The sequence below is a fragment of the Spermophilus citellus genome (assembly GCF_964194105.1).
Source record: "Spermophilus citellus genome assembly, chromosome: 19".
In the NCBI taxonomy this organism is placed as follows: domain Eukaryota; kingdom Metazoa; phylum Chordata; class Mammalia; order Rodentia; family Sciuridae; genus Spermophilus; species Spermophilus citellus.
In genome coordinates, this window is record NC_138201.1 from 66,073 (window position 1) to 210,251 (window position 144,179).

General features: G+C 39.8%; 1 protein-coding gene and 2 pseudogenes across 3 annotated transcripts; 2 read left to right on the forward strand and 1 right to left on the reverse strand.

Annotated features, from left to right (window-relative positions):
- The first annotated feature begins 34,570 nt into the window (after nt 1-34,570).
- LOC308638610 (vomeronasal type-1 receptor 48-like) lies at nt 34,571-35,491 on the forward strand (annotated as a pseudogene). The gene has a single exon. The product of its transcript is annotated as a vomeronasal type-1 receptor 48-like (transcript).
- A 15,085-nt stretch (nt 35,492-50,576) lies between these two features.
- Nucleotides 50,577-98,582, forward strand: LOC308638611 (vomeronasal type-1 receptor 90-like; annotated as a pseudogene). Its single transcript has 2 exons — nt 50,577-51,039; nt 98,261-98,582. The product of its transcript is annotated as a vomeronasal type-1 receptor 90-like (transcript).
- On the reverse strand, nt 56,168-57,121 carry LOC308638482 (vomeronasal type-1 receptor 94-like; the record flags this gene model as incomplete). The annotated part of the gene is made up of 1 exon (XM_081275971.1): nt 56,168-57,121. One exon carries the CDS (start codon nt 57,119-57,121, stop codon nt 56,168-56,170), a length of 954 nt encoding a protein of 317 aa, XP_081132097.1.
- Nucleotides 98,583-144,179: the final 45,597 nt, after the last annotated feature.

Below are 144,179 nucleotides of genomic sequence, written 5' to 3' on the forward strand. Positions count from 1 at the left end.
ATTCAAGAATCATCTGTGGCTTCCTGTGCATCAGAATCTTTCTGCTATTTACTGTTGAGTAGAACCCCATGATATATCTAGACCATACCCTGATACACTCATATGCTTGGGAATATCAGACTGTCTCTATCACTGACTATTATAAATATGGTATCCTGAGCAATGGTTTTTAAATAATACTTGTTGTCCTTATATACAGTTTTTTGTTATATTCATAAAAGTTCAATTGATAGATGAGATGGCAGTTTAGGATAAGGGATGTTTACAATCTATTAGACATGAAGGAGATTTCTGAGACTCTTGATTTATTAAAACCACTCCAGGGCTGGGGATGTGGCTCAGCGGTAGCGCGCTCGCCTGGCATGCGTGCGGCCCGGGTTCGATCCTCAGCACCACATACCAACAAAGATGTGTGTCCGCCTAGAACTAAAATAAATAAATAAATAAATTCTCTCTCTCTCTCTCTCTCTCTCTCTCTCTCTCTCTCTCTCTCTCTCCCTCTCCCCCTTTCCTCTCTCTAAAAAAAAAAAAAAAACCACTCCAATGTCTCACATACCTATAAATGCATGGACTGATGAAGAAAAAGAAAGTGATATTTACTTCCTAGGGCTCCTTTCACACATCAATCAGAAATATAAAGCTATTAGCTTTGTTGGAGCCATATGGACAATAATATGTCATGTTTTTCTCATTTTCAAGCTCAATGTAATCATTTTTAAAAACCACTTTATGCATTCATCCAACATGGAGAGCAAACTCCTTATTCCATGATGAGTTGATGCACGGAAGTGTGGTGGCTCAGGTTGAGAACTGAACCATCATGCAATGATTCAACATTGACTGTATTTCCCCACAAATATTTCAAAAAGGCAACACTTTGTTTAGCTGTGCAGATGAAAACCAAAGGACTGATGGTGTCATAGCCATTGGACACCATGATTTGGACAGAACGGCACACAGGGTCCTTGTTCCATATGGTTCTTGAGGAGGAGAAAATGCAGTCCAAAAAGTATATGAGCACAAAGATTCCCAGGAGCACCAGGATGGCCCTGGTGGCCCTCTGTTCTGGGGAGGCTTTTGGGGACAGGCTGGTGCCATGAAGGTGCTGGCACTGCCTCTTATGCCTATGCAAGAGGGTCACCATGTACCCACTGGAGAGGGCCATGAGCCCTATAAGGAAGACATCCCGTAATGCACCCAGGACGGTAAACGAATGCCTGAGGAAGTAGCTCATGGGTAAGATAGTGCAGGAGTAACTGAGGAATATAAGGCCCTGTGAGGTCACAGTGGAGTTTTTAATAGCAGAGATGGAGAAGTGGGCACTGAAGGACATATAGAAGACCCACAGGAAGAGAAGGGACCTCAGGTTGTCCTGTGGGGACTTAGGCTTGAACTTTGCCAAGCAGGAGCTTTTGGGGCTGAGGGTGATGGCCTGCAGGACACTCAGCACACAGGTGGCAGAAATGTACAGGCCCCTCATCAACCTGTACAAGTCGGCAACTGATTTACATGTGACATCACCCCAAAGCCCTGCCTGAGATGTAAAGGTGTCTGCAGCTAAGATCCCCGTGTTGAGCAGGATTAGGAGGTGGGTTAGGGCCAAGAGACCGATGATCCAGTCCATGTTCTTGAGCCTCTTGTCATACAGGAACTTGATGACGTGGAACAGAAAGAGGAGGGCGTTGGCCAAGATCCCAATTCCAACTTCAGAGTAAAAGGTGGTTCTTAAGTTAATAATGCCATGCACCATGTGTTTTTTTTCTGATCTTTTTGGATAAGGAATCATGGAGTACATTTCTTAGTAGAAAAGAAAGGGAATGCATTATCACAAATATTAAATTGCATTCATCTCAGCCAACACTGTTGCCGGTAAGAAAATTTATTGTCCTATCCCAGTGCCCCTGTCCCCTCTAACTGAAGTTTTGCTGACACACCCTGGAAACCATTCTTTCCTCTCTCTTTTACCATCATTTCCCAATCATGGCTGGATTACATTTTTTTGCAAAGTACAAAAGGATTTCCTGAGCATTAAAAATGATCATGTCTGTCATATATTTCTCATTCACAAGTTCCAATGTTATAGAAAATCTTTCCCTGATGAAACCTTGAATTTTTCTTGTTGATATCTGACTGCAAGGATAGAGTATGTGTCCTTCTTGTAGTAAGGACTATGTACTTTTGGGTCAATTGAAATTATGGGGGTTTAATTACAAAGAAAACCCTCCTAAGCAAGGAGTCTCAATGTCTTAGGCCATGCATATTTATGTTAGCTTCCTTTTTCCTTTATTCTGGTTTGTTCATAAAAACATGCAATTTTGTTAGTATATTCACAGAGAAAATGCTAAGTATTGCAACCTCAGATGTCAGATGGCTAGAATATACCTATATAATCTTCCACCTAAAGGATAAGTATTCATCTTTGAGAATCCCATGAGCCTGGGCTCTGGGCTCGTCACATCTATAAGCTGAACAAAACCTCATCATGTCTGTACATGAGATACGGTGCATGAAACAAGATGAAGCACATTTTCCATAGAGGGAAGGGTTGTTGTGCAGGAGGATCTGTATGGAATTGTTCAATTTTTTAGACTTTTGCAGATCCTCATTCATAAAAATGTCTTAATAGTTGATCATCTCTATCACCAACTAGGAGAGGCTAAAAATCAACAGAATTATAATCTTTTAGGAATCTCTGTTCAGAGAAAACTGTTTTAGACCGATTTGATCCCCCTACACAGCTACCTATGTTAATTATTTTTGTTATAGAGTCACAATTTGACCTATGTGATCCAAGTCCAGTGTCAAATTCTAGCAGAAACACATTTCAGTATTTTTCTACTTAAATATGGGTAGCCAGGTATGATGGCAGATTTTTTTTTTATTTTCTCCTTTAGCTTACATAATACCTGGACTTAGGGAGTCTCGTATTACAATTTGATACATGTTTACATTGCTTGCTGAACACATGAGGGAATTAACATTTTGATTTTCTCACATTGTATAATTTCTAAGTGTGAAGAGTCTCAAAACTCTTATTTGGTCACATGTAATCACCTGGTGCAGACTCTGGTGACCACATTGACCTATAGACATGAGAACTGCTGACCCCAGCCCTGCAGCTGTGCCCAGGTGCCCCTCACCCCTCCTCTGACTGCTCCTTCCCCTGTCCCTTCCCAGCCTCTGCTGAGCTGCACTTCTATGTGGGCAACATGTTTACATTCCCTACATGAGTGAGGACATGCAGTAATTGACTGAAAGGAAAATTTTATAAACCATTAGGAAAAAAAGTTTATTTTTTTTCTGAAATGTGGTGAATAGCAAAATGACTATATTATTTTTATTTTGGGATTATAGGCATGCACGATTGTGCCCAGATTCTGTCCAGAGTCTAGATCTCATACTGATGTATTAGTATATTATATGCATAAGACACCTATATCTTATTTACTTAAATATTATAAGATATGTAAGTGTTCTAAAGGTAAGTATACAGCTATGTCTGTGTTAATGTCTCCTTTATATTATAAAGCATTCTGGTGATCAGGAGCCCTTCATAATACAAGCTAAAATAAATCACCAGGCATGTCCTCTTTCAGCCATGAGTCTTGCCACTCAGCACAGAAGAGTCTAGAGACTCAGGGACAAGATGAAAACTTCCTAAACCCCCTGCAGTGTTTTCAAGGGGCCTCCTCAACTAAGGCACTTAACTCGGTGATGGTACTTGGAAACATAATGTTCAAAGCAAAAACAATCATTTTTTTTAACAAGAGAAAGCAAACTATCATAAGAAATACTGGACAGTCAACAGAGGGTTACATAAATCATAGGGAAAGTAACATGGGTTGGGCATCATGGTGCACATCTGTAATCCCAACAGTGTGGGAGTCTGAGGCAAGAGAATTGCATTTTTGAGGGTAGCCTCAGCAACTTAGGACCTAAGCCTTATAGCAAGAGCCTGTCTCTAAATATAATATTAAAAGACTAGGAATGTGGTCAGTGGTTAAGCACCCCTAGGTTCAAATCTCCGTATAATAATAATAATAATAATAATAATAATAATAATAATACAGCATCAGCAAAGGAGCATAATTTGTTTTGTCTTTTCCATATACTTAAACGTCCCCCTGCTCCCATCACCTACTGTATGTTAACTATAGATTAACAGTTGAGTTCTCAGAGGGGGGCTGGTCCTGCTTCATGTCACTTTGGGACTGAGGGGAAATTGGACATCAAGCTGTACTTTGCATCACAGTTCTAGCTGGGAAACTATGAAGAGCACTAGGGAGAAACAGCTTGCACATCAGGAAGGGCACAACCACTACCAGCCAGGTGCTATGCTGTGTGAAAAGCCACTGTAAAATGTACAAGATACAGGAATATGAAGGAGAAAATTCTGTAGAATATTTGGATAAATGAGTGATGGCTATTCCTGAAAAAATCTGGTTAATGATCATCCATTGTTCCCATAAATTGGAAAGATTTCAGTAAAGCTCAGGGTTCCCAGCTGCAACTACACAATAACAGTATTTTGAAATCTGTCTTCAGATTCAATATAAGAAAAGTTACTTTTCTAACAGCAATAAGAAACTCCAAAGAGCTTCATCGCATACACTAAGCTGTCCATACTGGGAAACCCAAACATACTTGCAGGAGGATCTGTTTCCCTGATGAGGTCAATAATGACATGAGTCAAGTCCAATTTGCTTAAAGAGGAAGAAAAGGGGGTAGGTTCACATTTGTTCTGTAAATGCATTTGCATGAAAATATGAACTTAGAAAATAAATGTGAGCTCAGACACCTGAACAGAATGAGGATCAATTTTTCCAAATATTCTCCCTAACAAAATGCTTATAAGACACAACCATTATGAGGGAAATGGGGAGGAGAATTTTAAAATTAATAATAACGAGAGACCAGATGAATGGACCATATATTCTTCCTGCTCAAGTATTGAAAATTATATTCCCAGAACTTTTGGGGGCAAGGAAAAGGAAACCACTATCAGGGTCACTTGTCTTTTCATGTGAAGGTGACATGGGACCACTGCCCTGTCACTCGATATTGGCTACTGGGCAGAACACACAATGTGGAGAGGCACCATTCATTTTTAATTTGTAAGATGAAATGTAGGACAAGAAAGATTTCATGAGAAATTACAACACATGGTTGTGGTAATATAAGGTCACCCCTGTTACTTTTGGTTTTATACAAAATCACTTTTTAATTTCTCAATATTTACAAAGTCACATATCAATGAGCACTCCATTTTTTCAGGAAGATGACAGAAGCAAAGCTGAGCATACTTAATAAAGAGGAGACAGGGAACATGATTAATTCTCTGATTATTTGTATAGGACTAAATAACATAGAAAACAGGAGATAGCACAGATAGCATATGCAACTGTCACTCTCAGCACCACATGTAAATAAGTAAATAAAATGAAGGTCCATCAACCAATAATAAAAATATTAAAAAAATCATGGAGGTTTTTTGGAGAATTCTGAAACTAGTATCACCCTAAAGCCAAAAGCAGACAAAGACCCATCAGGGAAAGGAAACTTTTGACCAATATCTTTCATGAACACAGATGTAAACATTCTTAAAAAAAATATTGGCCAACTGCATACGAAAACTCATGAAAGAGAGAGCGCACCATGATCAAATGGGGTTCATCCCAGGGATGTAAGGTTGGCTCAACAAACAGAAATCAATCAATGTGACTCACCACATCAAAATACTTAAAGACAATAATCACATGATTATCTCAATAGATGCAGAAAAGGCATTTAACAAAATGCAGCACCCATTCACATCAGAAAACCTAGGGATAGAAAAAGCATCCCTCATAATGTAAAGACTGTGTATGAAAAACCCAAGCCAATTGTGAATGGAGAAAACTGAAAACATCTCTTCTAAAGGTAGGAGCAAGGCAAAGATGCCAACCTTCACCACTGCTATTTATCACGGTCCTTGAAATGCTAGCCAGAGCAATTAGGCAAGAAAAGGAAATTAAAGGGATACAAACAGGAAAAGAAGAGTTTAAATTGTCTCTGTTTGCCAACAACACGATCTTATCTTTAGAACACTCCAAAAAACCCTACCAGATTTCTAGGGCTCATAAATGAATTCAGCAAAGTGTCAGAATTAAAATCAACAGCAGATTAATCATTGGAGTATAGGAATGTGTTTTAAAAGTGGCCACCCTCCCCCCCCCCAGCCAGCTACAGTTTCAGTGCAATCCTTATCACAAGGCCAGTGATGTTCTTCACGGAAGCAGAAAAAGATCCTAAAAATTCATTTGGATATGCAAAAGACCTGGAGTAACCAAAGCCATCTTGAACAAAAGGAAGAAGTCAAAACTTACAAATCGTTTTGTAATCTGACAGTACCTCGTTTCAAAACTTACCACAAATCCACAGTAGTTAAGACAGCAGGATATTGACATAGAAACAGACACGCAGACCAATGGAACAGGCCAGAAATGCACCCACACACCTAAAGTCAGATGATTCTCAAGAAAGTCTCCCCAGATGTAAAGAGGATAAAATACTGCCTCTTTAATAAATGGAACCAGAAAGACTGGATTAAATGGTAGACTGAAAAGCAACCTGCTCTCTCTCAAGCCACCCCGGAATCACACTATGATGGGTCAAAGACCAACATGTAGGACCTGAAACTGTAGAAGGACATGGGTACATGTAGGTTTTCTGGTAGGACCTCCAAAGCTCAGAAAACAAAAGCAGAACAAACACTAGATCTTCAGCTCCCTGCCCAGGGCACGTGTGATCTCCAAAGGGCTTAAGGGTCTCCTCACAATGACCCTGCTGGGTGCAGCACACAGACCTCTCAGCACGCAGCCCTTAACAGGCAGCCCTCATCCCTGGCATCTCTGCCCTTCTGAGCCCCCTTGGCAGCCCTGCTGCCCCCTCACAGCTGCATCCACCTCTTCTGCTACTAGCAAGGACTCTGACATTGTGCACACTAAGCAGCACCGTACGAGCAGTGCACCTGCAGTTTCTTCTCTGAGGAGAGTCTTCTTTTAAAAAGTTGACACCTCTGAGCCTGCCATGGATGGCTTCTTGCTGATTTCTGATATACCCTAAAAGCATCTTTCTTACCATCCTTGTGCAAAGTACTTGAGTTCTTTTAAAATAGTGACATCTCAGGCTGGTGATGTGGCTCAAGTGGTAGCGCACTCGCCTGTCATGCGTGCGGCCCGGGTTCGATCCTCAGCACTACATACAAACAAAGATGTTGTGTCTGCCGAGAACGAAAAAATAAATATTAAAATTCTCTCTCTCTCCCTCTCTCTCTCTCACTCTCTCTTTAAAAAAATAAAATAAAACAGTGACATCTCACTAGTGACCCTCTCCTCCTTGATAGGACTTTATAAGTGCTTCTTTTCTGACCAAACGGTGGAGGCTTCCATATCTTTCTGATATGCTTTTTTTTTTTTTTGGCTTCAAATCCTCATCATGAATCTGGCATAAAGAAGCCAGCCGTGCTCAGGCCACAGCCTGAATGTTGAGTTAGCTAGAAATGTGCTCTGCCAGTTAAGGACCCCATCATCTTTAAACTCAGCCTCCCCCACAGTCTTGGGAGCACGAGCCAAATGTGAACAAGTTCTTTGCCAGAATTGCACGGGTGGCCTGTCCTTATTTCCAGGAGAACTCTCACTCCTGTCTGAGGCCTCATGAGCACAGTCTTTACTGTCCACATGCCCATCAGTGCCAGTTTGGTTTTGAGCCCACATCATGATCACCCGTGAAGCTCTGCCTGTGGAATTCTAGACTTTCCCTAGCCTGCTCCGCCACACTCTTCCAAACTCCTTTCATAAGTCCATTGCAAAGGCTTTTCAACCACAGCATCTGTTAGAGTCACAGAGAGGACCACTTCTTGTGTACCACTACTGGGCAGAAACCTTTTGGTTAATTTTTCACATCTGTGAAAAACACCAGAAAGATCAACAACTTAAAAGGAGGAAATATTCTTTTATTTTGGTTCACAATTGCAGAGGTTGCTGTCTATGGCCACTTGGCCTTGTTGCTTTGGTCTATGGTAGCTTCGTCCATCATGGTGGGGAGCATGGGGTGGGACAAAGTTGCTTTCCTCAGGGTATCCAGAAAGCAGAAGGGAGACAGGGAGGGGCCAGGGTCCAATATTTGCTTCAAGGGCAAGCCCTCTATGATCTATGTTCCCCCCCAATAGGCCTCACATCCTAAAGGTCTCATTTCCTCCCCACAGTGCCACAGGCTGGACATGAGTCCTTCAACACCTGGGCAATGGGCATTCCAGACCCAAATATCACACTGTGCTAAACCAGGCTGTGCCAAGTTGAGATACAACTCACCGTTTTCCCTTGAAGGCCCGTTCAGAAATGTAAACATTTGTGTGACAGTTGACAGTAGGTTGTTCCATTACTCATGATGTCTATGCCATCTATATGTATTGAGGTAAATCATAAAAATGCAAACAGCACATTCCATATCAGAACTTTACCAAAAGACAATTTCTAGAAAGGGCATGAGGGTGTCCGCCTGTCATCCAGCAGCTTGGGAGGCTGAGGCAGGAGGATTGCAAGTTCGAGGCCAGCCTCGGCAACTTAGTGAGGCCCTAAGGAACTCACTGAGACCCTGTCTCTAAATAAAATATAGAATAGGACTACAGATGCGGCTCAGTGGCTGAATGCCTCTGAGTTCAATCCCCAGTATCCCTCTCCAAAAAGAGCATGTATATTTATGTGTGTGGGTATATATTTGTGTATGTGAGTGTGTGATCTGCTATTTACATATAGATATATACACATAGAAATCACGTATGTTCTATATGGTGTATATGTACACATAATATGTGCATGTACATAATGCTCTGATAAACTGTTCTGCAGCCAGTGATATTATCTGATCTTACCAGAATGTATTCTTGCCTGAATAATTGAGCATTTAAGGACCTCCCCATAGGGACTTGAAAAAATTAATTATGCATTTTTAAGTGCAAATGAACACCAAAGAACTGATTGTGGCATAAGTATGAGCCACAAAGATTTGGATGCAAGAATTTGATCATTGTTCCATATAATTTGTGAGAAGGAGATGATGTAGTCCAACACAGACATGAGCATAAAGAGTCCCATGAGCAGCAGGATGATCCTGGTGGCCCTCAGTTCTGGGGAGACTCTTGGGGACAGGCTGGTGTTATGGAGGTGCTGGTACTTCCTCTTATGCCTACACAGGATAGCCACGATGTACCCACTGGAAAGGGCCACGAGCCCCATGAGGAAGACTTCCCAGAAGGTAAACAGGGTGGACACCATCTGCTGGATCCAGTAACTGATGGGCCAAATGGAGCAGGATTCGGTGGCATACATCAGATCCCATGAGATCCAATTGGGAGTGGCGGTGATGGAGACTAAGAGGTGACTGCTAACAGACATGTACTAGACACACAGGAAAAGGAGGGGTCTCAGGCTGTCCTGGGTTTGAACTTTGCAAAGAGGGAGCCTCTGGAGCTGAGAGTGATGGCTTGCAGGACACTCAGCTTGCAGGAGGTGCAGATGGAGAAGCCTCTCATCAGCCTGTGCAAGTAGATGACAGATTTACAGGTGATGTCATCCCAGAATCTCCAGAGAGACATAAAAATATGTGTATCTATGAAGCCCATGACAGTCAGCAACAGCAAGTGGATCAGGGCCAGGAGAGCAATGGGTAGGTCTGTGGGCTTGGGCCTGTGCACCAGAAGGAACGAGAAAACATGGAAGAGAAAGAGAATGTTGTTGGCCAAAATCCCAATGCCAATTTCAGACAGAAAGATGTTCCTTAGGGCAGGAATTCTGTAAAAGCCACCTTTGCTCATCTTACAGGGGGCGGAAGGTGTTCTGTCAGGGTCTGTGGAGAAATGGAAGGGTGATTCCTCATGAAAAGAACAGTTAACTTCGTCAGTCAGAACAAGACCGTTTGCCTCAAGGATAGGTGGATTTTTATCTGCACAACTGTGTAGTTCATGCTTTACAAGTTCTGGTGAATTTGAATGGGAGGATTGCAGACCTTTGGAAATGAGGCCCCCTGAGAAGAGACTAAATAGATCAGACTTGCATAGGTTAGGGTACGTCAGTGCTGTCTTGATTACAGTGGATTGTTTTTTGAGGGGTACCAGAGATTAAACCCAGGGGTCCTTAACCTCTGAGCCCCACCCCTAGCCCTTTTAATATTTATTTAGAGACAGAGTCTCACTGAGTTGCTTAGGACCTCACTAAGTTGCTGAGGCTGGCCTCCAACTTGGGATCCTCCTGCCTCACCTCCCAAGCTGCTGGAATGACACCACTGTGCCTGACAATTCATTTCTTTATAATAATTGCTCAGCTATCTCCCATCTTAATACAGAGAGAATAAAATATTGCCAGAAAAGAGTACTTTGGCAATCTCTGTACAGAGAACTCTGATAGGTGTTCAGGTGTTTCCTTTGAATGCTCCAAGATAGCTACACAAATTACTCATTCTTAATTATCATGCCAGGATAATTGATGTAGAGAGCAGAGTCTACCAAATATAAGCAGAAAGTTCAATTTTTCTCCCTATTTCAGCACGTGGAATAGGGATGGTAAAAAGAAACATACTTTACATAGATTCAGGGTCGTTCCATTTTAACATCTTAATAAAAGGACAAGTGTCCAAACAGTCCCTGAAAGATGGGTCTCCATGGGACTCTAAACTATCACCTCTCCTTCCAAGAAGCAATGGTATTTCCCCACACTTAAAAGGTAACACATAAAAGCTGTACTAGAAAACTTGGTGAGGATGTTCTTACAGAATACATCTGGATGGAGCTGTTCTGGGCAGGTGTGAGTTAATCCCTGACCATTAAGGCACAGATCAGGAAAAGGGTCACAATGTAGTTCAGTGACAGTCATCATGTGTCTTTCCTGTAGTGTCAGGAGAGATCTTTCTGGCCATCCAGTGGTCTCCATTTTGTTAGTCTTTTTTATTTTCGTGTGTGTGTGTGTGTGTGTGTGTGTGTGTGTGTGCGCGCACAAGCACGTGTGCTGGAGTTGGAAACCAGATAGCACTGAGCCACATATCCAGCCTATGTCCCCATTTTAGATCACTCACAACTCTATCACTGAAATATACACACAGGGCAGTCACAGTGATACACACGCGTCGTCCCAGTGGCTCAGGAGGTTGAGGCAGGAGGACAGCAAATTGGAGGCCAGCCTCAGCAACTTAGCAAGGATACAAGCAACTCAGCAAGGCCCTGTCTGTAAAGAAAATACAAGATGGGCTGGGATGTGGCTCAGTGGATAAGCCCCCCTGGGTTGAAGTCCTGATACTAATGTGTGTGTGTGTGTGTGTGTGTGTGTGTGTGTGTGCGCGCGCGCGCGCGCACGCATAGATACACATATATGCGATTTAGATTTTCTAATGTCTTATAAAGGATGGAATAGAACTATGTTTGTGATGTTATTTTTATGAAAGGAATTTTGGTGGCTACGAGCACTTCAGAGAAAGAAGCCAAGAGCCACGTTATAGGTGTGACCTCTCCCAGTCCTGCCTCCTGACACACTTTCCCACCCAGCCTGTCCTGTAGACCAGGAGACAGGACAGAGGCTCTCTCCCCTCAGCAGGATGAGCTGGGGACACTCCTCAAGTAAGGTCTGTCTTAGCAGTGTCAACGCTGACCCGGTGCTTGGGTGGCCAATGGTCACATGCAAAAATATCTGCATTTACACACAAGGGCAAGCCAGATACTCTCAAGAGACCCAAAATTCTGTCTGTAAGGACATGGAGCCCAGGGAAAGTGACACGGATTTCTGAAACAGCTCACATTGAGAGAGGCCACGTTGGGGAAGAGGAGTGACAGATTAGGTGAGCAGATCAGGAAAAGCCAAACATATGTGGAGAAACCAATGTCAAAGAGGGGGCCGGGCTGGGGCTCAGTGGCAGAGCACTCGCCTTGCATGTGGGAGGCTCTGGGTTCATTCATCAGCACCACATAAAGTAAAGGCCTCTGTCCATCCACAAATACAAAAAAATATTTTTAAAAAATATCAAAGAGAAATCTGAGCATTCACTTGCTACATCTGAAGGCAAAGTCCAGGACATCCTCTAAAGAAACATTACACCGTTGGGACACCTTAATTACCTGCATCAAGGGTGCAGTCGCTCTAGATGTTGCACAGGTGTGCAGTTCCCAAAATCATGGCTGTACTCTGCTGCATGATGTAATCAAAAGGACCTGTTCAGATCAGGGACCATAAAGCAGTTGGTGAGGAGAGAAATGGAGAGTGGCTTGGAAGGAGGACACCCCTCAGCAGACCCCAGTGCAGGTTTGGGTGCTTCTGGCCTTAAGGAGGAGCTATTAATATCAATAAAATATACTTCAGAGAAATAAATAGTATTTCATTTGGTCATTATTAGCTAACTCACTGTCACCATGATCCTCAGTCTCGTCACCTGCCAAAAATGGACAACAGGTAGTGGTATGGATGTGACAGAACTTTCCTGTACATATGTGAATACACCACAGTGCATCTGAAATCCCAGTTGCTCAGGAGGCTGAGGCAGGAGGATCATGAGTTCAAAGCCAGTCTCCACAAAAGTGAGGCCCTGAGCAACTTGGTGAAACTCTGTCTCTAAATAAAATACAAAATAGGGCTGGGGACAGGGCTCAGGGGTTGTGTGTTCCTGAAATTCATCCCCGGTAAGTGCCCCTGATTACCCCTCAAATCTCACCGCTGTGTACGTCCACAGGACTAGCGTCCGAATTAGAATAAGATATATGCCATGCTTGGATGAAGATATCACAACATAGTCTGCTGTCCTGTGTAACTAAAAAGGACCAGTAAAAAACATACGTGAGGGAGCAGTTACCATAAGCCTAGAATCCTATTGGTGAATACAATGGGGATAGGTTTGCAAAATGAAATGAATGTGGGAGGTGAGACGGGTCCTGCTTAGTTCACGAGTGCGAGTGTGTGCCTCCCTCTTGTCCAGTGAGGAGGTCCCTGGAACAGGGTAGAGGAGCAGGAGGCTCTGGGACTGTGGACTCCGAGCTCTACCTTATGGTGCAAGTCAAAGAGGAAAACTAGGAAGAGCACTGGGGAGAAATGGTGGGTTCACCAGAGAGGGCAGGGCCATCACCAGGCAGATGTCAGGGCTGTGTACAGAGCTGTTCTGGAATAAGGGAACCCCAGGGATAGGGGGAGCAAAACCCTGGAGAGGGCTTGGGTCCACAGATGGTGGCTATTCCTGATGAACTAGAGTAGGGGTAAAAATTGGGGTAGCTCCTTTTCAGGGATGTAAGGCTGCCAGGTTACCCTCTGCCCTTGGTGAGAATTTCTGTGTGCGTGTGTGTTCATACCAAGAATTGAACCCAGGGATTCTTAACCCCTGAGCCCCATTCCCAGACCTTTTTTTGTATTTTATTTAGAGACAGGGTCTCGCTGAGTTACTTAGAGCCTCACCAAGTTGATGAGGCTGGACCCCAACTTGTGTTACTCCTGCTTTAGCCTCCTGAGCTGCTGGGATAACCAGCCTGCACCACCACACCAAGCTGAGATAGGGTTTTGAACAAACAGTCCTATTTCCTTCTAAAGAATCTGAGATCATATTTGCAATTTTTTGAGCTATAGAAGTCACATAACCATTCTGTTTGGTTTCTGAAGATGAGATAAGAAAAGCTGAGCATGTTTTTAAAATCTGAAACTGAGACTTATCACTTACCTGATGACCTGCATAAATAAGGTTTATGTTTAAAATCCTTAGATAACATCAATCCTTGGTAACATATGAGTACAAGTCAAGCAAAGTCTTTAAATTCAGAAAATAATGAGAAATTATTCCTTAGGGTTAAAAAGCAATGAATTATTTCTGAATTATCAAATTTAAATATGCCATCCAGGCAAGGTTGTGGTACTCCCCTGTAATTCCAGTGTGTTTGGAGGCTGAGGCAGGAGGATCACGTGTTCAAAGCCAGCCTCAGCAACAGTGAGGCCCTAAGCAGCTCAGCGAGACCCTGTCTCTAAATAAAATACAAAAAAGGGCTGGGGATGGGGCTCAAGGGCCGAGGGGCCTGAGTTCAATCCCTGGTACCCCCAATGTTCAAATTAAATATACTGAGAACAAACATTCTATTTGTATTCTAAAGAAAACAATCCTCTGACTGTGGATGCCTGTTACTGCAGGGTGGCTATCCTGGGGCCACCAGAGACTGGCGGACCCAATTTGTCCCCTCCCAGTCACTTCATAGAAGCCCCCTCCCCACTCCTTGTGCATTCACAGGGCACAACAGCACTTATCCAGACAGACACGGAGGGGACTGGGTAACCTGAGAAGAACCTACTTGACTTTAAGTAAAGGACATATTTAATTCATCTCTCTGCGGGCCTGGAATTTCACGGCCCGCAGAAAGGTGATGAGAGGCCACTGAGGAGAAGTGAAGATGGAGTCCCTGGTGGCACATTCCAACCTGTGTCTCAGCTTCACTTTATGCTCTGCTGGGTGAGAGTCACCTGGGGAGATCAGTGACCAAATTTTCTCTGCATTCCCCAGAGATATCTGATATCTGGAGGAGCAAAGACAACTGGCCAACCAGGTCCCACTGAACAAGTACCAATGTCCCTGATTTGGTCTTAGGATGAAATGGTGTGTGATGTCCCTAATGTGGAGGGGGAGATTCCTGGCACCTCCTGTGTGTTTGCAGTGGCTCTGTGGGTCCTCTTCCTGCAGTGCATGGGGGCACCCTCCTCCCGGGTCCCCCTCCTTGAAGTAGTGTGAGTTTTGTGTCCAGGATTTGCAAATCCCAGCTAAGGTTTTCAAAATGTGATTGAAATTGAAAAGTTAATTTAAAAATCAACAGTTATAACCAGTGACTTCACTCACAGGAACAAAGGAATCCTAGAATTTGTATGGAAAAATAAAAGACCCCCCAATAGCCCAGGCAGTTCTCAGCAGAAAGAGCAATGCGGACAGCCTCAAAACATGGGTCTTCAAACTGCACCACAGAGTAACCAAAATAGCATGTGACTGGCCTAGGAGCCAACAGGGACCAAAGTCCTAGAGTAGAAGACTCAGGGACAAATACAGTCCTCAGTGATTGACCAAGGTTCCCAAACCACAGCTTGGAGAAAAAGGACAGAAAATTAGATTCCACTGGTAACTGGTCCCCATCTGTCACTTTGCATTAAAGTCAACCCCAAGTGGATCAAAGACTCAGGAATCAGACCAGGACACTTTGAAAGCATAAGGACAACATTCCATCATGTCGGTATGGGCAATGACTTCCCCAGGAAGACTTCTAACATTCAGAAAAAAATACCACGTCTTCATCAATGGAATGGCTCTCATTTAAAACCTTCTGGGCATCACAGGAAACCTACCAAAAGGAATAAAATCCTTTGCAAGTTAATCTTCCAAAAGAAGGTCAATATCTAGAATCCAAGGGTCCAGAAAAAAATCCAACCCATCAATGGGGCCAATGGACTAATTGGACTTTTCTCAGAAAGAAGAAATTCAAATGGTCAGCAATACATGAAAAAATATTCAAAAGTTTAGCAATCAGGAAAACGCAAGTCAAAACTAATTGAGATTTCATCTCATTCCTGTTAGGAGGGATCAAGAACATAAGTGATAACAAATACCTGGCAAGGGTGCAGGGGGAATGAATTACCCACTGCTGATGGGATTTGAAATCCGTACGACCATTACAGAAATCAATACGGAGGTTCCTGTGAAGCCTAGGAAAGGAGCAGCCATGTGACCAGCTGTACAAACCTTGGTATTTTTCCAAAAGAATTAAAGTCAACCTAAAGAATGGGATCGGAGAGATCTCATTTCTGAATGGTAAAGTGATCTTCTCATGCTGAATTGCAAGATGAAAGAGAGGACAAAACTTGGTATGCGGACCAGATGTAGAATGTCTACATAAGTTGCAAGAGGTTTATGGATGGTAAATCTCAAAAGGTTCATGTATGTGATTGAGCTGCACATAATCAGCACAAAGTTACTCAAGTAAGTAAAGTAAGATTAACCTTTAGTATGCTAATTCTCTATGTTTAGAGATAAGGGCACTTTAAAATATTGATCTGCTTTTATCTGTCAAGATAATTTCTTGTGTCAGTAAGGTTTTATTACTTAGAGATTAGGTTCTGTGCCCCTTTTAAAGTCTTTTCTTATTTTTATTTTTTAAGTTAATTTTTAAGTTGTTGATGGACTTATTTACTTATTTATTTATTTATATGTGGTGCTAAGAATTGAACCCAGTGCCTCACACATGCGAGGCAAGTGCTCTATCACTGAGCCCCAGCCCTAAAGTCTTTTCAATAATTACTTCATAGGTGGTTAAATAAACAACTCTTACGTATACATCTGAGAATTGTGTCAGGCCTGTCTAAATTTTGTTTGTTTGTTTGTTTGTTTGGGGCTGGGGATTGAACCCAGGGGCACAAGACCACTGAGCCCCATCCCCAGCCTTATTTTTGTGTTTTATTTAGAGACAGGGTCTCACTGAGTTGCTTAGCACCTCATTTTGCAGAGGCTGGATTTGAATTCGTGATCCTCCTGCCTCAGCTTCCCTAGCTGCTGGGATTATAGGTGTGGGCCACCTTGCCAGGCTCTAAGTTTTAATAGAAAACTTTAAATTTAGTTTCTTAAAAATTTTTTTTCAGGGCTGGGGTTGTAGCTCAGTGGTAGAGCACTTGCCTTGCACGATGCGTGATGCTCTGGGTTCGATCTTCAGCACCACATAAAAATAAACAAATAAATAAAGATCTTGTGTCTGTATGCAACTTTAAAAAAGTATATAAAATATTTTTTCATCTTTTTATTTTCAACATACATTATTTGAGAAGCACCTCTCCTGTAAAGATGGACATGTGTCCTTTACATCTTTTTACCTGACTTCCTGTGGGAGGCTGAGGCAAGAGGATTTCGAGTTCAAACACAGCCTCTGCAAAAGCAAGGTGGCAAGCAACTCATTGAGACCCTGTCTCTAAAGAAAATACAAAAATAGGGCTGGGGATGGGGCTCAGTGATTGAGACATTTACCTTGTTTACATTCCTGGCCTAATTTTGTGAATGACAGTTTCAATGACAACTTAAATTTCAGCCATAATTATATAATGTTATTATTTAGATCTGCTTGCTTTACCTGGTATTGTCTGGGCTCCCATTTGTTCCTGGTTATTACTGCTCAGTGGGCTAAAGGCGTTTCCCAGCTTGGTAGTCCCAGGAGGTCCACATGTGTCCTTGGTCGACAGGCAGGAGGGGGCTTTCCCAGCTCAATTCACCCCTGCAGGTGCTGCCAACTGCCTGTTGTGTCTCTGCCAAAGGCATAGTCTTGTAATCTTCTGGAGAAAGAGGCTTCCATTTCCAGGTGCCTGCTGTAGACCCCCTACAGCACACAGCTGCAGAAGTCTCAGTCCATAGATGGCTGACTCCATTCCTTGGGGCTTGAGGTAAGGCTGACCTTCTTGGTGGAAGAGTATGACAGAGGAAAGGACGTCTGGACGTGGTCACCAAGAGGCAGAGAGGAACAAGGATGGTGGAATGTGATGGACATCATTATCCAAAGTCCATGTACGAAGACACAAATTGGTGTGAACATACTGTGTATACATCCAGAGAGATGAGAATTTGTGCTGCATACATGTAATAAGAATTGTGATGCATTCCACTGTCATTTATTATTAAATCAATCATAAAATTTTAAAAAATATACAAAAATAAATTTACACACACACACACACACACACACACACACACGCATACTCACACAAAAGAGGCAGAGGGAGAATTTAAACTTAGTTAATAAACTTAATTAATAAGGGCATCTATGTAATTGTGACCTGAATCATTACTGGCTTCTCTGTATATAAGATATACTCATGGTGCTCAAGTGTACAAGCCTTTTAAAATGTGGAGCTTAGAACATTTGTATCAAGTTGGAGTTCTCCAAAATGAAATTGTCTGTAGCAATCGTCACCTTCAGATTTATACAGAGGAAATCAATTTGGTTGGTATTATGTCATCGAATACTTTGTAATTGGATAAAGGTAATCTAAGTTAATTGTATGGAAATGGAATGAGACCCTCATTGTTATATAAAATTACATATAAGAGATTGTGAGGGGAATGGGAAAAAAAACAAGAAGAGGAATGAATTACAGTAGATGGGGTAGAGAGAGAAGATGGGAAGGGAGGGGAGTGGGGATAATAGAGGATAGGAAAGGTAGCAGAATACAACAGTCACTAATATGGCATCATGTAAAAATGTGGATGTGTAACTGATGTGATTCTGAAATCTGTATTTGGGGTAAAAATGGGAGTTCATAACCCACTTGAATCTAATGTATGAAATATGATATGTCAAGAGCTTTGTAATGTTTTGAACAACCAATAATATATATATATGAATATATGTTATATGTATGATTTCATGTTACATAAGTAACATGTGCATATATACATATAGATAGATAGATAGATAGATTGTATATATATATATATATATATATATATATATATATATATATATATATATATAATTTTGTGGGAACTCTTAATTCTAGGATGAGAATTTAAATGCATTTTCGAAAGGTAACAAGGAGAGTCTGATTTGTGTAAGAACCATCTTAGTCTTTCTGATTGGTTCCTGTCTCAGATGTAATATTGTATTATGTTCACTGATATTCAGATAGATTCAGGAAATGTCAGAATTTTATAAAATGATATTTAAGTAAAAGGCAAAGATCACCTTCAGAAATAAAGCACTTTACCTAAAATCTGTCAAGGGCCCCAGCTAACCTCAGGTAAGTCTCTGCCTCTCACCCTACTCCATGTTAGGACAGCTCCAAAGCAGGCCAGAATGAAGCACACTTAAAATGTTCAAAAGAGATTTTTTTTTGTTGTTGTAAAGTTGACTGTGATCTCAAACAGGGATATAATGCATCACTAAGTAAAGTTTGGGATAAAAAATATGCTTTTGGTGCAAGTTCTTATACAACCTGAATTTGTTTTTGCTCATGTTTACTTCATTTTGTATTTTCCCTGTACAACTTTGTAACTGTCACCTCTTGGTGTTTGGAAAAAGCACTACTAATAATAAACCAACCTGAGTAAGGGTAAGACAATAAGCCATCACTACAGAACTGACAGACATAATATAAAGCTGACTTCCAGCAGGAACAGTGACCACACTTAAACGTAAGGGGTCACTATAATATTATAGACTCGGAGCTTAACACCAGTGCTCCTACTTCAAGTCTGGTGGATCTTCCTGGCTAGATGTTTGAAACCAAAACATGGAGACCAATGTTAAGGACATAAAAACTGGGCAATATGTTGTTTCTTGCCCTCTCAGTTCAGGCAAGATTCAGGGAACAACGGGATCCTTTAAGTTCTCTACCACTCCAATAAGTCACCTGACCAACCATTCACAGGGACTAAAAGGACCCTAGAAAACAGGAAGCCAACTAGTGCACATGCTGCAAAAAGAAATGTCACTGGAGAGGGAAACAACCCTGTTGCTACCATAGGAAACCACCTGTGGTCAGCAAGACCCTCACTCATCCTGGCAGGAAAAGCCCAGGGAGCCAAGAGCTTCTCACATACTCCCAACATTGATCCCTGACTAACCCCAATTGGCTCTAACCATAGAGAGGGAAAAGGTCATTTTGGTGTTAGTTGACTTTTCTCTTCTCATTTAAGTTGTGATTCTCCTCCTCCTTGTTATCATGTATATCTTGGTCTTAGCCACTCTCTTAGGCAGGAGAGTATGACCAAAACACATCCGTACATTGGTATTTAACAGAGGAGACAATCATCCTTTTATTGTTTCTTGAGATGTACATTTGGGTCAGTCCTTTCCAAAGTAAGTGAAATTGGGAGGGTACACAGAATACATAGAAATGCCTAATAAATAAAACAGAAAGCTCTGTCCAAGTCACAAGTGTCTTCTTAGTCAACTTGAGACCTACAGGTGTGCCTCACCTCCTGCACAGGTGCACTTGATCTATTTTTTGATTTGTTGGCTGGTTTAACCATGATGAGCTGCTGACCTGCTCTGGAGTTCACAATTCACATCCAGCCTGGTAGTGGGTTTTAGTCAAGACCTGCAAAGTAGACAAGCTTAAATGGAGATGGAAAGGCCCTCACCAGGTGCTCCTGATCACCACGAAGGCTACCCAAAGTGCTCAGAAGGAGAGAACCCTTTACCATGAAAAGAACCTTTAACCACATTAAAACGTTAATATGGCTCGGGTGCCTGGCATTGAGAAACGGTGCAAGAGCCAAAATGAAAAGAAGACTAAAAGGCCTAAAAAGAAAAAAAAATGTACGGCTTATGTGAAATACAAGTGGCGGGGGCCATCATCAGAACACAAGATTCAGCCTTCACTGGGGTGTAAGGTCCAGTCATGGACAGTTTAACAATAGCTTTTGATTTGCCCTCCAGATTTTCAAAATTAGCCAGTTGCATGGATGGTTATCCTGAACTCCCCCTATCAGAGTGTGTGCAGTGCTGTGTTAGGGTGAACACAGGTGGGCTCTCTGCCCAACAGCGCACAAGACTGGCATGCAAGATTCTTTCCATTGGGTTCCATGGCACACCCTTCCTCAGACACCAAGTTCACCTTGCTGGCTACTTTTAAACATGTGCTTGATTCCTTAGGGCAGCCCAGGATTTCCAACACTTTGTGGAAGACATTTGTGGCTGTTTTTTCTTTAATCATTTCAACTTATCCCTAGGGTAAATACTGTCCAGGTCACACAAGATCCAGATGCAGACACTCACACTTTCTTTCTTCATAGATAGTGAAAGTTTTGCCCACATCCTGATGGTGTCAGTCTGTTGAATTGAAGTTAGAATAAATTGCTCAAAAGACAGACACCACATTCCACCATCCTTGCTAATCCAAAGTCCATGTATGAAGACACGATTTGTAGTCTACATACTTTATATACAACTAGAGATATGAGAAAATGTGCTGTATATGTGTAATAAGAATTGTAAAGCATTCTGCTGTCATTTATTTTTTTTAAAAAAATCAATAAAAAGACAGACAACATTGAGTCTCAGCACTAATCTGAATCTTTGAGCAGAACACAGCACTGTGGAGCTGTGGTTCCAGCTACTCAGGAGGCTGAGGCAGGAGGATCACTTGAGCTCAGGAGTTCAAGACAAGCCTCTATAACACAGCAAGATTTCACCTAAAACAAACAAACAAACAAACACAAAACTCCAATATGTGAATATCATCTAGTATACAGAATTTGTAGCTAATATTGAGGAAGGCAAAAAGAAATCCACCCAATGCCTTCTTCTTTGGTTAAAGTAGACATTTCAGGAGTCAGTAGAAACAGCAGTCTCCTCCTGACTTTGGGACCTGTGTTCTTGAGAGTCTCCACAGCACCCCCAGAAGTGCAGCTAGAATCTCCACATGCTACCCCAGAAGGAAGGTGATGGCTTGGGTCTCCTCCAGGGGTTTACCTTTTGGGGTTCAATCCAGCATCCTGAATTCTTTGGTTAATGCTCTATCACCCTAGGTCCAAACACATGGCCACCTGGCATTCAGCTGCATTTCTAAGCTAGACAGATGCTGGACGGAGGTTGGCATTCCAATCCCCAGCTGTCTGTAGCAATTGCTATGATGCCTGTGTGCCACTTTAACATGACGTCACTGTTCTGTCAGAAATACCATTGGCTAAGTGCTATTGCCCAAGACCTGTGGCCTAACTGTCACTCAAATCATGATTTTCTCCACCTATTTACTCTGCAATTCACTGACTTCATTGATCTGAGTCTTTGTTTCCTTCATGTAATGAGGGGATAATAATACTAATACCTTCAGAGCCTCACTATGGCTACTAAGAGTTAATATATACATGTAATGTGTGTGCACACAGAAGGTAGCTGTTACTCTAATTTTTCCCCATGGCATGCTTCATACATTTGCATATCATCCTAGTGCAGGAACCAGGCTAATCTCTGAAGCTTTCCAATGAGGCTGAAAGAGGCCACTAGTTCGAGGTTGCAAGGCCCACAGAAAAAGAACTGGGATGTACATGAGATCTGTTTTCCACCTGAGCGCTCTCCTGTACTCTGATTCCTGATTACCTACACTCACTATGGGCTTGTCATTCAGAGGCAAATAAAATAATATTGAAAAAATTAATATATGAAAATGTGAATGAAAGGAAAAACGTGGAGGAAAAAGGGACAATTGTGATTTGAAAAACGTGTGGAGTTAACATTGAGGGAATTTATGATATTAATTTATGTTTGTTTCTCTAATGAAAGAAAGAATCAAAACACTAATTATATTCAGGCACACAGAGTTGTACTTATGCATATTTTTCCCTTGCTATGATGAAGCAAAGTAGTTCTTACAACATGAATTTTTCCAGCCAAGGGTGAGCACACTTTGTGTAATGTGGACAGTGAATGATATCTGCTTTGGTGATCCATAGTAAGATTATGCATACTAAATCAGTGAATTAGTCTTTTTTAAAGTTTTCATACCAGGGATTGAATCCAGAGCCACTTTACCATGGAGCCATTTCTCCATCCCTTTTTATATTTTATTTAGAGACAGGGTCTCACTGAGTTGCTTTGGGCCTTGCTAAGTTGCTGAGGCTGGCCTCCAACGTGCAATCCTCCTGCCTCAGTCTCCCAAACCCATTTGTGGAAATTCAGAAGTAAAGTGGAAGGTGAGAAAAGAAGGGGTTATCTGGCATTGTGTAAACATTTCTTCTCCTTCCCCAGTGTAGATTGGAAGAAATTGATTATTCATTTTTCAGCCCAGATCAGCAACAAGGCACTGAGGGTAGCATAGCCATTGCCCACCAGCATCTGGACCACCAGGTGAGTGGGATCCTCGCTGTGCATCAGTCCCAAACACACAGTCCACAATGTACATGAGCACAAAGAGTCCCATGAGCAGCAGGATGGTCCTGGTGGCCCTCACTTCTGGGGAAGCTTTTGGGGACAGGCTGGTGCTGTGGAGGTGCTGGCATTGCCTCTTATGCCTGCACAGGAGGGCCACCATGTACCCACTGGAGACGGCCATGAGCCCGAGAAGGAAAATGTCCTGGAGTATTCCTGTCGCGGAAAAGAAGGTCCTGAAATGGTGACCTGTGGGGGTTACAGTGCAGGATTCAGAGACAAACCTGAAAGCTGCTGTGTCATTGGAGGGACCTCCCATGGTGACCAAGATGAGGACAGTGAAGAACATGTTGAACACCCATAGAGTGAGCAAGGTCCACAGACTGCATTGTGGGGACATGTGCTTGGACTTATTCAGAAAGAAACTTCTGTGGTTGAGGGTGGTGGCCTGCAGGACACTCAGCAGGCTGGTGGTGGTGACAGACAGGCTCCTCATCAGCCTGTACAAGTAGATGATGGCTTTACATGTGAAGTTGTTCCAAAAGTCCAGAACCCCCAAAATGCCCAGATCCAGGTGCACCCTGATTATGAGCATCAGCAGATGAATCAGGGCCAGGTGAGCAATGGCCACGTCCGTGGGCCTGGTCCTGCACTGGAGAAGGAAAGTGAGGATGTGGAAGAGGAGCAGGAAGACGTTGGCTGTGATCCCGATGACAATTTGGAGACAAAAGGCATTTCTTATAGCAAAAAAAAAAAATGTAAAGTGTGCTGCTTTGGGTCATCTTTCTTATTCCCTGGGGAGAAGAAGCAGATGCTCAAAGCCTTAGAGTAAAAGGAAGGTCAACTCCTCCTCGCCATCATCACCAGGTTCAACATCCCGATCCCCAAGACTGCTCACTTCAAAACATGGGGGTCCCCTTGACACCCCTCCTCAGTCCTCTCAGCGCTCAGGCACAGCATCTTCCGTGGGTCTCTGTGCTTTCATGGCCAGGGCCACCATTGATCTGCCTGGGAACGTGCAGCCACCTGACCAAAAGCTGAGTATGTGGCATTTGAAGGGGACTCCAGTGCAACAGATTGCAGGGACGTCCACAGAGAACTCTCAAGGAAATGGTGTCAAGGGGGCAGCCTCGTACGGCTCTGTACCTCCAGCGTCTGGGTCATTCATCACCAGCTTACAGAATAGATATCAAAATGTTGGCTCTGCAATCAGACTTCTTGCATTTATTGATTAATATGTATGTTTTGGTACCAGAGATTGAACCCAAGGTTGCTTAACCACTTATATTATTTTATATATATTTAATTATACCAGAAAACCACACCTAAGTGAGTGGAACCATCAGTTATTAGCATGATCATATTCTAAAATTTCTTTTCTGTCCATTCTATGGCACATGGAAAAGGGGTGAAAAATAATCACAATTTAAATACTTTCTTTTGTACCGGGGATTGCACCAAAGGGTGCTTATCCACTGAGCCACATTCCAGTCTTTTTCACTTTGTTATTTTGAGTTAGGGTCTCACTAAGTTGCTTAGGGCTTTGCTATGTTGCTGAGGCCAGCCTCAAATCAATAATCCTCCTGTCTCAGGCTCCCAAAATTACAGGTTTGTGCCACTACCTCCTGCACAATGTCAGTTACATTTGGGGTGATAATTTTCAGTGTTTTAATTAGGAGACAGGAATCCAACCTCATGCTGAGAGTGTAGTTTCCATAGAGAGCAAGCTTTCAAGTCTTCTCTTAGATAGAAATGATATTTCTCTAGAAAAGGGAGAGGAAAAATTATACCATACAATTTGGTAATGACATCCCTATGAAATATTTCCCTAAGAGAAAAGGTATTTACTTTATTTCAGTTTTAATGTTTACACTGAGACTTATAACATCTTGCCACATTTTATCATCTGAAAAAGAAGAGACCAGAGTATAAGTTATTTTAACTTCTACCTAGAAAATTATAGTTGTATAAAAATCAGTTTAAGGGTGAGCAAAAATTTCAAAGGGTTCAGACAATTTAAGTCTTTCAAGACTAGTTAAATAATTTCTTTGAAATCTTTGAGGAAGTGCCATTGTCTAAAATTAAAATTAAGTAGTCATATTAGGAGAATTACAGCTCTTCCAAATTATTAAATTATTTTAAAAAGTGTCTATATATATATATATATATTCCATTCACATCTTCAGCGAAATAAGATTTTCTCCCTCAGTATGCTCAAGAAAACAAAAGAAAAATGCTAATATAATGGTCTAGGAGTCTCCACATTTTAAAAATCACAGGTGGTTATTAGTAGGCACAGTGCTACATGGTTTCTCTGACTTCTGTGTAGCTAATTATAGAAATGCCTATTTCTGGATGTGTATTTGAAGAAAGTTTTAAGACATACCCTGACATTTTGATTCCCAAAGTCCCTTAAGACAACATAAACTGGATATATAACATTTGAAGATGCCTTTTAAAAATCACAGAAAATGAAATAACTAGAATTACCTTCTATCATGTTATGAAATACAAATTTTCTTTAATTTGGTTTAAGAAAATAAAATGTACAGCATCAGAATATCAGGAAGAATAGCGTATCGGAGTCCTCTGTGGATGGAGGGCACAGGACTGGGTTTCAGCATAGCCCAGGGGACACAGTCCTGCCGACACTGTCATGGGAGGGAGGGATGGATTGAGGAGGGAAGGGAATTGTGTTTCAGAGGAGCTTTACCTGAAAGCCAGTGGAAGACTTTTTGCTATAGAAGAAACTTTCTAGTTAGAGCTGGAAACCGTATTTCCTGTCCCCTCAATGCTGTTGAAAGAAGTGGCAGTGTCAGATGCTGTCACGGGTCGCCTGTCACAGGCATTAGCTCCCTGCAGCACCAGGACACAGCAGGCAGAGAAGCAGCTGGCCATCTGCACACTGTGCAGGTCACACACGTGTGTATCATTGAGACCCACAGTGCCCTCCATGGTTTACAGGTAGATGTTTTTTAAAGAATGCAATGTTGCTACTTTTGTGCTAATTCATCAGTTTTATTAGAAAACATTCAGAAAATGTGGACATTTCATAAAAGCAAGTTAAAAAGAATCCTCTGAGCCTGTCCACTCCCAGCTGTGCCTCACCCCACTCACACCTGCCAGGACCACATAGTCTAGGAAATCGAGGAGTAGAAACAGGGTCTGTCCCTCATCAGGATGGCCCAGGATGCCCTCCTCAAATAGAGCTCTGGGGAGAGAGGGGCTGCAGCAGCTCCTGGCTGCCCTGATGTGCTGAGCCCCAGGTCATGACTTGAACCCTGGAGGAAATAAGCCGTCCTCAGACTGGAGGATCTGAACACAATGAGATACATCAGAGAAAGATAATGTGGAACAGGAGTTGAGAAACAGGTCTCATCTGAAGAGCTCAACATGGGAGGAACAAGAAAATCTTAAATGGGCAGATAGAGGATGAACAAAAGTGGAGAAAAAAGTGTGAATGGAGGTTTGTTTCCTTAAGAAATCATCCCTGGATAAAATTTAGAGCTGATGGAGTGAGGTCCCTTTGTGGAAGAGGTAGCACTGTGATGACTACTCTCCTGCCCTGACCAGAGAAGCCTTCACTTAAACATTTTGCATCCTGTCACCATCCAAATCATAGACAACTTTTATCTGTCTATCTATCTATGTATCTCAACAATAGGGCCAGACATTAGTGATCAATAACAAAGTTGGAGCAGCCCAGCCATTGGCAAGGACAGCAGTGGATGAGGAGGAGGCTCTCCGCAGAGCCCAACACCATCTTGGGCTGCCATAACTGTGTGTGGAGAAACACAGGCTGCAGGGGGTGGGGCATATCTGTTTTCTCAGGTGCAAGGCGAACACAGTCACATGTGTAGTGTCACCACTGGAATGCATGTTTTCATTTAGTGATGTGCATTAGCTACAGAAAGGGCTAAAGTTCAACATGACTTCTCCACTAACATCCAAATTCTCCCTGATGTCCAGCTAGGAAGTGGTGGTCTGATGCTACTCTTACCACTTGGTTTTAACAGTAAGCAAATGAAGCCACTGGTCCCTGCTCCAGCTTGAACCACCTGCAACTAGATTTAGCCCTGTACTTTGGGGACTCATGAATATTGTTAGTTTTTTAATAAGAAGAAATTATCTCAAGTAAATCATTTCAGGTTCCAATCTATTTCTCAGACAGCAGTGAGTGTAACGTATGGCTCTATCAGAACTCAAAGTTCATATTACTAAGTTGTCTTGCTATTTTGTGCTTCAGCCTTACTAGTTCATAGCAATATTCACCAAGGAAGAGAATTTTATTATACACTCTTGACTTTCATTCTCTTGTCTCCATAAATGAGTTCAAAATATTTTTTTTCAGCATTTACTTTTACTACCTGAGATAATGAGAAAGAAAATTATACACACTGAAGTACTTTTCAATTAATCAGAATGCAATGATGTTCTCTGCTCAGATCATTGACTTATGCAGAGAGTTGAGCCTCACATTCCTACAAAACATCAAATAGCATTGTCTTATGCTGATGTATTTTGTCTCAGTTTTTACCTCACAAAAGTAAAACAATTATGTCTAGGAAACATCAAAAAAAATATTTTGAACTGATTTATGGAGACAACAGAATGAAAATCAAGCATGTAAAATAAAATTCTCCTTCTTGGTGGATATTACTCTGAAGTAGTAAGGCTGAAGCAGAAAATAGCAAGACAACTCAGTAATATGAGCTTTGAGATCTAATAGAGCCATTCATTGAACTCATTGCCATCTGAGAAATAGATGAGACCTAAAATGATTTACTTGAGATGATAATTTCTTATGAAAAAACTAACAATATTCATGAGTCACCAAAGTAAAGGGCTAACTGTAGTAAGAAGAGAATTTCCCTTTGCAGTCTAGAGAAAACAGTCCTCTGAGCTTTTGAGTGTTGGTAGAGCTGAGGACATAATTCAGAACTACCAAATAACCTAACATACAATTTGACTATTTTAATTCTTCATCACGATCACAGAAGCCCACTCACACACTGGTGCTGCATCTTAGGAATAGAAAAGCACTTACCTGGGCAGGTAGCATGGGGAGTCCAGAGACCTAAGCTGATCCTGCACCGTTTTAAGGAAAGGACGTCTATAACTCACCTCTCTGTAGGCCTTTAATTTTAGCATCTGAAGAAGGTGACAAGATGCCACTTGGGAACATAGAAATGTGGCTTCTCCAGTGGAACATGTCACCTGTCTCTTACTTTTACTTTAGTCTCTGCTGGACAATAGAAACTGGGAGTGTCAAACTCAAAACTTTTCTCAAGTCCCTGGACACACTCATGTGAGGATCTCACACCTCCCAGTCATGTGGACTATACCCATATTTTCATTTTAAAAAAAACTATGTTAAAATTAGCTCAATCCTATTCCACATATTGTAATGTCTCTCCTCTGGGGTGAGTGGTTACTGACACGCCCCATGCATTCCCAGTGGCTCTGAGGGTCGTCTCCCTAAAATGTGAGGCTGTCATCCCTGGTCCACTCTCATAATGATCATGTGGTTTGGGGTATTATGTCTACTAGGGTTTCCAAACTCAGCTTCAGGTTTGAATTTCTGTTTCAGGTTAAGAAAGATATTAAGATATTAAAATATCCATTCTGGCCATGAAGACTAGAAAGACTGCATTACAAAATATACTCAAAATATTTCATGAAGAAGAAACAAAAAATGTAAGTGAAAAACAAGCAAAGGAAGGGAAGGACAAACTAATTCAAATTAAAAGCCAAAAATAAACTAAAATGACTAAAAATACAAATCATATCTGATTAACATCTTTGAGTTCACATAGGACTCAGCCAATTCTATGAGACTTTCAAAGAAGAGTTAACACCAACACTCCTCAAATCATTCCATGCAATAGAAAAGAGGGAACCTTTTAAATTCAGTCTACAAAGCTGGTATCACACTGATACCAAAACCAGACAAAGACACATAAAGAAAATAAACCTCAGACCAATATCCCTGATGAACTTAGGTGCAAAAATTCTTAATAAAATTCTGGCAAACTGCATACAAAAACATTTTAAAAATCTAGTGCACTACAATCAAGAGGGGTTCATCTATAAGATGTAAGTTTGGTTCAACATAACGGAAATCAATAAATGTAATACATCACTTCAATCGACTTAGAGAAAAGAATCATACTATCTTAATAGATATAGAGAAAACTTCAATAAAGTACAGCAAGAATTCATGTTCAAAATTCTAGAAAAACCAGGGATAAAAGGAACATATATTGTAAAAGCTATATATGCTAAATCCGATGCCAACATCATTCTAAATGGAAAGACTGAAAGCATATTCTCTTGAAATTCTTGTACAAGATAAGTATGACCGTTTCACCACTTCTTATTCAACATCATCTTGAAACTCTAGCCAGAGCAAGTAGACAGAAGAAAGAAATTAAAGGAACATGAAGAGCAAAAGAAGAACTCAAACTATCCTTATTTGCGATGACATGATTCTATATTTAGAAAAACTAAAATCTCCACTAGAAAACTTCTAGAACTAATAAATGAATTTAGAAAAGTATTTATTAGGACAAATACTTTAGCAAAGTAGAAGGATATAAAATCAACACCTATAATTCAATTGCATTCCTATACATCAGTGATGAATTGACTGAAAAAGAAATTAGGAAAACTACCCCATTCACAGTAGCCTCAAAAAAAAAATAAAATATTTGGGAATCAATCAAACAAAAGAGATAAAAGACTTCTACAAGGAATACACTGAGCCCTAGAGAATAAAATTGAAGCAGACCTTAGGAGATAGAAAGATCTTCCATGATCTTCGATAGGCAGAATTAACATTGTCAAAATGGCCATACTACCAAAAGTGAATGTATTTCCTATTAAAATCCCAGTAACATTTTCCATAGGAATAGAAATAATCAGTCATGAAATTCATTTGGAAAACACAAGAGGTCCAGAATAGCCAAACCAATCCTGAGCAAGAAAAATGAAAGAGGAAACATCAAAATGTCAGACCTTAAATTATACTACAGAGCTACAGTATCAAAAACAGCATGGTTTATGGGCAACAAGCAGACACGCAGACCAATGGTAAGAACAGAAGACACAGAGATGAATTCACAGAAATACAGTGACCTCATACTAGACAAAGGCACTGAAAACACACATTGGAGAAATGATAACCTCTCCAAAATATGGAGTGGGGAAAGCTGGAAATCTACATGTAGCCACATGCAATTAAACCCCTGTCTCTCACCCTGCACAAAACCCAACTCTAAGTAGATCAAGAACTTAGGTATTAAACCAGAGACCCTGTGCCTTCTGGAAGAAAATGTAGACCCCAATCTACCTCATGTTGGCTTAAATACACCCTGAGCTCTACTTAAATTCTTCCAAGTTACAGAAACAATGGGTTATTTTAAGCCTTATTTTCCAGAAATAGCTGCCATTTATTCACCCAAGTATTCTCCAGGATTTTCTCCTCCTTGATCCTGTAGCTTATATATGGCACAGTGGCTCTGCACCCAGCATGGCACCTGGATGTTGGTGGCTGTGCCCTCCCTGATGTGCAAGCTGTTTCTCCTTAGTGCTCTTCTAAGTTTCCCCAGCTAGATCTCTGCCACAGAGAAGAACTTCCTGCCCAATTTTTCCTGAGATCCTAACCCACTTAAATCAGGATGAGTCCTCCTCCCAGATATCACTTGTCCATCTTACTTTAGCGAAGGGAACCATGGTAAAGTTGAACTATGTGGCAACTGTGAATCAAAGTGTGCTCCTTTATTGCTGCTGGTATTATTATTATTCTGGTACCAGGGGTGGAACCCAGGAGTGCTTGACCCTTGAACCACAACCCCGGAACTTTTCACATGTATTTAGAGACACGGTCTCCCTAAGGTGCTTAGGGCCTCTTTACATTTCTGAGGCTGGCCTCAAACTTGTGATCCTTCTCTCTCAGCCTCCCAAACTGCTGGGATTACAGGTGTGCACCACTGCACCCGGACCATGTTACTTCTCCTGTGACTTATGTCCCTCTCTATGAAAGGTGCAGTCTTTCTAAGATAGTTTTCCTTGAACAGCGTGTTAACCAAATACCATCACATTCCTAAGAGCCACAGGTTAGGAGGCTTCTTCATTACCCTGCAGGGAAGCAGAAAGTTTCATCCTGGTCCTGAACCTCTGGACTCTTCTGTGCTAGTCAGGTGTGAGTGGCAGGAGCAATGGCTGGGAGAGGAAATGCTGGACAATTTCTTTTAGCTCATTTTTATAAAAGGTTCATTCTTATTCACTAGAACGCATTCTAATGTCAATGAGCTATTAACACAGATGTAGCTACGTATGTTTTAAAGTCACTTACATATTGTATGATATTTAAGTGAATCAGTTTTCTCTATTGGATGAATGATTTGCTGATACATTATGATGTGATCTGAAATTTAGATGGAGGATGGGCACGGTAATCCCAGGGTCTCAGAGGCTGAGGCAGGAGGGTTGTGAATTCAAAGGCAACCTCAGAAAATTAGCAAGGCCCTGGGCAACTTAGTGAGACCCTGTCTCAAAATAAAAATGAGGGAGGGGGACTTGGGCTGTGTATCAGTGGTTGAGGACTCCTGGGTTCAATTCTTGGTAGGAAAAATAAATGCTTTGGTCACAGCTGGATATATTCAGAAATACATAATTGCTGTTGGGTGTACACCATTTTAGTTGTTGAAAGTGTTTGCTCACTCTCCTTAATGCTCTGGAGAAAGGAGACTCATTTTTCATGCTGCTACTGTGAAGTTTTGCCTTCAGACAAATAAGACTTTCTGGTCATTTTAAAACATGTATAAACTGAGGTCTTAATTTCCGAATATCTTTGAAAACTCCTGAATTCTTCTAATTACTACTTTTTCTAAAACTTTCATGTTTGCACAAGTATATATTTTGAAGTAAGACTGAAAATCATGTCCTTGAATGCTCTGATTTGAAGTGATTTAAACATGTTACTGAAAGTTTTACAATGCTGTGTGCTTGTCTTGCACATGTTTTAACATGAATTAAACAAAACGATAGCAAAGTCTTCATTTCACACAAATGGCATAAGAGAACACAATTTTAGAACTAAAATTTAAAATTTTTATTTTAAAGTGTTGTACAAAAATGATTATACTTAAACAGACGTTTAATTTATTCTTTAAAGCTTTATCAGAATATATGTTACCTACATGAAACAGTTGTTATAAGAACAGATGTAAGTAATTTTATGTATAAAGATGTAAGGGAATATCATTTGTGCCTGTGATCATGTGTGCCTTGTGGAAGATTTTCCTAGTGTCATTTATGGACTTGTCATGGTAGCAAACCTGAATATACTGAATAAGTGAAAGAATAAAATTTTATTTTTCCTGATCACCACATTTGGGAAAAGAAGGACTTTTTCCCTAATGGTGTAGAGGATTTCTTTTTTAGACAAACACTGCATGTTCTTACTCATGTACAAAACCCAAAAAGCATTGCACACACTCTACAAGAAATGTTGTTCCAGCAGATCATTCAACAAATTCTCCAGCATAAATTTCAGTCTTGGGCATTTGATTCCAGAAAAATGTCACCTTGAACTTGTAATAGAGATAATATCTTAGAGCTCATCTTTCAAGAATGGGCTGGACACATGTCCTTTAATTAAAACCTTAAAACACCAACTCTGTTTTAAAACAGCACCTAGTCTGTTTTATTTTTTTATTTATTTATTTTTTTAAAGAGAGAGTGAGAGTGAGAGAGGAGAGAGAGAGAGAGAGAGAGAGAGAGAGAGAGAGAGAGAGAGAGAATTTTTAATATTTTATTTTTTAGTTCTCGGCGGACAAAACATCTTTGTTGGTATGTGGTGCTGAGGATTGAACCCGGGCCGCACGCATGCCAGGCGAGCGCGCTACCTCCTGAGCCACATTCCCAGCCCCCTAGTCTGTTTTAAATGTAGATCTATTTACTACTCTGATTGTAAAGTGTTGAGAAGGAAAAAAAAACTATGCTCTTGGTAATATTTCCAGAATGTACTAACATAGGCTAGTTATTCTGGCTAGAGGATGAACAAAAATATGACATATATAGCCACCTCAGAGGATTCCAAGGACAGACATAAAGTTTCAAGTCCTCAGAATAGGATTGCACAAATGTTCTACTATGTTGGTTTTTCTATTTTTTTAAACTGGAATTTGAACACAGGAGCAATTAACCACTGAGCCAAATCTCCACACTATTTATATATTTTATTTAGACACAGGGTCTTGCTGAGTTGCTTAGAGCCTGTGTAAGTGGCTGAGGCTGGCTTTAAACTCACATCCTCCTGCCTCAGGCTCCTGACCTGCTGGGATTTCAGGCATGCACCCCCACGTCCTGTGGTAATTTCTTTCTACTCTTTCTTTTCAGGCAGGGACACAGCTGATCTGTTATTAAAAGAACTGCATTGATTCTCCCAAGTCATGTGCATGAAAAATTGTATGATAATAAAATCAGAAGCCAACATTTCTAGAGAGTTCATTATGTGCCATGAACACTTCCAAGGTTTGTAGGCACACTCTACTTTTTCCCACATAGTCTCTGCAGGATTCACATAACAGGACTCTTTATGTGGACAGCTGAGATGACTGGACCTCAGCATCCCAGGGTGCTAAAGAAGGAGTTATGGTAAATGGCAGCTCCGACTCGCAACTTCAACCAGTCCGACATCACAGGTCACACCAACATTTTCTTGTTTATATATAACAAACATTTGGTCTGGTGGGAAATAAGCCAGAGTTAACATGGTGCTGACATGAAGTAATTCCATGCAGGTCCAGTGTGTGGGCACTTTTGTTTGGGAGAGTCTCGCTTCCAGTCTCTTGCAATTAACACCCACTGAAATTTAGCCCAACTCGTAGACCTCCTATTATGCACCTGACATACAAGATCAGGAAATGGAAAATCAAGTAAGATTCTGTCTTGTCACAGACAATCTCAGTAATGAGGTAATAGGAAGGAAATATATTCTAAGACAGATGGCACTTCTTTTGAGCCATGACATGGCCCCATTTAAAAAAAAAATCACTGGCTTTTTCAATTTTTCACTTTGAGACAGGGTCTTAGGAAGTTGCTTAGGTCCTTGCTAATTTGCTAATATTAGCATTGAACCTGCCATTTTCCCATCTCAGCCTCCCGAGCCATTGGGATTACATGTGTGCACCATGGCACCTGGCTGACAATTCTTAATGTACAAGAAAACTGAAGTATCAATATGTATGCCACTTGGAGGTTCCAGTGAGATTAGAAGGTACTGAGAAAAGGTGGTGCATGGAGATGCATTCTCCAGGGTGTGAATAGAACAGTTTTTTTTTTTTTTTAATTCTGTGCTGGGTGATGCTTGGTGGGTAAGTGCACCAGCAGCAAGTTACACCTGGTCCTTTTGACTCTGTATTTTGAAACAGGGTCTCACTAAGACGTCCAGACTGGCTTCACTCTTGTGATCCTCCTGCCTCAACTTCTTGGGTCATTGGGATTTCAGGCAGACGCCACTGTGCCCGGCATCAGAAATGAATTTTCATGTGGAATAAAAATACAGTTGGATGAATCTTCTTTTTTCATGGAAGTGGTGTTCATTTGAGATTGATGAAGGAGGTCAGATTTGCAAAAAAAGACATTTTTTTGTGTGTTATTGTGGTCACAATATTTTTCCCCCGTAAGATGAACAAAGCAAACAGACTGTACAGTAATATTCACATAAGAAACACTGTGTACACAGTGATTGGCATTGGGGTCATGGCCAACGCCCTTCTTCTTCTCATCCACAACTCCTTGCACATTACTGGGCACAGACCTAAGGCCACTGACCTGCCCATTGGTCTCCTGGTCCTAATCCACCTGGTAATTCTGCTCATCAATGGTTTCACAGCTTCGGACATTTTTGTACCTCAGGGGGGAAGGTGGGATGACCTGACGTGTAAATTTGTCATCTACCTGTACAGGTTGATGAGGGGGTTCTCCATCTGTGCCACCTGCCTGCTGAGTGTCCTGAAAGCCATCACCCTCAGCCCCAGGAGCTCCTGCTTGGCAAAGTTCAAACATAAATCCTCACGTCACAACCTGTGTTTCCTTCTCTTCCTGTGGGTCATCTATTCATCCTTCAGTAGCCAACTATTCATCTTCATCTCCATTGCTGCTACCTCCAATTGGAACTCAGACAACTTTATGTACGTCACAGAATCCTGCTCCTTCACTCCCATCACCTTCTTCCTCCAGCACAGCTGGTCCACCCTGCTGACCTTCAGGGAAGTTTCCTTTATAGGAATAATGGCCCTCTCCAGTGGATACATGGTGGCTCTCCTGTGCAGGCACAAGAGGCAATCCCAGCGTCTCCACAGCACCAGCCTGTCTCCAGTATCATCCTCAGAACTGAGGGCCACCAAGACAATCCTGCTGCTCATGAGTTGCTTCGTGGTCATGTCCATCTTGGACACCGTTGTCTCCTATGCAAAAATCACACTGAAGGATAATCCATAATTTTACTGTTTCCAGATCCTCGTGGCCCATAGCTATGCCTCGTTCAGCCCTTTGGTTTTTATTTGTACTGAAAAATGTATAATTAGTATTTTCAGATATATGTGAGAGAAGACAGTAAACATTGCAGTAGCCAGTGGTGGATAAGTTCTGTTAAGGTGAGAAACTGTGCTGAATTTGGAGTGATTTATCTTGACAGAGTGTGTAGAGTCTTTGGTTTAAATGCAATGCAAAGTCTCACTTCCTCTGTTAAACCATACACTTGGACATACGTGGATGACAATTATATCAAAGAAAGCCAAACCATGTGACTCTGTGAAATATTATGGGGATGTCATGTTTCTCACTGGATCCTTAATAGGGGCCTGTGAGTTGGATGTCACTTGTCATAACCTGGGTTATTCCAAACTCTTTTTAGATACACAAGAGTTACAATGCTTCTCAAATATTGCATCATCTCCATTATCTGTATTTTCCCAAACTACATTTGTAAACATATTCTACCATGAAATATCACATGATCCAGCACACACACAATACACACTCATAGGCGCACACACACACATTTTACATGCAGGGAGTCAAATAGTCATGTCCACATCACTGCTCCTAAAACCATGCTTTAAATATTTAAACTTAAAAACAACTCAACATCTACAACCATAAGAATATGTAAACAATACGCAATGGCCTTATAATGGAAAATATTCTGGAGCATGGGGCTGCATAGCTGAGTCCCCAAGTTACTCTACTCAGTGAAGCCGGTTTAGTCGCAAAAGAACAAACATTGTATAAATGTACTTTAAAACGGTGGGAGTTGGAGTGGGCAGAGTGATGGAGCAAGGACGTCCCAGAGACCAAGAAAAGGGGGCAGTGGGGAGCTGTCCCTTGGTACGTGGAGAACCTCTATTCAGTTAGGTCGTGAGTGGTGACGTGGGTGGTGGTGACTGTTGTGCAATAATGTGAATAGATTCCAGGCCACTTGACTGAATGCTGAAAAATGGTCAGAATGTTTATTATATATATATTTTATCCTCATAAAAGTGTTTTTAATTATCAACTCAGTTGTGGAAAACATTCTTTCTGAAACTATAAAGTGAGGGATAAGACTCTAAACGTGCTGCAGTGTCATTTGGTGAGCTTTGAAACATCGGAGCTGATTTGTCTCAGTGATTTGAAGATTGGTTTTGAGAAGCTCACTTTTGATCTCAGCCTCTCCCAGGAGATGTGTTCTCCATGTGGATGCTTTTAGGCACCACTCTGTGCTGCTCAGCCTTCCAAAGACGTTAAGCATCGAAGTGGGTAGCTCCTTTCCTGGGTGAAACGTGCATGTGGTCAAAACACCAGGTTTAGACAGTAAGTCACACGTGGAAGTTTACCAATCATGACAGCAGTGCTGCAAAAATTATGCACTTGTCACATATTCTATTTAATTGGAAAAATTAGCCAAATTTAAAATACTCTCAAATCAAATGTCTTTATTAAAAAATGTAAGTAGTAAAGGAAGCAAAGAATATTAGATTAAACATTTTAAAAATCAGAAAAGGAACATAGAAAAGAGGAGAAAGGTGTCTGAAAGATTATAAAACAGAACAAAGTGGCTGTTTAAGTTATTATGAATAGGTGTTAAGTCTGAATCAATGAAACTCCTCAATCAATTGATATTGGGCGGCTGAGATCACAATAACAGCAACACAAACTTAACACTGCACATCAAGGTGTAGCTGTAAACCAGAACAAAAGGACCCAAGAGACATGCAGAACATCCCAGCAAGGGCAGAATACACTACTCTGATATGCTCAGAGCAGCGCTCACAAAAGGAAACACACCAGGTCACAAACAAGCCTCCTCGATCTTAAGGACACTGATATCCTATCAAGTATATCAACAAGCACCATAGAGTGAAGATAAAATTAAAGACTGAAAACTGTCAATCCTAACTACGTGGAAATTAAACAACACAGTTTAACCAGTCACACACGGAGAACTCACAAGTGACATTAGAAATTTCCTTGAGCAAAACGAGGATCAAAGTACCACCTACTAGAACTTGGGGGTGCATCAGGAGAATGTCACAGAGGTGTGAAGCAACACATTTCCATTCACAACCAGATTGAAAAAGAGAACCCTAGACACACACAACCTCGGAACACTGAGGTTGGAAACTGGAACAGAGCAACTATTGATGGAGGAGAGTGAACCAGTAACACAAGACACCCCACCTCTCCAAAAAGGAGCCCAGAGACACGGGACTTCATGATGGAGGGCTACATATTGAACAATTAGCACCAAACCATCTTGATGTCCTCCATATTCAACACATTGAAAGCATCATCCATGGTGAAGGCCTGGGGTTTATCCATGGGTCACAGGTGACTCAGTACATGCGGATTAATTATAGGGGTACCCAATAGCATACAAATTCCAAGGAAGGAGAGACAATGTCTCATGAGTGATGTGTTCACATATGTATAAACACTAAAGATCCCACAGAATTCCTTTCAGGATTCTGACAGGTATTCAGCAGAACACAAAGGCAACATCCCAAGAATTCTGTTTTGTTTCTTTACAATTGCTACAAAATATGTGAAATGAAAACTCAGAGGACAATCCCCACAATAAACCATTATAAAGAGCAAAATACCGAGGCATAAACTTGACCAGGGAAGGAAAACACTTGTACCCAGAAAAATAAAATTATGCAAGAAATTAAAGCAAACATGAATCAGAGGAACCATGCATCGTATTCATGATGTGAGGAATCAATATCAAAATGTCCATGCTATCAGAGTTATGTACAGATCAGTTCAGATGCAATCCCTATCTAAATTTCAGGAGGAAATTTTACAGAAATAGGAAATGATGTAGCTAAAATCCATATGTGAGCATACGAGACCCTGAATAGGTAAATCAACCGTGATAAACAACTAATGGAACCACACTAAAATTTTAAATATATTATGAAGCTATAGTAATTAAAACAGTGTGTTAGGGTTGGGGATGGAACTTGGAGATGTAGCACTTGCCTAGCATGCACTGGGTTCATCACCAACACTTGAAAAACACACCTACATACAAAATAAATAAAAAAGGAAAAAAGAAAAAAAAATATTATGGTATAGTTACATAATAGTAAACCTATATACTAGTGGAACAGAATGTGGTGTCTTGATAAACGTCCTCATACAATGTCATGGAGATATCTTTCAAAGCCCTGCCATATATAGCCAATGTAGTATGGATAGTCTTGTCAACAGATATTTGTATGCAAAAGAAAATGATGGACCCTTGTCCTAAGGCACACACAAGGATCAAGTCGAGATGGATTGAAGATGTAGGTGTGAGACCTGAATCTGTGAACCTGCCCTCCCCCCCCCAAAAAAAAAAACAGTTGGAAATCGTCATGACATTGGAATAGGAAACCATTTCTAGGATATCACACCAAAGTACAAGCAACAAAGTCAGCAATATGATGACATGAAACTACAAATCTTCTATACAGAAAGGTGAACAATCAGCTGTCAACAGACAATATACAGGACGAAGACTACATTTTCAGATCATATATCAGGAAAGAAGTTGATTTTCAACGTTTGGGGCTGGGGATGGAGCTCAGTTGGTAGAGTGTTTGCCTTGCAAGTACAAGGCCCTGGGTTCAGTCCCCAGAACCACAAAAAATTAATCTTTGTTAAAAACTCAGAACTTAGTAAAAAAAATAATAACCTCATTAGAAATAGCATAAGATATAAATAGATATCCCAACCAAGCAAAAACACATGTGTGGCCAGTGAGCAATGAAAAGATGCTCAACATACATCAATTCTCAAGGAAATGCCAATCAGAGCCACCACGAGGTGTCCTGTCACAGTAGTCAGGAGGGCGATGATGTGAAAGGAAAGGTCACCATGACTGTGGAAGGTGCCCTGTGCCTGGTTGGATGCCTGTCACGGCCCTCGAGAAATTCTGATAAATATCACCATTGTACTTGTGTTTTGTAAGCAAAGTCCAATAAAGAACGGGATATGAGAAGAAGGGATGGATGGACCCATATCTGCTGCCATTCTTTGCCACGCAGATCAAACATAGTGTCTTGGGTTCTCCTGGGCATTGATCATGCATTTGATTCTTCCTTTCGATCCAAAGGTCCAGGTTGCCATCATTTCTCATTTATCTGAATCCTGGACAACTCGTGTTTTGATTCATCTGGATCCTGGACATATTCTATTTGCGTATGCCCTGTGTATGAATACATCCAGGTTTCCGTATCTGAAAAACGTCATTTTCAACTCTATTTTTGAAAAATGATTCGGTCTTCATGTATAACATTCGGAGGGAAAGAGTTGTTTATTTGTTTTTGTTTACACTTTTAAGATACGGAGGGGATGTGGGGGTAGACAGATAGTAGAATGAAACCCACATTATTAATGTATGTATATACGTGATTGCACGGCCAATACGATTCTGCAACATGTACACTCAGAAAAAATGAGAAAAAATGTATCCCATCTATGTAGGATATAGCAAAGTGCTTAAATGCATCCTACTTCATGTGTAACTAATTAAAACAAATTTAATTTTTTTTTAAAAAAAGACATGGTCTTGTTGTCTTCTGGGTCCCAGGGTCTCGGGAAGCAATGTGCTCTCACTGTCCTCTAGGGCACCTGATGTGCTGATTTTGGAGGGCGACCTCTGCTTTTAAGACAACCTCCTGCTTTCAGGCATTTTAAATGCAAAGTGACATTGTCATTTGTGTATATCATAATTCAATTAGAAATACTATGGTTATACGTGACTCTGTACTCTGCAATTTTTCCAAGTCTCAAAGACCTTAGAAGAAAATTGGGTTCTATATCAAAACCTCAGCTTACACAGGGTGACCCTGCATTACTGCAAAACATCTGCTAGGATTTTTCTCACGAAGCATTTCTTGTCCATAACTAATTTCACAAATTACAAGCGAATAGAGTCAGTCCTGATCCTGTACTCAACCACTTAGGTGCATGACAGTGAGGTTGCAAGTTTATTTATAGAGAAAAGGTTGTGGTTGTTTCCCATTCCTGGTGACAAAATATCCAGGAATACAAGTTCCTAAAACTTGGGAAAATAATATTTATGTCCATTAATCTTATATTTTTGGGATCTCAGGATTTTTGCTGGGGTTACAGGTGTGCACCACTATGCCTGTCCCCCATTTCTTTACTTAAAAAAACATTCTCTATTCTCTCTGAACTCCTGGAGACTTATTTAAAAATATTGGTGATGTCAATATTCTGAAACAGAAACTATACTTACAGCTTTTTAAGTTTACAAGAAATTTTGTATAATTCTTAACCTGGTCTCAGCAAGAGGATTTCCATTCATTTTGATGATATTTTCATATAGGATTACTTCCAGTTTTTTGGTTAATATTCTTTCATCAAGCTTGTAAAAAAAACTTAGTCAATTATTTCTTCTACCTCTTATTCCCATTTTTTTCTTTTAGTTTTGAATCTATAATTATGCAAAGGTTTGAATATTTACAGCTTATGCACACTTCTTATTAATTAATTATTTTTGGGGGGTAGCGGGGGTTGAACTCAGGAGCACTGAACCCCCAAGCCCCATCCCCAGCCTTATTTTGTGTTTTATTTAGACACAGGGTCTCACTGAGTTGCTTAGGGCCTCCCTCTTGCGGAGGCTGGCTTTGAACTCAGGATCCTCCAGCCTCAGCCTCCTGAACTGCTGAGATACATGTGTATGCCACTGTGTCTGGCTCATATTTATTTTATTTGTTCTTTTAAATTATACATGACAATAGCGTCTACTTTGACATATTTATACAACCACGGAATAGGTCTTATTCTAGTTAGGTTGCAGCCCTGTATTTGTCCATGATGTGGAGATTTACTGTGGTGTATTCATATATGTGCAGAGCAAAGTCAGGTCAGGTTCATGTGACTGTCTTTCTTTTTTCTGACCCTCCTCCCTAAATTGTAGAAGACCTCAGAAGAGGGCAAGACCTCCCACGTTCTTGGATAAGCAGAATTCATATTGTTAAAACACCATACTACTGAAAGCACTCTACAGATCCAATGCAAGGATCTTTAATTCCTATTAAAGTCCCCATGATGTTCTTCATATAAATGTCCCATTCAATCTCACTGCCACAGACTCTAAGAGGGGATGAGGGATTGACAGCACATGTTCTATGGGTTCAGCACCTAAGGGGCCTTCTAAGGAAGATAGCTGTACCCTACCAACATCTGGCTGAATTCTCCCAACACCACGAAGCAGAGATCATGAGCCCCATTTTCCAAATGAAGAAACTGAGGCATTTTCAAAAGACAAAACCCTGCAGGAGATACTCCTAAAAGGAACTTTCAGGTCCCACAGATTTCTTTGGGCCTGAGGTTTGTGGAAAAACCCAGCAAGACTTATAGGCATTTTCCCTATGATACTCTCAGAGGTATCTTGCAAAACGAAAGCTTTATAGAAGCAAGTGATTGATTGTATATAAATACCTTACATGCCACAAATGTATACTTTATAGGTATATTTTAAAATGTATTTTTTTAAAAGCAGTAAGCCAGGTGGGCCCTTGTAAACCTGTAATCCCTGCAGCTCAGGGAAGCTGAGGCAGGAAAATTACAAGTCCAAACCCAGTCTCACCAACTTACAAAGACCTTGTCTCAAAATAAAATACAGAAAAAATGGCTGGATATGTGGGTCAGTGGTTAAGCATTTGTGGGTACAATCCCCAATTCCCCCCACCCCCTACAAGAAATAAAGAAAAAAAAAGGTGTCATCCACTATTATGATTTTTGATGCAATTTTATTTTATGATTTCTTCTCAGATAGCAAGCAATTCAAGGTTCATGCATTTGAAGTGAAACTTTTTCTAGAAACCAGAGCACATTACTTGATCTTTATGTAGTATTAGTTCAGTAGAACACTAATGGAACTCATCAGGTGGGGATGATTCTGATTGAATTCTATTTCATGGCTTATGAAAATCAGAACTCCAAAAAAGAGAAGAAAATGCCTCCAACATTGGCAGGGATTCCAGAAGCCTCCCAGTAATGACAGTTGTAGGGAGAGGTCAAGGCTGAATTAAGACCCTCATCCACTTGGGGATCTAATTGTGTATTTTGCTTTCCAAGAAGATGGACCCAAAACACTCTGGGCAGAGTGTAATAATCCTCCCTTTCCTGGCGTGAAAATTCATCCCATGCCATCAAATTCACTGAGTTACACTAAAACTAGTTGCTGCTCTTTAGAGGAATCCTGAAGGCTTTCCAGGAACCAGGCTGATGAGCACAGAGCCCAAGGCTGTGGCTTCAGGGAGAGTTTACATGCAGCTCTGGCACCACCTCGTGTCCAATGCGCAGCTCAGCACTTCTAATGGGGGAAATGATACTAAACGCAGAAAACAAGCACCAGGTAGGACAGGTTGATAGATGTCCTTGGAAGTTTGGGGGACTCATGGGGACGCAACTGCAGAAGGCGGCGAGGGCCATCTCCTGAAGGAGGCCTTTATCTCAGTTAGGAGGGTCTCAGGGGAGCTGAGTGACAGTGTGACAACTCAGCAGTGGAAACGTCCCCATGGAGGGTGTCAGGACATCAGGGACCCAAAGAAGCCCGCGCCTGTTTGGCGCCTTCGCAGCTCTGGTGCCACCTAGTGTCCGACGCTTGCTCAGCGCCTGGACTCTCGGGCCAGACCAGGAACAGGCGGGGACACGGGGACTCCTGGCCAGGGGTCTTCACCTGTGTCCTCACTGTCCAGGGCGGAGCCTGCGACACGGAGTATTGACTATTGTCCACCTGTCCATCTCCAGGATGTCGCCGTCACCCTGCTCTCCCCGCCCCCGCCGCCACCGCCATACCATCCCTTAGAGACCCGGGAGCTGCGCTGGCCTCTATCCAGCCTGAGAGGCGGCATCGCCCGTGTCCTGCTGCAGCGAGTCCCCAAGGTCGCCCTGGCGGGATCGAGGCCACTCCTGGTCCGCGCTTCTCACTCTGCCCAGGGCCAGGACGCCCTGCGGGGGTCGATGTGGGCACCGCGGGGGCCGGGCCAGGACAAGAGGTGACAGCCGCGTCACCCGCCACCCTCTCGGCCTCCAGGTCTCACAGTCTACACCACGGGTACCAGGAGGGTTCTCCGACAGAAACCAAGTCTCCAAGGCGACATCTCAGGACCCTCCCAGAGACCCCTGGATCCCAACCCACCTGGACACACACGGAGAGTCCACCGCGACCGTGAGGAGGGACGAACGAGGCTGCGCAGCGGGTCCTGAACCTCCCTCCGTGGCCTCCTGTGTGAGTGGGGAACTGTGGCCCAGCAGAGCAGACTCTGGGGTCACATCTCGGGCCAGGGGAGGCACAGGGCCCGCTCCCCCCGGGTCCAAGGCGATCTCTGAGGGGATTTCCAGATACAGGTGCCTCTGGGGTTTCTTCGCCTTGTGCTCATGCGCCCGCCCTGGAGGCTCCTTGTTTCGCGCTGGGCTCTCAAGGGGAGCCTGGGCCAGGCGCGCCTCCCTTGTGATTCCGCTGGCCCCGCCCCTCGCTGCTCTTAGCGGTGGGGCTTCACTCCCTGCTCGGCTCCGCCCTCAGCCCTGCCCACTAGTCCGGTTCCACTCAGACCCGCTATCTCCGCCCCCAGCTCCACCCATTCGCTGGGCTCCCCTTGCTCTGCTACGCCCCACTTCCTTCCTTAGGCCCCGCCCCGCCTGCTGGGGCGGAGGGGGGGGGCTTCGCTCACTCTGCTCGGTCCGCCCCCAGCTCTGCGCATTCGCTGGGCCCCGCCCTGCCCACTGCTCCCAAGGGTTGGCCTCCCAGGACCACTCCGCCCAGCACTCTGGCTCCGCCCAGCTTCTTTTGCAAAACCTGACAGGGGGACAATAATGCTTCTCATGACTTCTCAGTGACACTTCCACCCCAGAAGGAACTTGGAGAGGAGTCCCCTGCTCAAGGTCACCAGGTAGAGGGGGGAGATGAGGCTGGTGGGAGCCTGCCTTTCTTCTGCTGCCAGTTTGCATCCCCAAAGCGGGGAATGAAGCCTGCAGCTGTGGTCCCTCAGGTGCTTCATGGGTGCACGTGAGGTTTCACACAGGAGGCACCAGGGTCTAGACTCCTTTTGGCCTTATGGGACTCAGGTATGATCCTTGCTCTGTGATAGAAAATTTGGGCAGAAGCTAGGATGCTGGCCCTGACAGATAACCTTGGTGGCGGGTTAGGCTAAGGCAGGAGGATCCCAAGTTCAAAGCCAGACCTCAGCATTGTAGGGAGGTAATGTTGCAGGTAAGTGGTTGGCATTGGAGAAGATAATGCTAAGTGTAGTTAGCCAATCCCAAAAATACATGCCGAATGTTTTTTTTCTGATATAAGGTAACTGACTCATAGTGGGGTAACTCTAGATAGGGCACAGGGTTGGGAGGGGAAAGGAGGGGGCAGGGGGTTTGCAAGGATGGTGGAATGTGATGGACATCATTATCCAAAGTACATGTATGAAGACACAAATTGGTGTCTTTATATACAAACAGAGTTATGGAAAATTGTGCTCTATATGTGTAATAAGAATTGTCATGCATTTCACTGTCATATATTTAAAAAATAAAAATCAGGTAAAAATATTTTTAGCTGTCTATGGACCTTTTTAAAATTTATTTTTATTCAGTGCTGAGAATTGAACCCAGTGCCTCACACTTGCTAGGCAAGTGCTCTACCACTGAGCTACAACCCCAGGCCCATAATTTTCTTTTTTATTTTGACTGAGTAATATACCATGGTGTATATATACCACATTTTCTTTAGCCATTCATCGTTTGGAGGGCAGTTTGGTTGTTTCCATAGCTTAGATGTTGTGAATTGAGCTGCTCTAAACATAGATGTGGCTGCCTTACTATATTACGGTGGATTTTTAAAAAACATTTTAAAATTGTAGTTGGACAAAATAACTTTATTTTTTAATGTTTATGTGGTGCTGAGGATCGAACCCAGTGCCTCACATATGCTAGGCAAGCACTCCACCACTGAGCCACAACCCCAGCTCCCTAAATTATGTGGATTTTTAGTCCTTTGGGTATATACTGAGGAGTGGGATAACTGATTCAAATGATGGTTCCAGTCCACGGTTTCTGAAGAGTCTCCATATAGCTCTCTGTGGGAGTTGCAAAAATTTAAAAAGCCTACCCGCAATGTATGAGTAAAAATTTCCCCCTGAATCCTTGCTAACTTTGATAATTGCCATTCGGACTGGATTGAGCTGGAATCTCCATGTAGTTTTAATGTGCATTTCTCTAATTGCTAGAGATGTTGATCATCTTTGCATGTTTGCTGATCATTGGTATTTCTTCTCCTGTGAAGTGTCTGTTCAGTTACCTTGCCCATTTGTTTGGTGTCAAATAGATGAGACTTTGTATATCCTGGAGATGAATGTGTCTATTTGAGGGGCAGATGGCAAAGACATTCTCCCATCCTGTTGGCTCTCTCTTTACATTCTTGTTTTTTAAAAATATTTATTTTTTAGTTGTACAAAACAGCTTTATTTAGTTTACTTATTTTATGCAGTGCTGAGGATCGAACCCAGGGCTTTACATGTGCTAGACAAGTGCTCTACCACTGAGCCACAACCCCAGCCCAACATTCTTGATTGTTTCCTTTGCTTTGTTTGATAGCATCTTATTTACTGATTCTTGTTTTCCTTTTGCTCTTTGGGGATCTTGCTAATGGAGTCTCTTCCTACACCAACATGATACTGAGATGGGCCTATATTTTCTTCCAGTGGAAACAGGGTTTCTGATCTAATACCTAGGTCCTTGTTCATTTTGAGTTGAGTTTTATGAAGGGTGAGGAGGCATAGAGGTTAAATTTTATCGTACTACAAATGGATGGCCAGTATTCCCAGCGCCATATTTTTTTGAAGAGTTGATCCTGGAGAATTCCTGAACAATGAAAAGAAATTGGCTTAAATTTCTTTTGCTTCTTTTGCTATCATAATAATGGATATTTTGTTATTTTTATTAACCTGAAACAGACGTGAAATACTGGGGCTGAGCTTTAAAATCCCAGAAGACATATTACTCTAACCACATGGTCAGCTTGAGAGTGTACCAAGAAGATGGTCTCACATTTTAGAGAGAGGACCCCCAGAGCCACTTGGAATCCATAGGAGGAGCCAGGAACCACCTATCGCAGAGTAAAATTGTTACAATATATGATGTGGGTTTGAACTAACTTGAATATGGGTTTTAAAAAAGGAGAGAATGCTTGTGGTCTATGTGATTGGGAGCCTTCAGATTCCTCACACAGATGTGTCCAGGGAATTAAGAGAAAAGTTTTGAGTTTGATTCTCCCCAGGTTGCTACTATCCACCAGAGACTAAAGTAAAAGTAAGAGTCAGGTGACATGTTCCACTGGAGAAACCACAGTTCTGAGTTCTACAGTGGGATCTTGTCACCTTATTGCAGAAGCTAAAATTAAAGCCCTACAGAGAGGTGAGTTAAAGACGTCTTTTCCTTAAAACAGTGCAGGATCCACTCAGGTCCCCTGACTCCCCAACCGACCTGCCCAAGTAAGTGCTTTTCTCTTCCTGAGATGCAGCACCAGTGTGTGAGGGGGCTTCTGTGATTGTGATGAAGAATCAAAATAACCAAATGATATGTTAGGTTCTAACATAGCTCTAAATTATGCCTCCAGCTATGGAGCAGGAACTAGGAGTGTAGTTGCTTAATATCACAACAAAAGGACAGTAGTGACCGCCCCTTCCTGGCTTTCAAAGGTCCAATGGTATTCTCCCTCCAGGTCATCAAGGAGAAAGGGGATGATAGTGGAGAGATGATGGTGAACTTGATCTGCGCGATAGCAACGAATGACATGTGCCCTTTCATGTATCGATTGCACATCAGGAAGCGAGGATGCAAATCATAGTATTTACATGATGGTGTCCATGGGGCACCTGAGAAAGCAGCTATGTCCCCCTCCCTCCCTCCAGCCAGTATCCCTCCATACCCAGGCCCTAGAAGCCCAAGTGCTGTGGGTCTGCTTTCCTCACTGCTGACTGGGATGCATCAACTTCGGGATTGTTCACTAGTCTCTGGCCCCTGGGTGATGACATGTAACTCTGTGTTGTCCATGATTTGGACAGTGGCACAATGTGAGATATTTAAGTGATGGCTCCTTGGTCAGGGCAGGAAATGGTGTCTCCACTGGGTTACAGTTCCCTGGAAAGGACTTCATACCCTCAGCTCTAAGGACCCTGGGGATAATTTTTTAAAAGCTAGATTTTCATTTCCATTTGTTCTCCACTAGTCTGCCCACTTAGACTTTCCTTGTCCTTTCCCACTGGACTCTCCCTCACTGGGACCTGTCCCTGAACTTCTTTTCCACATTATTCTCTTTGTATTTATATCATCGTATTCAGAACCTCCAGTCTGAGGAGACCTTGTTTCCACCAGGGATTAAGTCATGACCTGGGGCTCGGGCCATCAGGGTAGCCAGGAACTGCTGCAGCCCCTCTCTCCCCAGAGCTGAGGAGGTGTTCTGGGATCATCCTGGTGATGGACAGGCTTCAGTCTTCTCCCTGATCTCGTGGTTGGACTAGTCCTGGCAGGTGTGAGTGGGGTGAGGCACAGCCGGGAGGGGACAGGCTCAGAGGATTCCTTTTAACTTGCTTTTATGAAATGTCCACATTTTCAGGATGTTTTCTAATAAAACTGATCAATTAGCACAGAAGTAGCAACATTGCATTCTTTATAAAACATCTGCCTGTGAACCATGGAGGGCCCTGTGGGTCTCACTGATACACACGTGTGTGACCCGCACAGTGTGAATACGGCCAGCTGCTTCTCAGCCTGTTGTGTCCTGGGGCTGCAGGGAGCTAATGCCTGTGGGGGACCCGTGACAGCATGTGACCCTGCCACTTCCCATGATCAGCACTGTGGGAAAACGATAAGGTTTTCCTGTGTTTGCACGTCCATGGGCCTTCCTGGCTCCATCCCTCCCTCCCATGACAATGCAGGCAGGGTGGCCATCCCCCTGGCAAGGCTGAAACCAGAGTCCTGAGCCCTCCGTCCACAGATATATCAGGTAGCCTGTTTCTCCTGTTTTTCAATGCTCTCCATTTTATTTTCTAATCTGCATTAAACTGAATTGAAGACAAACCTGTATTTCATAACATGATAGAAGGGAATCATCATTATTTCATTTTCTGTAATTTTTTAAAGGCCTCTTCAAGAGTTACATATCCAGTTTGTGTTGCTGTAAAGGTATTTTGGGGTCAAAATGTGAGTGTACATCTTACAACTCACTTCAAGTGTGCACACAGGAATAGGCATCATCTATCCATAGCTACCTGTAGCACTGTGCCTACTAATAACCATCTGTGACTCTTCAAATGTGGAGACTCCTGGACCATTATATTACCACTTTTTCTTTTTGTTTTTCTTGAGCAGAACAAGGGAGGGAATGTTCTTTACCCAAATGTGTGAATGAAGGAAAAAAAAAACACTTCTTACTAAATGAATCATTTGGAGGAGATTACATTTTTCTAATATCATGAATTAATTTCCACTATTTACAATGACACTTCCACAAAGATTTCAAGTCAATCATTTAACTAGGCTAAACTATTTAAATTGTGTGGACTCCTGGTTGTTATTTTTTCTCACACTTCATAACTGATGTTATCAAACTATAATTTTTTAGGTAGCTGTGGGGATGACTGCTAGTCTTACCCACTTGTTTTTTTGATGATAGAATGGGGGGATATGTTGCTCACCTCATTGTAAATGTTACATAATTCATAGCTATAAGGCAGAATTAAGATGGAAATAAAGAAAATACCTTCATTCTATAGGGAGCTATACCATGAGATTGTAACCATCAAATTTTCTATTACACTATTGTCTCTCTCTCCTCTGGGGAAATATCATTGCTTATGAAAAGAAGATATGAAATATTGTTCTCTTATGTAAACTCCATTATCAGAGTGAGTTTGGATTTCTTTCTCCTAATTAAAACACTAAAAACTCTGACCCCTAAAGTACTTAAGATTTTCCTGGTGTGCTGTTGCATTGCGTACCTGTTACCCCAGCAGCTTGGGAAGCTGATGTACGAGGTTTTCAGGTTCAAGGGTAGACTCATCAACTTAGTGAGACCCTGTCTCATAATAAAAATAAGGGGCTGGGACTGTGGCTCAGTGGAAGAGTGCTCACATAGCACGTGCAAGGTCCTGCGTTTGATCCTTAGAACCACATAAAAATAAAAAAAATAAAGATATTGTGTCCAAATACAACTAAAAAATAAATATTAAAAAAAATAAAACAGGGATGTGGCTCAGTGGTTAAGCACCTTTGAGTTTAATTCCTGGTTAAAACACACACACACACACACACACACACACACACACACTTAAATCATGATTACTTTTCAAAATTTTTGCATATGCCAAAGAGGGGACAGAAAAGAAATTTTGGAATTAAATCCTGCTAAAAATGGATGGTTCTGCCCACTTATTTATGGTTTTCTCTGGCATAATCAAATATATGTAAAATAATAAAAGTGGTTATATAAACCTGGGTTCAATATCTGGTACCAAAAATATATATAGAAACAAATTCAAGAAGTCTGCCTTCAGAGCTAACATTTTTCATATTTTGTCTCTAAACTGGTGATGAGCAATCCAGAACAGAGAACACTGAAAATATAGAACTGAATGGGACTTCATCCAGCATCCACATTCTTTCCTTGAGAGTTCTATGTGGACATCCCAGCCATCTGCCCCACATGAACTCACTTTGGATGCTACCTACTGAGCTATTTATGAGGTTGCTGCACATGCTAAGACAAATTAATCCTGGCCCTACCAGTGGAGATAAACAGAAAAGATGGTTTGCTTGTGTATTGAGAGTTTGGAAAGGGTGCATTATATAAGTGCCCACTTACTTTGAGGTTGGAGAACTTGGTGGTTGGGGAGGTTGAAGCTGGTAACCACTGTGATTGATGAGAATTTTATCTTTATTTGATGCTCAGCCATGGACTGTATATGTCTTTTCACCAGAAAAAAAGAAAATGACCAAGAGCAGCACCCTTTCCATTTTTCTTGCTGTAAGAAATGTCTTTTATTCCCAAATTGTCCTTGGGATCACAGCTAACATCTTCCTCCTCCTCTTCCACATCCTCACGTTCCTTGTCCAGCACAGGACCAGGCCCATGGACATGGCCATCGCTCACCTGGCTCTGATTCATCTGCTGATGCTCATAATCAGGGTGTTCCTGGATATAGACATTTTGGGGGCTCAGGATATTTGGAACGACATCACATGTAAAGCCGACATCTACCTGTACAGGCTGATGAGGGGCCTGTCGATCTGTACCACCTGCCTGCTGAGTGTCCTGCAGGCCACCACCCTCAGCCCCAGAGGATCTTTTCTGGCCAAGTTCAAGCACACGTCCCCACAGCACAGTCTGTGGTGCTTTCTCCTTCTCTGGGTGTTCAACATGTTCATTAATGTTCATATTTTAGTCTCTATTGGAGGCCCCTCCAATGACACATCAGATGTTTGGTTTTCCACTAAATCCTGCAGGGTTCCCCCACAGGTTACTATTACAGGATCTTATTTTCCCTGGTAGGAATACTCCAGGATGTCCTCCTTCTCGGGCTCATGGCCCTCTCCAGTGGGTACATGGTGGCTTTCCTTTGGAGGCATAAGAGGCAGTGCCAGCACCTCCACAACACCAGAAGGATTGCACAGGCCTCCAAAGAGCAGAGGGCCACTAGGACCATCCTGCTCCTCATGGGTTCTTTTGTGGTCATGTACTTTGTTGACTGCATGATCTCCTCCTCTTATGGGAAAATGCAGCAGAAGGATCTGGTTCGCCTTGTGTTCCAGATGCTGGTGGGCAATGGCTACACCACCGTCAGTGCTGTGATGCTCATTATACCAAAAAACGAATAATCCAGTTCTTCCAATCCACACTGGGGAGGGCGAGAACATGTTTACACAGGGCCAGATGACCCCTCACAGTTTCATCCCACGTTATTTCCTCCTGAGTTTCCAAAAATTAGTTGATGTTGGAAAAAAACCTAAATGAGGATGAGGGAGATGAAACTTCTGTTGTTCTTTGTAATATCTTTATCAAACCAGGTGAAGTGGTGCACACCTGTCATGCCAGCGGCTCAGGAGGCTGAGGCAGGAAGATCTCAAGTTGAAGGCTATCCTCAACAACTGTGTGAGTCCCTGAGCATCTTAGTGAGGTACTGTGTCCAAATAAAAAAAAAATACAAAGTTCTGGGAATGTGGCTCAGAGGTCACATGCACCTGGGTTCAATTCATAGTTTCAAAAAAAAAAAGTGTTAAATGATATATGGGCTGTTTTGTTACTGAACTTGCCTAAAGCAGATACCTTCCCTTGTCCATAAGTAGACCATGACTGTGAACCCTTTGCTGGAAAAAAGCATTTTGGAAGAATAGTTTTGTTTAGTTAGGAACAGAAATATCTTGCCTAAGTACAACTCTTTTGAGGTACATGAGGCAATAGGTGTTTTGATGTATGTTTTTTTTTTTTATTAGAGCAACAAACATCAATAAGAATAATGAAATCCCCTCCGTGTTAACTCCAGGTTTTTTCCCAATATACCTATAACATTATTTCTCCATGTATTTTTTTTCTGACTTCATTATTTAACTTTTTCAATGTTATTTTATTTTCGTCTGAATGCTAAACCAATAAAGAGTGGGGAGAAAAAAGCATAAGTAGGTGATCAGGAATCAGAGTGCAGGAGAGCGCTCAGATGTCTTGGAAACACACAGATCTAATCCATGTTCCCATCTAAATTTTATTGGCCTTGCAGCCTTGAAGTAGTGGCCTAGTTCTTTCAGCCTCAGTGTAAAATAGAGACCGTATCTGTTTTAGGGTTATCATGTGGATGAGAACAAATAATAGCACTCATTTGGCATCATGTTGTTCTGAGATTCAAAGGATGCAAATAAGATTACTAGCATGGCCCCCGACCAAGGATGTCATGCAATTTATACATCATGTTGTGACATTGAAAAGGTAAGAGTAGCATCTCACCTCTGTGTACACAGACACCATGTATTAACTCTTAATTTCCTTAGTGATTCTCTGAATGCAGTAGTATTACGATCCCCCACATTACAGTGAAGAAATCAAAACCCAGATAAATTAAGTCAGTGGATTGCAGAGGAAATAGGTGAGGAAAGTCAGGATTTGAACTCTCAAGCCCAGGTTACAGGTCCTGAGCCTAACCAATGGTCTGTCTTTCTTGCTAGACCTATGACATGCATAGGAAAGTGGCACACAGGGGTCACAGCCAATGATACAGACAACCTGAGACTAAAAGGCCAACCTGTTCTGCATCCTTCCAGCCCAGAAATACAGCTGGATGGCAGGTGGCTATGGCTTGACCTATGGTAATGTGGCCTGAACCAAAGAAGTCAGGCTGCTGATTGAACCCTAAGAGGCCAGTGTGAATGCTGTTCAGTGGCAGAATTTTAAACCCCTGAAGAGGACACAAACCATCATCTTCCTTCTGGAACAGCATGTGGAGGATCCAAATGCACTTCTGGGTGTGTGGTGGTGGGTCTCCCAAGGGCTCTGGTTGCAAAGGTAGGAGGCTGCTAGTTCTCCTGACTTCTTAAAAGTCTACTTGAACCAGAGGAAGAAGGTTAGGCATGGAGTGCATTTCTTTGCCTCACTTCCTCTAAGTTATTAATACTCTGTAGCAGAAAATATTCAAATATTGTCTCTTTTTTTTTGTTTCTGAGATGCAATCTTCCTCCATTGCAGCGACTGGTCTTGAACTTCCTGCGATCAAGAGATCCTCCTGCCTCAGCCTCCTGAGTTGCTGGAACTGCAGCTGCACAATGCGGTGCCCAGCTCAAATATTACAGAGGATCAACTTAGTGCTGAGGCTACAACTTTTCCTGTCCCCTCAAGCATTTCATGGTCAACTAAATCCATTCTCTGTAACATCATCAGGATATGGGAGAAACTGTTGTTCTCTGTTAGGAAAGAGAGTGGATATGTCTGCGTTTGGATCTTGTGTGACCTGTAGAGTCATTTACCAAAGGGACCAGATATGATCATTAAGGAAAAACAGCCACCATGTCTTCCAGTTAGTGTTGGAAATCCTGGGGTTTCATCATAATTATTTTAGCTAACAGACAAATAATCAAAAACACACACAGATCAAGTCTTCCCGGGCAGGAGGTCAGGAAGGTTTGTAGGTCTCAGATTGGCTCAGAACAGACTTGGGACTGATGGAACTTTTTGTGATATTTATCAGGCCTTCCCAGATCAAGATGCTTGCTTCATAACCTACCAGTTTCACTTGGATGTTGGAAGAACGGACATGCTGTCCATCTGCAGTAACAATAAAAAATGATTGTCTTATCTTTTCAAAGTCCATGTATGGATTTGTTTTGGTTATACTCTTACTCCAGGTGTCTAAACCAAGTTGGCCAAAGTTCACCTTTTTCCTATCTATTCTAGATTCAGCTGAGATCTTCAGAGATTACTCCTGGGAACTTCTCACCCCAGGCCTGCAGCTGTGCCCAGGGACCCCTCACCCTCCTTTGACTGCACCTTCCAGTGCCCCTTCTCCTGCCTCTTCCCAGCCTTTGCTAAGCTGCACTTCCATGTGAGAAACCTTTTTAGCCTCCAGACATGAGGGAGGACAGGCAGGGTGTTTTTTAAAAAGAAAATTCTATACACCATTAGAAAAAAAAAATCATGTTTCCCAAAATGCGATGATCAGGCAAAATGACAATTTTATTATTTCACTTACTCAACATTTTTCAGTCTGCTCCATGACAAGCCTCAAATGACACTAGAAAGATTTTCCATGAGTGCACATCTGTTTAATGGCTCACAGAAGATTACAGGCACAGAGCCCCATTGTTCTCTGGTATATTTATACATTAAAAAAATTTGCATTAGAGCTGCGGACATAGCTCAGCTGGTAGAGTGCTTGCTTCACATGCACAAGGCCATGGGTTCCATCCCCAGCACCACCCAAAAATATTACATTGATCTGCTCTCATATACCTGCTTCATTTAAGGTAAAATAGATACTGAGGAGGCTTTAAAGAATCAACTTATATAACACACATAGTATCATTTCTGTACAAAATTGTAAAATAAAAATGTAAATGATAGTTCTAAAAGTGTGTTCTTTTCTGCCACTTCTGTAAAATGAAGATTAGGGCCTGGAGGACATGCACTTCAAGTATTGTTGCTGGCCCTGGCCTTGAGGACTACATGTCTGACATATTTATACACCTGAACATTTTTTTTGGTACTTTTCTATGTGTAAGTTATCAAATTTTTTTGAAAGTAAGGAAATAAAAACTGTTTGCACATCAATCACAACTGGGATTAGCAATGCATGTAGACAGTCTCTGTATTTTTATTGAGGAATTCACTCACACGCCAGGTTATTATTGACACGTATAACAACTTACACTTGTGGTCCTAATGATTTTCTGGTTTAGTATCCTTTGTATATTTTTGTATTTGCTTTGTTCCTTCCTTTCTTTTTTATTAATTATCATTGAGGTTTGTTGGTTTTCTAGAGGGATTATATTTGATTCTTCTCTCTTTATTTTTGTAACAGTGCAATAATGAGTTAATAAACTTCATGTGCATTTAACTACGTTTGCTAACATGTATAATCATAGGGTGAGAGACTGAGAATAAGATTTGAGTTTTCAAAAACACATCTTCAAAACACTGAAAGGAATTGGCTCTAATATTTTAAGCTCACCATATGACATTGTGGCATGTTAAGAATTTTATCATTGGGCTGGGGTTTTGGCTCAGTGGACAGGAACTTGCCTGGCATTGGTGTGGTGCTGGGTTTGATCCACATAAAAAATAAATAAATAAAATAAAACATAAACATATGTCCAAGTATACCTAATTTTTTTTTAAAAAGAAATTGATCACTTGCTTTTTAATTTCAGAAAAGATATTTTCCACCACTGGGTTAAGATAACAACATTCCTGAGACCCCATATCCTCGGGTTGGTGGAATGTCATTCTGTTTTCTGTGTCTATCAATTTGGGAACTCCAACTTCAACCTCCTTTAAGTTCTTTTTATATAATATTGGTTCTTTTGTCACTGACTTGCTTCACTGAGTAGAGTATCTTGAGGGCTGAGCTATTTGGCATCCTGTGCCAGAATTTTCTTTCATTTTAAGTGTTAATAGTCCAGTGTCTGAATAACATATTGTTTATATATTCTTATGTTTCTGGGTGTTGGGTTCTTTCTACATTTGATTATTTAAAACATGGTTTTATGAGCAATGCTGTGGAAATGACTGTATGATTCTCTGCATGTACTGTGTGTGTGTGTGTGTGTGTGTGTGTGTGTGTGAATGTGCATGTGCACATGTGCACACATGCATGCTCTATGATATGGTGTTTTATGGTAACAAATGTTTACATGTATAATTTGAAAAAATATAGATAACTGAGGCAATACAATTATTGAAAATCATTGTGACTATTGTACCTAAAAATAGTTTGGAATAGCCCAGGTCATGAAAAGTCGCATCCTCCTCAGAGTCCCTGCTGGAGGACTCAATGAGAAACATAAAACCTTGGTAATATCTCACAGATAAAGATGGCTTGATTTTCTTTTATGTATTTGCCACTTACATATCCAAGTATACAGCTTTAAGAGAAGAAGAACTCTATATTATATTTAAAGAAAACAGCATATATACTGTGCCATGGTGCATCATCCCAAAGAAATCACATTTTCTCATTTTAACAGAATTTATCCAGCACTGGTTACTGAAATATTTACTGTCTTCTCCCACATATATCTCAAAATACTAATTATACGTTTTTCAGTACTAATGAACACCAAAGGGCTGAAGGAGGCATAGCTATGAGCCACAATGATCTGGATACAGTAAAACACTGGATCACCATTCAGTGTGATTCTTGCATAGGAGATAATGCTGTCCAAGATGGACATGACCACGAAGCAACTCATGAGCAGCAGGATTGTCTTGATGGCCCTCAGTTCTGGGGATGACACTGGAGACGGGCCGGTGCTGTGGAGACGCTGGGATTGCCTCTTGTGCCTGCACAGGAGAGCCACCATGTATCCATTGGAGAGGGTCATTATTCCTATAAGGGAGACTTCCCTGAAGGTCAGCAGGATGGACAAGCTGTGCCGGAGGAAGAAGGTCATGGGGATAAAGGAGCAGGATTCTGTGATGTACGTAATGTTGTCTGAGGTAAAATTGGGTGTAGCAGCAATGGAGATGAAGAGGTGGCTACTGAAGGATGAATAGATGACCCACAGGAAGAGAAGGAAACACAGGTTGAGACGTGAGGATTTATGTTTGAACCTTGCCAAGCAGGAGCTCCTGGGGCTGAGGGTGATGGCTTGCAGGACACTCAGGAGGCAGGTGGCACAGATGGAGAACCCCCTCATCAACCTGTACAGGTAGATGAGAAATTTACACGTCAGGTCATCCCACCTGCCCCCCTGAGGTGTAAAAATTTCCGCAGCTATGAAGCACTTGATGAGCAGAATTACCAGATGGATTAGGGCCAGGAGACCAATGGGCAGGTCAGTGGGCTTAGGTCTTTGCCCAGTAATGTGCAAGAAGATGTGGACAAGAAGAAGAAGGGCATTGGCCATGACCCCAATGCCAATCACGGTGTACACGGTGTTTTTTATGTGAATATTACTGTACAGTCTCTTGGCTATGTTCATCTTATGGGGGAAATAATTCTGTGAATACCTTTGGAAAAAAGGCAAGAAAATGTCCTCTTTGCAAATATGTCCTTCATCAATCCCAATGGACAACCCTGCAATCGGGAAAATAAAGAGGATTCATCAAAACATTCCTTTATTCCATGTGATGTGTTAATTCTGGTGCTGGGAACAGTGATGCCTGCCTAAAATTCCAATGACTGAGATGCTGGGTGCTTGTGAGCCTGAGGCAGGTGGATCACAAGTATGATGCCACCATGGGCATCTCCGTGCAACCCTCTCTCAAAATACACAAAGAAAAGGACTGGGTGTAATTGGTGCTGGTGCACCTAACCACCGAGCAATCTCCAGCACAAAATAAAAAAAGCCAACAAACAAACCCCCTTAGTTCTCTCTCACAGCACCCAGAACCCATGCCCATGCTCTCCCTTGTCCTCACATCTCCCAGTCTCGGCTGGGTTATAATTTCCCTTGGGGCCTCCACAATGTCATACATAATGTTACTTCAGTTTTCTTGTATATTGATAATTGCCATCTGGGCCCAGTGGCACACTCCTGTAATCCAAAATGCTGGGAGGCTGAGGTAGGAGGATTGGAAGTTCAAAGACAGCCTCAGCAACTTAGGAAGGCCCTAAGTAACTTAGCCACAACCCGATTTCTAAATGAAAAAAAAAAAAGTGTGTGGTGGTATAACTCACTCTTGAGCACCCCTGTGGTAAAAATAACAGAATTACCATTTATCTTAGAACATAATTTCCTCCTACAATCTCATGTCTGAGATTTTCTGGTGAAGACAGAGTCATACTTGATTTTTATGTGCCCGACATTGTTGGTCAGGTATATAATTGTTGCTCTACAGTTTTGGGTGAATTGAACTGGGGCTGATTATAGGAAAGAGGAAATTAGCCCCTCCTAAGCAAAGAGTATCACAGATCCAATATGCACAGAGTTACTGTATGTCTACACCCTGTTAATTATGGCTTATTTATTGCCACACCAAATATTTACAATATATAAACAAGAAAATGTTGGTGTGACGTCTGCAGTCAGACTGGTTAGTGTGTGTATATGAGCTGCCAATTACAATAGCATTAGTTTAAGCACTCTGTAATGCTGAGGTACAGTCATCTCAGCTATCAACATAAATACACTTTAAGTATACCCTGGAGGTATGATTGATGCAAAAAAATATAGTATGTGTATCAATATTGGATGTTGATACACATACTATATTCTAGAATTCTCTAGAAATTTTTAGAATTTCTATAAATTCTATAGAAATGTTTATTTTTATTATCATACAGTTCTTAATCCATGTGACTTGGAAGAATCAATTCAGTTATTTTCATAACAAAACAGCTGTGTTGCTGCCTGAAAAGAGAGGAGAGAATTTGGAAAACTCTGCTGGGCCTGGTTGCACATGGTTGTAATCCCAGCACTTGGAAGGGTGAGGCAGGAGGATCCTGAGTTCTAAGCCAGTTTCAGCAAATCAGCAATAAAGTATTAAATATTTCTCTAAACAAAATATGTCTCTAAATAAAATATTAAAAAACAGTGCTGGGGAAGGGGCTCAGTGGTTAAGCATTCCTGAGTTCAATGTCTGATACCAAAAATTAGAAATTTCCAATATAGTAGAACTTTTCCACAGTCTCTTTCAGAGAACTCTTTTGAAATCATAGGTCTGTTCCTGGAATCCTCTGATGTGATTGTACATGTCACTTTTTTTTATCCTCAAGCTGGAATAACGAGCCTCAGGTAGAATATTCCAGAAATATTACCAAGAGCATAGTCCGTTTCTTAGTCCTTTCCCATGGTTTACAATCAGAGTAATAATTAGAACTACAAGCAAAATGGAGTTGTTGTTTCTTTTCAAGGTTTTGATTAAAGGACAAGTATCCAACCCAATCTTGAAAGTTGGGTCCCCAGATATTATCTGGATTACAAATTAAAGGTGACGTTTCTCCAGACTCAAGAGTCCCAAGCCTGAATTTTATGCTGAAAAATTTGATGAGTGATCTCGCGGGATAATATTTTTTTTGAAGAGTGTGTATATTTAATTAAATATAACTCATGTGAGATACACAGTATTGTAAAATATTTCTGCCACATAGTAGAAAAAAATTTCATCTGAAAAGCAAACATATAAGAGCAATTTTTTTATGGCTACTGGTTTAATGTCATATTCTAAGGGGAAGAAAAATGTTAATCACTCTCAAACATTGGAACCCATTGAAGAATTCTGACCTGAAGCATGTTTTTAGTTAAAAGTTTTGGAATACAGATTTCCTGATACAAAAATTTATAACGTTGTTTGAAAAAAAAAGGTACCTATAATAAGGCTCATGGACCTTGTATACCAAATAGGAATAAAATCCTTGTTAAGTAAATTTTACTGCCATATTGCTATTGATTTGTAAAGTTCTTTATATAAATTATGGCTTTGTTTTCCTATTCTTTTTTTTCTCAAAAAAGAGAAGCCAGTACAAAAAGAACAAAGATGATCAAGGAGAAAAAATTTCAGGTTTTAAGAAGTCATGATCAAGTAATGTGATATATTTCTCCATTCAGTTATCCAATCTATTTGAGATGGTTGCACAGTAATCCCAGAAACACAAAGTAAAATATCAAAGTTACAAATATCTCTAATATTTTTTTTCATTGTAGTTGGACACAATATCTTTCTTTTATTTATTTATTTTTATGTGGTGCTGAGGATCGAACCCAGGGCATTGCAGGTGCTAGGTGAGTGCTCTATCGCTGAGCCACAACCCCAACCCCCTATCTCTAATCTTTATTGTTCACAAAAATGATGACTTGAAACCTTATATTTACTGGTAATGATATAAGCGTGTTATCATTTGTAAGATAAAAAATGTCCAGTGATAGCATTCAAAGAATAATCCTTATTGGTTTGTTTATTTTTGTCATCAGGGATTGAACCGAGGGGTGCTTCACCATTGAGCAACATCCCCAATCTTTTTTTAACTTTTCTATTTTTGAGACATGGTCTTTCTAAGTTGCTTAGGGCCTCACTAAGTTGCTGACAGTAGCCTTGAACTTGCCTCAGGCTCCCAAACTGCTAGGTCAAAGAATAATCTTAAATAGATACATATTATCGTCCAAGAGCTACCATTGTAAAATCCTTGTAAAATTACTTTAGCTCATGTAATTTCTGTGAAATGCCATTTTTTCTTTCATTGAGTGGAAATCATTCAAAGAACCTGCAGCCACACTGCATTCTATTGTATGTCTGTATCAATATGTAACCACAAATTCCACAGTTATGTACAATGATACTGTGTCTAGAAACATTCAAATAAAGAATATTAAGTAAACCAAGAAATTCAGCTAGTGAATAAATAAGAATAAAAGCATGGGCTGTAGAAATACTTTATATTACTGAGCTCTTCAAGGAGTACAGTTTAATAATCTAATAAATCAGGGCACTGAATGGGGTTGGCTGCAGAGTACCTTTAGAAACTGTAATCCTGTCGACCTAAAAGTTTTAGAACAGGCGGGGGTGTACAGATGCTATGAATTGACATTAATATTCAGGAAATCATAGCTCCAGTGGAGCTTTGAAAATGACTAAAACGTTTTTTTTTTTTTTCTGGAAGCGAAATCCCTCCATAGCAATATGAAAAATGAACCTTCTTTTGATTGCAGCTCAAGGAAATTGGCAATGATCTCACATCATCAAAAGCACCCCCTTAGCTTCCTCAAAGTAGAGCCAGGCTAGACTGGGGTACCCTAGTCACACTCTAACTTCCAAATTACACACACTCACCACTATCAGCGAGCTATGCATGCCAATCACCTCAGTTGGACTTTATCTCAATATCATGCAATAAGTGACTATTAAAAAATGTATTTAGCTGCACCTGCACTGATGAGTCATTTCAGTGGAAAAACAGTCTGGTGAGCATGCTCCCTTTATGGAAACAGAAATTCTCTAGCATGTCCCCCATACCTGTGTCTCATCAGGCTCTCACCTGGCTAGCACAGCAGGGTCCTGGAGATCAGGGGACAGGGCAGGGTAGGCCACCAGCAGAATGGTTTCAAGTTGATAGTGAGGGATGGGGACCCCTCAGAGGAGGAAAACCCAGTAAGTCTCCTTTATTAAATGGATCAGGGTCTGAACATATAAGACATTGTTATCATTTGGCAGCTGCCAAAATTTCATACTAAACTGAGATACATGACGTCATCCAATAAGTCCCCAAACTAGTAAGGAGGGTTCAGGATGCTGCACCTGAACTTGGGGTCTGGGAGGAATTGTAGAGTGGAAAGGAAGGAGAAAAGCTGTTTGTATGCTGCATCGTGAGATTGGACACTTAGGTCGACATATTCCAGAATGAAGAAGGGACCAGTATCTCTTTTCTGAAACTTGAAATGGTCATGCCTACCTTTTAGGATGCAGATAAGGTGTAAAAAACAGGATTCATCTCTGTCACTTAGCACTCCATGTCCACCCCCCCCAACACACACACACACACACACACACACACACACACACACACACACACAGGAGAGAGCAGAACTTGGTTTGTCATTGTCAATCAGGTGATTTTTTTTTTTTACGATAGCTCAAGTTTACCATCATTATCGTCTCTATCATTGCCTTCTAGAAATAGTTTTAAAATTTGATCTCTTGGAAGGTGAGACTGATATTGCCTCAGGCAAGTGACTCAGGAAATATGGATAAAGTGGGCTGCATGCTGTATTTTTTTGGCCCAAGTCGAGCTTGGAAGTAGAAGAACATTATGAAGAAACAGCTGGTGAGTTGGGGGGAGACAAAACCCTCACCAGCTAGGCGACATTGCTGCGTTCAGGGAATTCTCTGAAATAAATGACACACAGCGTATGGTCCTCACAACCGTGGGATATACTGGAGCAAATGAATGGAAGTCCTATTTTGGAGAATAGGATAAGAATTTTACAAAATGCTTGGTAATCTAGCAGTCAGAGAAATGCAAATCAAAACCACCCTAAGATACCATCTCACTCCAGTAAGATTGGCAGCCATTATGAAGTCAAACAACAACAAGTGCTGGCGAGGATGTGGGGGAAAGGGTACTCTTGTACATTGCTGGTGGGACTGCAAATTGGTGCGGCCAATATGGAAAGCAGTATGGAAATTCCTGGGAAAGTTGGGAATGGAACCACCATTTGACCCAGATATTGCCCTTCTCGGACTATTCCCTGAAGACCTTAAAAGAGCATACTACAGGGATACTGCCACATCGATGTTCATAGCAGCACAATTCACAATAGCTATACTGTGGAACCAACTCTGATGCCCCTCAATAGATGAATGGATAAAAAATGTGGCATTTATACACAATGGAGTACTATGCAGCACTAAGAAATGACAAAATCATGGAATTTGCTGGGAAATGGATGGCATTAGAGCAGATTATGCTAAGTGAAGCTAGCCAATCCCTAAAAAACAAATGCCAAATGTCTTCTTTGATATAATGAGAGCAACTAAGAACAGAGCAGAGAGGAAGAGCAGGAGGAAAAGATTGACATTAAACAGAGTCATGAGGTGGGAGGGAAAGGGAGACAAAAGGGAAATTGCATGGAAATGGAAGGAGACCCTCATTGTTATACAAAATTACATATAAGAGGTTGTGAGGGGAATGGGAAAAAATAAGGAGAGAAATGAATTACAGTAGGTGGGGTAGAGAGAGAAGATGGGAGGGGAGGAGACGGGGGATAGTAGAGGATAAGAAAGGTAGCAGAATACAACAGTTACTATTATGGCATTATGTAAAAATGTGGGTGTGTAACAAATGTGATTCTGCAATGTTTGTAATGTTTTGAATAACCAATTAAAAAAAAAGATTTGTCAGCATAGCTTGTGTTTAGAATCTTGACATTACCCATATTTTAAAATAAATCTTTAGAAATTTTGGGAGAAGAAGAGAGTGCTTTTTTTATTTTTTTGAAGAAATGGGGACTGAGCAGAGTCCTGCCAACCTGGTAATCCCAGGAAAATCCTCCAAATCCCAAAAGCTAAATTTAAGGATTGAGATATTCTGTTCCCAAGCTCTAGGAATTTGTATTGCTGGGTGTTTTGTAGCCACAAATGCGAAAAAACACCATCTTTACTTTTTAAATATTTAATGTACTTGCAAACTCAACATCCTGCACCTGTAATTTGAAATTTCCTAAGTGGCAGAGCACAGGGACAGGGCTTATAGTGTATATTGTAGCAGGAAATGTTTCATTAGAAAATCCTAGGATATACTTGTCAGTAATGCGGGGTTACCCGCTATCAGATGAGGTTTTGAACATAGAAGATTTCCTTCTAAAGACTTTAAAACATGGAACAATAAATTGTTTTAATTTTTGTTAAAATCAATTTTTAATTAATTGTTTTAAAACATGAAAACAAACAGAGCACAGAAGTCACTTATATCAACGGTAGTTCTTTTTTGAATTGTAATAATGACAGAAACAGAACTATGTATATTTATCAAAAATATGAAATTAAAACATGTCACGTGCCTGGTCAAATGCATTGAATAATTAATGTTTAAAATCGGAACATAACATTGTATAGGGAGCTTGCATATTCACGGAGCTAGTCAGTAACTATAGTCTTGTTCATGAAAACCTAAAACTTATTGAGGTCTTCTATGCAAATTTGGAGACACTTTTTATCAGTCCGTAAAGTCATGAGGAGGCTAGGAAGGAAATGTCCTCATTGTGCCTTACAGGGCACTTCTTCCTTGCCTGAGATGGACTCATAGAGCTCAGGTCTCTTTTGCAGATACCAACGACCTCAATAAGAAACCCAAACTTCCTTCTCCCACAGCCTTCCTAGGACCTCCATGACCACTGTTTCTGCATCTGAGTATCCCAAGCCACTTACCCAGATGGAGGTGATGGGAAGACTCAGTTCACCTGAGTTGAACCTGGGCTGGTTTAGGGAAGGGAGGGCTTTAACCCATCTCTCTGCAGGGCCTTAATTTTTGTGTCTGTAAGAAAGTGACAATGTCTCACTGGAGAGAACCAAACCATCAGGTTTCCAGTGGGACATTTCACCTGCCCCTACATTTGACTTTGTGCTCAGGTGGATAACAGCTGTCTAGGGAAAACTGGACTAACAACTTTTCTCTTAAGTTAATTGACATGTGTACTGGGGGGTCACAGTCATCCCAATCATTTAGAAAGCATCAACTTCTTACATTGTGACATGGGCCAAATTTGTCTAAAATCACCTAACATTTTATCAGGGCACTTTCTGGTCTGAGATGTTCCTGGCACCCCTGTGAGTTGCCATTGGCTTGGTGTCTCAGCTACCATGGATAATGGGTATCTTCTCCCTCAGCACCTTCTTACTGGGTGGACCTGGTTTCTGGGGAGTGTTGGCTCTGCTCTCCATTTTTCAAAGTCCAAGAATCTGGGTTCAAGGTGTGAGTGCAAATTAAATTGGAATTGAAATGTGTTGAAGTAAATACTCAGAGTGCAGGTGAAGCTGGAGTGGGGGTGGAGGTATTCACAGGCTGGTGAGGCTGGGTGAAGTGACACTTGTTTCACTTATTCAAATGCAATTGAGATTCATTTCTCTTATTGAGTTAACCAACAGAGTCATTGGAAGTGGCTCCTTTGGAAGAACAATATTTTCTTAACCATTCTTTTTTTTCAAGTACAACTTTATTACATCCAATTTATTTTTTTTTCAATTTATAGTGATCATGTATAAAACTGCTATGAATGCTTACATACACATTTGGTGGATAAAACACAGATTGAGATTGTTGGATCATTTGTGTGACTCTCTGTGAAGGATAAGATATTGCAATGCTATTTTCAAATAGCCTGTATCATTTGGCATCTGATAAAATGATACAGGCTATTTGAAAATAGTATTTCAATATCTTAAATAAACCTAGCATTCCTGGTTAAATAAAAAAGAAATTGACATTATTATTCACTCTTTTTCTTGATTTAAAAGAATTTTATGGGTTCATATTTTCATAGTATGAACTGTTATCAAGGTTAGTAATTTTCCAGATGCTGCTTAAATCTGGTATTTTGTCCTAATTTAAAACACTTTATTCAGATAGTTATCCTACAGGAACTACTTAAGACAACACTGAGATAGATGATGTGCCCAGACTGAATTCACACCAGAACTTCAATTACTTCTTCATCAAAAATTGGTGTGATGGGGGACTTCAGGGGATCATCTTCAAATGACTGTTTGGAATAGGTTTTTATTGTATGTTTTATTTTTGGTATCAGCCATTGAGCTCAGGATTCTTAACCATTTAGCCACATCCCCAGCCATTTTTATATTTTACTCAGAGACACCATCTTACTAATTTGCTTAGGGCCTCACTGAGTTGCTGAGCTTGATTCTGATCTTGAAATCCTCCTATGTCAGCTTCCCTAGCCAGTAGGATTACAGGCATGCAGCACCACAACCAGGTTGTTTGGCACAGTTTTGCTGAAACATTTTCAAATTCTTGGAAAAAATATTTTGACACTTTGAGCATCATTTCACTTTTCTTTGTAAATTCAGAGGATTTTTTTCTCACAATTGGCTTAAAGTGATTGCAATATTTTATGATGAGTAAATACACAAAGATCAAATTTCCCATTTACCAATGTTTAAGAGAACAGTCAGCGGCATCAAGCGCATTCAATTTTGTGTGCATGTATAATCTCCACCATGTCCAGAAAACTTTCTTCTCCCTAAATGATCTCTATATCCATCAAATAACAATTCCCCTACTGAACCACTTCCTGAGCTACTGGAAAATGTTATTCTATATTCTGTCTCTATAAATTACATTACCCAATGTTCCACCTTCTTGTGTGGATTTGTACAATAATGATTCTTTTTAGAGTGACATTTCATTGGACATAATGTCTTCAACTTTCATCTGTGGTTTCTTATGGTACCCCATGATATATTCAGACCCCATGTTTATACATTCCTATGCATGTGGATATCAGATTGTTTGCACCATTACCTATTATAAATAATGGTTACCAAGAGCAAAGGTGTTCAAGTGACAGTTTTGAGTCCTTGCCAATATTATTTGTTATATTCATAAAAAGCACAATTGATAAATCAGATGGCAGCTTATGATGAGAGATGTTTACAAGTTATTAGATATAAGAGAGACAACAGAGACGATTTACTTATTAAAAGCTACTCCAATCTCATATATTTATAAATATAGGGACTAATGCAGATAATAAAATTGAGATTTACCTCTCGGGGGGGTCATGCTCACATTTTCAGTCAGAAATACAACGTACTGCTAGGTACAGTGAAATTCTCCTGTAATTCCAGCAGCTCGGGAAATGGAATCAGGAGGATCATGTGTTAGGCAGCATCAATTAAAGCGAGGTCCTAAGCAACTCAGTGAAACCCTGTCTCTAAATAAAACACAAGATCGGGCTGAGGATGTGGCTCAAATAATATAATGACTTTAGTTTATCTCAGAGGTATATGGAAAAAAAACTAGCATGTATTTCTAATTCACAAGTTTCAAAGAAGTCACAAAAAAGCCCCCCTTTGTCTATTCATTCAACACAGAAAGCACACTACACTGTGCCATGATGAATGGTTGCCCAGCTGTGTGGTGGCTCATTATGAAAATTTATCCATCATGAAATGATCAAACATTTACACTCCTTCCCCCATAAGAATTTCAAAAAGTTAAGGCTGTGTTTTTCAGTACAGATGAAAATCAAAGAGCATAGCCATTGGCCACCATCATCTGGATACAACAAGAAACAGGGTCGTTTTCCCACATGGTTGAGGAGGAGATGATGCAGCCAAACAGTACATGAGCACGAAGAAACCCAGGAGCAGCAGGATGGCCCTTGTGGCCCTTTGTTCTGGGGAGGCTTTTGGAGACAGGCTGGTGCAATGAAGGTGCTGGCACCTTATGTCTATGCAAGAGGGTCAACATGTACCCAATGGGGAGGGCCCTGAGCCCTATAAGGATGACATCCTATAATGCACCCAATACAGTAAACAAATGCCTGAGGAAGTAGCTCATGGGTAATATAGTGCAGGAATCACTGAGGATTATAAGGCCCTGAGTTATAATCACTGAGATTATAACTCCACAGTTGAGTTGTCAACAGCAGAGATTGAGGAGTGGGCACTAAAGGACATATAGAAGTCCCACAGGAAAAGAAGGGATCTCAGGCTGTCCTGTGGGGATTTAGGCTTTAACTTTGCCAAATAGGAGCTTGATAAAAATAAAATGTGTCCTAATCATATGGACCATGTCACGTTCTGTCACTTTGATCCAAAGTTCAAATTAGCCCATTCCTGACTCCACACGTTGTGATGCCTGATATTCTGAGTTGTTGAGAATTACAGGTGGGCACCACCACCCTGGGCTACTTGCAGTTTTCTTTGTAATTTCAGAGAAAATTTTCCTCACCCTTGATTATAAGGTAATTGAAACATTTTATTATTATGTAAGTACACAAAAGATGATATTTATCATTTATCTGTGATTAAGAGTACTGGTCAGTGGCCTTAAGCAAATTCAAATGTGGGTGCATGGATTCTCTCTACCATCTCCCCAGTTTTTCTTATTCCTAAAATATCTCTAGATTCATTAAATAAAAATTCCCCAGGGCACACCCTTCCTCAGCTGCAGGAAAATGCCATACTACTACATTCTGTCTTTATAAATTATATGACCTAAACTTCCATCTTTTACAGGTATATTTTATACAAATGTTGATTCTTTTGTGAGTGACAGTCTCTTGACCGAATAATTTCAAGATTCGGTGGTTTCTTTCTTTTTTTTTTAAATATCATTTTTATTGTTGTTGTTTATTTTTTATGTGGTGATGGGGATTGAACTCAGGACCTCATGCGTGCTAGGCAGGCACTTTACCACTGAGCTATGGTTTCTTATACATCAGCATCACCTTTTCATTTAATGCTATGTTTAGAATTTAATGCAATATTCAGTCTTTGCATATTATTCTACTGAAGATTCCATATGCACCAAAATATTTCTCCTATTTAATGTTGAGTGGAATTCCATGATACATCCAGACCATATCTTCATACATTCATACAATTGGGAATATCAGACTGTCTCTATCACTATTAAAATGTGGTATCCTGAGCAATGGTGTTTAAATAATAGTTGTTGTCCCTATATCCAGTTTTTTGTTATATTCATAAAAGTTCAATTGATAGATGAGATGACAGTTTAAAATAAGGGATGTTTACAACCTATTAGGTATAAAGGATATTTCTGAGACTCTTGATTTATAAAAACACTCCAATCTCTCACATACTTATAAATGTATGGACTGATTCAGAAAAATAAGTGATATTTACTACCTAGGGTTCCTTTCACACACCAATCAGAAATATAAAGTTACTAGCTTTGTTGGAGCCATATGGACAATAATCCGTCCTGTTTTTCTCATTTTTAAGCTTAATGTAATCATTTTTAAAAACCACTTTGTGCATTCATCCAACATGGAGAGCAAACTCCTTATGCCATGATGAGTTGATGCATGGCAGTGCGGTGGCTCAGGTCGAGAACTGAACCATCATGCAATGATTCAACGTTGACTGTCTTTCCCCCACAAATATTTCAAAAAGGCAACACTTTGTTTCACCGTGCAGATAAAAACCAAAGGACTGATGGTGGCATAGCCATTGGACACCATGATCTGGACAGAACGGCACACAGGGTCATTGTTCCACATGGTTTTTGAGGAGGAGATGATGCAGGCCAAACAGTGCATGAGCACAAAAAATTCCATGAGCACCAGGATGGCCCTGGTGGCCCTCTCTTCTGGGGAGGCTTTTGGGGACAGGCTGGTGCCATGAAGGTGCTGGCACTGCCTCTTATGCCTATGCAAGAGGGTCACCATGTACCCACTGGAGAGGGCCATGAGCCCTATAAGGAAGACATGCCGTAAGGCACGGAGGATGGTAAACAAATGCCTGAGGAAGTAACTCATGGGTAAGATAGTGCAGGAGTCACTGAGGAATATAAGGCCCTGTGAGGTCACAGTGGAGTTGTCAACAGCAGAGATGGATAAGTGGGCACTGAAGGACATATAGAAGACCCACAGGAAGAGAAGGGACCTCATGCTGTCCTGTGGGGACTTAGGCTTGAACTTTGCCAAGCGGGAACTTCTGGGGCTGAGGGCGATGGACTGAAGGACACTCAGCAGACAGGTGGCAGAAATAGACAGGCCCCTCATCAACCTGTACAAGTATGCAAGTGATTTACATGTGACATCACCCCAAAGCACCCCCTGAGATGTAAAACTGTCTGCAGCTAAGAACCCTATGTTGAGCAGCATCAGGAGGTGGGTTAGGGCCAAGAGACCAATGATCCAGTCAATGTTCTTGAGCCTCTTGTCACACAGGAACTTGATGACATAGAACAGAAAGAGGAGGGTGTTTGCCAATATCCCAATTCCCACTTCAGAGTAAAAGGTGCTTCTTATGTTAATAACACCATGCACCATGTTTTTTTTTCATCATTTGGGGTAAGGAATCATGGATTACATGTCTTAGGAGAAAAGTAAGAAAATGTATTATCACAAATATTAAATTTCATCCACCTCAGCCAACACTGTTGCCAGGAGCAAAATTTGTTGGTCTATCCCAATGCCCTCTTTCCCCTCTAACTGAAGTTTTGCTGACATACACACTGGAAACCATTCTTTTCTCTCTCTTTTCCCATCATTTTCCAATAATGGCTGGACTACATTTCATGCAAAGTACAAAAGATTTTCCTGTGCATTAAAAATGATCTTATCTGTCATATATTTCTTATTCACAAGCTCCAATGTTATAGAAAATCATTCCCAGATACAACCTTGAATTTTTCTTGATGATATCTTACTGCAAGGGTGGAGTATGTGTCCTTCCTGTTGTAAGGACTATGTACTTTTGGGTCAATTGAAATTATGGGGGTTTAATTAGGAAGAAAACCCTCCTAAGCAAAGAGTTTCAATGTGTTAGGCCATGCATATTTACTTTAGCTTCCTGTTACCTTTATTCTGGTTTGGTCATGAACACATGTAATTTTTTTATATATTCACAGAGAAAATGCTAAGTATTGCAACCTCTTAAGTCAGATGGTTTGAGTATACCTATATAATCATCCACTTAAAAGATAAGTATTCAACTTTCAGAAGCCCATGAGCCTGGGCTCTGGACTCGTCTCATCTATAAGCTGAACAAAACCTCATCTTGTCTGTACCCGAGATACCGTGCATGAAACAGGATGGAGCACGTTTTCCATACAGGGAAAGATTGCTGTGCAGAAGGATCTCTATGGAATTGTTCATTTTTTTTCGACTTCTGAAGATCCTCACTCTTAGAAATCTCTTAATAGTTGATCATCTCTATCACCAACTCAGAGAGGCTAAAAAATTACCAGAATTACAATCTGTTTGGGAATCTCTGTTCAGAGAATATTGAGTGTATTTTAGGACTATTTGATTCCTCTAAAAAACTACCTATGTTAATTACTTTTGTTAGAAAATCACAATTTGACCTATGTGATCCAATATTTCAATATTTTTTCTACTTTAATATGTGCAAAGCTTGGTGCGGTGGGGCACACCTGTAATCCCAGCAGCCCAGTAGGTTGGGAGGCTGAGGTTAAAGAATTGTGAGTTCAGTGTCAGCCTCAGCAACTGTGATGCACTTAGAATCTCAGTGAAACCCTGTGTATAAATAAAACACAAAATAGGTCTAGGGATGGGGCTTTCTTGTTCAATGCCCCTGAGTTCACTCCCCACCAAATCAAAACAAAACAAAAAAACCCTTAAATATGTGCAATCATTGTGGTAAACAGAACCATAATTAAAATATATACACATTAACTTCACTTGAGGAATTTATTACAGTGTAAGTATCAAACCTAACTTTGAAATATGAGTCTTTTGGGAGTCCAAGTTTTCCATCGTCCTTCAAGATTGCAATGACATTTCTCTTGACTCAAGGGGTCCACATATAGAATTGATACTTGGGTTTATTATATTGATGCCTCACACTTACCAGATACATTTTCTACTACAGAACTACATCTCCAGCTCTGATTCTAGAGAATTTTGTAATGACTTACTGACAGAATATTTTCCTGGAAAACATATATTTACTTTAACCCAAGCATCTCTTATAAGTAATAATTGAGTTTTAATTTGTGTTTTCACATACTAAACCATAATAACACCTGAAAACAAAGTCTTAAGGCTGAATTAGTTCATGAGCCTAGAGAATGTAAAAGACCCTAAGGAAATCCCAGCTACTCAGGAGGCAGAGACAGGAGGATATCAAGTTCAAGGCCAGCTAGCAAATTAGTGAGACCCTGTCTCACAATAATATATTAAATTGGGCTAGGGATGTACCTCATTGGTAAAGCATCCTGGGTTCAATCCCTAGTACAAAAACCAAAAGTGATAAAGAAGGCTGACATGTTAAACATGTGTGAACATAGGCACCACGTGAGAATTCAGAGTTTAATTACAGGTTTTGTTTAAACATTGAAATGCAGATCTATTTTTTTTAATTTAACCTTTAGCTGACATAATACCTTGACTTAGAGAGTCTCCTATTAGAATTCAATATATGTTTACATTGCTTGCTGAACACATGGGGGAATTAACAGATTGATTTTCTCACATTGTATAATTTCTAAGTGTGCAGTTTCAAAACTCTTATTTGGTAATATGTAATCACCTGATGCAGACTCTGGTGACCACATTGAGCTATAGACATGGTAACTGCTGACCCAAGCCCTGCAGCTGTGCCCAGGTGCCCCTAACCCCTCCTCTGACTGCTCCTTCCCCTGACCCTTCCCAGATTCTGCTGAGCTGCACTGCTATGTGGGCAACATGTTTACATTCCCTACATGAGTGAGAACATGCAGTAATTGACTGAAAGGAAAATTCTATAAACCATTAGGAAAAAAAAAGTTATTTTGAAATGTAGTGAACAGTAAAATGACAATTTCATTTTTTATTTTGGGATTATAGGCATGCACGACTGTGCCTGACTTCTGTCCAAATTTAGATCACGTACCGATTTATTAGTTTATCATATGCATCACACACATATACATTATTCACTTACATATTATGAGATATGTAAGTATTCTAAAGGTAATTATACAGCTATGTCTGTGTTAATGTCTCCTTTATATTAATAAAGCATTCTGGTGATCCGGAGCCCTTCATAATACAAACTAAAATAAATTATCAGGCATGTCCTCTCCCAGCCATGAGTCCTGCCACTTAGCACAGAAGAGTCTAGAGGCTCCAGGACAAGATGAGAACTTCCTACCCCCACTGAAGTGTGTTTAAGGGGCCTCCTCAACTAAGGCTCTTAACACAGTGATGGTACTTGGAAACATACTGTTCAAAGCAAAAACAATCAAAAAATAAATTTAATTTTTTTTAAATAAGAGAAAGCAAACTGTCCTAAGAAATACTGGACAGTCCACAGAGGGGGACATAAATCACGGGTAAAGTAACATGGGTTGGGCATGGTGGTGCACATCTGTAGTTCCAACTGATTGGGAGTTTGAGGCAAGAGAATTGCATTATTGAGACTAGCCTCAGCAACTTAGTGAGGACCTAAGCCTTATAGCAAGACTCTGTCTCTAAATAAAATATTAAAAAGACTAGGGATGTGGCTCAGTGGTTAAGCACCCCTGGGTTCAAACCTTGGTATACTAATAATAATAATAATAATAATAATAATAATAATATAATGATAATATGATAACAGCAACAACAATAACAATAACAGCAGACACAAAGGGGCATAATTTGTTTTGTCTTTTTCATGTACTTAAGACCCCCCCACCCCCACTCCCATCACCTACAGTACATTAACAAAAAATGAACAATGGAGTTCTGAGAGGGGGGCTGGTCCTGCTTCATGGGAGTTTGGGACTGAGGGTAAATTGGACAGCCAGCTGTACTTTGCATCACAGTTCTAGCTGGGAAAGTATAAAGAGCACTGGGGAGAAACAGCTTGCATATCAGGGAGGGCACAACCACTACCAGCCAGGTGCTATGCTGTGTGAAAAACCACTGTGAAATGTGCAAGCTACAGGAATATTAAGGAGAAAATCCTGTAGAATATTTGGGTAAATGAGTGATGGCTATTCCTGAAAAATCTGGTTGATAATTATCCATTGTTCCCATCAATTGGGAAGATTTCAGTAAAGCTCAGGGTTCCCAGCTGTGACTACACAATAACAATAGCTTGAAATCTGTCGTCAGGTTCAGTATAAGGAAAGTTACTTTTCTAACAGCAACAAGAAACTCCAAAGGAGCTTCATCACAGACACTAAGCTGGCCTTACTGAGAAACCCAACATACCTACAGGAGGATCTCTTTCCCTGATGAAGTCAATAATGACATGAATCAATTTCAATTTGCTTAAAGAGGAAGAAAATTAGACTGGTTCACATTTGTTCTGTAACTGTATTTGCATGCAAATATGAACTTAAAAAATAAATGTGAGCACAGACACCTGAACAGAAGGAGGAACAACTTTTCCAAATATTCTCCCTAACAAAATGCCTATCAGACACAACCATTATTAGGGAAATGGGAAGGAGGATTTTAAAATGAATAATAAAAAGGAGACCAGATGATTGAACCACATATTCTTCCTGTTCAACTATTGAAAATTATACTCCCAGATCTTTGGGGGGCAAGGAAAAGGAAACCACTATCAGGTTCACTTGTCTTTTCATGTGAAGGTGACAGAGGACCACTGCCCTCTCACTCGAAATTGGCTACTGGGCAGAACACACAATATGAAGAGGCACCATTCATTTTTAATTTGTGAGATGAAATGTAGGACAAGGAAGATTTCATGAGAAATTACAACACATGGTTGTGGTAATATAAGGTCACCCCTGTTACTTTTGGGTTTATACAAAATCACATTTTAATTTCTCAATATTTAGAAAGTCACATATCAATGAGCATTCCATTTTTTCAAGAAGATGAGAGAAGCAATGCTGAGCATACTTAATAGAGGAGACAGGGAAAATTATTACTTCTCTGACTATTTGTATAGGACTAAATAACATAGAAAACAGGAGCTAGCACATAAGGCATAGGCAATTGTTCAGATAAAAGTAAATAGGAACCTGAAATAGTAAAAAATTCTTATGGAAAACAAGGAGTGATTTTCTAAGTGGCAAAACTAAAGAATGATACATCCTAGGAAGATTTCCTTCATTGCATCTCACAGAGCAGTTATCTGGCTGAGTGCCATGGATAAGGCTGGATAGCTCTTCTAAAGCTACCAAAACCCTCACTAGGAGACCCAGTTTGCCCCTTCCTCCCTCATCCTAGAAGCCCATGAACTCACTGCCCACATCCGGGGAAACAGAGAAGATCTTGGCTGGATGGATGCTGGCCACTTGGTTTACCTGAGAATAACCTGCACACTTTTAAGGAAAGGTTGAGCTCATCTCTCTGTAGCCTCTCATTTGAGTGTCTATAGTTAGATAACAGGGCCCCCCTGGGGAGCACAGGATGAATGAGTCCCCAGCGAAACATTTCACTTTCCCCTCGATTAGATTCTGTCCTGGATAATAGCCATCTGGGGAGATTGGTGCTCAAAATTTCCTCTAAGTTCCTTTGAAAAAAAAATATGTCTGAGATCTGAATTGTTTTCCCCCATAGGTAATCTGAACCTTTTCTCTGGTGGCTTTTAAAAGCCTATCTTTATTGGGTATGCTAGGCATTGCACGACAGTGTGCCTCCGTGTCATTCTTCTGAAATTTTGTACATTTGATGTCTCTTCAAGTTTCTTGTATTTGATTTTCCAGTTCGTTCTTCATGTTTGGGAAATCTTCTGATATTATTTCATTGGAGAGATTGTGCATTCCTTTGATTTGTATCTCTTTGCCTTCCTCTATTCTGATAATTCTTAGATTTGGTCTTTCCATGTTGTACCATGGTTCTTGAAAATTCTGTTCATGGTTTCCTACCATCTTCCCTGTGAGGTCAACTTTATTTTCAAGATTATATATGTTGTCGGGGCTGGGGGTTGGCTCAGTGGTAGAGTGCTTGCATAGCACAGGTGAGGCCCTGGGTTCCATCCTCAGCACCACACAAAAATAAATAAGTAAAATAAAGGTATTGCATTCAACTACAACTAAAAAGTAAATATTTAAAAAAGATTATATATGTTCTCTTCATTGCCTGATGTTCAGTCTTATAGGTGATGTGGTCTATTGGTGATGGGATCTATTGATTTTTTTATTTGTTTTATTGTTTCCTTCATTTCAATTTTTTTGCATCTCTATCTCTTGAAATAAACTTTTACTACCTGTATTTCCTCTCTTATCTCTTTGTTGGTGTGATCCATTGTTGCCTGTATTTGTTCTCTTCTATTATTCTTCACTTCACAGATCATTTTAATCATGTTTATTTGGAACTTCTTATCTGACATTTCATCTACTGTACTGTGAGTGAATTCTGTTATTATATCATCTTGGTTTGTCTAGAGCATTTGCTTCTCTTTTTATTTTTCATATTGACTTTGTGTCTTCCTCTCTAGCAGTGAGGAATCGAGGTATTAAAATTTCTACAGTAAAATCTTCTAGTGTCCCTGCAGGTTATCAATACTGCACATTTAAGGGGGAGATACATGTTTACAGCACCCAATGCAAACAATATGCAGCCTTAAACCCAACAGCTCTTGTTTAGACAATTACATTTTTGTCACAATAAACAGAAATGATGTGTTCAATTAATGTCTAATATATATATATATATATATATATATATATATATATATATATATATATATATATATATATTATCAGGTTGGCATAAGCATTTACAGTTTCTTATGGTGGGCAAAGAGTGGGGTGTATAATGTAGGCTTCCTGAGGTAGGAGGTGAGAACACAGAGGTATTAGATCATAGGAAAAGTAAAAAGGAATCAAAAGAAGTATGCAAGCAGGGATACCTCTGGTGTAACCAGATCTGCAGGGACCTTGGTGATAGTCTTGCAGGTCTGATTTGTGGGTATTAGTTTTATATACTGCTAATTTGCTGAATTTTTGAGTTCTAGAAGCTTTTGAGTGAAGTTTTATGAGTCTTCAAAATGTGTAGTGATGTCATCAGAAAATATGGGCAGTTTTAACTCTTATTTTTCTACTTATATTTCTTTAGTTTTTTTCTTTCTTTTTTAAAAATTTCTTTATTCATGATGATGAGGAATAATGTCTCAGGTTTCCAACAGAATGGACTCTGCCTGAGCTTCAAGTATGTTTCATCTGACTGCTATTACCTCAACCTCAGCCCCCAGAGGTACCACTGTTTTTCCATAGTTTTTATTGTGCACTTTCAAGTGATGCACAGCTTGAATTCTGAAATTTTCAGCATGAAAACCATGAAGAATATGAGCAGAAATGTCAGAAAACCAGGTGATACCCTTGAGAATAGAGTCAAGAAGAGGGTGCCAATCAGACATTGTAGAGAGAGGACCCTTGGAGACATGGGAGACACTAAGAATTATTAATGCCAAAATTCAAGTATCACACCATGAGGAATGGATATGAGCTCATTTTAACTTCATATCAAAGTGAGAGTAGTTGTGTTGTCTAAATGATGGCTACACATTATTTTTTTGTCAAGGGAACTTAGAGAAAATTTTGAGGACCACTCTCCCCAGATGGCAGCTTATTATCCAGATTAGAATCAAATCAAGAGACAAGTGAAATATTACACTGTGGACTCCATAGCCCTGTGCTCTCCAGTGGGATCTTGTCACCTTACTAGAGACACTAAAATTAGAGGCTTCAGAGAGATGATCTAACAGCCCCTTTTGCTCAAAACTCTGCAGGTTATTCTCAGGTGCAGCAATTGCTCCACATCTATCCAGATAAGTGCTAAGTTGGTGCATGGGGCTTCTAGGAGGAGGAGGTTGGGAAGGGAGAAACTGAGTCTCTTAGTTTTTTTTTTTTGTAGATTTAGAAGAGACACTCGGCTCTGACCACTATCCTCAACCCAGACAACAGTGCTCTGTAAAACGCAGTGAATGAATTCTTCCTAAGTTATGTCATCTGTTAAATTTGAGACACATTATTTGTCAATGATTTCCATAGGAAATGTCCATTATATCAGAATTCTGTTACATTTTTATCAGCCAGATGTAGCAGCAATCAAGTTACATATGCCCATCTATACGATCTCGTGTTTCATATTTTATTTACTTTTGTGAAAATAGGCAGGAAGTAAAAAGTTTTCCTGATTATTTTAAAGACAGAGAGAGAGAGAGAGAGAGAGAGAGAGAGAGAGAGAGAGAGAGAGAGAGAGAGATTTAATATTTATTTTTCAATTTTTGGTGAATACAACATCTTTATTTTTTATTTTTAAATAATTTTTATAATTTTTATTTTTATTTATTGAACCCAGTGACTTGTGCATGCCAGGCGAGTGTGTTACCACTTGAGCCACATCCCCAGCCTCTCTTGAATTTTATTTTAAAATACTGAGTGTTGCTCCCCCCATCTTCCTGAACAAATAGAACTATTACTAATATGTGGCTTCTAAACCTTGAGAGATTAGAAACTAACTTGAGACATTCCAGAAGGTAATAGGGTAAACTCACATTGCTGCAAGCTTCTATTTTAGGTTCTCAAACCTTTCTTGTCCTACATTTAACAATTTGAAAATTAATGATGCCCCTCCAAATTCCATTACCAAATTTCCAGGAAGAAGGCTGTGATCCTGATATCACCTTCACATGAAATATTAAAAAGATAAGTGATCTTGATGTTAGATACATTTTCCTTGCTCCAAAATACCCTTGTTTATAACTTGCAATAACTGGGTGGAAACAATGTTTTTGTCCATTAGTTTTTTTTTTTCTTTTAATTATTCATTTAAAAATTCACCTTGTCAAATTTGCTAATAATGAACGGTCTGAAAGGCACTTTGTTAGGAAGAATACTTAGACTTCAAGCTGAAATTCATCCTGTTCAGGTATGTATGTATGCTCATTTTAAAGTACATATTTTCATGCACATGCACTTACAGAAAAAAAAGTGTAAAACTATCTCTTTTCTTCCTCCTAAAGCAATTCGGACTTGACTTGGCGCCCTCTTGGGTATAGAAAATAGATAGAACTGCAGGACTGTGTTCAGTGAATAAGCCAGACACAGAAACAGAAGCCCTGCATTGACTCTGTCCTGTGTGGATGACAATGAAATAAGTCACATGGATATGATATGGAAATAAATAGAGGTTTAGAAGAGCTGCATTTACAGAGAATGGATTCAATCAGAGGATACTGCACATGTGTATGAAGATGTCACACTTAACCCCATCACTGCACATGGTGAAAACACATTAGCAAAATAGTTTAACAGCACATGAAACTGAATAAATCATTGGTGCTGTATTACAGAAATGAGGGCAAAAGAGGCAAACTTAATCTCTCTACAAAAACAAGCAACCTCAATAATAAACAATAATAGAGAAAGAAAGAGACATAACACATACCAAAATATACAAAGGATGAAAAACCAGAAAAATAATTAGGACAACAAGTGTAAGTTCTTATCCATACCAATAATTCCTCAATGAAAACACAGACTGTAACTACGGTCTAATAGACTGTCATCTATACATTGCTAATCCTAATTAGGATTGATTTGCAAACAGTTTTTATTTTCTTGCTTTTAAAAAAAATTGATGGGCTGGGGATGTGGCTCAAGCAGTAGCACGCTCGCCTGGCATGCGTGCGGCCCAGGTTCGATCCTCAGCACCACATACCAACAAAGATGTTGTGTCCGCCGAGAACTAAAAAATAAATATTAAAAATTCTCTCTCTCTCCTCTCTCACTCTCTCTTTAAAAAAAATTGATGATACAGTACATATAGAAAAGTACAAAAAAAGTATACAGGCATATGAATAGGTCAGACAAGTTTTCATTGAGGCAGGGCTTGCAACAATACTCAAAGCCCTAATCTCCATTTTACAGGAAAGGTATAAAATAACACAATTTAAGAACTAGCATTTAAGTTTTTATTTTTATAATTTGCTACACAAATGATAAAATTTGGATTACATAAATTCATTCCTTAAACCTTCCTTGGTATATATTTTACCTTAAATAAATCAAATATAGGAGAACAGACCTGTGTCATTTCTAATGTAAAAAAAAATGTCAGAGGATAACAGGGTTCAGTGCATCTGATCTTCAATGACCCATAAAATATGAAACAGATGTGCTCTCATGGAAAATCTATCTAGTCATTCTCAGGCTTGTCCTGGGAGCAGACACCAAAATGCAGAGTGGGTGAAAGTATAAAATTGTCATTTTTCTTGATCATCCCATTTTTAAAAAAAATGACATTTTTTTCTTAATGGTGTATAGAATTTTCTTTTTAGAAAAAAAAAAACCCTGCCTGTCCTCAATCATGTATGGAAACTAAAAATGTTGACCGTACAGACATGCAACTAGGCAGAGGCTGGGAAGGATCAGGGGAAGGAGCAGTCAGAGGTGGGGTGAGGGTCACCTGGGCACAGCTGCAGGGCTGGGGTCAGCAGTTCTCATGTCTATAGCTCAATGTCACCACCAGAGTCTATATCAAGTGATTATATATAACCAAAGAATAAAGGAGAAGTGTTTTGGGACTCCTCAAACTTCAAAAATGCTAAAATTTGAGGAAATATAAAATTTAATCATGCTTATGAGATCAGCAAACTCTGTGAACATGTCTAGAATTATAATATTGTATTCCAATTTGATGTCTAAACATTATATCAATTAAAGCTCAAAATAATGAACAAATCTGCATTTCAATGTTCTACCCAAACATCCACTGAAGGTCTTAACTCATAAATGTCACCCTATGTTCACAAAACTTTAACCTGTCATCTTTTCTTGGCATTTTTTTTTGTTCATATGTGTGTTTTGTGCCATGGATTTAACCACGGGCACTATACCACTGAGCTACATCACCAGGCCTTTTTTTAAAATATTTTATTTTGAGACAGAGTCTCACTAAGTTACTTTGAGCTCATGCTAATTTGCTGAGTCTGGCCTCAATTGGTAATAATCAGCCTCCAAAGTTTTCACAAATGCAAAGATCAGCTTCAACAAATAAGTCACATTAGCTTGTATTTGCCACAAGCCCCAGCTAACCTGAGATAAGTCTCTGCCTCTCACCTTACTCTAAGTTAGCATGGCTCCCATGTAGACCAGAAGTAAGTACAATTCTTGTACTTCCTACAGGACAAATAGAATATAAAACTGATTTCCAGTTCAATTATATTGAACGAGTCACTACAAAATTATACACTCTGAAGTTACAGCTCAGGACTCACATTTCAACACTGTTGAAACTGACCTGTCTGATGTTTCAAATCAAAACCTGGACACCAAAGTTAAGGATGTAAAAGGGCCAAGGTAAAAGCAGCCAATATTGTATTCCTTACCCTTTAAGGTCAGCTCGGATACAGAAGATAATGGTGCCCCTCTAAGGTCCCCATGACACTGGTGAGGCACCTGAAAGCCCCATCAGAGGGATTGAAAGGACCCAAGAAAACAGAGATCCAACCAGAGCACATCCTGCAAAGAGGAGGGTCACTGGACAGGGAAACATTTCAGATATATCCAAGAGAAGCCAAAATCATTCAACACGATGCTGACCCATCCTGTCATATGGCACAACTAGTAGAGAAAAAGTTAAAAATAAACCAAGAGGCTTCCCAAAAGTTCCCAAGAGTAATCTCTGAAAGTCTCAGCTGACTCTAACTGTACATAGATAGGAAAAGGTCCATTTTGACCAACTTGATCTTAGATACCTGGCAGAAAGTGTATGACCAAAACACAGTCAGACTTGGGCATGGAAAGAGAACACCATCGTCCTTTATTGTTCCTGGAGATGGACATTATGTCGGCCCTTCCAAAAGTTAAGTGAAACTGGAAGGTTATGTAGGAAGCATCTTGCAGAATCACAAGACTGTTCTGAGTCAATTTGAAACCTACAATTCTCCTGAGCTCCTGCCTAGGCAGATGTAGTGGGGGGCCATCTGTTAGTTACGTGAGGGCCTTCTCCTGGTATGGAAGCCAGGGAAATTTAGGTTTGGCATTGTGAACTACCTGTGGCTCTCCAAGGGCAATAGATTTTCCAATCTATGTGACATTTGTCTCGAGTCTACTAGGAAGATACTTCATAGTAGCTCTGGAGAGGGGCGTAACCTGTTGGGATCTGGACAGGCCACACTTAATTGCCACAGGCATATCAAAAAAGTTGTAGTTGTGGAAGATATTTCTCTTCTCAAGACTCAACAAAATTATTCTTCCAAAATGTATTCTTCAAGCAAAGGATTAACAGTCATGGTCCATTTATGGACAGGGAAGGTATATGCTTTAGGCAAGCTCAGTAAGAAAACAGCCCATATATCATCAAACACCTTCTTTTTTTGAACTAGGAATTGAACCTAGGGGCATTTAACCACTGAGCCACATTCCCAGCACTTTGTAATTTTTTTTTTTAATTCGAAGACAGGGTCTCACTAAGATGCTTAGGGACACACATAATTGCTGGGGCTAGCCTTCAACTTGAGAACTTCCTGCCTGAGCCTCCTGAACCACTGGCATGACAGGTGTGCACCACCTCACCTGGTTTGATAACGATCTTACAAAGAACAACAGAAATTTCATCTCCCTCATCCCCATTTAGGTTTTTTTCCAACATCAACTAATTTTTGGAAACTCAGGAGAAAATAACGTTGGATGACACTGTGAGGGGTTATCTGGCCCTGCTTAAACATGTCCTCATCCTTTCCAGTGTGGATTGGAAGAACTGGATTATTCGTTTTTCGGTAGAAATGAGCATCAAAGCACTGACGGTCGCGTAGCCATTGCCCACCAGCATCTGGAAGACAAGGCAAACCGGATCCTTCTTCTGCATTTTACTGTAAGAAGAGGAGATCACACAGTCCATAAAGTACATGACCACAAAGGAACCCATGAGGAGCAGGATGGTCCTAGTGGCCCTCTGCTCTGGGGAGGCTTGTGCAATCCTGCTGGTGTTGTGGAGGTGCTGGCACTGCCTCTTATGCCTCCACAGGAGAGACACCATGTACCCACTGGAGAGGGCCATGAGCCCAAGAAGGAAGATATCCCGGAGTATTCCTACCAGGGAAAATAAGATCCTGTAATAGTAACCTGTGGGAGATTCCCTACAGGATTCAATGTAAAACCAAACATTTAATGTGTCATTGGTGGGGCCTTCAATAGAGACTAAAATACGGATATTAATGAACATGTTGAACACCCAGAGAATGAGAAAGTACCACAGACTGCGTTGTGGGGATGTGTGCTTGAACTTGACCAGAAAGGAGCTTCTGGGGCTGAGGGTGGTGGCCTGAAAGACACTCAGCAGGCAGGTGGTGCTTACCGACAGGCTCCTCATCAGCCTGTACAGGTAGATGACGGTTTTACATGAGATGTTGTTCCAAATATATTGAACCCCCAAAATATCTATGTCCAGGAACATCCTGATTATGAGCATCAGCAGATGAATGAGAGCCAGGTGAGCAATGATGAAATCAGCGGGCCTGATTTTGCGCTGGAGAAGGCACGTGAGGACGTTGAAGAGGAGCAGGAAGACATTGGCTGTGATCCCAAGGATAATTTGGTAAGAAAAGAAATTTTCTACGGCAATAAAAATGTGAAGTGTGCTGCTCTTGGTCATTTTGTTTTCTGGTGAAAAGATGTTACAGAGTCCATGTCTGATGATAAATACTCATCATGACAGTTGTTACCAGCTTCAACCTCCCCAACTACCAAGCCTGCCCATCTCAAAGTATGTTCATACTTATAATTAACATTTTTTTCTGAGAGAGAGAGAGAGAGAGAGAGAAAGAGAGAGAAAATGAATATGAATCAGTTTTTTTTTTTTGTAGATAGACACAACACAATGCCTTTATTTTTATGTGGTGCTGAGAATCAAACCTGGGTCCCACACATGCTTGGCGAGTGCTCTACCACTGAGCCACAATCTCAGCCCAATAATTAACTTTTAATGTGCCCTTTCCATCTTCGGTTATTGTTTCTCCTGAGTAGGGCCATGATTAATTTGTCTTTTTATGCACAGAAACCTGCTAAAAAAAAGCTCAGTATGTAGCATTTGAAGTGAATTCAAGTGAGGCAAGGTGCAGGAATATTCACATAGAACTCTCAACAGAAGAATGACCTTGGGGGACCCTTGTAAAACTCTCTAATTTTAGTGTTTCTTTTTCTAGATTTTTTTCTCACTAGTTTGCAGATGAAAAACCAAAATATGGGCTCTGAAATCAGACTTCAGACTTCTTGATTTATATATATATATATATATATATATATATATATATATATATATATATATATATATATATATATATAATATTGAACCCAGGATTGCTTAACCAATTATAATATTATACATATATTTGATTATGCCAGAAAAAAACATATCAAAGTGGGCAGAATCATCAATTGTTAGTAGGATCTTATTCCAAAATCTCTTTTCTGTCCACTCTTTGGCATATTGAAAAATGAAAATTAGGGGCTGGGAATGTGGCTCAAGCAGTAACACGCTTGCCTGGCATGCACAGGGCACTGGGTTTGATCCTGAGCACCACATAAAAATAAAATAAAGATGTTGTGTCCTCCAAAAACTAAAAGTAAATATTTAAAAAGTTCTCTCTCTCTCTCTCTCTCTCTCTCTCTCTCTCTCTCTCTCTCTTTAAAAAAATAAAAATTAATCATAGTTTAAGTGCCTTTTTTAAACCCAGATTTGAACCCAAAGGCACAAAACAACTGAGTCACATCTCTAGATCTTTTATTTTTATTTTGAGACAGGGTCTCACTGAGTTGCTTTGGGCCTCACTAAGTTTCATGAGGCTGGCCTTGAACCTGCAAATCTCCTGCAACAGCTTCCCAAGCTGCTTGGATAACAGGCACGCACCACTGCAACAGGAAAACTTCAATACTTTGTGGGTCATACATTTGAGTGTTTTAACTGGGCTACAAAGACCAGACCTTACCCTGATTAAATAGTTTACACAAGAGAACAAGATTTCTTATCTTCTTTTAGTCAGCAATGATATTTCTCCAGAGGACAGAGGAGGAAATATTGTAATAGACAATTTGATGAGAACATCTTCATGAAATATCTCCCTATAGAATGAAGGCATTTTCTTTATTTCAGTTTTAATTCTGCTGTATATGTAACATGTACAATGAGACTAGAACACTTCCACACATTCTTTCATCAATAATACTCTAAGTTATATTCATAGCTACCCAGAATATTATAGGTTGATTATGTCAGTTACTAAGGGTGAGCAAAAGAGGCAAGGGGTCAAGACAATTTTAGTGTTTTAGCCTAGTTAATTAATTGCTTGGAAATATTTGAGGAAGGGTCATTTTCTATAGTGGAAATTAATTAAAGACATTAGAAAAATTTAATCTCTTCAAAATGATTAATTTAGTAAGAAGTTTTTTTTTTCCATTCAGTCACATCTTCAACAAAAGATTTCCTCCCTTGTTATTCTCAAAAAAAAAAAAAAAAAGAAAGAAAGAAAGAAAAAGGCTAATATAATGGTCTAAGATTATATAATAATGGTCTAGGAGTCTCCACATTTGAAAAGTCACAGATGGTTATGAGTAGGCACAGCACTACATGGTTTATCTATTTTCCATGAAGCTATGGGTAGATGATGCCTATTCCTGTGTGCACACTTGAAGTGAGTTGTAAGATATATGCTGACATTTTGATCCCAAAATACCTTTACAGCAACACAAACTGGATATGTAACATTTGAAGAAGTCCTTTAAAAATTACAGAAAATGAAAAAAAAAATAAAATTACAGAAAAAATCATATTTTTTCATTTTCTGTAATGTTATAAAATACAGGTTTTTCTTCAGTTCAGTTTAATGCAGTTTAAGAAAATAAAATGGAGAGTATTGAAAAAGAGGAGAAGCAGTCTGTCTGAGTTATCTGTGGATGGAGGGCACAGGACTCTGGTTTCAGCCCTGCCAGCTGGGTGGCCACCCTGCCTGCATTGTCATGGGAGGGAGGGATGGAGCCAGGAGGGGCCGTGGACTTTCAAACACAGGTAGAGAACTGGGTTTTCCAGGGAGCATTGCCTGAACAAGTGGAACATTATTTTTTTTTTTCTATAGGAGAAATTTCCTGGTTACAGCTGGAAAACCTTATCACTTTAGTAAAGTGCTGATTATGGGAAGTGGCAGAGTCAGATGCTGTCATGGGTCCCCCACAAGCATTAGCTCCCTGCAGCCCCAGGACACAGGAGACAGAGAAGCAGCTGGCCATCTGCACACTGTATGGGTCACACACGTGTGTATCAGTGAGACCCACAGTGCCCTCCATGGTTCACAGGTAGTTTAATTATAGAGAACGAAATGTTTCTATTCCATCCTACATTATCATATTTGTTAGAAAACATCCTGAAACATGTCAACATTTCATAAATGTAAGATAAATGAATCTTCTTAGCCTGTCCCCTCCTGGCTGTGCCTCACCCCACTCACACCTGCCAGGACTAGTCCAACCAGGAGATCAAGGTGCAGACAGAAGGCCTGTCTGTCACCAGGATGACCCAAGAATCTCTCCTCAGAGCTCTGGGGAGAGAGGTGATGAAGTAGCTTCTGGCAGCCCTGATGGGCCAAGCCCCAGGTCATAGGTATAAATATGAAAAACATAAGCCATCCTCAGACTGGAGGTTACACATATGATGACATAATTTCAAAGAAAATAACGTGGAAAAGAAGTTCAGAAATAGGTCCCAGTCTAAAAAGGTACAGTGGGGGAAAATCTAAGTGGGAAGATTCAAGGATAAAAACAGAAGTGGAGAATAAAATGGAAATAAAACTCTGTTCTTTTTTTTAAAAGGTATATAGCTAGGGTTCTAAAAGCTGACAGAGTGAAGTCCTTTCCTGGGAAATTTAACCCAGTGGACAATTCCTTTCCTGTCATGAACAAACAAGCCATCAGTTAAATATTTTGCATTCTGCCATTGTCCAAATCTCAAACAACCCTGAGATATATGTTATCTCCCAATGGGCCAGAAACTAGTGAAGAACACTGAGGTCAGTGCACCCCAGTCACTGGTGAGAAAAGTAGATCCCAACAGCATCTTGGGCTTCTAGGGCTTGTGTGTGGAGAGACATAGGCTGGAGGTAGGGAGGAGGACATATCTGCTTTCTCAGGTGCACCATGGACACAATCATGTAAATTGTGTAATTTGTGTCCTCATTTAATGAGGTGCTTTAGATTCATGAAAGGGCATATTTCATTTGTTTTTATTGCACAGATCACCATCACCTCTTCACTAACATCCCCTATCTCTTTGGAGAGGAGACACCATGGGACTTTTGGAAGCCAGGAAGGGGCAATCACTACTGTCACTTTGTAAAATTAAGCAACTGCAGCCCCTGATCCAAGCTCTAGTTAGAAATCTTCAGGCATCCAGAGCACCATTGCTGTACTTTTGTTAGATCAAACCTGAGAAAAAATACATCAGCGTAAATAAAAAGCTATTTGCTATTTGTTAAAAATGTGAAGATAAACTTTATTTATATGTATCATATTTGAAAAAAAAATCCACAATATAATTTCCTTCTGATTAGCTAAAAAAGTATCTTGTGTATATAAATATTTCTCATTATCTCAGCTATAGAAGGAAATGCTTAAATGAATTTAAATTGAGATTTTGAGGGAAGATAAAGAAAAACAAGTGTGTTTAATAAAATCCTTGTCTAAAATTTTATCTCTTCTGTAGTGAATATGAATACAAATTAACAATGTTGAAGCAGAAATAACCAGAAAACTTAATAGTATGTACTTTGAGAACTGATAGAGCAAAATAGCAATTAAACTCACTGCGGTCTGAGAAATAGATGGAAACCTAAAATGATATATTTAAAATGTTTTTTTTCTTACTAAAAATTTAATAAAATTATATTTTCTTATTAAAAATTTAACAAGGGTCTGAGGTTGTATCTCAGTGGCAGAGTTCTTGCCTAGTAAGTGTGAGGCATTGGGTTTGATGGTCAGCACCACATTTTAAAAAATTAAATAACTGTACATAAACAACTAAAAAATTAGAAAAAAAATTAATAAATGTTCAGAAGTAACCAAATTTAAAGGCAAAAGATAGTAAGAAGAAAATTTTCTTCAGTCCTCGAAGCTGTTGAGTGTGGGTAGAACTGGATGCATAATTCAGAGCTACCAAAGAATCTAACACGCAATTTGGCTATTTTGATTTTTTGATCCTTCATCACAATCACAGAAGCCCACTCACACTCTGCTGCTGCATTTCATGACGAGAAAGGCACTTACCTGGGCAGGTCACATGGGGAGTCAGGGGACGTGAGCGGATCCTGCACCATTTTAAGAAAAAGATGTCTTTAGCTCACCTCTCTGTAGGGCTTTAATTTTAGAATCTGTTAGGAGGTGACAGGTTCCCACTGGAGAATGCACAACTGTGGCTTCCCCCAGGGGAACATGTCACCTGTCTCTTACTTGTACTTTAGTCTCTGCTGGATAGTAGCAACCTGGGGAGAATCGAACTCAAAACTTTTCTCTTAATTCCCTGCACACATCTGTGTGAGGGATCTGAAGGTTCCCAAACACATAGACCACAAGCATTCTCTCTTTTTAAAAATCTACATTCAAATTAGTCCCAAACCATGTTCTACCCTGTAATGCTTCTACTCTGGGATGAGTGAATCCTGGCTCCATGCATAGATTCCAAGTGGCTCTGGGGTCCACTCTCTGAAATGTGAGATCATCTTTCTTGGTCCACTATCATGCTGACCATGTGGTTGGGGTAATATGTCTTGTAGGATTTCCAAACTCAGCTGGAGGTTTTCAGGGCTATTTCAATTTAAGAAAATTACCAAAATATCCATTCTGACCATAGCAAAAGAAGCAAAAAAAATATTTGAAGCTAATTTCTTTTCATTCTTAAGGAATTCTTCAGGAACAACTCTTCAAAAAATGGTTCTGGGAATATTGGACTTTCGTGTGTAGTATAATAAAATTTAACCTCTATCTCTCACCCTACATAAAACTCAACTCAAAGTGACCAAGGACCTAGGTATTAGACCAGAAATCCTGTGTCCACAAGAAGAAAAATATAGGCACATCTGAATATCATGTTGTTTGTATGAACAGAGTCCCTTAGCAAGATTCCTAAAGCGAAAAAGGAAGAAAAAATCAAGATGGGATGCTATCAAACTAAATTTTTTTCATAGCAAGGGAAACAATCAAGAATGTGAAGAGAGAGCCTGAGAATGGGAGAACATATTTGTCTCTCAGCCACAAAATTAACCTCTATAATATACAAAGGACTCATATTTCTCTCTCTCTCTCTCTCTCTCTCTCTCTCTCTCTCTCTCACTCAAATGAACAAATGGGCAAAGTAACTTAACAGGCACTTCACAGAAGAAATACCAATGACAAGCAAACTGGAAAGATGAACAATATGTCTAGCAATTAGAGAAATGCAAATTAAAAGTACACTGATATTCCATCTCAATCCAGTCCGAATGGCAAATATCAATGTCGGCAAGGATGTGTGTGTGTGTGTAGGGGGCAGTTTCACTCAAACATTGCTGGTGGATCTGCAAGTTTCTGTGACTACTACAGAAAGCTGCATGGAGATTCTTCAGAAAATGTAGAATACAATCATCATTTCAATAAGTCATCCCACTTCTCAGTATATCCCAAATGGACTTAAACTCCACACACTACAGTAAGGCAGCCACATCAATGTTTGTATCAGCTCATTTCACTATATCTAAGCTATGGAATCAACCTAGGTGTTGGAATAGTACTCAGTCAAAATAAAGAATAAAATTATGCCATTTGCTGGTACATGGATGGAATTAGGGACTATTATGCTAAGTGAAATAAGCCAATCCCCAAATCCCAAAGGCTAAATATTCTTTCTGATGTGTGGATGGTAACACATAATAAGGAATTGGGGAAGGAGAAGTAGAAGTTCATTGGATTAGCCAAAGGCAGAAAAGGGATAGAAAGTCGGATGGGAATAGGAAGGACAGTAGAATGAACCAGACATAACTTCCCTTTGTTCATATATAAGTACAAAACAAGAGCAACTCCACATCACTTTTATCCAAAAGAATGGGATCCTAATTAGAATAAGTTATACTCTGAGTATGAACAATATGACAAAATACATTCCTCTCTCATTGTATACGTAGAAAGAACAAATATCAGCAACCAAAAAGGTTGATCAATGCTGGGCTAAGATGACCCAAAGGAAGACAGTAAAGACCCAAATCAACAAATGAGAGATTAAAAAATGAACTATCACCACAGACTCTTGTGAAATCAAGTGGTAAACAAAAGACATTTGAAAAATGTACACACCCCAAACCTCAAAAATCTAGAAGATATTGGCTGATTTCTAGAAACATGCAAATTGCCTAAACTGAATCAGGAATATAGAGTGTCAAAACAGAAATACCAAATCATTAAACAGAAACAGTGACTTTTAATCAAAAGTCTCAGAAAAGGGACTCAGGTTTTTGCTCAGGGGTAGCATGACTGCCTAGCATGTGTGAGGCACTGGGTCTGATTTCCAGCATAGCATACACATAAATAAAAATAAAGTCCCCTTGAGATATCTATCTACCTATCTCTCTATCTATCTATCATCTATTTTTTAAAAGAAGCCTACCTACAAAGAAATCCAAGAATAGAGGGGTTCTAAAGAGAGTTCTACCTGACCTTCAAAGAAGAAATAATACCAGTCTTTCTTAAATTATTTCATGAAATTAAAAAAGAATCAATGCTCCCAAACACATTCTATGAGTACAGTATAACTGTGATGCCCAAAATAGATTAACCATCTAAAAAGGAAAGCACAGACCAACATTGATGAACACAAATGCAAAACCCCTTAATATTAGTAAACAGCATTCAAAAACATATTAGGGAGATAATACATCATTATTAAGTAGGCTTGATCCCAGGGATGCACTTCCAGTCCAACAGACACAAATAATAAATATAAATCACATTCTTAATAGAATTAAGAACAAGAATTATATGATCATCTCAATAGTAGCAGAAAAGGCCTTTGATAAAATACATCGAGCATTCATTTTAAAAAACACCAGAGAAACTAGGGATTCAAGAAACTTAACATTATAAAAACTTTATATGACAAACCCATAGCCACAATCATACATCATGGAGAAAACCTGAAAGTATTTCTTCCAAAATAAAGAACAAGATGAGGATTTCCACTTTCACCACTTCCATTCAATACAGGTCTTAAAACTCTAGCCAGGGTGATCAGGCATGAGAAAGAAATTAGGGGCATACAAATTGGAAAATAAGTCAACTATCACTGTCTGCTAATGACATGATATAAATATATCTGAAACTTCCCCCCATAATTCCACCAGAAAACTTCTGGAGCTAATAAATGGATTTAGCAAAGTAGATGGATACAAGGTCAATACTCAAAAATTGATAGCTTTTCTGAGAAAGCAATCAGGAAAGCCACTCCCCTTCACATAGCTTCAAAAACTTCTTGGGAATTAATCTAACCAAAGGTTGAAAGATTGCTACTATGAAAACTAGAATACTGAAGAAAGACATTGAAGAGAAACTCAAAAGATCAAAGACGTCTCGTGTTCTTGATGGGCAGAATTAATACAGTCAAATGCTCCTATAATCAAAAATGATATACACATGGAATTTCCATCAAATACTAATGCCATTTTCCATAGAACTAAAAAAAATCTTAAAATTTATTTGGAGGAATGAGTCCCACTGTAGTCAAAACAATCTGAGCATGGAAATCCTACAGAAGGCATCATAACTATGTTATGACCATGCATAACCTTACCAAGGCAATTGTCAAAACCAATGAGATGAAGGTGCCTATCTTGACAACCTCCTCTTTCCTCCAGGGATTGACTGAACATTGGAAAAACCTGGTAGCCAAATTAACTAAGCTGTATAATGCTATCGCCCTGGCCCTACTGTTTATTATAGTGATAATATTTTCTTGCATTGTGTGACACTTAAGTAATCCTGTGAAGGCCAGGGAATGGAAAAAAAACAATGCTGGCTGAAATCCTTGCAGCACAGTCAGAGGGGGGAGATGTGAGGACAAGTGCATGGAGTACTGCATACATGGCATATGTTAAGGGCATCTGAGTGGCAGGCCACTCCTCCGTGCTAGGCGAGTGAGCGGCAAAAACTTTACCCCATAGGCATAGCCTTGGGTGTGAGGGCATATATTTCAGCGTTGCACTTGCTCCATGACCCAATCCTTGATTGGTCTCTGCAAGGACAGTTGGCCAGAAATTTTATTGGCTGTCTATAATCTGCTAAGCTACTGCCTGAATATATATGTGTACACACACACACACACACACACACACACACACACACACGGTAACTGCATAATAAAATCAGACCTGCTTTCTGCTTGGTCTCTGGAGGTCTTGATTAGTGAGTCTGCAGCCACACTCTCCTCTACCTTGTTCCGTGGACTTCCTCGGTGAATGAGAGAGCTCATGCATTCAAGGATGTTCCATCTTCTGCTATGACTGCAGCTCAGAGCCTATAGCTCTGTCTCTGTTTTTCTATTTCCTTTCAAGTGCACTTCTGTGTGATGCCACACCTTCGATCCTGAAATCATCAGTATGGAAGTCCTAGTGCACATGAGCAGTAACATAAAAAACTCAGGTGACCCACATGAGAATGGAGTAGGGAAGAGGGTTCCTTTCAGACATTGTAAATAGAGGACCTTCAGAGACACAGGAGGCACGAGGAGACTCTGCCCAGAATCCAGGCATCATGACATGTGGAATGGGTATGGGCTAATTTCAACTTTGGATGGAAGTGAGAGAACTTGGGGTTTCCACATGATTGGGACAGACATTTTTTTTTTTTTTGTCAAAGGAACTTGGAGGAAATTTTGAGCATACCTCTCTCCCCAGATGGCTCTTATCCAGAACAGAATCCAATCAAGGGGCAAGTGAAACATTCCACTGGGGACTCCATCATCCTGGGTTCCCCAGTGGGATCCTGCCATCTATCTATAGACACTAAAATGACAGGCTGCAGAGAGATGAGCTCACACACCCTTTCCTTAAAAGTGTGCAGGTTATTCTCAGGAGCACCTAGCGGCCAGCATCCATCCAGCCAAGCTCTTCTCTGTTTCCTTGGATGTAGGCTGTGAGTACATGGGCTTTTATGAGGAGGGAGGAAGGGGAAAACTGGGTTTCCTAGTGAGGGTTTTGGTAGCTTTAGAAGAGCCATCCATCATTAACCATGGTGCTCAAACAGACAACGTTGCTCTGTGAGATGCAGTAAAGGAAATCTTCCTAGGATGTGTCATTCTTTAGTTTTGAGACTTAGAAAATTACTCCTTGTTTTCCTTAAGAAATTTCCACTATATCAGGTTCCTATTTAATTTTCTCTGGAAAGTTGCATATGCTATCTGTGCTAGCTCCTGTTTTCTATGTTATTTAGTCCTATACAAATAATCAGAGAAGTAATAATGTTCCCTGTCTCCTTTTTATTAAGTATGCTTAGCTTTGCTTCTCTCATCTTCCTGAAAAAATGGAATGTTCATTGATAGGTGACTTTCTGAATATTGAGAAATTAAAAAGTGATTTTGTATAAACCTGAAAGTAATAGGGGTGACCTTATATTACCACAACCATGTGTTGTAATTTCTCATGAAATCTTACTTGTCCTACATTTCATCTCACAAACTAAAAATGAATGGTGCCTCTCCAGATTGTGTGTTCTGCCCACTAGCCAATTTCGAGTGAGAGGGCAGTGGTCCTGTGTCACCTTCACATGAAAAGGCAAGTGAACCTGATAGTGGTGTTCTTTTCCTTGCCCCCCAAGGATCTAGGAATATAATTTTCAATAGTTGAGCCAGAATAATATATGGTCCATTAATTTGTTCTCTTTTTATTATTCATTTTAAAATTCTTCTTCCCATTTCCCTAAAAATGGTTGTGTCTGATAGGCATTTTATTAGGGAGAATATTGGGAAAAGTTGATTCTCACACTATTCAGGTGTTCATATTTTCATGCAAATGCATTTACAGAACAAATGTGAACCTATCCCCTTTTCTTCTTTAAGTCAATTGAACTTGACTCATGTCATTATTGACTTCATCAGGGAAACAGATCCTCCTGAAGGTATGTTTGGGTTTCCCAGTAAGGACAGCTTAGTGTATGTGATGAAGCTCTTTGGAGTTTCTTGTTGCTGTTAGAAAAGTAACTTTTCTTATACTGAATCTGAAGACAGATTTCAAACTATTGTTATTGTGTAGTCACAGCTGGGAACCCTGAGCTTTACTGAAATCTTTCCAATTAATGGAAACAATGGATAATCATCAACCAGATTTTTCAGGAATCGCCATCATTCATTTATCCAAATATTCTACAAGATTTTCTCTTTCATATTCCTGTAGCTTGTATATTTCACAGTGGCTTTTCACACAGCATAGCACCTGGCTGGTAGTGGTTGTGCCCTCCCTTATGTGCAAGCTGTTCCTCTGTAGTGTTCTTCATAGTTTCCCAGCTAGAACTGTAATGCAAAGTACAACTTGCTGCCCAATTTCCAGTCAGTCTAAAATTGGCATGAAGCAGGAGCAGCCCCCCTCCCAGAACTCAATTGTTCATCTTTAGTTAACATACAGTAGTTGATGACAGCAGGGGGGAGGCTTAAGTACATGGAAAAGAAAAAACAAATTATGTCCGTCTGTTGCTGCTGCTATTATATTATTATTATTATTATTATTATTATTATTATTATTATTATTATTATTATTATTTTGGTACAAGGTTTGAACCCAGGGGTGCTTAAACACTGAGCCACATCCCTAGTCTTTTTAACGTTTTATTTAGAGACAAGGTCTTGCTATTAGGCTTAGGTCCTCACTAAGTTGCTGAGGCTAGCTCAAAAATGCAATTCTCTTGCCTCAGACTCCCACGCTGTGGGGATTACAGATGTGCCCCACCATGAAAAACCCATGTTACTTTCCCTGTGATTCATGTTCCCCTCTGTGGACTGTCCAGTATTTTTTTAGGATAGTTTGCTTTCACGTGATCTCTTCTTCTTCGGCAAAGTTAGTTTTTGCAGTTAGTGTGTTCACTTACTCTCATATGTACTGGAGAAAGGAGATTTCTTTTTCTTGCTACTATGCTGGAATTTTCCTTTCAGAAAAAAATAAGAATTTCTGGTCATTTTAAAGCAACAATGAACTGAGGTTATAATTTCTGCATGGTACTGGAAATTCATGGCTTCTTCTCATCCATGCTTTCTCCAAAATATTTACCTTTGCACGAATAGATTTTTAAGTAACACTGAAAATAATTTTATCTAATTTTCAGATGTACAGGTGATTGAAATGTTACTATAAATTTTATAATGGTAGGCGTTTGAGTGGCCCTATGTATTGAAATCAATTAAACATAATGAAATAAAGTCTTCATTTTCCAGAAATAGCATAAAAAATGCAACTTCAGCACTATCATTTTAAATTTTTCATTTTAGAATGTTGTAAATAAACATTATATATGTATACATATAGACAGGTAGATGGATGATAGATAGATAGATAGACAGATAGATAGACAGCCAGACAGGTATATAGATATTACCTTAGAAATTTTGAGTTTTACTTAAATCATTTCAATTCACAAAAACAATGGATAATACACATAATATATAGACATTCTGTAATTCTTCACCAGTATATATATTACCTTAAAATTAACAGGTATATAAGAAGAGATGTGCATCACTTTTATGTACAAGGACATCATAAAATAACAGGGCCATGCTCCTGTGATCATCTGTGATCCGTATAACATCTAACAGATGTCCCCTTATGTAAAATACTTCTAGTGTCATTCCCAAGCTTGTCCTGGGAGCAGACCAAATATGCTAATGAGTTAAAAAATAAAATTGTCATTTTGCCTGTTCACCTCATTTCAGAAAAAAATGAACTTTTTACCCTAATTTTTTAGAATTTTCCTTTCTGTGAAATACTGCATGTCCTCACTCATATAGGTAATGTAAGCATGTTGTCGACATAGAAGTGCAGCTCAGCAGAATATGGGAAGGGGCAGGGGAAGGATGATTCAAAGGAAGGGTGAGGGGCACCTGGGCACAGCTGCGGGGCTGGGGTCAGAAGGTCTCATGCCTATAGCTCAATGTGGTCACCAGAGTCTACATCAGGTGATTACATGTAACCAAATAAGAGTTTTGATACTCCACACACTTACAAATTATACAATTTAAGAAAATCAAAATGTTAACTCCCCCATAAAGTGTTCAGCAACCAATGTAAACATGTCTTGAACTCTAATATGAGACTCCCTAAGTCCAGATATTATGTCAGCTAAAGGTAAAATTAAAAATAAATAAGTCTGCATTTCAAAGTTTAAACGAAACCTGTACTTATACTATGAATTCTCATTTGTTGTCCAATGCTCACACATCTTTAACATTTAAGCTTTCCTTATAAATTTTGGTTTTTGTACCAGGGATTGAACCCAGTGCTCTTTACCAATGAGGTACATCCCTAGCCCAATTTTAATTTATTATTTTGAGACAGGGTCTCACTAATTTAGTAGCTGGCCTTGAACTTGACATCCTCCTGTCTCTACCTCCTGAGTAGCTGGGATTCCCTTAGTGTCTCTTACATCCATAGTCTCATGAACTAATTTAGCCTTAAGACTTTTATTTCAGGTGTTATTATGGTTCAGTAAGTGAAAACACAAATTAAGTTTCAATTATTATTATAGGAGATGCTTGGGTTAAAGAAAATACATATGTTTTCTGGGAAAATATTCTGCCAGTAAGTCATTACAAAATTCTCTAGAATCAGAGCTGGATATATAGTTCAGTAGTAGAAAATGAATCTGGTATATGTGAGGCATCAATATAATAAACCCAAGTATCTATTTTACATGTGGACTCTTTGAGTCGGGGTCCATTGCATTCTTGAAAAATGACAGAAAACTTGGACTCCAAAAAGACTCATATTTTAAAGTTAGGTTGGATACTTACACTGTAATAAATTCCTCAAGTGGAGTGAATGTGCATCTATTTTAATTATGGTTATGGTTACCACAATGATTCCACGTATTTAAGGTTTTGTTTTGTTTTGGTACTGGGATTTGAACTCAGGGACATTGAACAAGCAAGCCCCATCTGCAGCCCTATTTTGTATTTTATTTATAGACAGGGTCTCCCTGAGTTTCTAAGTGTATCACAATTGCTGGGGCTAGCACTGAACTAGCAATCATGTAGCCTCAGCCTCCCAAATTGCTGGATTACAGGACTGTGACACCATGACTGGCTACCCATATTTAAGTAGAAAAATATTGAAATGTGTTTCTGCTAGTATTTGACAGTGAACTTGGATCATATAGGTCAAATTGTGATTTGATAACAAAAATTCTTAACATAGGTAGCTGTATAGGAGAATCAAATAGTCCTAAAATCCACTCAGTTTTCTCTGAACAGAGATTCCCAACAGATTTTAATTCTGGTAATATTTAGCCTTTCTCAGTGGGTGATAGAGATGATCAACTATTAGGAGATTTCTATGAATGAGGATCTGCAGAAGTCTAAAAAAAAATGAACAATTCCACAGGGATCTTTCTGCACAGCAAGCCTTCCCTGTATGGCAAACGTGCTCCATCCTGTTTCCTGCACGGTGTCTCATGTACAGACACAGTGAGGTTTTGTTCAGCTTATAGATGAGACGAGCCCAGAGCCCAGCTTCATGGGCTTCTCAAAGTTGAATACTTATCCTTTAAATGGAAGATTACATAGGTCTATTCAAGCCATATGACTTCAGAGGTTGCAATATTTAGCATTTTCTCTGTGAAAATATTAACAAAATCACATATGTTCATGAACAACCAGAATAAAGGTAACAGGAAGCTAACATAAATATACATGGCCTAATACATCGAGACTCTTTGCTTAGGAGGGTTTTCTTTCTAATTAAACCCCCATTATTTCAATTGACCAAAAGTACATGGTCCTTACTACAGGAAGGACACATACTCCACCCTTGCAGTAACATATCACCAAGAAAAATTCAAGGTTGCATTAGGGAAAGATTTTCTATAGAATCAGAGCTTGTGAATGAGAAATATATGACAGTTGTGATCATTTTTAATGCACAGGAAATCATTTAATACTTTGCCTAAAATGTAATCCAGCCATGATTGAGAAATGATTGGAAATGAGAGAGGAAAGAATGCTTTCCAGGGTGGGTCAGCAAAACTTCAGTTTAAGGGAAAAGGGGGCATTAGGATAGGCCACCAAATTTTCCTCCTGGCAACAGTGTTGGCTGAGATGGATGAAATTTAATATTTGTGATAATGCATTTTCTTACTTTTCTCCCTAAGATATGTACTTCATGATTCCTTACCCCTAAAGATGAGAAAAAAACCACATCATGCATGGTGTTATTAATTTAAGAAGCACCTTTTACTCTGAAGTTGGAATTGGGATCTTGGCCAACACCATCCTCTTTCTGTTCTCTGTCATCAAGTTCCTGTGTTACAAGAGGCTCAAGGACACGGACTGGATCATCAGTCTCTTGGCCCTAACCCACCTACTGATGCTGCTCACCATGGGGTTCATAGGTGCAGACACTTTTCATCTCATGTGGGGTTTTGGGTGTGATGTTACATGTAAATCTGTTGCCTACTTGTACAGGTTGATGAGGGGCCTGTCCATTTTTGCCACCTGCCTGCTGAGTGTCCTGCAGGGCATCACCCTCATGCCCAGAAGTTCCTGCTTGACAAAGTTCAAGCCTAATTCTCCACAGGACAGCCTGAGGTCCCTTCTCTTCCTGTGGGTCTTCTACATGTCCTTCAGTGCCCACTTCTCCATCTCTGCTGTTGACAACTCCACTGTGACCTCACAGGGCCTTATATTCCTCAGTGACTCCTGCACTATCTTACCCATGAGCAACTTCCTCAGGAATTTGTTTACTGTACTAGGTGCATTACCGGATGTCTTCCTTATAGGGCTCATGGCCCTCTCCAGTGGGTACATGGTGACCCTCTTGCATAGGCATAAGAGGCAGTGCCAGCACCTTCATGGCACCAGCCTGTCCCCAAAAGCCTCCCCAGAAGAGAGGGCCACCAGGGCCATCCTGGTGCTCATGGAATTTTTTGTGCTCATGCACTGTTTGGCCTGCATCATCTCCTCCTCAAAAACCATGTGGAACAATGACCCTGTGTGCCGTTCTGTCCAGATCATGGTGTCCAATGGCTATGCCACCATCAGTCCTTTGGTTTTTATCTGCACGGTGAAACAAAGTGTTGCCTTTTTGAAATATTTGTGGGGGAAAGACAGTCAACGTTGAATCATTGCATGGTGGGTCAGTTCTCGACCTGAGCCACCGCACTGCCGTGCATCAACGCATCATGGCATAGTGAGTTTGCTCTCCTTGTTGGATGAATGCATAAAGTGGTTTTTAAAAATGATTACATTGAAGCTTGAAAATGGGAAAAACAGGACAGATTATTGTCCATATGGCTCCAACAAAGCTAGTAACTTTATATTTCTGATTGGTGTGTGAAAGGAACCCTAGGTAGTAAATATCATTTTTTTTCTGAATCAGTCCATACATTTAAAGGTATGTGAGAGATTGCAGCAGTTTTAATAAATCAAGAGTCTTAGAAATCTCCTTTATGCCTAATATATTGTAAACATTCCTTATTATAAACTGCCGTCTCATCTATCAATTGAACTTTTAGGAATATAACACAAAACTGGATATAGCAACAACTATTATTTAAACACCATTGCTCAGGATACCATATTTATAATAGTCAATGATAGAGACAGTCTGATATTCCCAAGCATATAAATGTATAAAAATATGGTCTGGATATATCATGGAATTCCACTCAACATTAAATAGGAGAAAGATTCTGACGCATAGGAAGCCACAGATGAGTCTTGAATTTATTCTGTCAAGAGGGTACATGGTGATCCTCTTCATAGGCATAAGAATCAAAACTGTATACATTTACATAGAGTGGGGTGGAATCTTCAGTAGTATAATATGCAAAGTCCGAATATTGCATTAAATACTAAGCAGCATAAAATAGGAAGGTGATTCTGATGTATAAGAAACCACAGATGAATCTTGAAATTATTAGGCCATGTAACTGTCACTCACAAAAGTATCAACATGGTGTAAATCTACCTGTAAATGATGGAAGTTTGGGTCATATAATTTATAAAAACAGAATGTAGTAGTATGGCATTTTCCTGCTGCTGAGGAAGGTGTGCCCTGGGGAACTTTTATTTAATGAATCCAAATGTAAGGAGGATGACACACACAAGTCACACAGAGAGGAATTTCTGCACAGGTTATCTTTTCAGGATTATTTTAATTTTTAAAATGCAGAACCTCATTTATGTCAGTTGATAGAATTCTTAGGATTGGTTTAATATCTGATAACCTTCTGTCACTAATCAGAGAGCTGAAAAAAATTACCAGAATAGTACAGTACACTGGAAATCTCTGTTTGGAGAAAATTGATGGAGCTTATGACTATTTTAATTTTTCTATATAATTACATATTTTATGTATTTTGATTATCATGTCAGACTCTGAGCTATTCACACAACTGCTATTATAAAATATTAGAAAGAACACATTTTTTGCATTGTTTTCTATATATATTTGTGGAATTATTATGGAAAACCAAACCATAAATTAAAATAGATCCAGGTACACTCCATTATGAGGATTTCAATAAAGGATAAGTATCCAAACTAATCTTAAAATATGAGTCTTCTTGGAGTCCAGGTTTTCTTCCATCTTTCAAGAAAGCAGTGGCATTTCTCCAAACTCAAAGAAGTTTAGATATAAAATTGATACTCAATTTTTTTTTGCAATTCTGGATCTCAAGCCCAGGACCCCATACAAGCTTTGTAATTCTCCACTACTGAGCTACATCCACAACCCCTGTTTGAGAAAAAATTGTAATAACTTACTGTCCGAATATTTTTTCTGGAAAACATGTATTGACTTTCATGCAAGCCTCTCATATATGTAATAATTAATATTTAATTTGTGTTTGTACATACTGAATCAGGATATTATCTAAAATGTAAATTCTTAAAGCTAAATTAGTTCATGGGCATAAAGATGTAAAATAAAAGATACTAAGAAATTCCAAGTCCTCCCAGGGACTTGGGAGGCTGAATCAAGAAACCACAATATTGAGGCAAGCCTCATCAACTAACGTGGCCCGAAGTAACTTAGAGAGTCCCTCTCTCAAAATTTTAATGAAAGAGCCGTGGACATAGCTCAGTCACATAGTGCCCCTGGGTTCAATCCCAGGTACCATAAAGAAAAAAAAAATTGCTAAGGAAATCTGACATGTGAAATAATTGAGAATATACAGTAACTTTTTTAAAAAATTTTTTATTTATTTTTATTGGTTGTTCACAACATTACAAAGCTCTTGACATATCATATTTCATACATTAGATTCAAGTGGGTTATGAACTCCCAATTTTTACCCCAAATGCAGATTGCAGAGTCACGTCGGTTACACATCCACAATTTTACATAATGCCCTATTAGTAACTGTTGTATTCTGATACCTTTCCTATCCTCTACTATCCCCCCTCTCCTCCCCTCCCATCTTCTTTCTCTACCCCATCTACTGTAATTCATTTCTCTCCTTGTTTATTTTCCCATTCCCATCACAACCTCTTATATGTAATTTTGTATAGCAATGAGGGTCTCCCTTCATTTCCATGCAATTTCCCTTTACTCTCCCTTTCCCTCCCATCCCATGTTTCTGTTTAATGTTAATCTTTTCTTCCTGCTCTTCCTCCCTGCTCTGTTCATATTTACTCTCATTATATCAAAGAAGACATTTGGTATTTGTTTTTTAGGGATTGGCTAGCTTCACTAAGCATAATCTGCTCTAGTGCCATCCATTTCCCTGCAAATTCCATGATTTTGTCATTTTTTAGTGCTGTGTAATACTCCATGGTGTATAAATGCCACATTTTTTTTATCCATTCATCTATTGAAGGGCATCTGGGTTGGTTCCTCAGTATAGCTATTGTGAATTGTGCTGCTATGAACATCAATGTGGCAGTATCCCTGTAGTATGCTCTTTTAAGGTCTTCAGGGAATAGTCCAAGAAGGGCAATAGATGGTTCAAATGGTGGTTCCATTCCCAGCTTTCCCAGGAATCTCCATACTGCTTTCCAAATTGGCCGCACCAATTTGCAGTCCCACCAGCAATGTACACGTGTACCCTTTTCTCCACATCCTCACCAGCACTTGTTGTTGTTTGACTTCATAGTGGCTGCCAATCTTACTGGAGAGAGATGGTATCTTAGGGTGGTTTTGATTTGCATTTCTTTGACTGCTAGAGATGGTGAGCATTTTTTCATGTACTTGTTGATTGATTGTATATCCTCCTCTGAGACGTGTCTGTTCAGGTCCTTGGTCCATTTGTTGATTGGGTTATTTGTTATCTTATTGTCAAATTTTTTGAGTTCTTTGTATACTCTGGATATTAGGTCTCTATCTGAAGTGTGAGGAGTAAAAATTTGTTCCCAGGATGTAGTCTCCCTATTTACCTCTCTTATTGTTTCTCTTGCTGAGAAAAAACTTTTTAGTTTAAGTAAGTCCCATTTGTTTATTCTTGTTATTAACTCTTGTGCTATGGTTGCCCTATTAAGGAATTTGGAGCCCGACCCCACAATATGTAGATTGGAGCCAACTTTTTCTTCTATCAGATGCAGAGTCTCTGGTTTGATATCAAGCTCCTTGATCCATTTTGATTTAACTTTTGTGCATGGCGAGAGAAAGGGATTCAATTTCATTTTGTTGCATATGGATTTACAGTTTTCCCAACACCATTTGTTGAAGATGCTATCCTTCCTCCATTGCATGCTTTTAGCCCCTTTATCAAATATAAGATAGTTGTAACTTTGTGGATTAGTCTCTGTATCCTCTATTCTGTACCATTGGTCCACCCACCTGTTTTGGTACCAGTACCATGCTGTTTTTGTCACTATTGCTCTATAATATAGTTTGAAATGTGGTATCGCTATACCGCCTGATTCACACTTCCTGCTTAGAATTGCTTTTGCTATTCTGGGTCTTTTGTTTATCCATATGAATTTCATGATTGCTTTATCTATTTCTACAAGAAATGCCATTGGGATTTTGATTGGCATTGCAATAAACCTATAGAGAACTTTTGGTAATATCACCATTTTGATACTGTTAGTTCTGCCTATCCATGAACAGGGTATATTTTTCCATCTTCTAAGATCTTCTTCTACTTCTATCTTTAGGGTTCTGTAGTTTTCATTGTATTAATCTTTCACCTCTTTTGTTAGGTCAATTCCCAAGTATTTTATTTTTTTTTTTTTGAGGATATTGTGAGTGGAGTGTTTTTCTTCATTTCCATTTCAGAAGTTTCGTCGCTGATATACAGAAATGCCTTTGATTTATGCGTGTTGATTTTATATCCTGCCACTTTGCTGAATTCATTTATTAGTTCTACTAGTTTCTTTGTAGACCCTTTTGGGTCTTCTAGGTATAGAATCATGTCATCTGCAAATAGTGATAATTTAAGTTCTTCTTTTTCTATTTTTATGCCTTTAATTTCTTTCATCTGTCTAATTGCTCTGGCCAGTGTTTCGAGAACTATATTGAATAGAAGTGGTGATAGAGGGCATCCCTGTCTTGTTCCAGATTTTAGAGGGAATGCCTTCAATTTTTCTTCATAATTTTTTGAGTTCTTTGTATACTCTGGATATTAGGGCTCTATCTGAAGTGTGAGGAGTAGAAATTTGCTCCCAGGACGTAGGTTCCCTATTTACCTCTCTTATTGTTTCTCTTGCTGAGAAAAAAACTTTTGAGTTTAAGTAAGTCCCATTTGTTGATTCTTGTTATTAACTCTTGTGCTATGGGTGTCCTATTAAGGAATTTGGAGCCCGACCCCACAATATGTAGATCGGAGCTAACTTTTTCTTCTATCAGATGCAGAGTCTTTGATTTGATATCTAGCTCCTTGATCCACTTTGATTTAACTTTTGTGCATGGCGAGAGGAGGGAATTCAGTTTCATTTTGTTGCATATGGATTTACAGTTTTCCCAACACCATTTGTTGAAGATGCTATCCTTCCTCCAATGCATGCTTTTAGCTCCTTTATCAAATATAAGATAGTTTTAGCTTTGTGGATTAGTCTCTGTGTCCTCTATTCTGTACCATTGGTCCACCCACCTGTTTTGGTACCAGTACCATGCTGTTTTTGTCACTATTGCTCTGTAATATAGTTTGAAATCTGGTATCACTATACCGCCTGATTCACACTTCCTGCTTAGAATTGCTTTTGCTATTCTGGGTCTTTTATTTTTCCATATAAATTTCATGATTGCTTTATCTATTTCTACAAGAAATGTTCCTGAATGATGAATGGGTTACAGAAGACATAAAGGAGGAAATCAAAAAATTCTTAGAGATAAATGAAAATACAAACACAACATATAGGAATCTATGGGACACAATGAAAGCATTTTTAAGAGGGAAATTCATTGACTGGAGGTCATTCCTCAAAAAAAGGAAAAAACAACAAATAAATGAGCTCACACTTCATCTCAAAGCCCTAGAAATGGAAGAGCAAAACAACAGCAAATGTAGCAGAAGGCAAGAAATAATTAAAATCAGAGTGGAAATCGAAGAAATTGAAACAAAAGAAACTATTGAAAAAAATTAACAAAACTAAAAGTTGGTTCTTCAAAAAAATAAATAAGATCGACAGACCCTTAGCCATGCTAACAAAGAGAAGAAGAGAGAGAACTCAAATTACTAATATACGGGATGAAAAAGGCAATATCACAACAGATGCTACAGAAATACAGAAGACAATTAGAAATTATTTTGAAAGCCTATATTCCAATAAAATAGAAGATAGTGAAGACATCGATAAATTTCTTAAGTCATATGATTTGCCCAGACTGAGTCAGGGGGATACACACAATTTAAACAGACCAATATCAATGGATGAAATAGAAGAAGCAATCAAAAGACTACCAACCAAGAAAAGCCCAGGAACGGATGGGTATACAGCGGAGTTTTACAAAACCTTTAAAGAAGAATTAATACCAATACTTTTCAAGTTATTTCAGGAAATAGAAAAAGAGGGAGCTCTGCCAAATTTATTCTATGAGGCCAACATCACCCTGATTTCGAAATTAGACAAAGACACCTCAAAGAAAAAAAACTACAGACCAATATCTCTAATGAACCTGGATGCAAAAATCCTCAATAAAATTCTGGCGAATCGGATACAAAGGCACATCAAAAAAAATTGTGCACCATGATCAAGTAGGATTCATCCCTGGGATGCAAGGATGGTTCAATATAAGGAAATCAATAAATGTTATTCACCACATCAATAGACTTAAAGATAAGAACCATATGATCATCTTGATAGACTCAGAAAAAGCATTCGACAAAGTACAGTGTCCCTTTATGTTCAAAACTTTAGAAAAACTAGGGATAACAGGAACTTTCCTCAACATTGTAAAAGCTATCTATGCTAAGCCACAGGCTAGCATCATTCTGAATGGAGAAAAATTGAAGGCATTCCCTCTAAAATCTGGAACAAGACAGGGATGCCCTCTATCACCACTTCTATTCAAAATTGTTCTCGAAACACTGGCCAGAGCAATTAGACTGACAAAAGAAATTAAAGGCATAAAAGTAGGAAAAGAAGAACTTAAATTATCACTATTTGTGGATGACATGATTCTATACCTAGAAGACCCAAAAGGGTCTACAAAGAAACTAGTAGAACTAATAAATGAATTCAGCAAAGTGGCAGGATATAAAATCAACACGCATAAATCAAAGGCATTTCTGTATATCAGCGACAAAACTTCTGAAATGGAAATGAGGAAAAACACTCCATTCACAATATCCTCAAAACAAAAATAAAATATTTGGGAATCAACCTAACAAAAGAGGTGAAAGATTTATACAATGAAAACTACAGAACCCTAAAAAGAGAAGTAGAAGAAGATCTTAGAAGACGGAAAAATATACCCTGTTCATGGATAGGCACAACTAAAATCATCAAAATGGTGATATTACCAAAAGATTCCAGGGTTTTAACCACCAAGTTTAAAGCCATATGCCATCTAGCCTCATTAAATTAAGAAAAAAAAGTAAAACAAAAAAAAATAGTGCCCTGAGCCAAACCAAAAAAAAAAAAAAATCTCTAATTCCACTCCATATTTTCTATTTGGCCATGAACACACCTTTTAAGTATTGCTGTGAAATAAAGTTGATGGTGCCAATTTTGTAGAGCCTGGTAGTCTTTTGCACTGCTCACCAATAAGTTCTGGCTTTCCACCTTCTGGGAACCTGCAGGATTGCACTTCCAGGTTACATGACTAGTCCTGACCAAAGAGTGTGCTCAGAAGAAGTTTGTGCCATTTCTGGGTGGAGAATTTAATGCTATTGAGAGATGAGCCTGAGGTATGTCTCTCTGATAGGAAAAACAATAATGCCCATGATGGTGATTGAACAGAGAAACAGCCCTCAACCAAAGTATCATGGTTGCATAATGTGAGCAAAACACAGACCTTTTTGATTTTAAGCCGTTGAAATTTGGGGGTTAATAACTATCATAGAATGCTGTAGTCTATCCTGACTGATTCAGCTGGCCTCCTATATCCATAGTTGAACCAGTTGAGGATCAAAAATTTTCTTTAAAAATCTGCTTTGAGGGCTGGGGCTATAACTCAGTGGCAGAGTGCTTGCCTAGCATGTGTGAGGCACAGGGTTTGATCCTTACACTGCATAAAAATAAACAAATAAAATAAAGTCATGCTGTTTATCAACAACTACAAAAATAAAATTATTTTTAAAAAACTGCATTTATGGGATGGGGTGGTGGCTCAGTGATAGAGCACTTGCCTAGCATATGTGAGGCACTGGGTTTTGATCCTCAGTCCCACATTTTAAAAAAATTAGATAAAACAGACAAATAAAATAAAGGTATTGTGTCAATATGTAACTAAAAATATTTTAAAAACTGCATTTATATTGAACATGTATAGACATTTCTTCTTGTGATTATTTCCTAATACAGTATAACAACTATTTTCATAGAATTTACATTGTATTATGTTTATAAGTAATTTAGAGGTGATTCAAAATGTACCAAAAATATGTATAGGTTATACAAATATTATGCCACTTTGTATAAATTGTTGAACATCCATGGATTTGGGAATCCAGGAGAGGTCCTGAAACCAGTCTCTCAAGGATACCAAGGGACAATTGTACATACAGTATGATTGTTTACTCATTGATTCAAACATTTTTCTGCCCAGCTGGTGAAGAGTAAAAGCTCAAGCCACATTCCTGAAGGTCCTAGTTTAATACATCTGGGATGGGGAACAGACCTGTGAAGCTGTCTGGTACTCCCAAGCTATTCTAATGGTCGAGCAAGGCTGATATTCCTGCATGGCTACATCTTGTTCTGGTAGATTAAAATATTGTGTCTACCCTTGAGGGCTACCTAGACTGGGAGGACAAGCCCAGAGCTAGAAAAATTACACTACTAACAGGGTAAATGATCTGAAATATGCAAAAGTAAGTAAGAATATATAAGCAATTGATGAACAACAAAGCTTTACATGTAATAGAAAGTAGATATGCTTCTTGGCAAATCCATTCATCACATGTAATAGAAATTAGATATGCTTCTTGGCAAATCCATTCATCAACTCTGTGACCCTAGACCAGGTACCCAAGTTGTCAGCATAACATGTAAACTATTATCTGTCACTATGCTTCCAGTTATGTAAAACAAAGCTTAGAATACCTCTAGAGATGTGGCCCAGTGTCAAAATAGTTAGCACATGGCTGAATTAAAATCCAGATTCAGGCTTTTATCTATCTAGAGCCCAAGGTCTTGGCTAATTCATTTAAGGCCCCTGCTTCTCTTCCAGTTTTCTCTCTTCCCCCCTTTACCTCTGACCACATTAAACTGCCTGTCACTGCAGGCCCACACCATACTACTTACTGCACACTACAGTGCTTTGGCTTCTGCTGTCGTGTCTGTCTGGCATGGCTTCCCTCAATCCTCACCACCTTGTTTCTGAACACACCAGCCAGGTCATTGAATACTTGGTTGGGTGGCCCCATCCCTGGTGCTGTGACTACTCCCGACAGCACATTCTTTTACTGGCTGACTGAGCACCTCCATCATTAGATTGCAGTTGGGTCTTAGTTTCCTTTCTCTGAGTCATGTGACTAGCATTGGGGACACTGTGCTAAAGCACCAGCCATGGTCCCATGAATGCTTAACTCAGCTAAATCAAATCCCTACAACCCACAAGACAGATCCTTCCAACAAGACCACACAGTGAGATATTTATGAAAGTCCTTTGTTATCTTGTAGTTTTGTGACTGCTGTAAAATCCTCCACCTTTGTGAACCAATGGGAGTACTTCCCTCATGGTTGTGAGAATTTACTAAGATGTAAACTTAAGTGCCTTGCCTGGGTCATAAGGGAGACACAAACTAAATCCCAACCACCTTGGCTGTTATGAGTATCTTATTATTACATCACTGCTATTATCCCTACTCAACATTCCCCCAAAGACATCATCATTAATATTATCACTCATACATCCCACCAAGTCTAAGTGACTGTGCTAAACATTCTTTCCTAGAATGCATAGTATTCTCAGACTCCTCAAAATGAGTTCTTCACAGTCTTGTGATGATTCAGTGTCCCAATCATAAATTGTCTCCATGGTACCTCCAGGAAGCTGCCCAGTACATCCTCAGGAAGTCTGTGGCTTTCTGGATATGGCTAAGAAAACATATGTTCTCCTTAGCCTCCCACTTTCACTGATATTCTCCCCACTCTGGGTGTTTCCAACTCATTTATGGTCAGCCCAGGCCACTGTGGAGGTGGCCCCCACCTCTCCCTATAGGAAGGTCCGGATGGCAGTCAAACAGGCCTGTGGTTTCTGGAATAATTTATAACTCTAAAAGGAATAATACCTGCACCAAGATTATTTTTTTTCTTACTAGAAGTAACTCAAAGAATTGGGATTTCAGTTGGGAACAATAATGCTTCATAGGCCCTCAGAGTGATCTAATCTTGTCCCTCTTTCCTCCTCATCTTTCACATATCTGAAACACAGTAGGCAAAATTGGGGTTTCAGTGAGGCATTCCAGTTGAGGTTGCCTGTTGAATGAGTCTGGCCTATTATAAAAGGACAGAAAAACAGACTATTTCCCCACACCCCAATTGTCATCAGAACAGGCAATCTATGAGAGAAACCAAAGCTCAAGCCACAAAATAAAGAAAAAATGTAAGTTTGGCTTTTCTGATTAAAAATATTCTGAAGACTCAAGCTTTGGTAGAGCAGGGTTTCCTGAGACTCCACACTGAGATGAACACTCAGGGGGTCTGTGGAAAAGAAAATAGACTCCCATTTGTAGGAAGAAAAGGAAGCAGCAGGTATGTTGGGATTGTTGGAATAAGAAGAGACTAGAATTCAATGAAGAGATAAAGAGATGGCCCAAGAAGCAAGTTGCCTCGAGGGAAGCCAGTGGCCAAAGTGAGAAGGCCTCAGAGTGGGAAGTTTTCCCAGAGGGCTGGAGCAAGAAATAGCATTTTTTTAACAGAACAATGTTGACACACAACTGCTTAAATAAATTTTCAGTCCCATCTCATCTGACTCATTTGGCTGGAACAATAAGCTTACATTCCACAGCCTGGGCTGACCCTCCTGTACTGCACTGCCAATAAACCATAAAGAGTGTGATTAGTTCTTTTTGCATTTTTGCATTTATGGTCATGCAGAAGAAGGGCCATGGAATCAGTTGGCTTCTCTTTTGTGTAGCTTATGACAGCAATATCTACCAACCTATCTTGTGTTCTCATATCAGCCATTTTTAGGAGAGAGAAAAAGTTGGAGAGGCATGATCAAGGAACATTTTTCACAATTTAGCAATATTTAAGCAACAGTCTTTCAATTAGAAAAAAAAAGAAAAGGAATATCAAATTCCACAGTTACAAGTAAGGAAAGAGGACATTAGCTGGGTGTGCAGGCCTGTGATTCCAACTACTCAGGAAGCTGAAGCAGCAGGATCAAAAGTCTGAGTCCAGTTCCAGAAACTTAGTGAGACCCTGTCCCAAAATAAAATAAAAAGGGCTGGGGATATAACCCAGGGTTAGAGTACCTCTGAGTTGAATCCCCTGTACAAAAAAATAAAAGGAAAATAAAAAAAATATGGCATTAGGATGAACACTGTGCTGATGAATTGAAATCAGTAGTATCATTATGAACTAAAGATTTTTGATGAAAGGAAAGAGAAAACAAAGAAAAAGAGATGTACGTGTATGCATGCATTTATAGACATAACATAGTTCCAAATTCTGAACACTAAGAGGACTTAGAACTCTTGTTCCATAGCAATGAGCAGGACAGATCTCTACCCATATCTGCCTTCTAAATACCATTCTCCAATAAAAAAGACCAGGGCTCTTGAAGAAATGGTTGCTCCCAGAGCTGGAGCAGGGAAAATTTAAAATAATCCTGGAACACCTTGTGGTGCCAGAAGATAGAGAGCTGCTTACTAAGAGGTAGGGGCTTATTTTTTTAAATTGGTACAATATATATATATATATATATATATATATATATATATATATATATATATATATATATATCAGGAGGATTCATTGAGACAAATGTGTAATGCATGCAGCATAACTTGGTCAATATGATAGGGGCTTATTGAAAGGATACAGGATCCAATCTGAAAGAGTTCCCAACAGCCAAAGTTGGAATAGTTTGAGCAACTAAATAATGATAGTATTGGATTATAAGTGATAGAGATAACTAGAAAACCATGAGCCCTTATGAATATAAAAAAATAAGAAAGGAAAGAATAGAGAAAGAGAGAGTTATTTCCTTAAAGAGAATTACAGGACTCCTCTGAACAAAACCTTCGTAGCCATGGAAGAGATGGGAAGAGAGATCGCTTCCTGGGATGAGATAGAAACAGACATTGCTGCCGGGCCCAGAGGAGTTGAGTGGGACTATTTTGATCCTCACAATGCAGCAGATGTAGGAGCTGAAGAAGCACTTCTGGATGTACCCTTTTCCATCCCACAGTGAAAGGGTAAAGTTTCTAAGCTGGAAAGCTTGAATTAAAATATAAAAGATTAGGTATTATTAGATTCCTTTGTTACACCCAGATTCCTGAGATAGTTAAGACAACACCCTACTGGCCATTCAGCCTAGGGCCCTGTGCAGTTTGTCACAGGGCCCGAACCAATCAGTTTGAATGTGTACCCAGTTTAGAAGTGACCAATCACCCCTGCCCAGCCTGTTCCCGCCAATGAATGGACTAATCACGTCTCAGAGTTGTTGTTCAATTTTCCTGCGCCTCATGGTGATTTGTTCTGATGTATGCAAAGCCCCCGCCCGCCCTCCCCAAAAAGTGTACTTAAGCTCTGCTCAACCTCTGCTCTGGGCTCTGGGCTGCTCTCCCTTCTTGAGTGAACACAGAGCCCCAGCGCGCTGGAATGGATCCCCAATAAATCCCCTTTTGCCAATTGCATGGAGCCAGTCTCTTGTGTGGTCTCTTTCTCCGACGCTCCGCTGGACCCTTACATGAAGATATGTGATGTCACAATCAAAGCACACCCCCCCCCCAAAAAAAAGAACAAGTCTGGTTGGATTCTTAGATAACTTGGCTGTCTTATGTACACAAACTTTTTTTTCCATTTAGTAGACATTTTAATTTTGTTAATAATTTTGGAAATAAAACAGGATGTATTCAATTCATTAGAAATCATTTAACATCTGAAGGACTCCTGAGATCTTAAAAAAACTTAAAATATAACTTTAATTTTTTTTAGTTGTAGATGGACATAATACCTGTTTTGAAATTTAATTTTTATGTGGTGCTTAGGATTGAACCCAGTACCCCACACATACTAGGCAAGTGCTTTACCACTGAACTACAGTTTGTAAGGGTCCAGCATCGGAGAAGGAGAGACCACACGAGACTAGCTCCATGCAATGGCAAAGGGGATTTATTAGGGATCCGTTCCAGCACGCTGGGGCTCCGTGCTCACTCAAGAAGGGAGAGCAGCCCAGAGACCAGAGCAGAGGTCAAGCAGAGCTTAAGTACACTTTTTGGAGAGGGTGGGGGGGCTTTGCATACATCAGAACAAATCATCATGAGGCACGGGAAAATTGAACAACTCTGATACATGATTAGTCCATTCATTGGCGGGAACAGGCTGGGCAGGGGTGATTGGTCACTTCTAAACTGGGTACACATTCAAACTGATTGGTTCGGGCCCTGTGACAAACTGCACAGGGCCCTAGGCTGAATGGCCAGTAGAGCGTTGTCTTAACTATCTCAGGAATCTGGGTGTAACAGAGGAATCTAATAATACCTAATCTTTTACATTTTAATTCAAGCTTTCCAGCTTAGAAACTTTACCCTTTCAAGTTCCCTAAAAAAAAAAAAAAAACTTTTGAGATTCATGCCATGAGAAGTAAAGTCAAGAGAGTCTCTGTTTGCTTGTTTATTTTTTATTTTGGAAATATTCAAAGCTACAGAAAAGTTACAGGAACACAACAATAATCTTTTATACACTAGATTTGACAGCTTATATTCCTGCCTGATTTACCTTGTAAGCTCTTGTGTGTACATGCCTCTCTTTCTGTGCATAATTATATGCGTATAGGTATGTGTTTACAAACATCCATATAACACACACACACACACACACACACACACACACACACTTTTTAAAGAAAAGCATTTGAGTTTCTAATATTAGGATCTTTTGTTCTAATATTTCATGAATTCCCTAAGACCAAGGACATTCCTTTGTATAACCGAAATATGGTTACCAACTTCACGAAATGTAATATGGACAACATGTCATTATCCAATATACAATCTATATTCAAAGTCTGCTGGTTATCCTGGTGAAGTCATTTCAATAATTGTATTTATTTTTCTGATACACAATTAGAAATCAGACTACACCTATTTTTCATTAAACCTGGGATAATTCCTCAGTCTTTCTTAATCCTTAGGACCTTGATCACAGTCTGTTTTTAACAAAGAGAAAGCAAGTTTCAGGTTTCGAGTCTTGAGCTCATCACAATATTTAGATAGAATGCTATATGTTTTAGTTTTCTGAGTATTTATGCTAAGTCTAATTCTGTCTTAACATTAGGAGCCATCTCATCACAAATTCATGAAAAGTTCATTTCTGTTTTACTATACAATACTAAGATTTCTATTTGTCCTATCATAATTTGATATTCCAAACACTTGCCTTGGATTTTTTCCCATGCTTTGAACTTACATGTGGCCAGCTCTTCCTGACCAGATAACAACATTCCCTGAAATTCCAGCTGCTCCTCATAAATTCTGATGTTGGAATCTAAATTTACCCCCTATCTTGAGATTTTAAGTTATGTAGATTATTAACCTGTTATCTGCCTTGGTATTATACTTGCCAGAACTCTGTTAGGTGTAAGTTCCCAAGATACCTGCCTTTGTATCTTTTTGTGCTATAAAAACTGCCCTGTCCTCTGGCCCTGCTTTTCAAGAGAGTCAGTAGCTGATCAGCTCTCTTGTGTACACAATATAAGCTTGCTTTAATTTGGTTTAAAATTGGCATCAGTTGTCTTTTCTTTGCATCATGGGTTCAATAGTAGCACTCCAACATCACTTCTCTTCCTATTCTCTGTAGCTATCCACCTTCCAACTTCTGTATCTTCCTATACAAACTGCTCTTATCTCCTATATATCTCTACTCAGCTCCTACCCAGCACCCTGTATAACCCTCAAACACAATCTCTTGCATACTACTGTGTAGCACTCCACCACTGCCTCTCTCTGCCTCTTATGTATACATCCACAACCTTTTTTTCCCCACTCTGTGGAACTCTTTACCAATTCCTCTCATCCCTTGTGAAGACCTCCATTGATTCCTTAATCTTCTACTTTTATTCCTTCACTATTTCTTCTCATCTGTGCCCTAAACCACCTCCTATTATTTCTGTCAGTGTAACCTCCACCACCTCTCCTCATGCTCTATTATGGAGTATACCACCACCTCCTCACATATATGGCATGCCCTACACTTCCTTCTCTCATGGCCCCAGTTAAGCCCTTTACAACCTGCTCTCACTTCTTCCTGCATAGCTCTTCATGGATCCTGTCATCTCCCATATAGCCCTAGACTACCTCCTCTACCTCTTCCTGATTATCCACACAACCTCCTCTCATGGCCCCTAGAAAGTCCTCCCCCACTTCCTCTCCCTCTGTAGCTCTTGTCATGACCTATGTATTCTCCCACCACTTTCTCTTTGGCCTAGTAATTCTGCCTACACCACCTCTTCTCAAGAGCACTGAGAATCCCTCCTCTATGTTTTTCTGGCTATCCCTCCACTATGCCCTCTCACGGCCCCTGTGTATTCCCCCACCACACCACCTACTCCAAAATCCTCCTCTGCCTTCTCTCATGGCCTCCAGTGCAGTCATCTGCGATATACTCACATGTCCTATGCAGTGCTCCTCATCTCTTTTGTGTTGCCCTCCACCATCTTTCATCTTCATCTCCTGTTTGGCTCTGCATCACCTCATATCATCTCCTATGTAGCTCTCACCTATTCCTTTTATCTCCTCCTGTGTCAATCTCTACCACTTTATCCCTTGGCTTCCTTACATAATTGTGTAGTTAGCCTAATGTGTAGCTCTTCTCCACCTCCAACTGTGACAAAATTGTCCTTCTCCAAAAAGTTTAATCAGCCTCAACTCAGCTGTTTCTGGATTTTGGCCTATTCTGGAAGTATTTGATTATTGTTGTTGTTGTTTTGTTTTGTTTTTACAATTTTCCATGTCCTCTAATGACTTGCCCATGCAATATATTTTACAGTATTTCCTTTAATTTTTTAAAGAGAATTTATTTATAATAATTTTAATTTAATTGTAGAATTATAATTATAATTTACCAAATAGGACTACTTTTAATACTCTTAATATCCAACTTGTTAACTAGAATGATTTATTTGATGAACATTAAATATCTGAAAAAGTTTAAAGTCACTAGCTAGTATTATTTTCTCATAGCCAATGAGAATACAAGGGCCAGAGTTAGGAGGTCTTGCTGGAACCATAGTTCACCTAATCTTGTGCAAAGCATCAGCATCACCAGAAACCTGGATTTTAACTTCAGACTTGAATGGGTTCCAGGACCCCCATAGACCTCAAAACCCCAGGGATGCTTAAATTGTACATAGGAAATGGCACAGTAGTTGCATGTAATCTTTGTATACCCTCCTGCATACATTAAAACATCTGTAGATTACATATAATACCCGATACAACATAAACAACATGTTACAGGTTAAGCAGTAATGACAAGGACAAATGTACATTTATTAGTACTGATGGAAATTTTATACTATGTTGCAGCTAAGTTTAGTTGAATATGAGAGTGTAGAACCTGCACATATGGGGAACCAGCTGCCCCATAAGCTCCTAAGAGAGGAAACAAACATTTAAACCTGGCCAAACCAGTATAAGTGACCACAGCCTCAGGAAAATGGTGGTGACTTCTCTCACATTTTGCGTAACTAGAAATAGAACTGTTGCTGAGTCTTGTCTCACAAGGAATCTGCAAGTTTTAGCAGTGGCTGAGGTGTATGATGAAGTCAGGTGCACACACCCTCTCCTTTTCTAGTGGGATGCTGTTTTGCATACCCATGGGCCTTTATGCCAATTGACTGGAAGCTCCTTCAAACAAAAGATCCTGGGCTGTTTACAATTCCATAAGAGCCTAGCATTGTTCCACTTCTTTTGTGCATACCTGCTCCTTCTCTGACTCTCCTTCCCTCAGGGCTACTTTGAAATTAACCACCATTTGTAATTTATTGTACTATTTAGAGGACTGAAATTCTATCTAGGAGAGTGCTCCTGACTAACAGAAAGTTGCAGCCAATAACAGCAGGGAGACCAAAAAAAGACAAACACCATCTATAATCTGAGAAGCTGACTTTGTAACCAATTGGGCTGTTTGTGTACTTGCATCCATTTTCTGTCTGAAAGTGTTGCCTAATCCTGTGCCCCTATTATGGAATTTTATGAAAATAAAAATCCAAATCCTTTGAAGATAAAGATCTCACCTTAGTTTGTGCAAACTCTGAATGAAAACTAAGCTTAAACTGGTGAACTACAGAAAATAATGTGAATACTAGTCTCTAGATTTCAAGTCCCTATTACTGACTTGAGCAAGTTTCAAGCCAAATACCATTAACACTGCACAATTTATAATTTCCCATATTTTCCTGCAGGGGATTGGACTCAGGGCTACCACAGAGCTACACATCAGCTTCTAACTTTAACTTTTAAAAAAGATTTGTGCATTTTAGTCAATATTGCTTTATACATCACTGATAGTTTCCAGTTTCATGTTTTTAAAGACTTATTTACAGCTTGTCAAAAACATGTTTTTATAGGCATATCCACCTGAAGCCAGAATTAGACAGGCAGTCAGTGTAGATAGGTAAGTAAAGTTAGGTCAATCAAGGAGGTCAATTTTGAGTGAGTCTGTGAAGTTGGGGACTTGTCCCCTGAGGGATCTTATCAAGAACCTGCTCCCCTGCTCCAACCTGTTGCCAAGGTAACCTGTCCCAGGAATCTCCCCTCCCTACAGGGAGCTATAAGGTTTTTAATGTGTCCTTGGCTACTTGTCCTGCCCTTCCCCCTTCAGCCCATCTGTTTCCCACCTTTGAGCCATCCCACCTCACATTTCTGCACCTAGTTAAGTAACCAGGAAGGAGAAAGAGAAGGAGGGAAAGCAGGAGAACAAAGGAAGCCTAGGACATATAAAAAGGACAAAACACCTCACTTCTTGGGATATCATGATACCAGCTATGGTCCCCTTCTCTCTCGTGGGAAAGTCTGTTACCCCTTTTTATATAAAACCTGCTTCATATGCTTGCCTCCGCATGCTTCTCTAATGTTCAAGCTTCAACATGTGGGGAAACAGGACTCATCACCTGTAGCTTGCAATATCACACCTACAATGCAATTGAAATAACTTATAAGATGATGAAGCATAAAAGGAAAGAATTGGAGATTACAAAGGCAGCTCTGAAACATTATACATTCTTAAATCAGCTTTAGTATAAATTGCATATAATAAGATCATCCAGATACTGCTCTAATTTTTAAATGTTGGACATAACAATTTGTGAGAAATCTAGATGAACAATGTATGCAAAAGAATTTTGGTTTTTTTTTTCCGTGTTTCTGGAGCTTGTTGTTTAATTTTTGTTAGTTTAATCTTTTTTCTTTTTTTTAATTTTTTTATTGGTTGTTCAAAACATTACATAGTTCTTGATATATCATATTTCACACTTTGATTCAAGTGGGTTATGAACTCCCATTTTTACCCCGTATACAGATTGCAGAGTCACATCAGTTACATTTCCATTGATTTACATATTGCCATACGAGTGTCTGTTGTATTCTGCTGCCTTTCCTATCCTCTACTAGTTAGTTTAATCTTGAATCAGTCTGCAATTAGCTACTCTCTAGTCAAATTGTATTTGCAGGAATTCATGTTTCTTTAGGTTGGCTTTTCACAGTTTCAATGAAATTACAAAATCAATTTTTGAATTCTGTTACATTAAAAAACAATTATTTTGCTAGTTATGTAATTTCACTTAAATTGCTACAACCAATACACCTATGTAAAGTAGATTTTCGTGTTCTAGACTCATAAATTGGCTGTCCTATTTAAAAATATTTTTTATTAAGCAATGTAGAATGCTTAAAATCTTTTTCAAATCGTAAATAATGTACAAAAAAAATTTTGTAAACATTGAGATAATGGAGCCAGATTTAAAGACAGTGAAAGGGTAAAGTTTCTAAGCTGGAAACCTTGAATTAAAATGTAAAAGATTAGGTATTATTAAGTTCCTCTGTTACACCCAGATTCCTGAGATAGTTAAGACAACGCCCTACTGGCCATTCAGCCTAGGGCCCTGTGCAGTTTGTCACAGGGCCCGAACCAATCAGTTTGAATGTGTACCCAGTTTAGAAGTGACCAATCACCCCTGCCCAGCCTGTTCCCGCCAATGAATGGACTAATCATGTATCAGAGTTGTTGTTCAATTTTCCCGCGCCTCATGATGATTTGTTCTGATGTATGCAAAGCCCCCCACCCTCTCCAAAAAGTGTACTTAAGCTCTGCTTGACCTCTGCTCTGGGCTCTGGGCTGCTCTCCCTTCTTGAGTGAGCACGGAGCCCCAGTGCGCTGGAATGGATCCCTAATAAATCCCCTTTGCCATTGCATGGAGCTAGTCTCCGTGGTCTCTCCTTCTCCGATGCTTCGCCGGACCCTTACAACAGGTAGTTAGAGTAGTTAGGTAAATTGGGTCTATTATGGAGTAAAATAAAAAATTAAGGCCATGGTGAGAATGGAGTCTGGGAAAAGCAGAACAACACTTGGAATGTTAATGTCCCCAAAGCCCAGAGCCCATCCCAAAGAAATGTTAATGAAAGAGCTCCCAGCAGACAAGGAGATGCTAATCCAAAAGTTCTTCCTACCCAGATTACTCCTTTGGCCTACGTGTTCCCCATCCTTTGGGCCTTCCTACCTACATTCCAGCACTGAAAGATAACAGAACAAAGGACAGGAAGGTGACAGAAATGTGGGAAAGCTGAAAGAAGAACTTAGCTATAAAAGAGGGGAGACCACCCTTCCACAGATTCCACCTCTTGGGTCCCCTTCTTCCTCTGGGAGAAGTCTTTTCTGCTGTCCTTTAATAAAGCTTCTACTTTCCACTCTAAACTTGCCTCAGCATGCTTCTCTGGTGTTATACTTCAACATTGGGGAAGCAAGGACTTGTCACCAGTAAACAGTGGTAACAATAATATAAAATCAAGAAAAAATATGCTTACAGAAAAAGTAATGACAAGGTATTTCAGAAATATTATAAGATTTAAAAACAATGATCCATAAAAATAGATGACAATTTTTAGCATCATTATAGCCATCTTCCTTTCCCCCACTCCCACTTTATAAATACTGTTTTTATTCTCAAGAAATATAAAATAGCCAGAGATTAAACATGCTGGTCTTTGTATGTTCTCTCATTGAGAGATAAGAGACATTTTGTAAGCCCCTTGCTATGCCAATCAGAACTACACCTGCTCTTAATGCACCACCATGATTATAATGTATAAAAAATAACTGAAACACTAACCTCTACCTCACAGCAAAGCCTGACCAAGGAAGGGGGCATGACCTGTGTCTTTGGAAAGACCCACAGAGCACATACCTAACCTGCTGAGTTGTTTATCTACAAATAACTGGAGAGATCTGCTATGGCAGGTGTCCCTGAGTCAGTCAGGCTAGGTAAGGACCCATAGCAACCCCCTATCAGCCACCAATAAGCATGAAACAGGGAAATACCTGAGATTCCAGGTGACCCTCCCAGTAGTTTATGGTGGTTGATAACATGTTGGGAAACCATGTAGTTCAGCACATACACCCCTCATGCCTAAACCAATCAGTTCAAATTACTGACCAATCACCCTTACCCAATTTGTTCCCACCAGTGAATGTGCTAAACATGTTTTATAGTTGTTTTATGATTTTCCCGTGGTGTGTGATGATTTGCTAAGAGATTCTATGATGTATGTGAGGGTCCCTGCCTTCTCCAAAGAATGTATAAAAAAGCTGCAAACCCTGGGCTCCGGGCCTCTCAGCGTCACCAGTTGCTGTGTGTGCACAGAGGACCAAGCTAGCTCACAATAAACACCTTTTTGCTGTTTACATCGATCTTGGTCTCTGGTGGTCTTTTGGGGGTCCCTAATTTGAGCATAACAGTGTGTGTAATCACACCTGTTCCACTTTCTTTTTAAGAATACACTTTCTAAACATGACACCAAATTCATTAAACACAACCTCTACAAATATCACATTTGATCCCCCAAATGCTAATGATGTCTTTGAACCCAGTGTTTCCCAGGTGTCTGCAGAACACACCAACAATGCAGGCCTTAGTAGCAGCTCACATGGGAGCCACCACCTTAGATTATTGTTGCAGGTTCATGTGATCCAATGTGTTAGGAGCACATTATAGCTGTGACATAGCACTTTCTGATTCCATTCTCCAAGCAGCCTGCAGAGGATCTACTTACTCCATTGCAGTTTCCTCTGGTAATATCAAGGGTCAGTACTGCTGCATCTTGGTGACAGATCAGCACATCAGCATGTTTTGTTACACTTTGTTCTCATCAGTGATTTTAGTGTGTGCTGTCATTCCCACACCTCTTTAGCTCACAACACTGACGCATATTGTACATCACACCCGTAAGACCAAAATCAGCAAAAGAGGTCCAGCCAAGAGCTGTCCATCACTGATGATGAGTTTTCTTATGTCAGCAGCAAGAACATTCCTTCCGAAGACTCAGTGATAAGTCATGAGCATGGGAATATGTCTCTAAGATTCTTTTGTATTTAAATTGCCTGAGATAAGAACAACAACATCACAGAGGAACCAAGAAATAAAAAATGTTGGAAGCATTAAATGCTCCAAAAGGAAAAAATCACATTTTGTCATTTATTAGAACTTTTAACACTTCACCCTCCCAGAATAAAGGAAGATGGAAAATTTTCTGCCTATGAGTAGCAACAACTTGGATGAGCTTTCCCTGCCTTTCATATCTGCAGGAGGAGAAATTAGTCAATCAGGACTCCTGGACAATACAAGGGAGAAGAGCAAGGTCAGCAGTCAACTACACTCTGAGGGTATTTCAGGAGTCATTCCTGTCACTCTGAAGGGATACATCATCATGGTGACAGACACCAGAAAAGTGTGGTGACAGGCTCCTACCGTATCAGTGTGGGACTTGGTCTCATTTGAGTCACTGACTGTGGTCACAGGAGGCCAAAAACGTGTTACATTGGGTTTCCTGAAAGATGAGGTCTGCAGCCAAGCCAGGGGTTGCTGGTTTAGTATCTCAAGCCCAGAAAGATGAATTGATTTTTGAAGAACAGAGATTAGACTTGTTTTAAATTCATCTGCTCTGGTCCTACAAGAAACAAACAACAAAAAGCAGGATGTCAGAAATGTATCTATGTTTCTATAGAAAGGGCTGTTTAGCAGTTGAAGAATAAGGTTCAAGAGCTGTCCAGCTACAGAGACAAGTTCTCAGATTAAAAGGTCAATTTGTGCTATTTTAATGAAGCAACTAAGGACTTCTAATTCCAAAAACAAAAAAAAAAAGAAAAGAAAAAGAAAAAAAAGGGGGAGAAAATTAAGGAGGATACAGGGAGTCTCTCAATATGTGGGTGCTTGAGTGTGTGCTTGTATTTTCTGGGACCAACTTGGAATTTAGAACTCAATGTGTCACTTTCAACACTGATGATCAAGTCTGGAGCTGACCAATTTAAAACTTTAAAACAGTAGCAGCAGCATTAATGTAGTAAAATAGGTTAGAAGTAGGTGTATTTTCTCCAAGGAAAACCATATGTGTTTTCCAGTTTTTATATAAACTTAATATAAATAAAATGTTGATAAATTGATGTCTGTTATAATTTTGAAAGAGAAATGGATAATATTTTGAACCTTCAAATATTGCTCCATCCTTTACACATAGTGCTGAGCTTCTTCAGGTGAGCTTATTCGATAGGCAAAGTCTGCACACTGAGCTGCAAGCTGAGGGGAAACTTAAACATAGTTTACAATGGGTCACTTTGTGACTGGTGCAGTATAGTAAAGAGTTGCAGAAAAATGTGTCGCTGTTTGCTTCTGCTCTTGTGTAAAACATGGTAAGATGGGTGCCTGCTGCTCAGTATTTTTATGTTTTACCTGTGCCTCACCATGTAGAAGAAGCATAACAGTGCAGGCTCTGTGCCTGTTCCCAGGCAACTTCAACCAGTCCTGCATGGCTCCTCTTCACTAAACCTCAGCAAGACTACCTTCCTTTTGCCACACTGAATTGCTGAGCTGGCTTTGATTTTGTGATCCTCCTGATTTATTCTCCCATTACTGAGGTTTCAGGCCTGCACCATTATACCCAGTCACTATTTTTTTTTTTTTACATTACATGCATGTGGCACAGAAACCACATTAGACCAAGGTAGTTAATAATAAATTCATAAAGATAGAAATTAACTAAAATACCCCTTGAATACTTCTTAGTAATATGTTATATAACTGATTTTTAAATTTTGTTGATATCTGCATAAGAAAGCTCCATGAAGAATAAATATTTCAAAGACAATATTTCTTGGGAGACACAAATTAGCTTAATCTAAATTTTTGTACTATTTAAATATACAAATTGGTCATGTGGAGTAATGGAATTAAAAAACAGAAATAAAAGAGAAATTTTTTAAGTAATGTCATTTAGAAATCTGAATTTTTGAAAATTTTACATAGAGTCACTTGAAAAATGTTGTGTGACACAAGTTGAGATATGCTTACAAAGGAGTAAGAGAGGTATGTAAAGTAGCTTTAAAGTGATTTGCTACATCAACAGAAAATTGGATATAGCATAAAGATCAGCAAATTAATGCCTACAGACCAGTCCACAGCATGGTCATATTTGTAAATAAAGGCACCTTTTTAACTTTTTTGTTTTAATTTATAGCTGCTAGGCATCAACCTCAGGGACTTCCATGTGCACTAGAATAGTGGTAGGGAAATCACCCTACCACTATTCTAGTAATAACTAATTTTTAATGGGTCCATTCCTATTCATTTATTGTCCATTAAAGATTTTAGAAAATAGCAACAAACATTCATTGATCCCCATTCCTAAAATAAATACTTATTATTTCCAAATTAATCTCTTATTCATATCACATTGCAATTTTAAGATAGTGAGGGTTTTTTTTTTTTACAATATGTCAGGTTTTCTAACTGAACAATTCCAAGATTAATAATAAAGAACTTTAAATCTTTTCTTGTATATATGTCATTTATCTCCTTTATGTTCTTAAATGTTTCTATTTTCTATACAAGTAGTTTTTAAATAGTGAGTTTTAATTTACCTACCTTTGATTATAAACAGCAATAGCTAGCATGCCTCAGGTTCAAGATTTTAATTGAAAAAATAAGTGTTGTGCAATCTAAAATTGGTGCTGTCTTCTGATTTGCAGAAGTGGTGCTCATTTTTTTTCACTTTAAGTTCTATTTTAATTAGAAGTACTCACCAAGGTGCTCCTTCATCTGTACTCCTCATTAAACTGTTGATTACATATGAATTCTCTGAGAGGGATCTCTTTAACTTCTGGATTTATAGCTCTAAAATGTACTTTTCTTGTTTTATAGATTCTCTTTACAGATGTTCTAATTAGTATTTGTTCCACTTCCATTCATTTGTACAACTTTTACGCCATCAAGTTTTTGATATTCATGTTTTTCTCAAATTAATAAAATAAAACACCAAGACTTCCATGTGAAGATTCTGTAGTCCAGACCATATTTATACACCTTAGAATCTAATGATCTGGTTGTTAAATCTAGATAGAACTCAGCTATTAACCTATACTGTCTGCTTTCCCAACTAATGATAGCTTATAGTCCCCTTTCTCATATAATTCATCCATTCCTATTTGTCACTGTGTTATTTTTGTTTGTATAAAATTTATTTTAAAAATAGCCCTTCTTCTTGGTTTTCAAGTGAATTGGTATTAATTACCTTCCATATTGTTTTGTGATATTGATTAATTTATTCATTGGTACAGGAGATTGGACTCTGGTAGTCTTTCACCAAGCTCCATCCCAATCTTTTTCATATTCTAATCTGACACATAGACCCATTGTTGCTTTGGCCCTTGATAAATTGCTGCAACTGGCCCTGAATTTGTAATCTTTCTGATTCAGCCTTTCAGGTAAAATTACTTGGGTCAGGAAGATTTAGAATCACAAAGTTAATGATCATTTGTATTTTCAATTATATAGATTTATCCCTGAATATTGAATTTATTGTCATTTATTTTTCATTGTTATTAGTGTTTCTTAATACTTTTAAAACTGTAGTGTTTTCATCATTGATTTCTTATCAGAAAAAAACTAAAAAAAAAAAATCTCATTTTCTAGGCCCCTCCATTTTTACAGAATAGCATGGCTTTGTCTTCCTTGAACTAGTTTGCCTTTGGTTGAGAATTTTAGTTTGAATCTTCTTTCTCCTGGTGGCTTCACAAAGGAGAAGACTTTTACCAGCAAGATCAGTTAAGTATTTAAGAGCTTTGTCACCTTTCTTGGGGACACACTCTCTCCAGACACTTAGCTTTTCAGGCACAGAACTGGGGGCTTCCATCAAAAGGACATAAAATTTTCTGCCACCTGGTATCTGAACTCTAGGTTCTTTTGTGTTCATTGTTTTTTCCTCTTTCTCAGTGTGCCTAATTATCAACACTTGCCACCAGTTCTGTGTCACAGGAGACAGAAAACAGTTCCCTGAAAATCCAGAATGTTGGAGCTACATTCTCTTCTTTTCTCTGACCCCAAAAGGGGAAACCTGAGAAGTGGGCAGTTTCTCCTGATCATACCAGTGTGTCAACCTGGGGGAAAAGCTGATCTGTGGGAAAGGCAAAAGTTTCCCTTATCTATTCAGTGTGGCTCTTCTTGGTTTTGCCCTCTATCTCCAGTTCTTATGTTTTACTACAACTATTTGGCTGGTTATTGGGGCTGTATATATACCTCTATGTGTGGTTGTGGGAAAGAGAAATCATTTGTATAGCTGTTTGTGTGGAGCCTAAACTCCCTTCAGCCACTTGGGAATTCTTGTCATTAGAAGTGGAAATGTTTCATTGATGAATGAGTAATTGTAAAATTAAGTGCACGAAGTTATGTGTAAATGTGTTAAAAGTGAAATTCAATGGTAACTTTGGGAAAAGTAATTCTTGGAGTTATACAGGAAGAGAAAACCACAAGAGTGAGCTTCACAAATGAATGGAAGACTTGGGATATGGCTTAGGGTAGAGCTTGTCCTGGATAAGATCCAGAATACACCAGAAAAAAATAAAATAAAATAAAAGGAAATTGATTTTAATTAAGTGTTTACAGACCCGCCTTTTGAAAAATGTTGTCTCTAAGTGAAATAATGGAAAATAATATTTGTTCTTTTTTAACTGTATTTTTCAATCTTTTCATAATGATCATATGTAACATTTTTAACATTTTTAAAATTGCACATATGACACCAAAAATGCTAAAGAAATGTATTAAGTAATAAACTCATAAAAATGTAATCTACAGTCACCTTGAAAATTTCTTCCTGATTTATTAGATAAGTTGAATATTAGTTTTCTTATACTTAAAGATAACAGAGGGCTGGGGTTGTTGCTCAGTGGAAGAGAACTTGTCTAGCATGTGTGAGGCACTGGTTTTGATCCTCAGCACTGCATGTAAATAAATAAATAAAATAAAGGTCCAGGGGCTGGGGATGTGGCTCAAGTGGTAGAGCGCTCGCCTGGCATGAGTGCGGCCTGGGTTCGATCCTCAGCACCACATACCAGCAAAGATGTTGTGTCCGCCAAAATCTAAAAATAAACATTAAAATTTTCTCTCTCTCTCTCTCTCTCTCTCTCTCTCTCTCTCTCTCTCTCTCCCCTCTCTCTCACTCTCTCTTTAAAAAAATAATAATTAAAAAAAATAAAGGTCCATCAACAATTAATAATAATATTTTTAAAAGATAACAGAATAATTTCAAGGGCAGATATGCAAAGTACTTATATTGAGATGGCGATTTTAATAACAAAACATAGGTGTGCAAATTCAGAAAACATTCTTATTTCATAAACTGAATTGTTCAAAAAGTCTTTGTAGAAGAATGATGTGGTGCATATGAAGTGTGTTGTGCATAGAAAGGAAAATGAAATGCATGCAGGTCACCACTGAAGTTTCACTGCATTATCAGCACATTGGACCAAAAATCAACACTAAATCCAGCATATAGTCTGTTTGGCAAATAAAGTGTTTCTGTTGTTGTTTTCTTTTGCCATGCTGAGATTTGTCCTCAGGCTTCAAATATGTTATGCAAGTACTCTACCACTGAGCCTCAGGCACTTACCCTGAAAATATAGTTTTATTGGAATGTCATCAGAAATTTGGTTATTATACATTGCAGATTTTAGGCTATGACCACAGAGAAATTCTCATCCACAAAGCTTAAAGTCTTTATGATGTAGTATTTCTAGGAAATATTTTGAAAATCCCATTTATATAACTTTAATATCACCAAATATATTGACACGTTGGTGGAACAGGGATCCCTATGTGCAATCCACCAGTAGCATTAAGGTTAATTTGAGAGTCAAATATTTGAGCATTTATCCACTGGTAATGAAAATTAAAATCTAATTATGAATACAATTTCTGTAACCAGGTAGAGTGCCAGTGTGGCAGACAGCTTCTTTCTGCAACTTGGCAAGTTGTTAGAAATATTAGAACAAAATGAACTTAAGATGTGTTAACAAACTTAAGTGCTTTAAATATGCTTTGTATTTGAAATAATACATATTCTATAAATCTCACCTCATTTCAAAAATTTTTATACTATATTATTTTACAGATATAAAAACAGAATTCTTAAAGAGTATTTAAACTATTTCTAATTTATAAGAAATATTCTTCACATGTGCATATATATGTGATTTATCAGTATAAATCTTTTTGTATATGAATATATACATATAAAATCAGAATATATACAAAAGACCCTTCTTCATGTTTTTTATATGAAATATACACATTTTGGGCTGGGGTTGTGCATCAGTGGCAGAGTGCTTACCTAGCATGTGTGAGGCACTGGGTTTGATTTTCAGCACTGTGCATCAATAAGGAAAATAAAGGACTATTGACAACTATAATTGTATTAAAAATAAAAATACACATTTTTATATTATAGATATGATAAATATGATAAATGTCCTTACCAAAGGTAATAATGACAACCACCACAAATACTGGTCAGATATTTCTCCTCTAACAGAAAAATGGAGCTTCTAGAAAAAAATGGCTAATTACAGCTCTGGAACAAGAAAATAAACAATGTGCTTGAAACATCTTGTTGTGAGAGAAAGTCAAAAGTACTCCAGGATGAATGAGAACACATAAAAAGATGTGTAATCATCTTGAAATGGCAGTTGCTGTCCGTATCTGGGGCATGAATACCAAAATTAAAAGCTTTTTTATCTTGCCCACTTTTGGTTGGTTTTACTATATTTGTTTATGTGGAATCAATGAATAAAAAAATTTGGCTACCACCATAGTAATAATTTGACACAAGGAGGAATCATCAATGAAATATTAATTATAGTGGGTGAAATTTTAAGGACCAAGCAGATATTTACAAATTCCCAAAGTATTTCCACATAAGATATTTATTAAATATAAAGAGTAAATAAATACTATGTTCATCATGGACCAACCTGGAAGAGACTACTAAACCAAATAATTATTCAACAATAACCAGTGATGGAACCAAGTAACACTGAATACCTCCATAATTTCTTATGCCTTTTTGATTGAGGCCCCAGATATTTGCTTACTCTTAAGTAGAGGCTAACTCTAGATCCCAGACATTGTCCACCATTACTAGTGGCTGATCATAATTTGTGACCATGTCTGTCAGTGCTGACAGAATATGCTCTAGTGTAAGAACTAGGCATTGTGCATGATGGTCTTCCTCTAATGGCATAACCTGAATTCACTCATGAGAAAACATCATATGATCCTAAACTGAAGGAAAATCTACAGAACTCCTACTGACGTACACCATTCAATAAATTCATAAGATGTCATAAATGGCCAAAAAAATACTCAGGAACCATCCCATATTAAAATTCATAATCATAATCATAATCATAAACAAGACCACTGGACACAGTGAATAATTGATATTAAAATTTCCCAAAATTGGATTTATTTTGGTTCAAAACAACTGTTGAAATAACTGGCAAACTCTGAATAAGATTTGTAGAGTATATATTTATACTATAGTTTTCCTTTTTTGAACATTGCACCATAGTTATAGAAGATAATTTCTCATTTTTAGAAAATATTAGTATTTAGGAATAAAAAATGTGCACATCTTGCAAATAGTTCAGAGATAAAAATTATTATGTACCTATACTGATCTAGAAATGGAGAAGAAGAGATAAAAGAAGTTAAAAAAATAGTAACATTTGGGGAATGTTTCTTAGGAATTCTTTTCACTACTGTTTTAAATACTCTATAAATCTGAGATTGTCAAAATAGAGCATTTCTGAAAAAAATAAATTTTTAAAATATTAACAAGCAATAGTATATTCAATTAAATGAACCATGAATCTTTATAGGTATAATAAATAAATTTAGTGGTGAATGCTTAACAAAGATATTTATAGACTCAAACTATATATCCCCAACAAAAATAATTACAAAGTAAAATACTGCAAATACCACATTAATGATCAATATTAACATCAGCAGTAATGAGGATATTATAGGTTACATGATGTGATTCAAAGGGAAAATCATAGAATTGTTTCTGTGATACTCTTGCCAAAAACCAAGTAATCTAGTTCCAATCATAAAAAAAACCAGCGGATTCATCTTAAGCACATTCTATGAGCTTTCTTCCTGAAAAGATTCAAGATCATGAAGATTAAGAAATGACTAAGGAATATTTAAATCTGAAGGCATCTATAAAATACAGCAATTAAGTTCATTTCATGGCTCTGAATGAAATATTTTTTTTTTATAAAGGCAATATCAGGCTACTAGGAAAACATGAAAATAATCTGAAGACTAAGTGGTTGAAGGCATTATAATAGGATGTTTTAGTATTGATTTGAGAAACAGCATTTGCTTCATTTTTTTTCTTTTTTCTCTTTATACAAACTTGGAAAATAATAGTAAAGTTGCAAGTTCTAATATAAAGTACTTTTGTCCATGGAAGCATTTTAAAGTGAATTGCTAACATATGTCATCTTTCATGATATGTTTAGTATTTCCTACAAGTCAGAACATGGTACATAACAATATAACCTTCATAATATATTGATATGATTAACAAGTATGCTGTTCCTTGTTAATATTTGAAAAATTCATAATGAATGAGGATTGTATTGCAGTTACTTAGCATGTTCTGACTTGTAGAAAATACTAAAAATATCATGAATGATAGCATATGTTAGCAAGTCAATTTAAAATGCATCAATGGACAAAAGTACTTTATATAAGAACCTGTAAATTTACTATTATTTCCCAAGATTGTGTAAACAAAGAGAAAAGGCATAATAATAATAATAATAATAATAATAATAATAATAATAATCAAATACTGTTTCTTATTAAGAAAAATTCTTAGGTCAGTGCCTCAAATTAAAATTATAAAAATTTAAAGACTGTATGTTTGATGGCAGTATAATAATTCTAATACATTTACACATTAGTGAATATAGTAACAAGCATGCCAAAATAATGTTGCCTAAGTCTCTAGACCCATATTCAGTGATACATTTTTTATAATACAAATAATCCCTCATTACTGAGATATTTAGATCTACCAAATTACTTTTGACCATTTGGTTGTTGAATTGAGCTTAGATGTTAGCATTTAGATAATTTGAAAAAAAACATCTCAATAAAAACTGGTTTGCACTTGCACTTCAAATTTTTTTACAGATGTAAATAATTTTCATATTTTGAGAATTTCATCATATATATTAGACATACATCCTTTTCAATAAAGTTTTTACATCAAACATTTCATAAACAATTTAAATATTATACCAACAGTCTGAAAAACACAATATTAGCTTTCATATTTTTTTCTTAAAATCTCTATATATCCTTATGTTTCTAAAAGTAGATCTTGTCTTGGCTTATTAGTATTCTTAAGACAGAAGCTCCCATGATCAGGATTCTAATTCTGCAGCAAATGTAAAGAAAAATAATTATATTTTTGTCTCAATGATTTTATAAGTATGAATCAGTGAAGAAGTTGAGAACATTTCATTGTTTATAAGAGTGAAAAATAGATTATATCCACAATACAAAATTACTATGAAATGTGATATAACCAAATTTTAATACACAGTTATCATTATGACTGAGTATCAGAGCTTTGGGATTTCCACACTTTATGCATAAATTTGACAACCACATGCTAGGGTATTCTGGCAAGCACAGGGATGACAACATGGAGATGAAAATAGACACACCACAACAGTCATTTACCATCGCTTGAAAAGCAGGCAAGCAGGCAGTTTGTACAGAGTCATTAGCATTATGAGAGGGATAAAACAGGATACTACTGGAACACTTAGAAGGGACTTCTGTCCCAAATTTGTGTCAGTGTTTGAGTTCCTTCAGTGGGAGTGATACATGAGTCAACACCTGAAGTAAAAGGAGAAATTGTGACAGAGAGGGAAGTATTGTGTCCATCACAATTAACTAAAATATTTTCTAAAAAGAGTAAGTGGAAATTCTCAGTAAGTGGCACAACACTTAAAAGAATCAGAACAGAGTTATTGCATGCAATTATGGGTTTATAATTTTTCTAAAGCAGTGTACACATTTCTAGAGGGCTTTGAACTTGCAATTAAAGCAATGTAGGTGGGAGAGAGACAGAAATTAGAGATGTATGAGTTGGCAGGTAACAATGTTGCCTTCTTGGAAGACTCTCCTTGGAAAATTCTTGAGGAAGCCTTTAGAAATATTGGTATTTTAAAGATACATATAGCATATGATGTATACATTAGTTTAGTTAACTACCAAAGCCATTTTATTGTGTTGGGTTCCTTAAATATATGCAACTAGAAAATTTTACTAAGGCTAGAAAGATTTATATTTAGTGAATCAGTTCAAGGACTTAAAGAATTTCCTTTGAAGATTTTTTCAAGCATTTACTACCATATATGCACATTCTACTTATTACCTAGGTAAATTAAGCATTTGGCACTGAGACAATTCAGAGCAACAACCACTGGTTCAGAACAAGATAGCTGGGTTGGGTTGGTGGTCAAGATAGATTAAAGCTGCTGCCAAGAAAGTTGGCTCACAAATTTTTTACCAGAGCTTCAAGAGATTTCTGCCCATTTATTCTGTTATTTACTGGCCCCAACACTGACCATGAGAATATTTTTAACCAATTTGCAGGTTATACATCCCTTCATCCCTGTGATTATGTTTCCCTTCATCACACGTGTTGGGAAAAGTATAAACGGCAGCCGTACCCCAGAGAAAAAAACCCAACATGGCACCTAAGGACTTCTTCTTCCTACCTTCTTCTTCTCTGCAGTGGTGCGAAAAGTTCCCGCCCTTGTGAATTCTCCCGCCAGCGCCAATTTCAAACCTCACTGGTGGGGAACCTTAGCCCCAATGAGAACTGATTCTTGGGCGCGGGAGCTGATATCTGGAAGAACTTGCCAATAAACGGGTGGCCTGCCATTTATCTAAGCCCTACCATCTCCCCTTTAGTTCTTTTTTTTTAAGAGAGAGTGAGAGAGGGGAGAGAGAGAGAGAGAGAGAGAGAGAGAGAGAGAGAGAGAGAGAGAATTTTTAATGTTTATTTCTTAGTTCTCGGCGGACACAACAAACATCTTTGTTTGTATGTGGTGCTGAGGATCGAACCCGGGCCGCACGCATGCCAGACGAGCGCGCTACTGCTTGAGCCACATTCCCAGCCCTCCCCTTTATTTCTATATAAGCACACAGCTTTTTGCAATAAAATTGGAATTCTCCCAGCGAAGTGTCTTTGCGTGGGGAATTCTTTCATTCTGGTGCCCCGTGTGAGGAGACGGGTGAGCTCTTTCCAACAAGAGCCCTGTCCCTTGCCCCGCCGAAGACTCTCCGCCCAGGTCCTCTGTTTTCAGACACCAGCTTCTCTGCACTCACCATTGATCCAACCATAGGTAAGGTTCCCTTGACCCCGGCTCGCCAACTCCCTTCGAGCTACAGCTGGTACTGTGACCGTGATCGTCTGGCACACTCCAGACGCTCATTGGGGGGAGGGAATTCACACCACTAAGACCTTTACTGGTTGCAGTGGACCCTCTGGTGATCCGTTTCCCTTTGGGGCGTGAGGCTTCTGAGTTTACACAAGAGGTTCTATGGGTTTTTTTTCCTCCTCCGCTGCCGGTGCCGCTGCCGCTGCTATTTCCTGCCGGGCTACTGTGTCTGGCCTTTCTACTCGGGGAAAACTGAACTCTCGGCCTGGAACTGCATTCTGCCGGAGCCGGAGTTCTGTTTTCATTACTGACTTTTTCCGCTGCGGTCGAAAACTTTCCTGACGTCAGGTTGCCCATGGCTCCGACCCCATTGGGTCTCACAGATCGCACTTCACTGGTGACGACCGGGTAGTGCCCTCTGTAGTTCCTGGCAACGGCTGGTCATTTTGGGGATGCCCACCTGACCCCCGTTCGCCCTGGGCTTCCTGGAAGCCGTTCCACCCCAGGTTTTCCCTTTGTCTCTCTCGCTTACGCTTATTCTCTCTTTCTCTCTTTCTCTCTTCCATCTCTCCCTGTGACTATGGGCACCTCTTCATCTGTACCTGAAGCCTCACCTCTCAAATGTTTAATAAAAAATCTGGCCACACTCTCCCTCACACCAGACATCAAGCCCAAACTTTTAATCAAATTCTGTACCCAAGATTGGCCTACATATCCACTGGATAATGGCAATCATTGGCCTCCAGAAGGCTCCTTAGATCCAAACCTACTTCGAGACCTTTTTAATTACTGCCAGCATCTGAAAAAGTGGAGGGAGATTCCCTGCATTGAAGGTTTTAGCCTTCTCGCACAGCACCCTGCTCTCTGCTCCTCCTGCTCTCCTTCTCAAGTCCTCCTTGCTTGCAAACCCCTCCCTTCCCCTAATTCTACTCCTGACTTCGCAGATTCTTCCTCATTCGACCCAGCAGATGAACCCCCACCTTATCCCCCAGCCCCATCTGCTCCTTCTCTCCCGCTATACCCTCCTCTTCCTCCACTTGGTTCCACGGATCCTCAGCCTTCCATTTCATCCCCCTCCCCTTCACCCTCTTCTGCCTGCTCCACCTCCTCCTCCGCAGAGACACCCCCTTCCCCTCCCTCTCCTTCCTGTCCGCCGCCTGCCTCTTTCAGTCCTCCTGTTACCAGGTCTAAGGGACTCCTTCCCACCTCCAAGACAATCGCACCCCTTCATGAGGTAGCTGGTCCCGAGGGTGTTATCAGAGTCCACGTGCCCTTCTCCATGTCGGACATTACTCAGCTAGAGAGGAAGCTAGGCTCATTCACCACTGACCCCACCACTTACATTCGGGAGTTTCAATGGGTCCTGCAAGCATATAGCCTCACTCATCATGACATCTATGTGCTCTTGGCCAATACACTTCTCCCCGAGGAAAGGCAACGGGTCTGGGAGCTAGCCCAAGCCCATGCTGATGAAAATCATAGGACCAATCCCAACCACCCCACGGGCCCTCATGCTGTCCCAGAGCAGGATCCCTTATGGGATTACAACACCCCTGAAGGCTTGCAGTCTCGTGACCTTTTTACATCCTGCCTCTTGGCGGGCCTGAAAAAGGCCACACACAAGGCTCTTAACTTTCAAAAGGTGCAGGAGGTCATTCAAAGAAAGGAAGAAACACCTTCAGAATTCTTGGATAGACTAACCAAGGCCCTTCAACAGTACACAAACCTCGACCCAGAAACCCCTGATGGCCGTCATGTCTTAATGACATATTTTCTTTTTTTTTTTAAATTTTTTATTGATTATTTAAAGCATTACATAGCTCATGATATATCATCTTTCATACATTAGACTCAAATTGTGTTTTGAACTCCCATTTTCACCCCAAATACAGATTGCAGAATCACATCTGTTACATATTCACATTTTTACATAATGCCGTATTAGTGACTGTTGTATTCTGCTACCTTTCCTATCCCCTACTATCCCCCCTCCCCTCCCATCTTCCCTCTCTACTTCCCCTGCTGTTGTTCACTTCTCTCCCTTTTTTTCCCTCCCCCTTGCCCCTCATAACCTCTTATAATTTTAGGTATCCTTGAAGGTCTCCTACCATTTCCATATGCTTTCCCTTCTCTCTCCGTTTCTCTCCCCCCATCCGTCTTTGTTTACTGTAGTCTTTTCCTCATGCTCTTTCTTCCTGTTCTGTTCTTAGTTGTTTTCTTTATATCAAAGCAGACATTTGGCATTTGTTTTTTAGGGCTTGGCTAGCTTCACTTAGCATAATCTGCTCTAATGCCATCCATTTCCCTGCAAATTCTATGATTTTGTTATTTCTTAGTGCTGCATAATACTCCATTGTATATAGATGCCACATTTTTTTTTATCCATTCATCTATTGAAGGGCATCTAGTTTGGTTCCACAGTCTAGCTATTGTGAATTGTGCCGCTATAATCATTGATGCAGCCGTATCCCTATAGTGCGCTCTTTTAAGGTCCTCAGGGAATAGTCCAAGAAGTGCGATAGCTGGGTCAAATGGTGGTTCCATTCCCAGCTTTCCCAGGAATCTCCATACTGCTTTCCAAATTGGCCTCACCATTTTGCAGCCCCACCAGCAGTGTACAAGTGTACCCTTTTCCCCACATCCCCGCCAACACTTGTTGTTATTTGACTTCATAATGGCTGCCAATCTTACTGGAGTGAGATGGTATCTTAGGGTGGTTTTGATTTGCATTTCTCTGATTGCTAGAGATGGTGAGCATTTTTTCATGTACTTGTTGATTGATTGTATGTCCTCCTCTGAGAAGTGTTTGTTGAGGTCCTTGGCCCATTTGTTAACTGGGTTATTTGTTATCTTATTGTTTAATTTTTTGAGTTCTTTGTACATTCTGGATATTAGGGCTCTATCGGAGGTGTGGGGGGTAAAGATTTGTTCCCAGGATGTAGGCTCTCTATTTACCTCTTTTATTGTTTCTCTTGCTGAGAAAAAACTTTTTAGTTTAAGTAAGTCCCATTTGTTTATTCTTGTTGTTAACTCTTGGGCTATGGGTGTCCTATTAAGGAATTTGGAGCCCGACCCCACAATTTGTAGATCGTAGCCAACTTTTTCTTCTATCAGATGCAGTGTCTCTGATTTGATATCTAGCTCCCTGATCCATTTTGAGTTAATTTTTGTGGATGGCGAGAGAAAGGGATTCAATTTCATTTTGTTGCATATGGATTTCCAATTTTCCCAACACCATTTGTTGAAGATGCTATCCTTCCTCCATTGCATGCTTTTAGCCCCTTTATCAAATATAAGATAGTTGTAACTTTGTGGATTAGTCTCTGTGTCTTCTATTCTGTACCATTGGTCTACCCGCCTGTTTTGGTACCAGTACCATAGTGTTTTTGTTACTATTGCTTTGTAGTACAGTTTGACCTCTGGTATCTCTATGCCTCCAGATTCATACTTCCTGCTTAGAATTGCTTTTGCTATTCTGGGTCTTTTGTTTTTCCATATGAATTTCATGATTGCTTTGTCTATTTCTACAAGAAATGCCATTGGGATTTTGATTGGCATCGCATTAAACCTGTAGAGAAGTTTGGGTAATATCGCCATTTTGATGATGTTAGTTCTGCCTATCCATGAACAGGGTACATTTTTCCATCTTCTGAGATCTTCTTCTATCTCTCTCTTTAGGGTTCTGTAGTTTTCATTGTATAAATCTTTCACCTCTTTTGTTAGGTTGATTCCCAAGTATCTTATTTTCTTTGAGGATATTGTGAATGGAGTGGTTTTTCTTACTTCCATTTCAGAGGTTTTGTTGCTGATATACAGGAATGCCTTTGATTTATGCGTGTTGATTTTATAACCTGCCACTTTGCTGAATTCATTTATTAACTCTAGCAGCTTCTTTGTAGACTCCTTTGGGTCTGTTAAGTATATTATCATGTCATCCGCAAATAGCGATAGTTTAATTTCTTCTTTTCCTATTTTTATGCCTTTAATTTCTTTTGTCTAATTGCTCTGGCTAGTACTTCGAGAACTAAATTGAATAGAAGTGGTGATAGAGGGCATCCCTGTCTTGTTCCAGATTTTAGAGGAAATGCCTTCAGTTTTTCTCCGTTTAGGATGATGCTAGCCTGAGGTTTAGCATATATAGGTTTTACAATGTTGAGGTAAGTTCCTGTTATCCCTAGTTTTTCTAGTGTTTTGAACATAAAGGGATGCTGTACTTTGTCAAATGCTTTTTCTGCATCCATCGAGATGATCATGTGGTTCTTGTCTTTAAGTCTATTGATGTGATGAATAGCGTTTATTGATTTCCGTATATTGAACCATCCTTGCATCCCAGGAATGAATCCTACTTGATCATGGTGCACAAGTTTTCTGATATGTTTTTGTATTCGATTCGCCAGAATTTTATTGAGAATTTTTGCATCCAAGTTCATTAGAGATATTGGTCTGTAGTTTTCTTTCTTTGAAGTATCTTTGTCTGGTTTTGGGATCAAAGTGATGTTGGCCTCATAGAATGAATTTGGAAGAGCTCCTTCTTTTTCTATTTCTTGAAATAGCTTGAAAAGTATTGGTATTAATTCTTCTTTGAAGGTTTTGTAGAACTCCACTGTATACCCATCTGGTCCAGGGCTTTTCTTAGTTGGTAGTCTTTTGATGGCTTCTTCTATTTCTTCTTTTGTTATTGGTCTGTTTAAGTTGTGTGTGTCTTCCTGTCTCAATCTGGGCAAATCATATGCCTTAAGAAATTTATCGATATCTTCATTATCTTCTATTTTATTGGAATATAGGGTTTCAAAATACTTTCTAATTATCTTCTGTATTTCTGTAGTGTCTGTTGTGATATTGCCTTTTTCATCCCATATGTTAGTAATTTGAGTTCTCTCTCTTCTTCTTTTCGTTAGCATGGCTAAGGGCTTGTCTATCTTATTTATTTTTTCAAAGAACCAACTTTTAGTTTTATCTATTTTTTCAATGGTTTCTTTAGTTTCAATTTCATTGATTTCTGCTCTAATTTTAATTATTTCTTGTCTTCTACTACATTTGCTGTTGTTTTGCTCTTCCTTTTCTAGGTTTTTGAGGTGTTGTGTGAGTTCATTTATTTGTTGGTTTTTTCTTTTTTTGAGGTAAGAACTCCAAGAAATGAATTTCCCTCTTAAAACTGCTTTCATTGTGTCCCATAGATTCCGGTATGTTGTGTCTGTGTTATCATTTGACTCTAAGAATTTTTTCATCTCCTCCTTTATGTCTTCTATAACCCATTGATCATTCAATAACATATTGTTCATTTTCCATGTGATGTAGGATTTTTCCTTCCTTCTTTTATCATTGATTTCCAATTTCATTCCATTATGGTCAGATATGGTGCATGGTATTATCTCCACACCTTTATAATTACTAAGAGTTGCCTTATGGCATAATATATGGTCTATCTTTGAGTAGGATCCATGTGCTGCTGAGAAGAACGTGTATCCACTTGATGATGGTTGATATATTCTATATATGTCGGTTAAGTCTAGGTTATTGATTGTGCTGTTGAGTTCTATAGTTTCTTTATTCAGCTTTTGTCTAGAGGATCTGTCTAATGGTGAGAGCGGTGTGTTGAAGTCACCCATAATTATTGTGTTGTGGTCTATTTGACTCTTGAACTTGAGGAGAATTTGTTTTATGAACGTTGCCGCTCCATTGTTGGGTGCATACAAATTGATGATTGTTATGTCTTGTTGGTGGATGGTTCCTTTTAACAGTATATAGTGACCTTCTTTATCCTTCTTGATTAACTTAGGTTTGAAGTTGATTTTATTCGATATGAGTATGGCCACTCCTGCTTGCTTCCGAGGGCCATGTGAGTGGTATGATTTTTCCCAACCTTTTACCTTCAGCCTGTGTATGTCTTTTCCTATCATATGAGTCTCCTGAAGGCAGCATATTGTTGGATTTGTTTTTTTGATCCAGGTTACTAGCCTATGTCTCTTGATTGGTGAATTTAGGCCATTAACATTTAAGGTTACAATTGAGATATGATTTGTATTTCCAGTCATGCTTCTTTATTTATTTATTTTAGTTTGGCTAGTTTTGCTTTTTGGTTATTTTCCTCCCCCTTTACTGAGATACCTCCTGCTGTTAGTTTTGGGCACTATTTTTCAAATCCTCTTCTTGTAGTGTTTTGTTCAAAATGCTTTGCAGAGCTGGTTTTCTTGCTGCAAATTCTTTTAGCTTTTGTTTATCGTGAAAGATTTTAATTTCATTGTCAAATTTGAAGCTCAATTTTGCTGGATATAGTATTCTTGGTTGGAATCCATTATTTTTCAGCGTTTGAAATACATTATTCCAGGATCTTCTCGCTTTCAAAGTTTGTGATGAGAAATCGGTCGTTAACCTAATTGGTTTACCCCTGAAAGTAATCTGCCTCTTTTCTCTCGTAGCTTTTAATATTCTCTCCTTGTTCTGTACGTTGGCTATCTTCATAATTATATGTCTTGGGGTTGGTCTATTATGGTTTTGAATGTTTGGGGTCCTGTAGGCTTCCAGGATTTGGCAATCCATTCCATCTTTCATCTCTGGGAAGTTTTCTAGAATTATTTCATTTAATATGCTGTCCATTCCTTTGGTTTGAATCTCTGTGCCTTCTTCTATCCCTATGACTCTCAGATTTGGTTTTTTTATGACATCCCATAACTCTTGAATAGATTGCTTGTGGGATTTAAGCATCTTTTCTGTGTTGACTATATTCTTTTCAAGTTGATAAACCTTGTCTTCATTATCTGATGTTCTGAGTTCTACTTGATCAAGTCTATTTGTAATATTCTCGTTTGAGTTTTTAATTTGGTTTATAGTTTCCTGCAATTCTAGGATTATTGTTTGATTTTTTTTTAAGATCTCTATCTCCTGGTAGATCTCGTTCTTTGCCATTTGAATTTGTTTGTTTAATTCATTTTCAAAATATACTTTTATTTCTTGGACTTGCTGTCTCATGTCTTCTCTAATATTCCTTTCCATTGGAGTTAGGTATCCCTTGAGTTCTTTCCATATCCCTGTTTCTGAAGTTTCTATGTCCTCCTGTAGAATTGAGTTGTCTTGCATTGTTTGAAATCCTTTTTTCCCTTGTTTTCTCATGTTGTCCACGTTACTTTCCAGCTCTTTTTGATTGTCGTGTTTCTGCTCTCTTCTATAGATTTGTTTTGTTTCTGTATTACTCTGATGTCTCTCCTTTGTGTTGTTGAACTATGCCTGCTGACGTGGATTCTGCTGGGAAGGAATTCCGACGTCTGAGCTCCAGTGACGACACTACTCTGCTATGCCGGGCCCCAGTCTCCTTGCCGGGGTGCCCTAATGGGGGGGTGTGACTGGACTGTCTCTGTTTGGTTTCAGCACCCGGTCGTGGCAGGCGGGCAGACTCCTGCCGCCCAGTATCTCAGGCCACGGGCAGGTGATCCATCGTCAGCGGGAGGGCATTCTCCTACCGCCCAGTTACGCGGGCAGTGGATGAACTGTCACCGGCGGGCCTTCAGTTTAGAGCTGCCCAGTCGCGAGGGCCTTGCCTCTAGTCTCCTGTTTTCTCCTGCTAGGCTTGGTTTCTCCTGGTAGACCAGATTTCCCCTCAGTGATGATTCTCGGCAGTTCAAACTGTACTCTGGGCCTGTTTTGTTGTTGCAATCTGTCGGAGAGTGGCGGTGGATACTTCAGCTCTCCAAGATGGTGGCTGCTGGTTGCCTTAGTGGAGTGTCCCTTGTGGGGGGTGGGGCCTTACTGGCTTCCTTCCCCGACTGCAATCCCGAACTCGGCCCGGGGGTCAGTGCGGGCTTGGGCTTGGCTGGTGGGATACCACCGTGAATGACATATTTTCTGGCCCAAAGCTACCCTGACATTAAAGCCAAGCTTAAAAAGCTTGAACAGGGCCCTGCTACTCCTCAGACCGAAATCCTCGCTGTCACTTTCAAGGTTTTTCATGGTAGAGAGGATGAAAGAGAATGCCGTAGGCAGAGGGCTGAAAATGCCAAGTTCCAAATGTTGGCCCAGGTCATTCGGAGAAGGTCATCACCACGCCGTCCTAATAAGACACCCCCTGGAGCTTGCTTCAAATGTGGTAAGGAGGGACATTGGGCCAAGGATTGTCCTTCGCCGAGGACACCCTCCACCCCCTGCCCAAAATGCCACCAAAGGGGACACTGGGGGGTGGACTGCCCAACAACCCGGAAGGGAGGTTGGTCAGCCGCCCGGCAACCCCAGCCTCTCCTGGGCTTGGCAGAGGAGGATTGACAGAGCCCTGGGCCTTCCCTCCCGACTATTACCATCAAGAAGCAAGAGCCTAGGGTTACCTTCCTGGTGGATAGACGCTTCATTACCTTCCTCTTAGATACTGGTGCCACTTTTTCGGTCTTGAGGGAGTATTGGGGTCCTACCACACCCTCAAAAACTCCTATTGTCAGGGTAGGAGGTAAACAGCTTTTCCCTCAACCCCCCCCCCTTATCATGTTATATGCAGGGATCCCTTTTGTCCTTCACACACTCCTTTCTCGTTATGAGCCATTGCCCCACTCCCCTTCTGGGAAGGGACATACTCTCACTATTGAAAGTCACCATTCACATATCACCCCACATCTCTCCTACCTCTCATTTCCTCATGATGTTCCTAGGGGAAGATACACCTCCTTCACACACTCTTCCACAACTATCTAAACCAGTTAACCCTGAGGTTTGGGACACAACTACACCCTCTATGGCTAAATGCAGTCCTATTCATATTGTCTTACAGGACCCTTCAAGATATATTAGTCAACCACAATATCCACTCACAACCACAGTCCTCCTTGGATTAGAACCCATCATCCAAGATTTATTACGAAAGGGATATCTTAGGCCTACACACTCTCCTTTCAACACCCCCATTCTGGCAGTTAAAAAACCTAACGGGTCCTACAGGCTGGTTCAAGACCTTCACCTTGTCAACTCCTCTGTGGTCCCCATCCACCCGCTAGTGCCCAACCCTTACACCATCCTCTCTCAGATCCCTGCCACTACTACCCACTTCTTGGTCCTAGATTTGAAAGATGCATTCTTTTCTATTCCCTTGTCCTCAGAATCTCAGGATATCTTTGCTTTTACGTGGACTGACCCTCACACCTGCCATTCTCGTCAGCTTACCTGGACTGTCCTCCCACAGGGATTCAGGGATAGCCCCCATCTCTTTGGCCAAGTTATCGCCCAGGACCTCACATCCTTTCACCCCACCTGTCCTGACTCTACTCTCCTTCAATATGTCGATGACCTTCTTCTATGTAGTCCCTCTTGGGAACACTCTCAATCCCACACCGCCCAGCTTCTTAATTTCCTAGCAGACAAGGGATAAAGGGTGTCTCCCCACAAGGCCCAGGTTTCCTAGTCTGCTGTCACCTATCTTGGCTTTTGCCTTACACCCAGGAAAAAGGAAATAACACTGGATAGGAGGCAACTCCTCTCTAATCTTCCAGTGCCCCATACGAAAGCCGAAATACTATCATTCCTAGGACTAGCAGGTTATTTTAGGGCCTGGATACCAAATTATTCTCTTCTATCCAAACCCCTGTATGACCTAGCAAAGGGACCCCCTAGTGAATCTCTTGCCTCCTCCCCCAACTACCACTTCCACAGGCTTCAGCAACTCCTCTTAAAGGCACCTGCCCTTCACCTTCCTGATCTTTCAAGGCCATTTCATCTATATGTCCATGAAAAAAGGGGGCAAGCACTTGGGGTCTTAGGTCAAAACTATGGGCCTACATTTGCACCTGTGGCATATTTGTCCAAGCAACTAGACCCTACCATCCGTGGGTGGGCCCCTTGCTTAAGAGCTCTGGCTGCTGGACAAGTTTTACACAAAGAAGCCTCTAAGCTGACTTTTGGGGCCCCTTTAACTATCCACTCCCCACATCACTTGAAGGATCTTTTAGCTTATAAGGGCCTTCAAACCCTTCCTCCCTCCCTCCAGAGTTCTGTCACTCCTCACTTCTTTTCTGGAAAACCCTAATATTATGTTCCCCCCCCCTGCTCTGAACTGAACCCTGCCTCACTGCTCCCAACGACTCCCACGTCTGACACACCAACTCATAATTGCTTGGAAACCTTAGATGATTTCCTCCCCTGTCATCTTTCCATTTCTGAGGGACCACTCACCAAGCCTGACCTTATCTGGTTCACTGACGGCAGTTCCTTTAGACAGAATGACACTCATTACTCTGAATACGCTGTAGTTTCAGCCACTGAGATTATAGAGGCCAAAGCTCTGCCTTCGGGAACTACCAACCAGCAGGCTGAACTCATAGCAGCCACTCGTGCCTGCCTTCTAGCTCAAGGCAAATCCCTCACCCTTTATAATGACTCAAAATATGTCTTCCATATTCTATTATCCCATGCTGCAATATGGAAGGAGCGAGGCCTACTTACCACCAAAGGTAATGCAATCACTAATTCGGCTCTTATAACCAATCTGATAGAGGCCTCCCACTTACCCACCCAGTTGGGAGTTATCCATTGTAGGTCCCATCAGAAGGACGGCTCTCTTATCACTGAGGGCAACGCCAAGGCTGACCAGGCAGCACGAATGGCTGCTACCACTTCCAATTATGGCCCCCCTGGGGGACATATAATGGCCACCTTAGACAGCTCATCTGAAGCCCCTACTTCTTCCAGTAAGAACAAGGATCTTTTCGAGTTCCTTCATACTCTATTCCATTCCAACTCTCAGTCTTTGACCCTCTTTTTACAGAGCTTCTTTTCCCTCACCCCCTCTGACAAAGCCATGCTACAGAATATAGCCTCTAATTGTCAGATCTGTCAGCAGACCAACCCTCATACTCCTTTAAGGCCTAAACCTTTCCCCTCCCACCAAGCTCGGGGACACACTCCTGCTGCTGACTGGCAGGTAGACTTCACCAACATGCCCACAGTACGGCACACTAAATACCTCCTTGTCTTTGTGGACACCTTCTCTGGTTGGGTTGAGGCATTTCCCACTTCCAATAAAAAGGCTTCCACTGTAGCTTCAATCTTACTGACAGACATCATCCCTAGGTTTGGTATGCCCACTTCCTTACAATCTGACAATGGTCCTGAGTTTATTTCTAAGATCACACAAAAGTTCTCTCAAGCCCTCTCCTTCAAGTGGCATTTCCACTGTCCATATCGCCCCCAGGCTTCAGGGAAAGTGGAAAGGGTAAATCGGACTCTAAAGGAAGTCCTTACCAAATTGACAATGGAATTAAACTTAGACTGGGTCAAACTCCTTCCCTTGGCTTTGCTTCGAATCAGAGCTCTCCCTAAGAAACCATCTTTACTGTCTCCCTTTGAGATAATGTATGAAAGACCTCTTATACCCCCTGGGTTGGTCGTTTCACAAGGACCTCTCACCCGAGATTTGTCTTTGCCTCTCTTGTTTCATCTCCGCTCGGAACTCTGGAAATATCAAGACTGGCTTCTTCCGGACCCAGTCTCCTCTCCAAACACTCCCCCCTTAACACCTGGAAGTTTAGTCTAAAATATACCCCAGAGGAGAAAGGGCCTCTTACCCCCAAATTGGAAGGCCCCTATCCTGTCATTCTCTGTACCCCCACCGCCGCCAAACTCTCCTTACCAGACAACCGTCTCACTCCCTGGATTCACATTTCTAGGTTGAAGCCATATCACCAGGAGGCCCCACCTGCTGAAGACAGGACCACCCCAGAGGAACTCCAAGAATCACCTCCTGAACCTCCCCTTTACTCCTGCTCTCCACACCCATCTCACCCCTTTAAGTTGCGGCTCACACGGTTGTTCCCCACAGCCCAATCCCTCTTAAAGAAGGCACAATGAGCTTTCCCAACACCTCAGTCTTCTCTCTCTGCTTGTTTTTTGTGCTCTGCTTCTTTTCTGTGCTGTTGGGACCTGTCTTTACCCTCCTCTCCTACCATGTATCTATTCACTCTTCAGGAACGATACTCAGAACATGGCATGCTGAAGGTCCGCAAAGTGGATGCAACTTCTTGCTTCATCCACAACTGCACCTCTATTTCCCTAAAATTGTCACCTTCCAGGACCTTCGTCCCTGGTAGCTGGAACTGGCCTTTCATTTGCTTCCTTTTTGATCAAACCAAAGGCTATTGCCATTGGTGGCCTGAGATATATAATGGGTGCCCCTATTGGTCATGCAGGTTCCATGATGAACGTGGTAGCTATTCTTACCACTCACTTGGTTACCCTGTAGGATGGACTTCTAGTTACCTAAAATGGCATAAAGGCTCTTCATCCAATAACCATGGATGGTATACTTTAGATATACCTGACCCCAAGGCCAAACGTTGGGACTATGTTGAGTTTGCTGTCTATGCTTGGACAACCTCAGCCAGACCCACAGGGTGGATGACTGTTGGCTGCACCCTGATTATGCCACCTAAGGCAACCATTCAGGTAGTCGAGCACATCAAGGAGTGAGAATTAAAACTTCAAGATCTAAAAAAAAAAAAAAAAAAAAAAACTTCAAGATCTTATCCATAGCCCATCCAAAGAGGATTCAGAGCCTTCAACCCCCTCAGGCCTCCCTCCCACATGGCTCAATTTGCTACACCAAACTCTTCGATTATTAAACTCCACCCCTCTTTCTGTGCCTACTTCTCAGTGCTTTCTCTGTGCTTCACTTAGTCGTCCATTTCTAGCAGCGGTCCCATTAGCAGCAGGAAATATTTCAGCAAAAACCTACAATTTCTCTAAGAAAGGACAACCCCTACACGTGACACGTATCCCACTATGGGAAAGTTATCCCACCAATACTTCATTTCCTTTCATCTGTTTCCACCTGCCAACAATGAATCCTTTACCCATTTGTTCCTTGAGCTATAGCACCCCATCGAGCCCTGTGTTTATGCAACCTGGACATTTCCTCTGGTGTAACGGGTCTTTAAGTACCTCAACAATTAATGTC